Source organism: Hippopotamus amphibius, chromosome 4 (assembly GCF_030028045.1).
Source record: "Hippopotamus amphibius kiboko isolate mHipAmp2 chromosome 4, mHipAmp2.hap2, whole genome shotgun sequence".
NCBI classification, from domain to species: Eukaryota; Metazoa; Chordata; class Mammalia; order Artiodactyla; family Hippopotamidae; genus Hippopotamus; species Hippopotamus amphibius.
In genome coordinates this window covers 34,451,950-34,596,128 of record NC_080189.1, presented here as the reverse complement: position 1 = coordinate 34,596,128, position 144,179 = coordinate 34,451,950, and the positions used below count along the sequence as shown (strand labels likewise).

Here is a 144,179-nt window from a genome sequence, read left to right as displayed (position 1 = left end):
AATATAGATGTCAAATATATTCCAGAACACACTACAACATCTGACTTTTAATTAAAAATTAAGATCATCTAAACTACTTTTTTTTTTAATTGCTGTCATGATGTAATATTATAGTCACTTTTCAAAGCAACAAGATCCAAAGCCTTGGCAAGATACACATTCTGACTATTTAAAAGAATCATCATACTCAGTGTGTTTTAGATATTTTCAGTGACTGGAATATGAGGGCCCAAGGAAGAATGTTCCCAACATTATTTGTGACCGCCCCTCTTTCCTCTTCTCACTAACAATGTCAGTCAGATTCCTGCAGATTGCTTAGGTTTGAAAAAGGTCCTTATCACTGCCTGGTGATCACTGTTCCAGCCGGGACAATAAGGGTTCATCCAAAAGCACTGCTTCCTCTCGCCTATTGACAGGAAACCCTGCCTGTGACTAGCTCCACAAGGCTTGCTCAGTGCTGGCAGGACAGCAGCTGGAGACCTGGGAAGAAAAACAATATCTAAACCTGGTGTTTGTGCAATGAAGTATCAGGTGGTGGTGAGATGGGAAGGCTAATTGGGGATTTTTTTAAAATACTCATTTCACCATAGTCTTCCCCAGACAGTATAGAGAATTATGATATTCACAAAAGAGCTTATAAAAAGTACAAAATAAAATGATTTCCAGTTTAAGAGAGTTAGGAACTTAGAAACTTCTCATGTAAAGAGATGTAGTAAAGCTCCATAATAGGATGATAAATGTATTAAAATGGAGTAGCCTTTCTAAAGGACCTTCTAGAAATGAGTTTCAAATGCTTGAATTCTTATGTTCAGTTTAGAAGAGTGTGTTGACCACTTTTTGAAAATTGTCCTTAAAAATGCGCACCAAACTGCCTTAAAAACATTACCAGGGGAACACTTGAAAAGCACCAGCAATTGAAGAACTGAATATCTTGTTTTCATATATCATTTTTCATCTATATTGCTTGAAAAAATGCATTAATTATGAGACTTCTTTTTATACATCTGATTGGAGGCATCAGAGGAAGAAAATGAGTCACGTCTTTGATGTGCTAAACTGAGAAGCTGATGAGAGAACACGGATGGAAATATCTATCAGGTAGTTGGGGATTTGGAGCTAGAGTTTAAGAGAAAGATCATCTGAGCTACTCAAACAAGAAAAATGCCAAAAGGGAGAAAAGATAAGAAGGTTGAAAACAAAGTCTCAAAAAATGCCTATATTTGGAAAATGAAGAGAGAAGAAAACAAATAATTTTATTAATGTCTATGTAAATAAAAAGAAAAACCAGGAGAATATAATAAACCTAGAGATGATGAGGACATGAGGCAGGTCATCAAAATTGGCAAACAGGTTTTGACAAAGAGAAAATTTCAATGGACTGCTGAGAACAGAAACTAGGTTGCTAGAAGAACTGGACTGCAAATGAGTAAGTGGTCAGGCAATGGAGGAAATATGAATAAATAATTCATTCAAAAAATTAAGGGGGAAAAGGAAAAGACAGAACCTTTGAGAGAGGAGAAAGCTGGAGGGCAGCTTCTCAATCTTGGGGAAAAAAAGCTCAAGTGGTAAAATTTGAATGGAGGTGAGGAAGGATAGGAATCCTTTATCCTCAAGGGAATAAGGTCTATTTTAAAAAAGTAAGATTCCAAAGAACCAAAAATTAAGGTTTGGGCTGTTCTTGCACACACTCATGTAGGCCACACCAGTCAGCATTTAGGAATTCCCTCCCCTTCTGTAATAGCTGTGGTCTTAAGCCCACGACGCAGGCAGTTTGCTATTTGTTTGCTTTTCCTTTGGTGAGAGAGTCTGAACATCCTGTGGTGAACCAAAGGCATCCCTGACCTCTCCTGCCCTCTCTTCCCTCTGGCACCCCACACCCTCACTCCACCGCTCCCATTTTTTTCCCTCAAGCTGAATTTGTCTTGGAAATTTAAACCTAGCAAATTAAGATTATTAAAACAAGCTAGGCAAATATTTCTGGCAATCAAGGAAGGATTCACTCTGCTGGAAACAACGGCCAAATTTTTAAAAAGAGAGAGAGAAAGAAGGCATTTACAGAGGAAATAGAGATAAAACTTGATTACCGAGAGCCTTCCTGGGGGTCCAATTTCCTGGGTCAACAAGCTGGCCCAAACTTGCAGAGCTGGCTGAAGTACAGAAAGCAGCAGAGCCAATCAGCTAAATCATTGGAGGAGAGAATGCTTCCCAGCTTTAGGCCAAAGCCCTGTGAGGTTAATGCCCCTTACTCAAAATTGGAACCCAGCTGATGAGAAATAGGGTCTGATGAATAGGAGAAATAATGCACTTTCTCAGAAATAACACACACATTAGGATCTTCATGCCTATGTATATTCTCATCTCAAAGCTTTAATACCTTTTCCTGCCACCCCTTCCTGCTGAAATTTCTCTCAACTTTAAAATCCAAATACTACCTCCTCATCAAATTTTGCATAATTGACAAACTGGAATCCTTTTCTAAGTGACAGGAGCTTAAATCTACGTGATTGAGCACGCAATGTCAGAACAGTGCACTGATGCTGGGGACAGTCTCCTCTGCATCTCTCTCCCCTCCTCAGGTATTCTCTGACTTTTTCTATTTTTATTGTGTAATATTTTTCATTAATTGATATTATCTTTATCCATTTATTTATTTATTCTATGTCTCTTCCTACCACAATATAAGATCCATGAGTACTGGGAATTTATTTCACTCGCAAATATACTCCCAGACTTTGAACAGTGTTTAGCACATAGTAGGCACTAAGCATATATTAGTTAAATTAATCAGTTAACCAACCAATCAGTCCTGTCATTTAATCCTCACAGCCATTTGTAAAGTAGAAATTAATTTGCACATTTTTTTCAGATAAAAATTAATAGGAGGAAATCAAGAATAACAGAAAACCAGTAGGTGACAATAAATAATCCAGGTCCTTCTGACGGCAAATCCCCACTCCTTCTATTTAATATCACCTCCAGCTCTTGTCACACACTGCCCTGTACGCTTACTTATGCCCTTACCTCTCATACCCATAGGACTGTGAGCGCCCCAGGTAAAGGCTTCATTCTTCATATTTCCTGTCATATAATCCCTATGACTTGAATATAATGGCTGTTCACCACATGTTTATGAGTTGAATTTCCTCACCTCTACTTTAGGCAGTAACTAAATTTGAGACTCATTTATGCTTACAATCGTTGCTCACAAAAGAAGTACGCAGTTTTCCACAGCTAAACCAAGAAGTGATTTTTCTCTCAGCTAAATGATTGTAATGTAGGAAAAGAGACAACAGTATAAAAAACAAGTGAACCTGCTGGTTGGAAAATAGTCTGAACAGAATAACAAGAGGACATTTCAGGAGGAGGGGCAGTAAGAACATCAGCAAAGAGGCAGGAAGACTTGCAGGACACACTTGGAGATTAGGGAATAGACCCAGTTTGGCTGGGAACATTGACGGCCACTGGAGTGGCAATAGAACCTAGATGCTTCTTCTGTATTCACCAGAGCAAGTGAGTTCTAAACTCTGGGTTCTCAATAGTGCAGTTCATGAGCGGTTTCCTAGATGTGTTAGATTTCTATTGTTGCTGTAACAAATTACCACACATTTACAGGCTTAAAACAACATAAATTTATTATCTTACACTTCTGGAGGTCAGAAGTCCAAAACAGATTTTTATAAGGGTTAAAATTAAAGTGCCAACAGGGCTGTGTTCCTTCTGTAGGTTCTATGAGAGAATCCTTTTGTTATATTTTCCGACCTCTAAAGGCCAGCTGCATTCTGTGGTTAGTGGCTCCTTCCATCTTCAAGTCCTCTTCTATATCCAGGCAAGCAATCACATCACTCCAGCCTCTGCTTCCAACCTTCACATCTCTTTCTCTGAGTCTGATTCTCCCACCTCCCTCTCTTATTTATAAGGACCCTTGTGATTACACCCAGGTAATCCAGGATAATCATCCCATCTCAAAATCTTTAACTTCCATTTGCATTCATTTAAACCACATCTGCAATCAAATGTTCTACCCCTGAGCTGTACCTTCACAACTGTTAGGCTGTCTGTCATCAAAAAGACAAGCAATAACAAATGCTGGTGAGGCTATGGAGAAAAGGAAACCCTTGTACAGTGTTGTGGGAATATAAACTGGTGCAGCTGCTATGGAAAACAGTATGGCGTTTCCTTAAGAAATTTAAAATAGAACTACCATATTGATCCAGCCATCCCACTTCTTGATATGTATCCAAAGGAAACTAACTATCTCCAGGAGTTATCTATACTTCTATGATCACTGTAGCATTATTCACAATAACTAAGGTATGGAAACAACCTAAGTGTCCATCAATGGATAAATGGATAAAGAAAACTTTATACATTATCTGTATACAATAACCTTATTGTGCGTGCGTGTGTACGTGTGTATGTATATATATGTATATATATACATACACACACACATACAGAGAGAGAATGGAATACTATTCAAGCCTAAAAAAGAAGGAAATTTTGCCATTTGTAACATGGATGGACCTGGAGGGCATTATGCTAAGTGAAATAAACCAGACATACCAGATTCTGTAGACGAGCCTCCCTCTATAGCCTCTCACCAAAAAGAAAGGGGGACCTGAAAGATACTATTCTGAAGAATAATAACACTGTATTTCTAGCAAGTAAAACTTTAAATAAAATAATATGTGTGATGCTATATTTTCCCTTTGCCCCAAATGCATCATTTCTATAACACAGAATGAAAGAGACCCTGAAAATTCAACTAGTTTGACAAAAGCTGTATGGGGGCTTCAAGTCTTTATGTCAACATTGCTGTTTAGAGAGGTTTGCAAACCTAATTAAATGTACTACATTTTAGACAAACTACTTAAAAAACAGATCTAATGACTACTATAAGGAAAACGTTATAGCCACATAAAATTGCAGCTGTTTCACATGCTATATAATTCTCACTTTTATCCTTAGAAGAATTTTTTTGAACATTACAGAAAATGAAAATTATTTTAAATAAAACATAATTTTGTAGGAGAGCATCTTTTGCTTCAGGTAATGATTTTATCTGATAAGGAATCTGGAAATTTTCTCTCCTTCAATGGTGATTTTAATTTTCCCCCATCTTTTCAAATTTCTCAGTAGAAAGTGGAAAATCTCTGATCTACACCATCTGTTTATCTCATCTAGTGGTGCATGCATTCCAATCTCTGCAACAGAAGGCTCAAGACAAATTCCTGAGATTGTCAAGGCATAGAATACCTGTGAAAAGGATTAAGATAAGCTTTTTTCATGGTTAAATTCTTCTCACACAACCTCTCTCTTAGAGCACCACTGGCTTCAGCAACATATTTTAGGTAAAACTGGAAAATGCCACACAGAGAGAATTTTTAATGATTTATTACATAAACAGGCAGTTTGCTGGGTTGGAATCCCTGACTCACTCAGTTGTGGGACAGAAGTCTGGGCTTTCATTTGCATTCATTTAAATGGCAATTAGCTGGTGGGGCGGGGGGGTGTCACATCCAACTTACTAGTTCCATAAAGAAAGGAGATCCAGGCCTGCCAGAGAACACTGTCTATGTTGAATCCACAGTGATCATCTTTTGTGTTGAACCCAAACAGGGTCACAAGAACAATGCGTACAATACTTTGAGTTCCACAACCATCATGGAGGTTGAGAAGCTGCTTTCTAAAATAAGAGACTGGGTGTAGTAACATTTTATGAGCAGTTACTAATGTACCAGAAGCTGCTTTGAGAACTTTAAATGTATCACCTCAGTTAATCCTTTCAACTACCCAATGAATTATATAATACTGTCAACTATAAATTGGAACTTACCATCTACCTGTACAAAGAATTAAATCACTTTGTGCTGCTGCAGCTGCTGACCTTCAACATCCCCAGAAGGGAATTCAGAGTGGAGATCGAGAATGAGGCACTCGGTGCTTTGGAAAATGGGTAGAACAGGTCTTCAGACGGTTAGATGTTTTCAGGAGCTGATTTTATGAGCCCAACCCTAGCATCTCCTCATATCTAGAAAAACACTAAATCCCTACAAGGTGACGTCTGCTCCTCATGACTAGCAGATACCCCCTACAAAAAAATGTATTTGCTTGCATGTACTCCTCCTTTACCAAGAATACATATATACTGATCTTCCTCCCTGCCTCTCTGGAACAGTTTCTCAGAGCTATCTGCGATGCTGTCTCCCAGGCCAGGGTCCTCATTTTGCCCCAAATAAACTCAACTTGCAACATTGTGCATTTTTTTTAAGTTGGCAATACTATCTGATCTACTGCTCAAATGGAGAAATTGAGGCAGAGGGGTTAAGTAATTTGCCTAGAGTCGAATGTCTAGTGAGCCTGAAGTCAGTATATACACTCAGATAGTTTGTCTAGAAAGTCCATATGCTCAACCACTGGGCTTTGCAGCATTTATACCAAGAAGCTGCTGTTCTTCTATGAAGGAACTGATACTGAGAAGGACCCTGTGGGGCTCCTGGGCATGGAAGACTTTCTATGTTCCCTGTTCCTTGTTTGTAAGGAACAAAATCCAGCCTCCAAGACCTTCCCTGAGTTCCAAAGGGCAGATCTGAACAATTGCTAATCAGGGAAGGGAAGGGATGCAGAGGGAGGAGCAGCTAAGAAACATTACTGCAGCCTCAGGGCAGGGTCCTATTTCTACCTCAAGGGGTACACAAAACAATATCTTTGAGCTGTTTACAGAACTAACCCCCAAAACAAATGGAAAGTGTTAGCATTCTTCATTCCAGAAAAGACCACCTAAAGACAGATTAAAAGAACCAGAGACGCTTATTAAGAGACCACCTGAGGCCAGATTAAAGGAATGTAGGCCCTCACTGCACCCTAATCTGATTAGCAACCCCGCCCTTGAATCATTGCTATAAAACTTCTCACCAAATTCTCCCAGGTGGGGATACACAGGTTTTGAAGGGCATGAGCCCACTGTGTCCCCCCTTTGCCTGGCAAGGCAATAAAGTTATTCTTTTCTACTTCATCCAAAACTTTGTCTCTGAGATTCAATTCAGCACCAGTGCACAGAGGCAGAGTTTTGGGCATCAAATTCACTCTTCATACAACATTGGGTATGAGTACATTTTCCAGGAGGTGGTGAGAATTACACCAATCCATCTACCCATACTCAACCAGTCTCAAGAAACAATTTTGCAAAATGGCTAGCTGAATCTGGATGGAGTTGCTGGTTCTAAGCGAGAGTAAATTTGTTGGCTTACTTGGGGATGAATCTGAAACTTGGATTCATTAATATGATGCCTAAATGAAACAAACTAGTAGGCCATAGACATTATAACAATTTATTTGATTGCCTGAAGCCATATACTTGAAAAGGAAATTAAAAACAGAAGTGCTCTCTTCTTTATGGTATACATGATGAAACACCTCTTAGCTATTTTTTCCAATTGTTTTCCTGGAGCCATCAAATTTCCAATGTTGCTAAATATACTGAGTTCCCAAAATTCACATTATATTGTCTCCAAATGGCTCTAATTCCTTTGAAATGCCTCTTAAATAGTTCGATAGTTTGCTGTGAGATTACCCTTAAAGATTAGAAGGAAGTTGGTACAAATGTTGAGCTCTCCTAAGTAATATGATTTCCTACAGAAACCTCACAAAATGTTCTCTTAAATCAATGAATTGATTCTCTAAATCAAAGTACTTGATTAGATAACAATGGGATGCTCCTTTAAAAAGTCCTGACAGTTTCTCATAGATAAGAAAAAACCAAAAGGACCACTGGATTAGTGTTTGTCACAAAATCAACTGTTCTTTTTCTTACTAAAGAATGAAGCAATAGCTCCCCAATTAACTATTTCTTTTTTTTTAACAAATGAACACATTTTATTGTTATCCTTTATTTATTTGTTTGTTTGTTTGTTTTTATTGGGTCTTCATTGCTGCAAGTGATCTTTCTCTAGTTACGGCAAGTGGGGGCTACTCTTTGTTGGGTGCACAGGCTTCTCATTGCAGTGGCTTCTCTCGTTGCAGAGCACAGGCTCTAGACCAACAGGCTTCAGCAGTTGTGGCACGTGGGCTCTAGAGCACAGGCTCAGTAGTTATGGTGCATGGGCTTAGTTGCTCTGTGGCATGTGGGATCTTCCCGGCCCAGGGCTCGAACCCGTGTCCCCTGCATTGGCAGGTGGATTCTTAACCACTGCACCACTAGGGAAGTCCAACTATTTCTTTTAAATAATTTGCCAATCATTTTCAAACCTTACCTCACAGTTGGGAAAATGCAAACAAAGGAGTTTACATTGAAGAGCACGGAACTCTTCTGACCCTTTCCCAAGATGTGAGCAATGATGTACCAATGGGAAGAGACTATTCAGAAGGGAATGGCATCCACCTGAAGCTTGTGAGTTTCACACTCCCTGAATGCAGAGACTCTTTTGCTGAGACTCTGGTATTTGGAGAACCTTTGCATTTGACTTTGTAGAGGTAGACCATTTATTTACATGAAATAGAGACCAAATAAGTCTGATTCCTGTGAAAGATACTGTTTTAGGAGCAAGGTAAACAACAGAATGTCATTTTATCATATATAATGGAGGCATTATCCAAATGACACAGCCATACTTTCAGGATTAGAGATAGAAGTGAGAGGAACTGAATCCATTTTCTACCTAGTACTCTGCCAGTGAACCATATAATTTCAAAAAGTTTTTTTAAATCATAAAAGTAACATTTGTTTTCTGTATAAAAATGGAAAATACAGAAGCTTATAGAGAAGACAATTAAAATCATGCATAATTACACCATCAAGAGAACTTAATCACTCATAATTGTACAAAAAATATTTCAGTATATCCTCATATCCTCATCCCTTTCTTTCTATGTATTTTTTACATGACTACAATTACAGAATATATTTGCATTGCAACCTTTGTGGTGAGATATTTTTGATGTCATTAGTCTTTTATGATATCACTTTATTGGACATATAATAGTCTAGCTGGATACATCATCATTTACTCAAGTAGTTCCAGGGTTGTTGTGTTGTGCAATTACACAGGGAATTTGCACTGTATTTGTGTATTTGCATTGCATTTTGCATTATATTTTGAATTTACATTTGCACTGTATCATGTACGTGAAGCACCATTATGTGGTGAAACATTTGTGCAATGAGGCAACTCAAACATGATCTATCCCCTATCATTGAACTTCTAAGTTGTGTACAATTTTTTCTATTATAATTATTCCATAATAATTTTTCTTATACATTTGCAATAGTTTAATCTTAGAAGAGTTTTTAAAATTTTTTCCAGAATTTTTATCCTATACCCACAAACCTGCTTATAACAGTGCATCTATGCCACTCTTATTTACCATCTTTCTTTGTTGTCTTTTTTCACTTTGGTCTCTTGCAACTGATTTTTATTCCTTATTCAATCTCATATGTTAAGATACCAGTGTTTACGATTTTGTTGCCTTGTCACTTATATGTATTAGGATATTTCTAGCAACAATTAACAAAGGACCCAACTCACAATAACTTTGAGAATATACTGAAATATTATTTCCCCCAGGAAACAATAGCAGAGAAGATTTAAGACTGCCTGAATCTGAGGCCAGTCACAGAGATCACTCCACTACCATAAAATGAAAGGCCAACGTCCAAGTGCAAGGCCTTCAAGAGGCAGTTTCTGAAACCAGATACTGCAAAGAAGTTAACATTGGAACAAACTATGAGCAAACAACCCATGAAAGGAATACAAATTGAAACGGATTTTCACACTTACCCAGTTACATTGGTAGGAGGCTTTCTTTTCTTTCTTGGTACTACATATAATCATGAGCTTTATTTGTTATTTTTTCTTATTGAGAAGCAAACTGAAACAGCACATAGGAAAGCTAAATTTACTAAAAATGAAAAGCTGGCATGTCATTGTTTCTTTTTCAAGGGAGCTGTTTTATTTCATGTATATAGCTTCTTTTCATCTATATTTCAAATACCAAAAATAGACTGATAAGTTTTCCACAACTGAAGATAACATGATTACTAAACATTTATTCATCCATTGTAATTCATATTCTTTTGATAGTGATTGCTCTTGCAAAGAAAAGAGAAACACAGAAAAACATAATAATAAATTTTGAAAGAATTATGACAGTGTAAAGGCAAGAATTTAATTATGGTTCTCCTCCAGAATAGAGTCTAAGTGGGCTCCAGGTGACTGACATTCAGGCTACACCTGACCCAATGAAGGCAGTACTAATTTTCAAGTCAGGAAACTAGGATTACATATTCTCTTTTATAGAGGCCATGCCATGCCTTTAAGACTCTTTGCAGAGAGATCCAGCATGTACACACCTAGGTCAATAAAAATGACCCCTGAAAATAGCCAGCATTCAGTGTTTACCTAAGGACTCTGAGTCCCCTGTTTGTCTTATGATACCTAACTACACAGTTTGGTACAGCCCAGGATGCAAATGCTAAAGTACAAGTAATCCTGTTTGAATTAGCAAAGACTTATTCAACATCTCGCATTTGAATGGGTCATAAATATTAAGAGTGGGAGCATGCAGACATGCACACATTCTGTGCGGGTGGGGGGAAGCAGCCTTTGGAAGACGAAGCACTTTGCAGGCATGTAGAGGTGACTGGGTGAGAAAAGGATAGCAGTTGAAAAAGAACAAACCCACGCGCAAACTTTACACTCTATATGATTTTGCCATGGATCAGTTCTACTCAGAGAATAATCATCGGAATATCAACTTGTTTGCAAAAAATAAAATTTTCAGACTAAAATTTCTTCAACAATAGGAATTTATTTTCTAACATTAAAAAGTAATCAGTAAGAGAGACAACAATCAAGATGGAGGAGTAGGAGGACGTGCACTCACTCACTCTTGCAAGAGCATCAGAATTACAACTAACTGCTGAACAATCATTGATAGAAAGACACTGGAACTCACCAAAAGAAACACCCCACATCCAGAGACAAAGGAGAAGCCGCAATGAGATGGTAGGAGGGGTGCAATCGCGTTAAAATCAAATCCCATAAATGCTGGGTGGATGAATCAAAAGCTGGAGAACAGTTATACCACAGAAGTCCACCACTAAAGTGCAGTTTCTGAGCCCCACATCAGGCTTTCTAACCTGGGGGGTCCAGCTATGGGAGGAGGAATCCTCAGAGAATCAGACTTTGAAAGCCAGCGGGATTTGATTGCAGGACCCCCACAGGATTGGGGGAAACAGAGACTCCACTCTTGGAGGGCACACAAAAAAGTGTGCTCACCAGGACCCAGGGGGAAGGAGCAGTGACCCCATAGGAGACTGAACCAGACCTACCTGCTGGTGTTGGAGGGTTGCCTGCAGAGGTGGGAGGCAGCTGTGGCTCACCAAGGAGACAGGGGCACTGGGGCAGGGGTTTTGGGAAGTGCTCGTTGGCGTGAGCCTTCCCAGAGTCCGCCATTAGCCCCACGAAAGAGCCTGTAAGTTCCAGTGCTGGGTAGCCTCAGGCCAAACAACCAACAAGGTGGGAACACAGCCCCACCCATTGGCAGACAAGCAGATTAAAGTTTCACTGAGCTCCACCCACCAAATCAGATTAAAGATTTACTGAGCTCCAACCACCCAGCCCAACCCACCATCAGTCCCTCCCATCAGAAAGCACCCATGATCCTCCTAGATAGCTTCTCCACAAGAAGGCAGATAGCAGAATCAAGCAGTATCATCAGTACTTCATCTTGTGGAACTGAAAATCACAGCCACAGAAAGACAGAGAAAATGAAAAGGCAAAAGACTTTGCACCAGATGAAGGGACAAGAAAAATTGCCAGAAAAACACCTAAATTAAGAGGAGATAAGCACCCTTCCAGAAAACAAATTCAGAATACTAATGGTGAAGATGATCCAGGACTTTGAAAAAAGACTGGATGCAAAGATCAAAATGTTGCAAGAAAAGTTTGCTGAGACCTAGAAGAAGTAAAGAGCAAACAAACAGAGATATGCAACACAATAAGTGAAATGAAAAATATACTAGAAGGAACCAATAGCAGATTAACTGAGGCAGAAGGGCGAATAAGTGAGCTGGAAGACAGAATGGTGATAATCACGGATGCGGAAAAGAATAAGGAAAAAAGAATGAAAAGAACTGAAGACAGCCTAAGAGACTTCTGGGACAATGTTAAACCCACCAACATTTGCATTATAGGGGTCCCAGAAGGAGAAGAGAGAGAGAAAGGACCCAAGAAAATATTGGAAGAGATTAGAGTCAAAAACTTCCCCAACACGGGAAAGGAAATAGCTACCCAAGTCCAGGAAGTGCAGAGAGTCCCAGGCAGGATAAACCCAAGGAGAAACACGCCAAGACATATAGCAGCCAAACTGACAAAAATTAAAGACAGAGAAAAGTTGTTAAAAGCAACAAGGGAAAAACCACAAATAACATACAAGGGAACTCCCATCAGGTTAACAGCTGATTTCTTAGCAGAAACTCTGCAAGCCAGAAGGGAGTGGCATGATATATTTCAAGTGATGAAAGGGAAGAATGTACAACCAAGAATACTCTACCCAGCAAGGATCTCATTCAGATTCGATGGGGAAATCAAAAGCTTTAAAGACAAGCAACAGCTAAGAGAATTCAGCACCACCAAACCAGCCTTACAACAAATGGTAAAGGAACCTCTCTAAGAGGGAAACAGAAGAGAAGAAAAGGACCTACAAAAACAAAAACAAAACAATTAAGAAAATGGTAATAGGAACATACATATCAATAATTACCTTGAATGTAAATGGACGAAATGCACCAACCAAAAGACACAGACTGACTGAATGGATACAAAAGCAAGACCCATGTAAATGCTGTCTACAAGAGACTCACTTCAGACCTAGGGACATATACAGGTTGAAAGTGAGGGGATGGAAAAAGATATTCCATACAAATGGAAATCAAAAGAAAGCTGGAGTAGCAATACTCATATTAGATAAAATAGACTTTAAAATAAAAAATGTTACAAGAGACAAGAAAGGACTTTACATAAAGATCAAGGGATCATTCCAAGAAGAGGAGATAACAATTATAAATATATATGCACCCAATATAGGAGCACCTCAATATATAAGGCAAATGCTAACAACTATGAAAGAGGAAATCCACAGTAACACAATAATATTGAGGGACTTTAACACCCCACTTACACCAATGGACAGATCATCCACACAGAAAATTAATAAGGAAACACAAGCTTTAAATGACACAATAAATTAGCTGGATTTAATAGATATCTATAGGACATTACATCCAAAAACAGCAGATTACACATTCTTCTCAAGTGCACATGGAACATTCTCCAGGATAGATCACATTTTGGGTCATAAACCAAGCCTTGGTAAATTCAAGAAAATTGAAATCATATCAAGCATCTTTTCTGACCACAATGCTATGAGATTAGAAATCAATTACAGGAAAAAAACTGTATAAAACACAAGCACATGGAGGCTAAACAATACACTACTAAATATCCAAGAGATCACTGAAGAAATCAAAGAGGAAATCAAAAAATACCTAGAGACAAATGACAATGGAAACACAATGATCCAAAACCTATGGGATGCAGCAAAGGCAGTTCTAAGAAGGAAGCTGATAGCAATACAAGCCTACCTCATGAAACAAGAAAAATCCCAAATAAACAATCTAACCTTACACCTAAAGAAACTAGAGAAAGAAGAGCACACAAAACCCAAGGTTAGTAGATAGAGAGAAATCATAAAGATCAGAGCAGAAATAAATGAAATAGAGACAAAGAAAACAATAGCAAAAATCAATAAAACTAAAAGCTGGTTCTTTGAGAAGATCAATAAAATTGATACACCTCTAGCAAGACTCATCAAGAAAAAGAGGGAGAGGACTCAAATCAATAAAATTAGAAATGAAACAGGAGAAGTTACCATGGACACCACAGAAATAAAAAGCACCATAAGAGACTACTACAAGCAACTATATGCCAATAAAATGGACAACCTGGATGAAACGGACAGATTCTTAGAAAGGTATAAGCTTCCAAGACTGAATCAGGAAGACGTAGAAAATATGAACAGACCAATCACAAGTAATGAAACTGAAACTGTGACTAAAAATCTCCCAACAGACAAAAGTCCAGGGCCAGATGGATTCACAGGTGAATTTTATCAAACATTTAGAGAAGAGCTAACACCCATCCTTCTCAAACTCTTCCAAAATATTGCAGAGGAAGGAACACTCCCAAACTCATTTTATGAGGCCACCATCACCCTGATACCAAAACCAAAGATACTAAAAAAAAGAAAATTACAGACCAATATCATTGATGAATTTAGATGCAAACATCCTCAACAAAATACTAGCCAACAGAATCCAACAACACATTAAAAGGACCATACACCATGATCAAGTGGGGTTTATCCCTGGAATGCAAGGATTCTTCAATATACGCAAATCAATCAATGTGATACACCATATTAACAACTTGAAGGATAAAAACCACATGATCATCTCAATAGATGCAGAAAAAGGTTTTGACAAAATTCAACACCAATTTATGATAAAAACTCTCCAGAAGGTGGGCATAGAGGGAACCCAGCTTAACATAATAAAGGCCATATATGACAAACCCACAGCAAACATCATTCTCAATGGTGAAAAACTGGAAGCATTCCCTCTAAGATCAGGAACAAGACAAGGATGTTCACCCTCTCCACTACTATTCCACATAGTTTTGGAAGTGTTAGCCACAGCAATCAGAGAAGAAAAAGAAATAAAAGGAATCCAAATTGGAAAAGAAGAAGTAAAACTGTCACTGTTCACAGGTGACATGATACTATACATAGAAAATCCTAAAGATGCCACTAGAAAACTACTTGAGCTAATCAATGAATTTGGTAAAGTTGCAGGATACAAAATTAACACACAGAAATCTCTTGCATTTCTATGCACCAACAATGAAAGATCAGAAAGAGAAATTAAGGAAACAATCTCATTCACCATTGCAACAAAAAGAATAAAATACCTAGGAATAAACCTAACCAAGGAGGTAAAAGACCTGTAGTCAGAAAACTATAAGACACTAATGAAAGAAATCAAAGACGACACAAACAGATGGAGGGACATACCATGTTCTTAGATTGGAAAAGTCAACATTGTGAAAATGACTATACTACTGAAAGCAATTTACAGATTCAGTGCAATCCCTATCAAATTACCAATGGCATTTTTCACAGAAATAGAAGAAGAAATTTTACGATTTGTATGGAAACGCAAAAGACCCTGAATAGCCAAAGCAATCTTGAGAAGGAAGGACGGAGTTGGTGGAATCAGGCTTCCTGACTTCAAGCTATACTACAAGGCTACAGTGATCAAGACAGGATGGTACTGGCACAAAAACAGAACTATGGATCAATGGAACAGGAGAGAAAGCCCAGAGATAAACTATGGTCAACTAATCTATGAGAAAGGAGGCAAGGATACTCAATGGAGAAAAGGCAGCCTCTTCAATAAGTGGTGCTGGGAAAACTGGACAGCTACATGTAAAAGAATGAAATTAGAACACTCCCTAACACCATTGACAAAAATAAACTCCAAATGGGTTAAAGACCTAAATGTAAGGCCAGGCACTATCAAACTCCTAGAGGAAAACATAGGAAGAATACTCTTCGATGTAAATCACAGCAAGATCTTTTTTGATCCACCCCCTAGAGTAATGGAAATAAAAACGAAAATAAATAAGTGGGACCTCATGAAAATTCAAAGCTTCTGCACAGCAAAGGAAACTATAAGCAAGTCAAAAAGACGTCCCTCAGAATGGGAGAAAATATTTGCATAAGAATCAACAGACAACAGATTAATCTCCAAAATATATAAACAGTTCATCCAGCTCAATATCAAAAAAACAAACAATCCAATCCAAAAACGGGCAGAAGACCTAATTAGGCTTTTCTCCAAAGAAGACATATGGATGGCCAAGAGGCACATGAAAAGCTGCTCAACATCACTAATTATTAGAGAAATGCAAATCAAAACTACAATGAGGTATCACCTCACACCGATTAGAATGGGCATCATCAGAAAATCTACAAACAGTAAATGCTGGAGAGGGTATGGAGAAAAGGGAATGCTCTCGCACTGTTGGTGGGAATGTAAACTGATACAGCCACTATGGAGAACAGTATGGAGGTTCCTTGCAAAACTAAACATAGTACTACCATATGACCCAGCAATCCCACTACTGGGCATATACCCAGAGAACACCATCATTCAAAAAGACACACGCACACCAATGTTCATTGCAGCACTAGTTACAATAGCCAAGACATGGAAGCAACCTAAATGTCCATCAACAGATGAATGGATAAAAAAATGTGAGACATATATACAATGGAATATTACTCAGCTGTAAAAAGCAATGAAACTGGGACATTTGTAGAGACATGGAAGGGCCTAGAGACGGTCATACAGAGTGAAGTGAGTCAGAAAGAGAAAAACAAATATCGTACATTAACACATATATGTGGACTATAGAAAAATAGTACAAATCAACCGGTTTCCAAGGCAGAAATAGAGACATAGATGTAGAGAACAAACATATGGACACCAAGTGGGGAAAGCAGGGAGGGTTGGGGGGGGGGGATGAATTGGGAGATTGGGATACCAAATTGTACACTCTAAAGATATGCAGTTTATTGTATGTTAACTGTATCTCAATAAAAATTCTTAAAAAAAAAAAAGTAATCAGTAAGTACAGTTCAAGAGGTAGCCACTTCAGGGATTCAATGATGTTATCAAGGATCTCTTCTCTATAATTTTCATTCTTCTTTTTTCAAGGTTTTGCCAATGTTTCCCCTCGTAGTTTCAAAATGGCTGCAGCAATTTCACAGATTCTTACTGTTTTCACCAATTTAATAGATTTTATTGAATGAATGTTTCTCCATTTGCTTTATCCTCTTAGAACAATTCTCAGAGACTTTAAATAATTGTTTGTTTTTAAATTTTCACCAGATAAATTGTCGTCTTGCTGGGGATAGAGTCCATATAAACCCTTACTCTGTTTTTCTGGAAGTCCCACCTCTCAAGGTTGCTTACGACTAGGCTTCAAAATGGTGTACCATCACTTCTGTTATATTTTGTTGCCAAAATTAGATCTAGAAATCAATCTGAATTCAAGAAGTGAGGAAATAGACTCCATCTCTAGCTAAGGAGAATCACAAAGTTCTATTGCAAAGGATTTGGGTACACAGAAGTTTAGATAGCTGAGCTCACAGTCAGTTCACTGGCAGGAGGAACACCTTCCTAAGGCATCCCCAGTAGATTTTTTCTGTGGCTCACTGGACAGGATTAAATCACATGTCTAAGGCCTAGCTGCACAAAAGACTGGGATCACCAGAGTCTGACATTTTCAGGTCTATAGTGACAAGCAGACTTTTCTAGTGTTAAGGGGAAGGGAGAAAATGGTTGTTTGGTAGGCAACCCACAGGTCTTCCAAAATGTACAATCTTTTACCTCAATTTGAGAAGGCAGTTCTCAGTATTTAGTCAAGAACAGAAGGACCACCTAGTGTCAAATATAATAAAAAGTAAAATAGTCAAAAAACAGGAATAAATATTGTCTGTGATATATAGTTTGGAAGGTTTGTGATAAGATGCTGGATTTTAAGACAAGGAAACTTTCATATAAAAATATATATCAAACTATTAGAAGCTAAGGAGAAAAAAGAAGAAAATACTTCATTTGAATATGATATTTTCGACAAATTACTATCTAGTTAGAATAACTGGACTTGCTATATGATATCAGAAATAACAATTGACATCTCTCCATCATGTGCAGGATTTTTTAAGCCCCTTCTATGTGCTAGACAATTTGCTAAGTGTATTTCATATGAAATTTCATTTGGTCTTCATAATAAACATATGAAATGGATTATTCTTTTCCTCATTTTTCAAAAAGAAAAGAAACTGAACCTCATATAAGTTGATAAATTGGGGTTTGAGTTAGTCCAGCTAATAAATGACAAAAATTCATACTCAAACTTACACCAATCAGTTTCCACAATGTGAAATCTTTCTGCCCTGTTATGCTCTCATTACCAAACACATGTGGCTTTAGAAGGGAAAAGGAAAAGAAGGAAAGCTTGTAGTAACTTTAACAGAAAAGAAAAAGAAGGAAAAAGTGGTAACTATAACATCACTGAGATGATATCATTTCAGAAGTTTTGCTCTGTCAGCTTTCTATAACTAAAGGGTCTTCATAAGTTATGGTGACCATGTGAACAATGATAACATTTGTGCCAAAAGTACTGTTTGTAACACACACTTTTCACTCAATACATCAAGAACATCTTTTCATTGTATTCACTGTTAAAAATATTTTTCATGACTGCTCAGTATTCTACTATATGGATAAAATTTATTAAAAGTGTATCCACAATTAAAATTTGTGATTATTACATGTTAACCAAAATCTATTTCCTCTATTGTCTAAGAACAAAGCTGGAGTACATTTCCCAGTCTCCCATACTGTTGGGTAGCCATAGACTGTGTCTGGCCAATGAAATGGAAGCAGAAATGATCTATGTCACTTGCATACTCACCATAAAGCATCTTCCATATTCTTTTTTTTTTTGGCTGTTTTAGGTCTTCGTTGCTGCACACGGGTTTTCTCTAGTTGTGGCGAGCAGGGGCTTTTCTTGCTGCAGAGCATGGAATCTAGGCATGCGGGTTTCAGTAGTTGTGGAACGTGGGCTCAGTAGTTGTGGCATGCAGGCTCTATGGTGCATAGGCCTCAGGAATTGCGGCACATGGGTTCAGTAGTTGTGGCACATGGTCTTAGTTGTTCCACGGTATGCTGGATCTTCCTAGACTGAGGATCGAACCTGTGTCCCCTGCATTGGCAGGCAGATTCTTAACCACTGCACCACCAGGGAAGTCCCGACTTCCATATTCTTGCTATCACGTAGGTCACACAAGGGCAGAGGATCTCCTTCAGAGGAGGAAGGCCTCAGGAATCACAAGGTGGAAGAGGTTTGGGTCTTTGAATGATTATGTGGATGTGCACTCACCAACAACATCCATTTTGGAATTTGTATGAATATGAAGAAATATGCTTTTCTGTATGTCTAGTCATAAAATTTTTGGATTTCTTTTATAGGAGCTAGTGCTCCTGTTACTTACTCTAAATAATATATGAACAATGCTTCAGAAGACTTCTTTGTAGTTAACACTTTGTGCAAACATCGATGATTTACTTAGAATATATTCCTAGAAGTGGAATTTCTGGGTCCACAAAAACATGTTTTAAATTGCCTTCCAGAAAGCATTTAAAACACTTAACAGCAAATCAGTGAGAATTTCTTAAATAATTTACTTTACAATTCAACAATGTTTTCTAACACAGGCAGAAAACTTCTGTAAGGAATTCACTAGGATCTTGTACTGACTCTTCTACTTATATTGTAAACTAAATCTATGTAATTTACCTATCCTTCCATTTATTTCAAGGATCAAATGTCATGAAATGGTATATATTTAAAATGTTCTAAAATATAAGATAATACAAATGCAAATTATATACGAATCTAATTTCATGTGTGAAATTAATAGTTGCAGTGCCAAACTTTTTCTGCCTTGAAAACATCATCCACTGAAACCTTGCCCATATGATCTTTAATTAGATTTTCACTGTGCTGTACTATCATAGTAGCATTAGTTACTTAATAGTACAGATGTTTCCTTCTTGTAATTTTTATTGGCTCAAAATGAACTTAAACTTTAGTTCAAACAAAGGTGAGAGAGTGAAATTTAAATGGGGAGGTGATAGAATATGTACTAGAAGAGAAAAAGAAATAGATGTATCAGCTGTTTGTTTTGTTTTCCTTTGAAAATTTCTGTGTCTCTGCTCCTGATTTGACACTTGGGGGCTAGAAATTTTCCAACTGTGTTGAACAGAACTTCTGTCTCCCCTTGGGAGCAGCAGCAAGCTATGGTAGACCACAGGAACCAATGAAAATACCTCATGCTATTTACAATGGATCACATTCCAGCATTTCTGACAGATGGAACCTTTGGAGAAGAATATTAATGACCATTGGGAGATGACACTAGTCATTCAGGGAAACACTCAATAAGCAAGTGATACTTGACACAGAGACTCCCCGGATTTGTAAAATACTTAGAAGCCAAAGAAAGCTTTTCCTGGGGCTTTGATCATTTTTTTTTTAATAAAAAGGTTAATTCTGAACTCACTGATGTAGCAAAATAGTCCACTAGTACCACACTACATTTTTTTTAATCTTTTCTTAAGATCTCTCTTAACTTTATTTTTTCCTATAAATTCTGGAGTTATATAACTTGGGAGCTATCTTATTCAAAAATATATGCTCTGTTTTCACCAGTTATAAACCAAATAAGTTAGTATATTACAAAGAATCGTGAAAGATGCCTAGCATGAAGAAGTCGTGGGTGACATCTTCGATGGAGCCTCCAAAGTCCCTCACCATTGGTAGCAGCCACTGTGATAGCCATAGGCTTAGAAGACACCCCTTGGACAGAGGCACAATCATCTCTTACTTGTCCTGGCTGGAAGGCTCATTTACCATATTGGTGGCCTGAGGAGAAAAAGGGGTAACAAACACTAGCAAGAAAAACTAACTCTTTCTTTCCTGAAGTGAATAAGTCCTGTTTTACCTAAATCTTTTTTTCTCCACAAATCTCATGACTATCAACCTAAAACACTAAAGAACAAGACTAAAATTATTCTGACTAGAACATGAAGAGATCACATATAGCCATAAGTTTTATTCAAACCCCTAGCCCATGACACTATTATTGCCAAACTCCTTTTAAAATGAGTCATGGGGTGGGAGGTGAAGGGGAAGTTGGGATGAAGTGAGACAGTAGCATTGACATATTTACACTACCAAACGTAAAATAGATAGCTAGTGTGAAACTGCTGCATAACACAGGGAGATCAACTCAATGATGGGTTCATGGAAAGAGGGTAAAAAACCTGAAGCAAAATAAGTCTCATGTCACTGTAGAATCAGAGTGCACAACATGGAAGCATAACATAGAATTTGCTTCTCTGTAAACCCACTCACATGTGGTCACCTTATCTTTGACAAAGGAGGCAAGAATATACAATGGAGAAAAGACAGCTTCTTCAATAAGTGGTGATGGGAAAATTGGACAGCTACATGTAAAAGAATGAATTGGAACACTCCCTAACACCATACACAAAAATAAACTCAAAATGGATTAAAAATCTAAATGTAAGGCTGGACACTATAAAACTCCCAGAGGAAAACATAGGCAGAACACGCTATGACATAAATCAAAGCAAAATCCTTTTTGACCCACCTCCTAGAATAATGGAAATAAAATCAAAAATAAACAAATGGGACTTAATGAAACTTAAAAGCTTTTGCACAGCAAAAGAAACCATAAACAAGACAAGAAGACAACCCTCAGAATGGGAGAAAATATTTGCCAACAAAGCAACGGACAAAGGATTAATCTCCAAAATACACAAGCAGCTCATGCAGCTCAATGTCAGACAAACAAACAACCCAATCCAAAAATGGGCAGAAGACCTAATTAGGCATTGCTCCAAAGAAGATATACAGATAACTAACAAACACATGAAAAGATGCTCAACATCACTAATCGTTAGAGAAACGCAAATCAAAGCACAATGAGGTATCACCTCACACTGGTCAGAATAGCCATCATCAAAAAATCTAGAAACAAAAAATGCTGGAGAGGGTGTGGAGAAAAGGGAATGCTTTTGCGCTGCTGGTGGGAATGTAAATTGATACAGCCACTATGGAGAACAGTATGGAGGTTCCTTGCAAAACTAAACATAGTACTACCATATGACCCAGCAATCCCACTACTGGGCGTATACCCAGAGAACACCATCATTCAAAAAGACACATGCACTCCAATGTTCATTGCAGCACTAGTTACAATAGCCAAGACATGGAAGCAACCTAAATGTCCATCAACAGATGAATGGATAAAAAAAATGTGAGACATATATACAATGGAATATTACTCAGCTGTAAAAAGCAATGAAACTGGGACATTTGTAGAGACATGGAAGGGCCTAGAGACGGTCATACAGAGTGAAGTGAGTCAGAAGGAGAAAAACAAATATCGTACATTAACACATATATGTGGACTATAGAAAAATAGTACAAATCAACCGGTTTGCAAGGCAGAAATAGAGACAGAGATGTAGAGAACAAACATATGAACACCAAGTGGGGAAGGTGGGGAGGGTTGGTGGGGAATGAATTGGGAGATTGGGATACCAAATTGTACACTCTAAATATATGCAGTTTATTGTAAAAAAATTAAAATTAAAATTAAAATTAAAAAAAAAAAGAAAGAGACATACCACAATGTTCATTGCACCACTGTTTACAATAGCCAGGACATGGAAGCAACCTAAATGCCCATCAACAGATGAATGGCTAAAGAAGATGCGGCACATATACACAATGGAATATTACTCAGCCATAAAAATGAATGAGATTGAGTTATTTGTAGTGAAGTGGATGGACCTAGAGTCTGTCATACAGAGCAAAGTAAGCCAGAGAGAGAAAAACAAATACCGTGTGCTAACGCATACATATGGAATCTCAAAAAAAAAAAAGGAATTTGCTTCTCTAGAAGGTGTATTAGGATGCACTTATCTATGAGAAGGAATAAAACTGGTTAGCAAAGATTTAAACAAATGGGAAATTATTAGACAAGGATTCCGTGGCTCAGTGGTGTTATGACTGTTGTCTGATTCATTTGCCTTCTCCTCACAGTCACAAGATAATTGCCAGAGCTATAGGGAATACATTCTCACTCAAGCAGAAAGAACAGGGGGACAAGGGAAACTGCACCAGATGTCTCTTTAGCTCTCATTAGTTACATGAACACCCTCAGTTCTAAGGGATGGTGGGAAAGCAAGTATTTTACTTTTCCAGTCTCTATAATTGGGGTTGGGATGGAAGAAAAAGTTGAGATTAAGTGCTTGGCAAGCCAATCAACAACATCTCCCACAGAAGTGATCCCAGGCTCAAACTTATCCATTTATTTTTATTTCTTGGAAATAACCAGGAAGCACATAACCCTTCCCGATGTTGAGTAATATCCAACTTCCAATAGTATTGTCCACTTATAAATGGGAATTTTTTCTTGCTTCGTAGAATTTTGAGCATGTTGTATGCTTTGGGTGCCAGCAGTTTTATCTCTACGTGCCCTCACCACTCAGTTTGGTATGATCCTGCTATTATAGAGGTTACATACTCTATACACAGGTTATAAACTCTATATTCAAATTCAAATGCAGGAAACCAAACAAAAAAATATATATGTTCCTTCCTGGGATTTCCTGGTGGCACAGTGGTTAAGAATCCACCTGCCAATGCAGGAGACACAGGTTCAATCCCTGGTCCAGGAAAATCCTACATGCTGAGGAGCCCGTGCACCACAATTACTGAGCCTGAGCTCTAGAGCCTGAGAGCTGCAACTATCGAGCCCTCAAGCCACAACTACTGAAGCCCATGTGCCTAGAGCCCGTGCTCTGCAACAGAAGCCGTTGCACTGAGAAGCCCGCGCACCACAATGAAGAGTAGCCCCTGCTCTCCAGAACTAGAGAAAGCCCGTGCACAGCAACAAAGACCCAATGCAGCCAATAAATTAATTAATCAATTAATTTTTAAAAATTTAAAAAAAGAAAAAAATGTATGTTCCTTCTTAAATCATTGTGTTCATTTTCATTATATTTCGTTCAACATACACAATATGACTATCCTAATCACATCCCAAACTCAATTTTTTTTTCCTTTTGCAATTTCAGATGGCACCTGCAAGCCTGAAAGTCCAGTTAAAAACTATTTGTCCTGGGCTTCCTAGGTGGCGTAGTGGTTGGGAATCTGCCTGCCAATGCAGAAGACATGAGTTTGATCCCTGCTCCAGGAAGATCCCACATGCCGCAGAGCAACTAAGCCCGTGTGCCAAAAAAAAAAAAAAAAAACTATTTGTCCTTAGTTTTTCCTCTTGTCTCAATTCTTCCTCTAATTCAGGCTCTACCCACCCAGTCTTTGATTTTTCTCACAGAACCCTTTGCTTTTCAAGTTATTCATCTCTGTCTTAGAGAAAGAGCTTCCTCCCTTGGATGATGTGTAATCTTTCTCGAGACCACACAATGTGCCTTTTTGTGTGATGATGGTGGACAGATGTGATTTTTCCAATGAGTTCTATTTTGCTTACTTATTTATGTATTCTTCAGACTTCAGTCTGTAGTCTGGAACAAAATAAATCAGGTCATTCATTTCTCCTAATTTATATTGAGGTGGGTTTTCATTAATTTGAAATGATTTGTTAATTACACAAAGTTCTTAAACCCCTTTATTAAAAATCATAGAATATACTAGGCATTGTTTGAAAACCATATTTTTCTTTAAAAAAGGTTTTTAAAAGCAAGGCTGCAGTACTATTTAACAATAGATTATTTTGTGCAGGGCAGTTTTCATAATATTTATGGAAAAAACATAAGTAAATGTTCCAAAGCCCATGCATCAAAAAATTTCCAGTTATATTTCTCTTCCTTGAAACAACTATTTTATGTTAATAGAGAAATATTTGATTCAGAAGAAAGTTAAAATTATCTAGCATTAACTCTTACTTTACAGATGAGAATACGGAAGCCACAGAAGCTGGACAACCATCCAAGGGTTTATGGTTTGTGAATGGCAAAGCTAGAATTGTAAACCATGTTCCCGATACCCAATTCTGAGCTCTTTCACAATCACCTACATCTCAAGGGTTTAGGCCTATGATAAGCAACTACAAGTATCATCTCTAGGTCTGGTGGGTCATGTGGTAAAAGGCCCAAACAGCAGAAATGGCTGCATGGCAGGGCTGTATCAAGAACTAAGTATTGGATGACAGGCAAGGAGTGAAAAGAAGGTGTAGAGGTAAGAGTAGGAATGTGGACCCGTTAAACTTGAATGATGGGACACTGGCACTATATTCTCCACATTTGAAAGAAAATCCTTTTTTTTATTTAGTCTGCTCCTTAGTGTTTCTAAATTCTTATTTATTGGCCCACTCAGTTATCACATTTAGGAACCACCTACTATATGCCAAATAACTTAATCACTGTCAATATTTACAAAGTAAAGAGGTGGCTTTTCTTTCATGTGATGGAGGGTTAGAAAACATAAAATCCTTCTTTTAAAGTGTTTGTAAATATTCATTCTGCCAATTTGAAATAAATCACTGTGTTTGTCTTCAGAGCAAACAATTCCAATGTCTCATACTATAAAAGCAATTTATCTTATCTTCTTGAATGTTAAATCAGCAAACAAAACACTCCTAGAAGAATTGGTCATGAAAGAATAAGGTGCATTCACGGTATACCAGTTCAGAAGGTATGCACTTACTTGAACCATGCATCATGTTATGTAAAACCTATTCCCAACTAAGTATAGCACTTAAATAAATTGCAGAGTTAAAATGGTAGCATTAACTAAACACTTTTTTAAATGTCAGAGCAATTTCCTTACCATGTTGGATAAAGATATTTTATGTACATTAACTATGTGGAAAGGACTTAGTTTTCTCTTCCTTCTCTCCAACCCCAATCCCACTCCTGGTCTTCAGTAAAGTAGATTAAAGAGAAAGAGACTTTGTTAGCATAATACACATATGAAACACATGAACCATATTAAATATATGTCTCCATGTATAATAATCATCCTCTTAGTAGCGCCAACACCTGAATTACTCTCCTCTCCTCTCCTTCTGGGGTCCTGGCTATAGAATCATATTCTACAGATCCTACATATCCCTGAAAGAGACCTGAGGACCACATGATCTTCAGAATGACACATGGACAAGAAACAGATCTTCCTCTTGTAAATATTACTGCCTTGTAGCATAACTTGGAACTGTTATTTTATTTTGCTAATAAGTTTATATTCCATCCTAGCAAATGATAAGGAGTTGTATTAGAGAAGAAAGCCATGTCTTAACATACAGTTACATGTATAATTAGTTCACATACAAATTACCTGAACAATTAAATTGTATATGCAATTACAAATGCATTTAGTACATAGTTTGGTTATTGTTTTCCTTCCAATGTGCCTTTGGCAAATTTGTTAATGCCTTAAGCCACAACGTGTAAGACCAGAGGAAAGAATGTTTTACACAGGCCCCAATGGATTCTATTACCCAATCCGTCCCCCATTATCTCCCCAAACCACTTGGATAGCCTAATACAAAATAAGCTTGCTTAAATTATCATTCACAGGAATTTAGGCAGAATACCACTAGAAAGACCATCACCCCAGGAAATGAATATCCATTAAAAACAACAACAACCAAAAAAAACTTCCTCCAAATCAGCTGCTGCTAACAAGCCCACAGAAAAGACATCAGCAAAGAGAAAATATTCAAAAGGTAACATAGTTCACCCAGTTCCTGGCATATTGTAAGTACTCATGCAAAGGAAATACTCCCTGTGTTTAAATGAGAGGGCTAACCTAACTGTCCACATTTTATTATGGTATATGCAGACAGGAAAAGTATTATCATCAGGGAACAGACATTATTGCCCAAATAGTTCTCCAAAGAGGACTTGTGAAAATTTCCAAAACAAAAATCTCAAACTAAAATCCATTAAATCATTTAAAGAATTTTAAATATGAAAAGAGGAGGAGGAAGAATTGAAAAATCTAATAATAATATCCTATTATTTGGAAAGGTTAGAATAACTGTCAAAACATATTTCGCTTCGCATTAGAAAGATGCTAGATATTTCATACTTTTGTTCATCATCCCATTTGCAAAGAAGTTAGTCATCTTTTGTCATATTTGCCAGATTTGTCTAATCAATGATTATTAACATATGTTTTAATGTCCAAAACCTAAGAACTGATGCTTTGCCAAAGAAATCAGGGTGTAGACAAAAAAAAATGTAAGGAATTCAGCCTCACCTTTTAAAGTTTTCACTAGAAACCATTTCATGAGGAAAACACTTATTGCCTTAACGTAGGAAGTTTATTTTAACTTAAGAGTATGGGAGTAGTAGATGGAGCAACAGAAGGTAGCTGAGCTCAGGATATGCAAACAACATAAATGCAAAAGCAATGAATGAGTGAGTGTGAAAACAAAGAAAAATAAGAGTTAATCACTTTCTGGAGTCTCTTCTTTCTCCACTCACCACATCTATTCTTAAAATACAACTTTCCACCCACCCACCTCCCCCCACCAAAAAGAAAGTTCCCTTCAGTTTAATGTAGTCACTAGTGGCACAGAGAACAGTGTTCCCGATGTCTTTGAGACTGCTTATTTATTTGCACAGATGTTAGCTAGTCTCTTTATTACTTCTCACATTGAGTCTTCCCCCCGTGTTTAGTCCTCTGATTTTACACCAGTGGTGAGGTGTTATTTCTCTAAATAAAGGAAATGTACCAAAATGTAATTTTATAGTGGTCTCTGCTAACTTCCTTCTGTTGCTCCCTACCATGTCAGGAGGCTCAGTTCTAGGTTTCCCCACAGGCAGTGGGAACTTTTCAAGGATTCTGGATAGCAGCTGACATTTTGTTTGTTATACCTGGTACTATGCTGCATGTTTTTTATGTGTTATCTTACTTGGTCCCTAAAATAACTGTGAGATATATGCTACTGTTACCCCTATTTTTATGATGAGAAAACTGAAGCTTGGAGAGATTAATTCACTTACTAAAGTTGAATCACAGAGCTGGGTTCTGAGCTCCAAACCAACTCTAAAACCTATATACTCTTAACCAGTTCAAAATACCTGTGGTCTTTTAAGAAAATATGAAATCTGTCCAAATTGCCTTCTGAAAAATGAGAAAAGAAAACCCAATCAAAATTATAAACACAGGCAGTCTCTCCAGGAACAAGGGCTTGCAGCCGAGTCCATGATAGCCTGCTGCATGGAGGGCTTTCATGGAAGAGGGCCATGTGTCCCAGGCGGGTGCTCTTTTGCACCCCACGTTCCATGGGGAAACACTGTGTGTGCCAAGTGTCTCCTGTGTGCAGAAAATCTCTCCCCAGCGCCAGAGGTGCAGGGAATCCTCTTTGTACACAGAGCAATGTTCTAGGCAGGCCTCCCATGCTGGGAGAGCCTCCACATCCCCAACTGTCCAACTGCCTCAGAAACACACTTCTAGGGTGTGGGTCTGACAGGCAGGGCGGCCCGAGGGAGGAATGTGGATTGCAGGCCAAAGCCACTGCGCTGAGCATGCCCCCTGGAAGTCCTAGCTGAAGGCTCTCTGCACCAGGCCCAACCTGGAATGACCCGCAGCCTGGCCTCAAGTCCCAGGCTTGCCCTGGGCACTGCTAGGTCAGGGCCCATCCCAGGCTCAGCCAGGCCTCCCTAGGGACTGTGCTGGCCTAGGCCACTGCCAGCCAGCAGGACCTCAACAGAGCCCAGTTCATTCAACAAAAAAAGAAAAAAAGAAAATAATAATAAACACAGCCATACCTCCATAAGTTTTCCTGTATTCTTTTGATATCTCTCTCTCTTGCCCCACCCCTCCCAGGCAAGCACTGACCTGCTTCCTGTTGCTATACATTGGTTTTCATTTCATAGACTTTTATATGAATTAAATCATATATAAGTACTCTTTTTTCATCTGGCTTCTTTCACTCAGAATAATTATTTGAGATTCATCCATGCTTTAACATGTATCAATAGTTCATGTATCAAAAACCATTGTTATTGGTTGTGTAATATTCCAATGCATGGATATACTACAGTTTGTTTATTGATTGCCAGTTGATAAACATTTGAGTTATTTCCAGTTTTTTAGTTTTACAAGTAAAGCTGCTATTAGTGTCAGTGTACCAGTTTTTGCATGGATACCTGCTCTCATTTCACTTGGGTATACCTAGGAGTAGAAAGACTGGATCACATAGGAAGTTTGTTTAACTGTTTAAAAAAACTGCCAAATAGTTTTCCAAAGTGGTTGTAACATTGTATAATATTTCCACCAACAGTGGATAAGAGTTGGATAGAAGAATAATCTTGTTTTTCTAAAATCATAATCATCAAGATCAAATGGATATAAATTCTAGAAAATATATTGGAATGCAGATAGAGATCTCCTTTTTTCTTTTCCTGATGTTGAATTCTACTAAAACTTATATGCTTATGAAACATAAACTACTATTTCATTTCAGACTTATCTTCAGAGCTCCACATCCAAATGTATACTTACAAACCATCTAGTCACCCACACTAAAAATCTCAGAATTGTTCTTGAGTCCATATTCTGCCTTAAATCCCACATATAATGCCAGGTCCTGCTGTTTTAACACCTTAAAAATATCACCAATCTATACCATTTCTCCATCCTTAGCTTAGTATCTCATTGTCCCTTGTAAGAGCCTTTTAAATGGTTTCCCTGGCTCCAGAATTGGACTTAAAATCCAACCTCTACACATAAAGCTGGGGAAAATTTTTAAATAAAAATATGACCATGTTAGTCCTCTTAATTCACAAGATAAAGCTACCTTTGCACATATAGCCCTCCATCTTTCCAGTTTATCATTCATCACTTCCTGCCTTCCCTTATTCCTTAGAACTGTTAGTAAATCCCTCACGTACCATGCTGTCTTGCCTCTATGCACTAACATATTCAGTCTACTGTCTCTAGAATGGCCTCCTGCCCACTATTCACCTAATTAAATCACCTCTGTTATTATGTCCAACAGGAAGTTTTCCTCAAGTCCTCAAGTCAGGTGAGGTTCTCCTTGGTAGTTCCATATTTCCAAGAGCATACTTCTATGACAGCACCATCAGATTGTTTCTAATTATCTGTTTATCATCCCCCCACCACTACTAAAATATGAGCTCTTTGGCACAGAGGTGTATCTAACTCATTGCATCCATGGTGCATAGAGCCATTCTTGGCATATAGCACACCCTCAATAAATCTAGATTAATGAACAGAAATGTCAAGGTCTGAGAGATTTGGAAAAAGAGTATCTGCCATAAAGTTTTAGGATACTAGGATATATTGGATCATAATTATAATACCAGTAGAGTAGGGACCTGCAAATCTGTAATTAAATGCATTTTGACATAGTATGTGAGTGTTTTAAATTTAAAGTCTGCCTAGATTACAAAGACTGCTTGCCCCCACTGGATAGGTGTGGTTTTTAGTCATCACCCCTTTGTGTGTGTGATATAATTTCACTAAATAGATTTGGTTTTTCTAGAGAAGTCAGCACATTGTCACAGTAAAGCCATCACATAGCAAGCTTCTGTAGGATTCTCCCACAGTCTTGTTGGTAACATCTGGGCCCTCGGGGAATAGAAATTTGATGCCTGGATAGTAGTTCCTTAAGGATTTTTAAATTTCATTTGATTATGTGATAAATATATCAAGGGCTCCAAAATGAATCTCATATAACTGTACAAAGACCAAAAATACCTTTTGAATAAATTAAATAATTAGTTCATTGTTTTGGATACCCTTGACCAAAACAGGGAAATGCCTCTTCAGAATGGCTCTCATCTTCTGAGGATGCATCTGCATATGAAGCAGGGCAAGGATGTGTGACTCAGAAATTCCATTCACTGGAAGTCAAAGGCATAATTTTTTTCTATCTGGGCTTAAAGCCAATGATACCATAGCCTTAATGGATCCAGTGTAGCTGTGAGTCTTATGACCTCAGGAGTATAATCATAAAGATAAACTTAAAATAGCATTCAAGGAGATAGCTGACACTCTATTATAAAGTGAATAAATAGAACTAGAAACACAGCATCACTATATACATGAAACTGCTACAAAAGAGTGAAATATTTGCTAATATTTATCCACCTATCTCTCTCCTTCCCTCTTTCTCTCTCTTTCTTTCACACACACACACACACACACACACACACACCCCCCCGAAGTTATATGTCCCCCTCCTCAGTCTAGCTCACTGAATAAAGAGATCTTGTGATTAAGGTTAAATTCAATTCAATTAAAGAAATAGTTACTGTACTCATTAAGTATAAGGCAGTTCTCTAGGATACAACAGGGAACTATGTCTCATGGTGTACCATAGTGTGTGAAGAATTAATTTAGAACAAGGATAAAATGGAAAGCAATATTAAATTAATATATTCCTTAGATTATATTTTATCTGATATTAATATTGCCACAATCTATTTCGATAGCCATTAACTGATACATTTTTTGATCCTCAAATATTTTCTTTTTTTAAATTTTTTGTTTATTTTGTGGAACCTCCTGTTCTTATTTTATTGATATGCTATCTCTTGAGTGTCTCTGAGGATATGAATGATTTTTTTTAAGTTTTCTGTTTTCTTCATTCGTCCCATTTCCTCAATTTGATTTTTCTCAGTTTTTTGGTGGTTCCTGGCTTGTTTGAGAATCCCTTTTTGCTCTCTGTGGTTACAGGCATTTATTATAGGATTTTGCGATCATTTTCATGGGGGAAGGGTGACCTGTGCTACCAGGCTGAGGGCAGAGCTAGCAATGTATCTTTTAGGTTTGGGGGCTTCCTGCTGTTCCAAGGACCTCTGTCTCCCTCTGTCTCTGTGTCTGTCTCATATGCTCTCATATGCTCACTATCCTTCATTGGAGGGGAAAACATTGCTTAAAAAAAACACCCACATTTCAGCAGAAACACTGGAAAGGAAAATAAATAACTGGCTCAGCTGTGCCAAATACAGTTTTATAAATGTGCACTTTAAAAATGCAAGGGTTTAATCTGATTCTGACAGCATTCCTGACATGAATTTCACAAGTCCCTTGCTTTCCGGAGTCAATTATTCTGTACACACATACAAAACCTGTCATCTTGCTCTGTTAATTATTATTCTAGGTGTGTGTGCATTTTCTGGACACAATGGTCCACAAAATTCTCAGTGTTGTAAAAATAACTTTATTTCCACTAACAATTTTATTATCTATCATGAGCTCCCATATCTGCATGGTATGTATATGATATATATATATATATAAATCTCAATTTAGTCAACTTCCATATTTCTCAATCCTATCCAGGGATTGCTTTTAACCAATTCCAATTTTTATTTCATTCACATTTAAGGTACATGTGCTCCTGTTTTATCCCTAACCCACACTCCTTGTTCAAGCAGGCAGGTGGTCATTAGAGAACAGCCACTCTGTTACGGTAGGGGGAACAGGGAGTCTTTCTCTCAGTCTCCCTTTTCTCTACCCTATGTTGAAAACTTTTCTAGTGATGTAACTTGATGCACAGGGAACTGGACAGCATGTGTGAAGTATCTGTTACACTCAGGGCAATTGCCCATGGGTGGATCACCTGGCACATTAGCACTGTCAATCCTTCTTATCCATTGCTGGGATAATCCACTCACATCTCTACTTGTTGCTTTCCCTGTTCCAAGACCTCTTGACCAACTTGTCCCCTCTCTCAAATATGGATACATCATTTCACTGTCCCTACTAGAGTTCCCTAGTGTACCACATCTACAAGGCTGCTGCCTTCTAAGATGTTAGTTGAGTAGTGGGGCACAAGACCATTTATCCTCATATTCCTACTTAAAGTTAATTATATCATTTCCTCCCCACACCACACTCCCCCCCATACATCAGATTCCTATGTGGGGGAGTGGCAGAACTTATGGCCCCTACAATACTTCTAACTTTCTTATTTCCTAAACTCTCCACTTCTGGTGAAATTCCTTTAACTAGTATGAAGGGCAGAAAGACACACCTATTCTCCATACTAGTAGACCTGCATCAAATCTTCTTGGTCTTACACTGAGATATCTTTTGACTGTAGAAGCTTAAAATATAGCTTAGAATATAGGATGCAGAAGCTCTTTGTTCTCATATGTGGGCTTTTCCTTCTCTGAACAAGAGGTGTACCCCTCCCTCACCGCCTAAAAGCAAAAAAGTGGCAGCACAACAGAGAAAACAAGAAAGTTAACATTAGTATTGAACTGTTACCCCACCACAAATTAATACTTCCTATGCCATCTTGCCATACATTTCCTGAGTCTGCAATGAGACTGAGTGGGATTGTCCCAATGGGCTTTTAGCCTGAGTCTGAATCAGGCTGGAATCATAAACTTAGACCTGCATGGTGTGCTGTAGTTTGTCTTCACGTCAGTACTTTGAGTAGGCCAAGTGTGGTCAGCTCATGAGAGGCTGAGATGGTCTGTGACAAAATTCATTGATATAATGTTAAATTTTTTCCCTATTTTTCCTGGAAGGATCTTTCCTTTGTCTCAATATCTTTTGTTTTTCCAATTTTATTTATTTGCATTTTTCCAAATGTATTAAGGAGTAATTGATAAACATAACTGCATATATTTAAAGTGTACAATGTGATGATTTGATATATATGAACTGTGAAATGATTACCAAGATCAAGAAAATTAACACATCCATCACCTCACATACTTAACTCTTTTTTTGTGAGATCCTTAGCCCAATTTTTAGAAACACAGGTGCAGTCTAATGTCTGCTAGTGAAAATTGGCAGTGACAAATTAAAATGATCATGCCTATCACACTCTGTTTTTCACTGCCTAATGTTCCACTTTGTACTGCAAGACTGCAGGGCTTGGCAGAGAGATAGAAGGAGTGAGAGAGACCCAAAAGGTCACATCCCAGGTCTTTAACATTCAGGATTAACAAACACAAGGATAAGGATAGCATTTTTTTAATGTTTTGATGGAATGTATTCATCCTCCAGGAAAAGAACCAGTAATTGTGAAGGCGTAAGCATCAAAACCCTCCTTGTAAGAAAACCATTTACAACAAAGTACTGCTTAAAATTCTGCAAAGAAAGTCCAATCTCACCCTTAAAATTATTAATTAGAAGGAAGATTAATATACTCCATAGTAACTAAAAATGTCAGAACTAATTCTGAAATACCACCCAACAATTTTTCAATGTGATGCTTTTTAAATGACATAAGCTTTTCATACTTTGCGTGTTTAAAATAAGAATATTTATAAGCAAAAGCAGCATGACTTCATAGATTCAGAATCAGGAATTATGATCTCAAAGTTTGTTCTCCAATGGAATTTTTAAAAAATCACTTACGTGTACCACAGTTTTCTTTCATGAAATATGTTTTTCAGATTAATAGGTCAGAAAACTTTGGAGTAATTCCAAAAAGCTTCTAATAAAATTTCACAATCTGAAGGCCAAGTTAGAGCCTTAATTACAAACAAATACACTTTCATTTGTTTTTTAACCTGGAAATTTTCAGCCAATAATATGCAGATTGAAATATGAAAAACTTAAATTAAAAGTTTGTTATACAGTGGGGGGAGTTGGCCTTTGGACAGGCGTCTGCCCCAACCCCCACCCCCACCCCCGCCAGTTGCCGGCATCCAAAATAAAGCAAACTTTCCTTTCCATCAAAAAAAAAAGTTTGTTATATTTAACTATATGAGAGGCATAACGATTATCTGTGAGGGAAAGAGAGAAACGCCAACTATTTTGGTATTGAATTGCCATTATCATAAATAGTATGTTGGAATGATAGCAAATCATTCTTGCCCTGTTAGTACATTTCTATGTACAGGGGGAAAAAGACTAGTACACAATCAACTTCTGTCGATGGCAATTCTCATTTGATACATCTTGGAAGATCCCCAAAGCCAAAATAAAACAGCCAACTGTCCACACAGATTATTAAAAATAAAATAAAATCCTTGTGCCATATCTTGGAGCTAAATACCAATTCAGCACCTGGCCCAGAAAAAGTACTCAATAAATATTTTTAGAAACAGTGAAAGAAAATGCTCATTGGTCTATGTATTAATCAGACTTGTCTATTGGTAAATGATAACTCTTGGTTCAAAGATCAACACTATCTCATTTTACAAGAAAGATATGCAAAAAAAATTACAATGCAATGTATTAAATGGAACAATAATGCCACATCAAGTTTCATGGAAATATAATAAAGGATAGGTAACTCTGCCTACAGAGTTTGCAGAAGTAGCCACAGAATGAGTAATATTTGAGCTAGTTTTTGACATATGAGTAGAATATAGGTAGATGAAGAAGAACAAAAAAGGATCTCCCAGAAAGAAGGTTCAGCATGTACAAAGCCTTAGCATTAAAAATGTCTCTAAGACACAGTGAGGAGTTCAACAGGGCAGGTTTAGGGGTGTATGTGTGAGAAGGCAGCACAAGATGGCTTGGGAGTCAGGCCCAGGCTAGCTTGTGAAAACATTGTTAAGACATTCTAAGGATTTTAAACATTTTCCTGTAGTTCTCTGGAAGCCACTGAAGTTATTTAAGCAGAAAGAAAGTATTATTGAATCTGAGTTTTATAAAGTTTGCTCTGCTGGTAGAATGTAAGAAGGCTCAGTTATGGAGGGAGGAGCAAATTAGCCTCTCAAGAAAGAAAGCCTGAGAATCCACAAAGAATTCAAATACAGCTAACAAGTACCCAACACTCTCTCCCCAAGTGCTTCACCCTCAATAAATATAGAATTCACTAAATGAAGGAACAGATGAATGAATGTGTATCGGAGTTAGCTTTATCAGTTTTAAACATGGCAAATACAGTTTTAGTGAAGCAGAGAAGAACTGAGATTGCAATGGCCTGATTAACAGATATTCTGTGATATATCCTACCCACTTACTTTTCAGAGAGTTTTTAAAATCATTTTTAGTTATATATAGACTAACAAAAAAATTAAAATCAAATATAAAGTAGTAAACTATGCTGCCAATTGTACTACATAGTAGTATCCTACACTGTTTTTTACAATTACAAGGTTTATACAATATACAATATATTGTATATATAATGTATATAATCTCTAAATATACAATGAGAATTAGATATTATTGGTTTTATTTTCAAACTGTTTTCTCTTTCATAATTAACTAAAAATTCTAATTTCTGAGAAGCCTTGATTATTTCATATTTTATAAAGATTATTTAGAGATAAATGCTATTTCCCCAGAAGAGTTCCAATACGACATGATTTTAAAAGTTTCCTTGAAGAAGTTATTAGAATTTAGAAGTTTATAGCTCAAAGATAGATGGATCACAAAGCAACTTTGTGATGTCACCATATCTCTGAGGGCCTACATCCTCAAAATGAGGGATGTAGTGGGCATTGGGTTTCCCTACCTACCATCCACTCCCCACTCTGTTGGCAACAACCACCCTCAGTTTGCTTGTTCATATGTCCCATGAGGTACTTGTGTGCTTCAGAGAAAGCTAACCCCATCACTGGATCTAGAGGTGAGGTAGGCAGCTCCGGCATACACCAACCTGCACAAGCCCATCCATTGGCCATTGGTACTTGAGAATGTATTACTTAATTTCTATCTATGAGACTAGAAGAGGTACTTGCAGGGGCTTCTATAATAGAAAGTTTCTCTTCTGGGAAACAATTGGAGACAATGTCTCTTCCTTTGGATGATGGCACCTAGAACAACCATAGTCAACTGCCTATCAGTTCCTCTATCTAGCTGAGGATGAGGCTGACATCTTGAGAAAGGCAGAACCGTGAAAATCATAGGAAACCAAACCAAAGCTAAGATAGACTGTTCTAGAGTCTGATATATCTCTGGGCATTTTGATTACATGAGCAAATAAATCCTATACATAGTTTAAGCCATTTTGAAATGGGTTTTCTATAACCTACAAAGAAGGGACCCCAAGGGGTATAAGTGGTTAACATAGAAATGACTATAAAGACATCACAAAGGAGCAGCTAATATGGAGATGAAGAGAAGAGACTTCAAAACCGCACTGCCTGGGCTGACTCTCAGCTCTGTATCCTCTAGCTATGTGACCTTAAGGAATCATGTAGACTTGCTGTGCCTCAGTTTCAACATCTGTAAAATGGGGATAATAATATTTACCTCACAATATTATGTGTTAGTAACCATAAATTAATAAAAATGAGTTAATGTATAAGAAGTGTTTAGAATAGTGCCTAATGCATTGTCAATGTCTCAATAAAAGGTAGCCTTTATTAAAGTCATTCCAGTCTTGAAGAATTCATGGTTCAATTATTTAAAATTATGTTCTCTAAAGCTGGTATAGCATTTTCACTTGCAAATTTCAGTGCAAACTTCACAGCCAGATTAACTCTTAAGATCAATTATGTACTGCCAGTAGATCTAGGACTGAACCTAGAACTTCTAAACCATTCAGTCATTCAGCATATTAAATCTCTCTATTATGAAATATATTGGATATATAGATACATTCATTTAACAACTGCAGTGGGCCAGATATTGTTCTAAGCTCTTGTGTTACAGTGGTAAGCAGAACATACCAGTCTCTACCCTCATGGTGTTTCCATTGGAGTGGCCATCTGATCTCCATAACTAAGGTATATTCCCTGCCCTTAACTTATTCATAGCCTGGTAGTACATTTGGAGTCCTTTACAGGAAAAAATTTTAAACTGCAACTGTGATAAGTGCTATCATACAGTGACATATGTGGTATAGTGGGGGCAAGAAAACAAAGGAGGATTAGAGAGAAAGATGTGCTACAGGATAAAGTAGAATTTGTTGGGTATATTGGCACTAGGCAGTGGGGAATAAAGAGCTCTCAATGAAGAGAAAAGGGACTGAAATACATGCAAAGGAGGTTTGTGACACAGCATGGCACACTGATTCAGAAAATACAAGGTACCTCAGTATGGCCATGCCTGGAAGCAAAGTCAAAGCTCAGACCCTGGAGGGCTGTGTGAGCAATGCTAACAAGTGTAGACCTTACATGGTAGAAGTTATGGAAGAGACCTGTCAAGTAAGTGTTTGTCCTACAAGGTACGAAGAGTGGATAAAAATATGAAAGAAGTGTTAAAGAGGATGAAGTGCATCCCAAAGCAAATTTCCATTACTAATTGTCTTTTAATTGATTCAGATCACTAGAAATACCTAATTCACTTCTGAGAGGGTTTTGAAAAATAATATAGAGTAAAACGCTGACCTGCATAATGCCAGAATCTGTTGATTCACTTTAATCCTGAAAACATGTTGCTTGCTAATGTTAGCTAACATGTTTACGTTAATTTTTGAAAGTTCAAACAATACTTATGTGGCTATAGCAAATAATGCTTGGAGTCCTAGAAAATTATGTTAGCTTTATATCCAGACCTTTTGGCTGAAACTAAAATATCAAGTGTTGTTTATACATGAAATCACATCATCTCAGAGCTGGAAGATCTTAAAGGTCATCTACTCCAACATCCAGACCAATGCGTGAGGCCATATTCTCTACAACATCCAACCTCTTTTAAAAAGCCTTTTTATGTGTTCATCCAATGAATATTTGCAGAGTACCAGCAACATGCCAGGCACTGAACCAGGTGTTGTAGATATAGGAGTTAACCAAACATGATCTTTTTCTTCATTAAACTTACTTTTTAAAAAGAAAAATAATTGATTAATATACTGGCAATTAGCAAATTAGACTACTGTTTTTCTTCCCATCACCACCACCCTCACTGCCCTCAATGCCAAGAAAAGGAAACCATTCTACTGACCAAATTTGTCAACATATGTCCTGGAATGATGTCCATTAACTTCTTGGAGTAGCATGAATTCTATTCATAGCCTGGTCAACTCCTCAAGCCTTCAGCCACTCCCAAACGTTCACCTCTTATCTCTCTCTGTGACTCTTTGCCTTACGACTTACAAAAACCCACTGCACCTACCAGAAACAATAATAGTGATTAAAGCCTCCCTACTCACAAATTCAAATGCCTAGTTGTTTTAATAATACTAGCTCACACTTAGATATACCTCCTTCCGTAGTGACACTTGTTAAAACCAATATCAGTCTTGCTATATACCTCTCACTACTCATGCAAGGTCAGGTCCCACGGCTGGGAGTTTCACCAGTCTCTGTCCTGCTTTCTCCTAGATTATTCCCTTCCTCTACTACTAGAGTTGTTGAGGGTCTAACATGTTTTACACATACCAGAGCTTTTCTGAAATATTGGAATCAAAGACAAAGGCTTGTGACTATCTTACAGATTTTAAAAATTCTTGTAATATTTCATTCTAGTTCTGACCTGCATTCTTCTTAATTTCTCCTGTAACTAATAGTGTTATAGCAAAACTATAGTTCACTTTTGATAAGTATGGACTTCCATTTTATAGACACAGCTAATTATTTATAGAGCAAATAAACATCCAAAGAACTATCTGTAAATAAATGCAGGTTATTGTAATCACAAATAGTGCTACAATACTCTTTTTATTGAAGTATAGTTGAATTTACAATATTATATTAGTTTCAGATGTAAGCATAGTGATTCAACATTTTTATAGATTATACTCCATTTAAAGTTGTTACAAAATAATGACTATTTCCTTGTGCTCTACAATATATCCTCATTGCTTATCTATATTATACATAGTAGTTTCTATTTTTTAATCCCATATCCCTATCTTACAGTACTTTTTAGATACTTGTGACTGACTTTTGTTTTGGCTCTAAGTCTGAATTGTCCAGTATGGAAACCACTAGCAATACACGGCTATATCAATCTTTATTAATTAAAATTAAATTAAAGATTCAGTTCCTCAGTCACAATAGCTACATTGTAGGTGCACAGTAATTACTAGGCACATGCAGCTAGAGTAATATGGAGCATTATACAGAATGTCTCCATCATCACAGAAAGTTCTACTGGACAACATGGACCTAGATGGTGCTAATAATGGTGAAGTATATCTGTAAGAGAGAATAATAAGCTAAAGACCAAACTAAAGTCTTTTAGGTTGTTAAATCCCATCCTCCTTATCTTATGAGTAAAATGAGATAGGTAAATCTTCATTTTCTTCTTCTTTCTTCATCATACAAATAACAAATATTATTGACAAAGTTAAAATACAAAGAAGTAAAATGAAAAAGAAGTAAATCACAAATCACTCTAAACTGGGTTGTGCTATACTTTGATGGGGTAACTCATTTCTAAATAGAGTAATGATGGATTCTTCTAGTTTTCTGTTTAAGGTACTTTTTCCCTTGACTTTTTCAATAGGTAATAAATTGATCTGCAGTGAACCTCACAAAAATCTACTACAGTGTTACATGTTAATATGCTCATTCATTAAGTAATTACAAAAAATTCCTTTGAATTAAAAAAAAAATGAGTTAGCAGAAGCACAGGTACTCCATGGGGTGGGGAAGAATGTAACACTTTAATGAGGAGTAACTAATTTCAGCTATTAGGAAACCTAAGGAATCCTATCCTTCAACAAAAATATTTTCACATTCCCTTTGAAGAGCAGAGTGGGAAAATGCTGAGGAAATGAGGCCTTCCTGTTTCTGCCACATGTATATAATTATCCAGCTGCATCTCCAAAATAAGTATGGCTGGGAAGTTCTTTCAAAGTGCTCCTTGCAGCTGAATATCAAAGGAAATTTGCATGTTTCTGAAACGATTGTTCTTGTGGTTCATGATGGAATTATGAGGGCTCTCCTGTTTTTGTCTCTGAGTAAAAATAAGTAGAGTTAAGTGATTTGAAGCTACAGGATGTCCCTGCAGACTCTTCCTCTTTTATATGATGGCTATGGAATAAGCAAAGAACATTTTGATAGGGACAAGTTCATTTCATTTACATGAGACCAAAGGCCAGGCCTCTATAAAAACTTTGTTCTACTTATATTTGTAACTATAATCAGACTTTTTTTAGTATTTTATAAAATTTTATTAAATACTCTTTATTAATATCTTTCTGAAACTTTTAGAGCTTATTTCTTCTATTTATATGTAAGAAAAAGTATGTTACAATAATTATGTCATGCTTTCCTTTTCTCGGCAAAATATATTTTACAGATGTTACTCTTTTATTACGAATAAATCTAAATGAGCTTTAAGTGGTCAGTCCAGGCTATTCTGTTTCCAAAGAAGGCTAATGAAGCCTGAGCTGATGACACCACCAAGACACATTTAATGGCAGCAAGAGGGGCATAGTATTTGGGAGGTAAAAAACAGAGCAAGAAAGTGGTTCTATGTTCCAGCTTCAGCACTGTGATCACCATGCCTCCTCCCTTGGATGGATCATTTCCTTAAAAAAGGAAACTTTTACCCCGACATTAAATTTAAGAGTTCAAAATCACTAGGACATTTTTTTTCACCTAATGTTAGTGAGTACAGGAAGGGTAATGGTGGAGAAGCAATCAGTAAATAAATAGAATCAATACACGCTAATAAAAAAGATGAAACCTTCTAAATGAAAATAATTTAATTTAGCCAAGAAATTCTTTTATGTGGAAGAAAGAAGTTTAAAACATAGAAATGTGTATTTGGTATGAGATATTAAAATGTTAATCATCTTTAAGTAGAAAATAAAAAACCAACAAAAATTATACTGTTAAAAGAGTTTAAAATAGGCCTGGGGAGTGATATGGGTCAGAATTGTAAAGATGCTCTGTGATCTAGAAGCTGGTAATTTGAAAAGAAATTTGGCATCTGAGAGAGATGAAAAGGGGAAGGGAGTATAAATATTTTCCACAAACACTCCTAGATCAGGAATTTATGTGACTAAGGAATGATACATAACTGAATTTTTTTACATGAGTTTAAAAAGATGTGACTAATTTCTGTGTAATCCTTTTGTGCTATACTTCTGTTCATGAAAGTAAAACAATGTCGTCTCCAAGTTTTAATATTCAGAAAGTTTCCCACAGGGAATATAAAATATATATATACGTATATATATGTGTATATATATATATATATTCTTCTGCTTCCTTATTCTTCCACAATTAAATCCTGGTTTCACTTCCCACCTATAATGAGACTGAGCAAGTTACGTAGACTCTCCGTCTTGGCTTCCCCATCTGTAAAATGAGGAGACTAACAGCACCTATGACATGAAGTTGTTATAATGATTCAATGAGATAATGCAGATAAAGTGCTGAGCACAGTGCCTAGAATATTTAGTTAAGCCATGAGAACTATCACTGGCTTTAAATCTACAGAGATATTTCACAGGAACAAGCAGTGATCTACATAGTTTGTCAACCCGTGAAGGGAAAAAGTAGCCAACATGACAGAAGAAGGTAAACATCCATGTCCATTGAGGTATGGCTCTTGTTAGTAGTGGATTCTACACCTGTGGATTTCAGATGACCAACTGAACAAATATAATTCCTAGTAAGTATACTTGTCTGTTTACAGAGCAGCACTTTGTTGAACAGTGTTAAACAGAACTTTCTCTAATGATGGAAATGTTCTATTCTTCTGTGTCCACGTGTGGCTATTGAGTAGTTGGAACATAGGTAGTATAACTGAGGAACTGGACTCTCATTTTACTTTTTTAAAATTTAAGTAGCCACATGTGCTATGGCTACTGTTTTAGACAGCAAACCTATAGAACGATATAAACAGCACACTGAAGTCACATATTTAAAACAAACTTTTTTCATCACTCTGCGTTACTCCAAAAATAAATAAATTTTTAAAAGGTGAGTTCGAGAACTTTGCATCACTCTTAAATCACAGCATACTACAACACCCAGAATAGATATAGGTAAATGTTTAAATCAACTAACCCTAAAATGTGGTATAGCTATACTTCCTAGATCTATAGCAGCAGACCATTCATGAAGGATTTACTCAGTACTTATAAAAGAGATAAACTGAACACAGAATTTAATGTTTACTTGTTGAGGAACAATGCTAATTACAGAAGCAGATTAACTGCTCTAACTCTATGTATGATAATACAAACTGAGGACTCCCTTTCTGGTAATGGCTGAAGAGCTCCTAATGGATCAACCCTCCTGCGGATAACAACTATACACTCTGGACAAAACAGAAAATAACTGCTCCTAAATACTGGAGAACTAGCCAATGCAGGCAGAATCTGGGTGTGGGGGAGAATCTACACAAAGAAGACATCAGCACTGGGTGGATTCCCCATTTTTTACAGCCATTTATCTGAGGGGAGGACCCAGTGTGGCTCAGTGTTAGATGTCTAGAACTCTGACAAATTCCAACGGTCTTTTTGGTGTAAACAATGAGAGAACAGAGTCCAGGCAACCACAGCAGCTGGAAAGTGAATGGAAAGTCCTGAAAAGAAGAGAGTAGGAGAGGGGGAGCTCCAAATCCTGTTTGTTTCTGGCTGAACTCTGTACTATACAAACATAGCGCAGACCGCAAGCAGCCCTGTTAGGGCTAAATAGAAAGAACTAAACAGATACTTTAGCTGTTAACCTTTATAGGGGAGACAGGGCTGGAAGTATGAATCTAGCCAAGTTTATTGCCTGCTAAAATAAAAAAAATGAACACTCTTCTAGGAATATAAGAGAATCTCAGAGTCTTTAGAACATAGCTTTTGTAAAGTCCAGGATGCAATCCCAAACTCCAAGATTTCTAAAGAAACAGAAAAACATGACCCATACTCAAGAAAAATAGCAATAAACGGGAAGAGACTTTGAGATGACCCAGATTTTGGAGTCAGCAGACACGTATTTGAAAGCAAGTAATAAAACTATGCTCAATAAAAGAAAATATGCTTTTTTTTTAGCTCTTTACTGGAATATATTTGCTTTACACTCCTGTACCAGCTTTTGAGGTACACCAAAGTGAATCAGCTGTATTTATACATATATCCCCATACCCCTCCCTCCCGCAACTCCCTCCCACTCTCCCTGTCCTGGCCCTCTAAGGCATCAACCATCATCAAGTTGATCTCCTTCTATTATACAGCAACTTCCCACTAGCTACCTATTTTACAGTTGGTAGTGTATATATGTCTATGCTACTCTCTGACTTCATCCCAGCTTCCCCTTCACCCCCCACCCCAGCCCTGTGTCCTCAAGTCCATTCTCTACATCTGTATCTCCACTCTTGCCCTGTCACTGGGTTCATCAGTACAATTTCTTCAGATTCCATATATATGAGTTAGCATATGGTATTTGTTTTCTCTTTCTGACTCACTTCACTCTGTATGACAGTCTCTAGGTCTATCCACCTCATTACATATAGCTCCATTTCATTCCTTTTTATAGCTGAGTAATATTCCATTGTATATATGTGCCATATCTTCTTTATCCATTCATCTGTTGATGGGCATTTAGGTGGCTTCCATGTCCTGACTATTGTAAATAGTGCTGCAGTGAACATTATGGTACATGATTCTTTTTGGATTATGGTTTTCTCTGGGTATATGCCCAGTAGTGGGATTACTGGGTCATATGGTAGTTCTATTTGTAGTTTTTAAGGAACCTCCATACTGTTTTCCATAGTGGCTGTACCAGCTTACATTCCCACCAACAGTGCAGGAGAGTTCCCTTTTCTCCACACCCTCTCTAGCATTGATTATTTCTAGATGTTTTGATGATGGCCATTCTGACTGGTGTGAGGTGATACCTCATTGGGGCTTTGACTTGCATTTCTCTAACAATTAGTGATGTTGAGCATCTTTTCATGTGTTTGTTAGCCATCTGTATGTCTTCTTTGGAGAAATGTCTATTTAGGTCTTCTGCCCATTTGTGGATTGGGTTATTTGTTTTTTCGGTATTAAGCTGCATGAGCTGCTTATATATTTTGGAGATTAATCCTTTGTCCATTGCTTCGTTGGCAAATATTTTCTCCCATTCTGAGAGTTGTCTTCTTGTCTTGTTTATGGTTTCTTTTGCTGTGCAAAAGCTTTTAAGTTTCATGAGGTCCCATTTGTTTATTCTTGATTTTCTTTCCATGATTCTAGGAGGTGGGTCAAAAAGGATCTTGCTTTGATGTATGTCACAGAGTGTTCTGCCTATGTTTTCCTCTAGGAGTTTGATAGTGTCTGGCCTTACATTTAGGTCCTTAATCCATTTTGAGTTTATTTTTGTGTATGGTGTTAGAAAGTGTTCTAATTTCATGCTTTTACATGTTGCTGTTCAATTTTCCCAGCACCACTTATTGAAGAGACTGTCTTTTTTCCATTGTATATTCTTGCCTCCTTTGTCAAAGATAAGGTGCCCATATGTGCTTGGGTTTATCTCTGAGTTCTCTATTCTGTTCCATTGATCTACCTTTCTTTTTTTGTGCCAGTACCATACTGTCTTGATCACTGTGGCCTTATAGTATAGTTTGAAGTCAGGAAGCCTCTACCAGAAAACTGCTAGCACTAACCGATGAATTTAGTAAAGTAACAGGATACAAAATTAATGCGCAGAAATCTCTTGCATTCCTATACACTAACAATGAAAGATCAGAAAGAGAAATTAAGGAAACTCTCCCATTTACCATGGCAACAAAAAGAATAAAATATCTAGGAATAAACCTGCCTAAGGAGGCAAAAGACCTGCATGCAGAAAACTATAAGACACTGATGAAAGAAATCAAAGACGATACAAACAGATGGAGGGACATACCATGTTCCTGGATTGGAAGAATCAATATTGTGAAAATGACTATCTTACCCAAAGCAATTTACAGATTCAACGCAATCCCTATCAAATTACCAACGGCATTTTTCACAGAACTAGAACAAGAAATCTTAGGATTTGTATGGAAACGCAAAAAACCCCGAATAGCCAAAGCAATCTTGAGAAGGAAAGACGGAGCTGGTGGAATTAGGCTTCCTGACTTCAAAATATGCTCTTGATGAATGAGCAAATGTAACAAATTTCATCTAAAAAACAGAAACTATAAAAATGTACCAAATGAAAATTCTAGAAGTGACAACTACATACCTAAAATAAAACTTCAAGCAGATAAGAGACAGATTAACTTTAATATTTATTTAATACTTGTAAATTACAGAAGTCAGTGAACTTTAATATAAAATAACAGAAATTCTCTAATCTGAAGAGAGGGAAAAATATCCTAAAAGAGCCTTAAGGATCTGTGAGAGAATAGAAAAGATTTCCTCGTGTGTGTGTGTGTGTGTGTGTGTATGTGTGTGTGTTTGTAATCTCGGAAGCGCAGGGAGAAAAATGATGGGGTAGAAAAAATATTTAAAGAAATAATGACAAAATTTCCCAAATTTTGTCATAGATATAAATTTAAAGATTTCAGAAACTCAGCAAATATCAAGCAAGATACTTACACAAAAAACTAAAAGATGAAAAAAACTAATAAAATATAGTAAAATAGATTTCCTAGTACATGTATTATACCACATACATTCACACACATCATACATATGTATTGTCACACTGTGTATGTATTGTCACATATGTTGTATTGTACTAGCTCTGCCTTCCAAATCAAGCTGGTGTTTCCTAAGGTAAGGAATTTATTTGTGTCTCTACTTTAGTTCCCATACATGGTACAGGATAAATATGCATGAATTGATGGACAAAGTGTCTTGATATAAGTTACAAAGAAAGTTAGTGGCAGAGCCAGAACTAAATTGAGTTTTTAGGATTTTTCCTGCCTCTGCCTCATCTTCTCTCCTTTACCTGGTTAGGGATGCACAAAGTTCTCTCCTAAAAATTGAGTTGTTTGCTATGTCAAGTGAAGGTTAAATAGGTTTTATGAAACTAATCTACATGTTAAATCACCAAAGTCAGCTTAATAAAAACAGGGATTTAGATATAAATAAGCTATATACAAACATGACTTCCTAAGTGGGGGAAAAGTTAAAGTTGGACTTAATAATTCTACTTAGTGCAAGCAATTCCCAAAATACAAATCAGGCCCATAAACTGAAACAGGAAAAGTTTCTAACAGTGAAAAGCTATCCGTAGAATGTATTTTAGGTCCCCAAAAACTTAAGCGGTATTTCTGTGTGCTCAGACAGGATTAATACTTTTGAATAATTATTGTTACTAAGAATAATGAATAATTATTGTTACTAAGAATAAAAATAACTAACACTTAATGTGTATTTAATAAGCGTGGACGTTTTGTTGTTTTATATGTATTGTTTTATTTTAGCCTCCTGGCAGCTCTCTAAGATAAATACTGTTATTATTCCCATTTCACAAGCTTCAGAAGAGTAAGTCAAGTGTCTAAGGTCACCCATTCAGTAAGAGGATGAGCTAGGACTGGCACCCACTGCTTGCTCTCCAAGCCAGGCCCCTTCACTGCTAAGCTGCACTGCCTCTCTTTTTTTGAGGTTGGCTTTCCAAAAGATCACCTTCAGTCCAGTATAAAACTGGCACATCAAGACATGCCCTGAACCTCACAAAGCAGTAATGAAAATATCTAAGAAGATCGTACTATTAGAGAGCAGTAAGAAAACAGGGAGACTTAAATTTGACATACTTAAAAAATTTATCATGCAGACATTGCCTTATTGTAGGCAATGTGCTTCAGGCTAGCTGAATTTTGTGGAACAAAACTCTTGGGACTTTAAATTGTGTATAGGGTGTAGTTACGTTGCTCTCTTGGTTTTAGTTTATGAGTATATTTTATTTGGAATCACAATTGTTTTCATAATAAAGCACTAACAAATCTGTCACTCTGAATAAACAGGAATATATGTTTATGTTGTACAGTAACTTGTTCCAAGGAGTTATTGAAACTTTAAACCAGGCTTTACAAAAAACAGAGGCAAGAGAAAAGCATTTTAGTATCTTATCCTGCAGTGCAGATGAAGATATCTAAACGGGCAGTTGCTCGCCAGGTGTATTATAAACTGCAGTTGGAGAAGAATAAATAGACTCAGAATATCATGCCAATACTTTAAAAGAAAGGATCTTTGTTTTCAATGTATTTTAAGAATGTCAAAGTAAATAGACAATTAAAATTGACGGTCAGTTTTTATAGGCTTCTTTAAATTTTCTTAAGTGTGGATTTGCTTTTCCAATTTGCTTTCTCAGAGTGTTTTTGATTAGAACCTTTTTCTTCCAAATTTAAAGCAATAATGAAATGTTAAACTGCAGAAATAAAAAGACAATATGGATAAAATGTTATTCGAATAGTGCATTACTGGAAATATGAACATCTAGCTAAATTATTGCTGGTATAACACTTCTTTTGTTGCATATGTATCAGTAGTTTCTGGTGCAAAATGGTAGACTGAGCACATTTGTTTATCCTTTTTCCTTCTCTAGATCTTATGAAAAGTAAATAAATAAAGAAGGCGTTAAACCAAAAGAACACAAAAACAGAGAGAACCAGAGATGAACAATCAGCAAATAAGAGTTTTCAATGAATTTTCAGGAGATGAAAAATAAAGTGAAATGGGATAACTAGTAGAGCTGTCAAGCAAAAAAAGTCACAGCCCAGAATATGTTGATTTTCAAATCAGCGTGAATATACATCAGAAAGGTGTTATTTGTGGGTGTGGAACAGAATGCAAATGCTTTTAAACCTGACTTTTATAAATGAAAGGTATAAATAATGTAATTTGGGAGACAGAAATAAGGAGGAGAGTTTAAATCAAGGGTAGGGGCACTAATGTTCTTTTATAAAGCGAAGAGTCTAGAGATACTGCCTGTAATTGGTAGAAAACACAGACAACCAATAGAAATCATAAATAGTGCTGTAACAAAAAACTGGAAGGTGGTAATGATGGCGGTGGTGGTGGCAAGGGTGTAGAGGGGATTACTTAGCTTAATCTTCATCTATCAGAAAGTCAATAAATAATGTCTACATAGAAACTTAAGAGATAGTGACATAGTGTATACACTATATAGATATATGAAGTTAACTAGGAAAGAAGTTTAAGATGGGAACACTTAAGAGAGAAGAAAAATCTTACCTCTGGGAAACAGAATTACGTGTAGGAAAAGATGAGGCAGAGGGCTGATGCTTTTAACTGTAAATTCTTCTATGTGTTATTTTTAAAACATGGAAATATATTATGTTTATAAGATTTTTCAATGCATGTAAGAAAAAATAAAATGCTGTGAATATCTATAGGTTCAGATATCAATTTAAGCCTGATATGCAAGGCGGGAAAGTAAGACAAATGTATCAAAAAATTCAGAATCTTCAAATGCTGCATTGGACAATGTAGAAGCTCCTGTTTAAGACTAAGTGTTATGACATAACAATATCTATTTGGCTAATAAAGCCTGACAGCTTGTCAACTATTATCCTGTTAAAAGGTCTGGAGTGGAAGAATTAATTAATTGTGTTTTTCATAAAAATTTGCCAGCAAGACCAGAGAGGGGCTCCACTGGCAGTTCCATTCCACAGTCTTTCCCTTCTTTGGGCAATACAGATGATGGCAGTGGGCTACCACATGGCCTCTAAAATCTTTCCCTGCATTCCTCCAGGTACAAATTGCTGCAGTATAGGAACACTCTGGATAATTCTGTGATTCTACAATTAGTACTATTCTTGGACATGTTTAGAACTGTAACAGCAAAAATAATTTGATTTTTCAGAACACAGCAGCTTTACTATAGCATCTACTAATTTCAGAGAAATGGTTTTTATAAATCCAAAAAGTTAGAAAATTCCAACGATGCATGGATTTAATTGGTTAATTATTGCCAATTTAAATTAATGAAGAAAATACACACACACACACACACCCCACCACCACCACCACTAAAACAAATCTCTGTGTTGTTCAATTTTTTTCCCAAGATAAATGATAATCCCTAAGGCAATGGAAATTGCAATAGCCTGTTAGGATGCTAGGTAGCACTCTGGGTCTAACAGATTGTGTCACTGGATTGATATATTAGGAGACAACACATGACTCTCTAGTTCTTCTCTTCCCCTGTTTCACTACCCTGGAAACCATATGTCTCCAATGAAGCTACAATATGGCAGCAATTCCATCAGCTTTAGTCCCTGAGTATATGTCTGAAGCAGAGCCCTCACTACCTATGTTTTATGTGTACCATGACTGAGAAGTAACCCTTTAATGTGTTAAGCCATTGACATTTTAAGACTTAGCATAAGGTAGATTATCCTAAGGGAGATGTCAAATAGACATCTCAATCTTAATGTAAACAAAACTGAATTTTTTGATGTTTCTCCTTAAAACTTACTCCACCTGCAAGTTCCCTATGTGAGCTGATGTCAGCTCCATCATTCCTGTTGCTCAGATCAAATTATTTGAACCACCCTGACATCTTCACTTCCCCTCACATCCTACATCCCGTCTATTAGGAGATGCTGTTGGCTCTGCCTTGAAAACATATCTACAATTCAAGCACTTCACCCCACTTCCTGTTCTAGCATCTTAAGTGTTATTGTTGTTTGGGGTTTTTTTTTTTAATTTTTACCAAAGTTTAATACAATACTTGATTCTTCAAAACAGCCACAGGCTTTTCAGCTTTGGACACTCAGGTTATACAACAACCTTGTAGGACTGATTCAACCAGAACCGTCACTAACACCCTAGGTTGATGCTGGCCAACAGGTCTGTTTCAGATCACTCCTGTAGTCTCCTAATAGTCTCCTTTCATCTACTCTTGCTCTATAATATATTCTCAAGATGGTAGTCAGAATAGTCCTTTTAAAATCCAATTCAAATCATATCACTCCTCATCAGACCCTCCCAAGTCTTCTCATCTCCCCCTAGAATCAAAGCAAAATATTTACCATGGCCTACAAGACTTTGTATAATCAACCTGTACCCCTCCTTATCTCCCTGATTTCTGCTACTCTCCCCTTACTCAATTTTAGTCACACTGGTCTTCTTGTTCTGCCATCTCACCAAACATGCTTTAGGGCCTTTGCCCTAGCAAATCTCTCAGCCTGGAATGTTCCCTGATGGTTGCCTCCCTCATACCTTTTGAGTCTTTTCTCAGATGCCACTTTCTCAGTGAAGCCTACCCTGACACCTATTTTAAGCTGCAATGAACCCACCCCTCCCACCAGGAACTTCCTGCCTTTATCCTCCTCTATTTTTTTCTGCTGCTTCCCACCTTCTAACCTGCTATATGATTTATTTATTGTGTGTATCCTTACTCATTTGTTTCTCTTGTTATGTAATATAAATGCCTGGAACTGTGTACGTCCCATAATAAAAGCTAAATAAATATTTACTGGATTAACTAGGGTGGGTGAGGCAGACATGTTTTTACATTTCATAAGTAAAAATACAAACTCAGAGACAATGTAGCAACTTGCCCAAAATCACTCCAGTTAATGTGTATCCCCGTAAAAAAAAAAGACATAAAAGCACAATTTCCCAAAATCAGAGAGGTAAGTGTCTATGTTCTCTAAATTTACAGGACAGTTTAAATCTTGTAGTTTCATCCCAATACTGAGTATGAACCTACCTAATTTGCTTGTTTATATTCTGGATTAATATGCCAGAATGACATTTCCTAGGGGTTCCATTTAATGGTTTTAACAATGAAATTTATCAAAGAGGATTTTATGTAGATAGAAAACAGTTTTAAGACAAAACTAGTATAGCAGGTGCATTAAATAAATTTATGTCTTTATTTCTTGTACCATAATACAAATTGCTCATCTGGGGGAAAGCTACAATTGGCTCATGGTCTAACTTTTTACTCACCAAAGTTTTCACAAGGGATGGAAATCATAAACAAGTTTATATTAGTCATTAGTGATCTGTGCTTATAAACCACATGTGAAAATCATACATCTGTTAAGATTTTGCTTTTATAATGCCTTTCTTATATCCAAGATTAAAGTAAAAAGCTAAAGAAAATTTTAAATATGTTGGCCATATGCAAAATGCTTTTCAAATTGCTCATTAAAATTTTTCTTTACCCATATTAAAAAAAAATGGATTTAATTAACTTCATACAGTTTTTGTTAGACAAAATTAAAAATGAAGAAAAATATTTTCCCTAAAAAATTAAGCCAATAATAAAAAACAGTAAAAATAAAAACATATCAAAACCAAATATGTGAAGTCTAAGAGGATAGAAAAACCAAAAGCTACGTTGGTTTTTTGGCAAAACATGAGAATTACCCCCTAAAAGTTCAGTAAAAATTGCATAAATATAAACAAGTACCGAAGTCTAACTAACACACATCTAAGAAGCTGTTTTTTATACCTCTGCATTTGCATTTCTAATAATGGCATATATTGGATCCACGAGATTCTGAATTTGGGGGGAAGGGAGGCGCAGAATAATTTTCTAGAGGTTCCAAAGCTGGCTTCCTATAATGTTTATGTTGTATAATATCTCTGTGTCTGTACTCTTAGACTTTTAATCTTGGCACAAACTTGACTCATATTTATGAATTCACATCTTTGAGCCAAACTCTGCATGAGACATTACTAAGCCTTTGCCTCAAACACTTCAACCCTTTGTGGAAACAGATATAGACAAAATAACAATAACGATAACTGCAGAGCAAGCCAGTGCAAGCTTAAAGGGGTTTTCAGAGCACAAAAGAAGAATGGATTATTTCTGACTTCAGGACCAGGGTGAAAAATTAGGAATGAAAAGACATTTGAGCTAAAACAATTAATTTCAATCATTACCATTTTGTCAAATGTAGTCTAATTTTCTAGGTGAATATAACTAAGATGAGTTTTCCTTTAGGGTCATGGAACTTTTTGCCTCAAATAAACTGAAACAGATGTAGAGCCAAATAAATGTGAATAGCTTGACAAGTTTTTTTTCAGTATGTAATTACTGGACTATACAATACTGGAAATAAGATGATTCCCACTACCTTAGCTGTGCTAAACTAAATTTGAAACTCTCAGTTACACTACAGTTGGGGAAATGTGGACTAGGGTTATTGCACAGAAGTTGTTTATAGTTTTTCATTTCGCTAAATTATGTAGAATTCATTTTCAGCTCAAGTCCATTTTGGACATTTCTTTAACAAGGGACAGATCTCGAAGAATTTGGGAACTATACCAAAGAGTTCATGTTTTATGCTAAAGGCAAAAAAGGACATTAAGTAATTTTAAGCAGAAAAGTAAATTTTCTTTTCAGGAAGATCAAACTAGTAGCAGTGTGAAGGACAGGTTGGCAGTGGCAAATGAAGCCAATTAAAGGCTGGTTTCAGTAACTCAGGAGAGAAATGGTGAGCATCTGGAGGCAATGACAAAGAAGATGCAGAAGGGGAGGTGAAATTGAGGGATTTTTAAAATACAGGATTGGCAAAATTTGGTTATGGATCAAAAATAGAGAATTACAGAGAGGGAGAATCATAGTTTTTGGAACTGGGTAATAAAATGTATGGCGCTGCCAATAACAGATAGAAAATACTAAAAAGAGATGATAGGATCTGAGGAAAGGGGGGGAAATATTTAAGTTAAAGGATTTGTGTAACAACCCATATGAAAAAACCTTGTATCAGATATGACGGTCCTTATGTATAATACAAGTAAAGAAATCCTAGATCCAGAGCACAGGGAGCAGGGTGAGGTATGGAGAGTGAAGACTTAGTTCTTAATGTAAATTTTGAGCAAGTACATTGAAAGAGATTGTGGATATTCTGCAACTGGCAATAAAAAAAGATAAAATCAATAAAGAAGCAACATCCTAACATTAAACACTCGGGTGGGAGGTGTGGGAAGCATAGAATCCACAGAAGCTATAAATTGTAATATAAAATGGAAGAATCTGGGACAGATCAGCAGTTGTATTGGACAAAATAAGATAGAAGATGTCACAATAAACAAAGTGTGATATCTCAGTCTCAAGAGAAACAAAAATTTTCAACAAATATGAGCCAAACAGATGCAGCAAAATAAAGATATTACATTAAGACCAGGTAGGTTTTGTCCAGAAATGCAAAGTTGACTCAAAATTCAAGGATCAATTAATGTAAATAACCACACTAACAGAATAAAGGAAAAAAAATCAAATGATTATTTCAATAGATAAAGAAAAAGCATTTCACAAAAATTAAACACTATTCATGACTGAAAACTCTCAGCATGTATCAAGGATCTTTTCCAACCATAACACTATGAGATTAGAAATCAATTACAGGAAAAAAACTGTATAAAACACAAACACATGGAGGTTAAACAATACACTACTAAATAACCAAGAGATCACTGAAGAAATCAAAGAGGAAATCAAAAAATATCTAGAGACAAATGACAATGAAAACACAATGATCCAAAACCTATGGGATGCAGCAAAGGTAGTTCTAAGAAGGAAGTTGATAGCAATACAATCCTATCTCAAGAAACAAGAAAAATCCCAAATAAACAATCTAACCTTACACCTAAAGAAACTAGAGAAAGAAGAGCACACAAAACCCAAGGTTAGTAGATAGAGAGAAATCATAAAGATCAGAGCAGAAATAAATGAAATAGAGACAAAGAAAACAATAGCAAAAATCAATAAAACTAAAAGCTGGTTCTTTGAGAAGATCAATAAAATTGATACACCTCTAGCAAGACTCATCAAGAAAAAGAGGGAGAGGACTCAAATCAATAAAATTAGAAATGAAACAGGAGAAGTTACCATGGACACCACAGAAATAAAAAGCACCATAAGAGACTACTACAAGCAACTATATGCCAATAAAATGGACAACCTAGATGAAATGGACAGATTCTTAGAAAGGTATATTCTTCCAAGACTAAATCAGGAAGACATAGAAAATATGAACAGACCAATCACAAGTAATGAAACTGAAACTGCGATTAAAAATCTTCCAACAAACAAAAGTCCAGGGCCAGATGGATTCACAGGTGAATTTTATCAAACATTTAGAGAAGAGCTAACACCCATCCTTCTCAAACTCTTCCAAAATATTGCAGAGGAAGGAACACTCCCAAACTCATTTTATGAGGCCACCATCACCCTGATACCAAAACCAGACAAATATACTACAAAAAAAGAAAATTACAGACCAACATCACTGATGAATTTAGATGCAAACATCCTCAACAAAATACTAGCCAACAGAATCCAACAACACATTAAAAGGACCATACACCATGATCAAGTGGGGTTTATCCCTGGAATGCAAGGATTCTTCAATCAATGTGATACACCATATTAACAACTTGAAGGATAAAAACCACATGATCATCTCAATAGATGCAGAAAAAGGTTTTGACAAAATTCAACACCAATTTATGATAAAAACTCTCCAGAAGGTGGGCATAGAGGGAACCTACCTCAACACAATAAAGGCCATATATGACAAACCCACAGCAAACATCATTCTCAATGGTGAAAAACTGGAAGCATTCCCTCTAAGATCAGGAACAAGACAAGAATGTCCACTCTCTCCACTACTATTCAACATAGTTTTGGAAGTGTTAGCCACAGCAATCAGAGAAGAAAAAGAAATAAAAGGAATCCAAATTGGAAAAGAAGAAGTAAAACTGTCACTGTTCGCAGATGACATGATACCATACATAGAAAATCCTAAAGATGCCACTAGAAAACTACTTGAGCTAATCAATGAATTTGGTAAAGTTGCAGGATACAAAATTAACACACAGAAATCTCTTGCATTTCTATACACTAACAATGAAAGATCAGAAAGAGAAATTAAGGAAACAATCTCATTCACCATTGCAACAAAAAGAATAAAATACCTAGGAATAAACCTAACCAAGGAGGTAAAAGACCTGTAGTCAGAAAACTATAAGACACTAATGAAAGAAATCAAAGACGACACAAACAGATGGAGAGATATACCATGTTCTTGGATTGGAAGAATCAACATTGTGAAAATGACTATATTACTGAAAGCAATTTACAGCTTCAAAGCAATCCTTATCAAATTACCAATGGCATTTTTCACAGAAATAGAACACAAAATTTTGCGATTTGTATGGAAACGCAAAAGACCCTGAATAGCCAAAGCAATCTTGAGAAGGAAGGATGGAGTTGGTAGAATCAGGCTTCCTGACTTCAAGCTATACTACAAGGCTACAGTGATCAAGACAGTATGGTACTGGCACAAAAACAGAACTATGGATCAATGGAACAGGAGAGAAAGCCCAAAGATAAACTATGGTCAACTAATCTATGACAAAGGAGACAAGGATATACAATGGAGAAAAGGCAGCCTCTTCAATAAGTGGTGCTGGGAAAACTGGACAGCTACATGGAAAAGAATGAAATTAGAACACTCCCTAACACCATAGACAAAAATAAACTCCAAATGGGTTAAAGACCTAAATGTAAGGCCAGACACTATCAAACTCCTAGAGGAAAACATAGGAAGAACACTCTTCGATGTAAATCACAGCAAGATCTTTTTTGATCCACCTCCTAGAGTAATGGAAATAAAAACAAAAATAAATAGGTGGGACCTAATGAAACTTCAAAGTTTCTGCACAGCCAAGGTAACTATAAGCAAGATGAAAAGACAACCCTCAGAATGGGAGAAAATATTTGCAAGCAAATCAACAGACAAAGGATTAATCTTCAAAATATACAAGCAGCTCATGCAGCTCAATATCAAAAAAGCAAATAACTCAATCCACAAATGGGCAGAAGATCTAAATAGACATTTCTCCAAAGAAGATATGCGTATGGCCAACAAACACATGAAAATATGCTCAACATCACTAATCGTTAGAGAAATGCAAGTCAAAGCCACAATGAGGTATCACCTCACACCGGTCAGAATGACTGTCATCAAAAAATTTAGAAATAATAAATGCTGGAGAGGGTGTAGAGAAAAGGGGACCCTCCTGCACTGTTGGTGGGAATGTAAATTGATACAGCCTCCATGGAGAATAGTATGGAGATTCCTTAAAAAACTAAAAATAGAACTACCATATGATCCAGCAATTCCACTACTGGGCATATACCCTGAGAAAACCATAATCCAAAAAGAAACATGTACCATAATGTTCACTGCAGCACTATTTACAATAGCCAGGACATGGAAGCAACCTAAATGCCCATCAACAGATGAATGGATAAAGAAGATGTGGCACATATATACAATGGAATGCTACTTAGCCATAAAAAGGAATGAAATTGAGTTATTTGTAGTGAGGTGGATGGACCTAGAGTCTGTCATACAGAGCAAAGTAACCCAAAAAGTGAAAAACAAATACTGTATGCTAACTCACATATATGGAATCAAAAAAGAAAAAAGAAAAAAAAGGTACTGATGAACCCAGTGACAGGGCAAGAATAAAGATGCAGATGTAGAGAACGGACTTGAGGACAGGGGGTGGGGGGGCGAAGGGGAAGCTGGGATGAAGTAAGAGAGCAGCACTGACATATATACACTACCAAATGTAAAACAGATAGCTAGTGGGAAGCTGCTGCATAACACAGGGACATCAACTCAATGATGGGTGATGACTTAGAGGGCTGGGATAGGGACGGTGGGAAGGGGTTGAAGGTCTTGTTTCCATTGTACTATGAAAAATAACAACTTGTTATTTAAGACCTTGTTTTTTACTGGAGAATTTAAGTATTGACTGAGATTGAGTTTTTTATAGGCAAGTCAGTTGTACAATTCAAACATAGCTATTTAACTTGTGTGCATTTTTCTTACAATCATAGAGCAATACCTATAATTAGGGTTCATAGACCTCGGGTCACAACAGCAAATAATTCTAGTTTACAATAGAAATGCCCATAGACACCAAAGAATAAATTTTCTAAAAGCATTAATTAATATATGTTTATGACATAATTGCCTATTAAAAAAAACTAAAGCAAACAAAACATAATAAACTACAAAATAGATACTAAGAACAGAGGAAATGCTAACTAAAGATTAGAAATATTTTGTTGGAGGAGATGGAATCTAAGAAACTACTCAAAGGGAATTGTATTAGTCTGGTAGGACTGCCATACAAAATAACAGACTGGGTGGCTTAAACAGAAATTTACTTTCTCATAGTTCTGAGGGCTGGAAGTTGAAGATCAAGGTCCTGGCAGGGTTGGTTTCTTCTGGAGATTCTCTCCTTGGCTTTCAGATGGCCACCTTCTCATCGTGTCTTCACAGGACCTTTTCTCCATGCATGTGCACTGATGGTGTATCTTCCTCTTCTTAAAAGAAGACCACTCCTATTGGATTAGGGCCCAACCTTTACTACTTCATTTAAACTTAATCACTTCTTTCAAGGTCCTAGCTCCAAATACAATCACTTTAAGGGTTACAGTTTCAACATACACATTTTGGAGGAATAGTTCAGTTCACAACACAAATAATGGGCATAAAAATTGAGGTTAAAATGATACAGGTGAACATATTTTATTAAGTATACTAATATATTTTTCTTAAGAAAGACACACTGCAGTACTCTAACATCATAGCCACTTTTCTTCACCATCTGTTTTTGCTGAGAATCAAAAGGACATTCCAGATGAGGGAGTAATACAAACAAAGGCATGGAGATGGGAACAGGAAAAACAAGCATGAGAAAGGCAAGAAACCCCATCTAGGGAGATACAAGAGCAAAATGGACAAGGACAGAGTAACAAGAAGTGGGGAGAAAGGACTATTCTTTAAAATTTAGTATCAATTAACAGAGCAATTTCAGCATAAAAATCAAGGCTTTTGCCTCACTAGTTTTGTGATTTGGGACAGTAATTGCATCTGCTTTGGCCTCAGATACTGGGAAAAGTAATTTTTAGATGTTTACTGTTCTAAGACTTTGCAACTTAATTATTCCACTATGCCTATGCTTATGTTCACATACTATTTTATTGTTTTAATTTAGATGTTGCAATCAACACAAGTTAGAACAGACTACAAAAGATAGGACCCGTTTCTAAAATGAGCAAGAATGATAGTGCCAGATTAATTCAAGGGTGCTTTCACTTCCAAATAGAAACAAGCACCAAAAGGATACAGAAGATCAAGGATACAAATTTGTGAGTGGACACAATTCCTTTCTTGTTATAGTTACATATTTTTGTGTCCTATTTCTTGCAGTAAACAAGCTTAAAGCAGGCCTGGCCAAAATCTACTACAGGACTCTTCATAATGTTTCCACTCTTCAGCCAAATGGAAGTAAATTCATTTCCTTTCTGTTTTACTGATGACATATTTTTAATCAACTTCATTGAGTATAATTTACAAATATAAAATATACCCATTTTAAGTATACTTTCAATTAGTTTTAATAAACATATATGACATAACCACTGCAGTCAAGATATAGTATATGTCGATCATCTCTGAAAGTTCCTGTTTAATTTCAGGTCAATGAACCCACCGCCACCCTCACACCTTGTTTCCAGGTAACCATTAATTTTTATTCTGTCACTCTAAATTACTATCGGCTTTCTATAGTTTCATATAAAAGGAGTCATACAGTATGCACTCTTTGGAATCTGATTCCTTTTACTCAGTGTAATATTTTTGAGACTCATTTACGTTGTTGCATGCACCATTACTCTGTTCCTTTTTACTGATGAGTAAAATTCCATATTATAAATATACAATCATTTGTTTATCCATCACTTTTGGATGGACATCTGGGTTATTTTCATTTTCTGGCTGTTATGGATAAAGTTGCTATCAACATTCATGTGCAAGTCGATGTGAATTCATTTCTCTTAGGTAAAAACCTAGGAGTGAAATTTCTAAATCACACTATACATGTATGTTTAACTTTGTAAACAACTATCAAACTATTTTCCAATGTGATCGTTTATTTTATTTTTGTTTTATTTTTGGTAATTGTTATTGATTTAAGTGATTAAGTTGAGTAACTGTTTAATTTATATTGCCCAAATCAATGTATGATAATTCCGATGGTTCTACATCTGGGCCAGCACTTGGTATGGGCAGTCTTTGTAAATGCAGACAATCTAACAGGTGTGTAGTGGCATTTCATAGTGATTTTAATTTACATTTCCGTAATGACTAATGCTTTTGAGCATATTTTCCTGTATTTCTTGGTCATTTGCATATCTTCTTTTCTTTTGTCTCCTCTCCTTTGTGCTATTGTTACTATATATTTACTTCTATATATGATATATACTCCAAAATACATTGCATCAATTTTACTTTAAGCAATTAAATACTTTTAAAAGACACCAAAAATTAAAGGGAAGGCCTTTATATCTGAACATTTATTTAGCATTATCAGTGTTCTCCATCCCTTTGTATTGATCTATATTTCCATTAGTATCATTTCTTCTTCACACAACAAACTTCCTTTACCTTTTATTGTGGTTCAGATCTGCTGAAAACCTTTTTTTTTTCCAGAAAAATGTCCTTATTTGCCTTTAATTGAGGAGCAATGCCACTGTCTATAGACTTTTGGATTGAAGGCCTTTATTTTCTTTCAGCACTTTAAATATGTCATTATTCTGTCCTCTGGCTTATATAATTCCAGATGAGAAATCTACTATAATTTCTATCTTAATTTCTCTTATACAATGTCTTTTTTTCTTTAGTTTCTTTTAAAATATTCTTTTTCAAGGGTTTCCAGAAATTTGATTACGGTGTACCTTGATGTATCTGTGTTACTATGTTTGTATGTTCATCCTGCTTTGGGTCCATTGTGCTTTTAGAACCAGTCAGTGGGTTTATAATTTTCATCAAATTTGGAGCCATCATTTCATTTTCATATATTGCAGTTTTTATTCCTATAAATTCTATTTGCCTCTTTTTTAGTAGTTTACATTTCTCTCCTTACTATGTTCACGTTTTTTACATCTTTGCTAATTCTAATAACATTTTCATTTCGTGCTTTTTCTATTGACTAATTTGTTTCCTGGCTAAGGGTCCCCTTTACCTTCTTCTTGGTTTGTTTATTAATTTTTTATTGGATCCTGGATATTGTGAGTGTTATGTCGTTAAGTGTTTGGATTGCTTTCTTCCTGTACAGAGTTAAATAACTTGCAGATCAGTTGCATTACCTCTGAGGTCTGTTTACACATTTTGCTAGGATGGGTCTATAACAGCATCCACTGCAATGCTGGTTCACTCTCACTTCTAAGGCAAAACTCCTGGGGTCTCCATCAAACTTCCCAGGTAATCATTGAGAATTCTCCATTCTGGATGACCAGAGCTCAGATATCTTTCTCCCCTTCGTGAGCTCTGAATGCTTCCACTTACAGACCCATAGTCATTCTTTCTCCATCTTTGTGGAGCTTTATTCTATACGTGGGCAGCCTAGTACTCAATGAAGACTAAAGGTGACTCCATGCAGATTTATGGAGTTCTTTTCTTATAAAGTGCCCACTTTCCAAAACTCTGCTCTGTAACTTCTGGCTGCCTCAGCCTCCCCAGACTCTCATCTCCATCCTCTCAAATTAGCAAGGCTTCCAGGATCTGTTTGAGTTTCCATCCCCCTTGATTTTGACCGCAGAGAACCAAGAAGATTGTATGGTTCACAGTTGCTTCCTTTCTTACAAGGATCACAATTCTATGCTGCCTATTCTCCAAACACTAGAAACAGTTGTTTCATTAATTTGTACAGTTTCTGAATTGTTTACTGTGGGAGGTTAGAGCTGTTCTTTGAAACTTTGTGTTTAACATAGCGCTGGTACAGGATTTATGCCTGGGTGGGACTGTATGTGTATAGACTCAGACTAAGTGGAGTTTATATGGCAACTTCTTTTAGAAATTACTACCTGAAGCAATGTGTTGTAATTACTTTTTAAATGTTTCAACACAAACATCTACTGTCATAACTGGTTGTGGATGGTCACCTCTGACTAAACATTAAGCTTGAAAGTCCCATACATCCTAGACAAAAAAAAAAGTAACTATTTGAAATTAATTTGAAAGTCATTATATAATAACTTTATTACTCCAAATAAATTCATAATTTTAAAGTTATACACACACCTATATAAACTTCTTATTATAGTACAAATTACCACTTTGTTTTACCAAAGTGTACCTATGCACATATACATACTCAAAATGTGACAGCTCCATTAAGAATGCTAACCTAGTTAAAGTGTTCTCTGATTATTTCTACCACTCCCAAATGGGTGCCACCAATATTTTCATTTGACCAATAGCTATTTTCATTAGCTCTAGTCACCTAGTGGCGTCCAACATCCTCTTTTCTCCCATTTCACTGAGCCTCACTGAATGCCCCCACTGATGATGTGCACCAACCCAGAATCTGTGCCACTTGCTGAATCCTGAAGCTCTCAAAGCCATTAAATTTTGGGATGTCAGAGCAGGACTGGACTCCACAAAGAGCCTGAGAGACTGGGTCCCAAAGTAGCTCCAATATATCCAGAATTTTACACCTTTTAAGAAAACAGTTCTTCCAGCTTCTAGCTTTTCCCCTCTAATCCCAAGGTCTCAATTCTAGTGCAAAGAGTCAGGCTAGGAATATATACCATGTCATCCCTTCCCTCTTCCCATTCACCCCATTTTCTATGACTGCTTCTTCAATCAAACTCAGAGCTTGGGGAAAAACAAAAAGCTCCATGCATGCCAACAGATCATAGACACACTGATGTGTGTGTGTGTGTGTGGATTGGGGGCAGGAGAGAGGTTATGGATGTTTTATATTCCATAAACACTGCATCCCAATCCAGACAGTGAAAAAGACCCTTTCATAGGGCATTAAATACTCATTGAAATTTCAGAGGCCATCAAAACAATGCCTATATATTTTATATTTATAATGTATTTTTCTTTTAAATCTCTTTCACATTGTGAAAATCTCAATTACTATTTTAAGACACTTAGAATAAGCAATTTAGATGCACAATAAGGTGTCATTTTAATACAAGTGATTATAATGGGTTACATAAAGCACAAGTTAGAAGATTTTAAAAATGTAGAAAATATGTAAGAGAAACTAACTTTTGGAGAACCCATAATAAATTCTACAATACCAATAATTAAAGTAGATAAATACTAGAATCTACCATGCCATGTAAAATATAAAGAAGACTGTCTAACATCAATTTTGCAAAGCATTTACACCGTTTACAGAAAATTTACAACTCATAAAATCTTTGAAATAAAGCTTCTCCTATTACTGTTACCCACAATTTGATAAAAAGTAACTCCCCAAAAAACTATAGTCATTTATTCACCCACAGATTTAAGTAAATCAAGAAAATGGAAATTTAAGATAATGCATTTTCTCCTAAATGTGAGTAAGCTTAGTACATTAATACTAAAAAACAAATTAATTTAATTGACAAGATCAGGTTATGACAAGAGAGGTCATCACACAGTTACTCTAAGAACGAGGAGGACAAGAGCACAACCAGAGAATCTCCTGTTCTTGGGTATGATTAGATGAATTTGCCTTATAAAATCACTTATCACAACCTGGAGTACATAAATGTCACAATCAAAGGTATGTGATCAAACCTGCATCTGCAAATACTTTGAAGGGAGGGGATGATAAGCTTCTACGTCAACAAAATATAAAAGATATGTATTAATTTTCTAAGAAATGTAACTAACTACAAGTGAGTACTAGCAGGAACTTAAGATAGAAATAACAAAACACCTCCCTTAACTTTTTAGGACTTTCTTCACCAAGCTTCTACTTAACTCTTTTCTCATACTATTGGAATAGATTTGTGATATTTCCCCTTTAAATGCTCTTTGATGTCCTTTCTCCAGATTCTAATACAGCACATTCCACCAACCATTTTTTAAATGTGCAATCATTTTGAAACATTGAAAATAATCTGAAGATTCAGATTCTATATAATTAAGTATATTCTGCATCTCATTGTTTAATTAACTTCACTCAGCCTAAAACACACGTGAGTCTCTTCTAGTCACTCCCTACTTCATTTATTTCAATCCCAAAAGACTGGCTCTTCCTTAATCTGTGCTTCCAGTTTACCATTCTTCCTTACTAATTCAGAGGAATTTACCATTCTTCTCAGTGGGTAGATTAAACCAGGTTTGCCTCATTCCACCATCAGTGTAATGTGGAATACTGCTTCTAATCCTGTACACACCAAAAGCCTGCTGCGGCCCTGAAAAATGCACCACTCAGATCTCTTGCTATGGGGAGATGGCCCTAGCTGCTGCTTTCTGAATTCACCACCCTGTTTCTGCTGAGACCACACTTCTCACTGAGGACAGCCCAAGCTTTCTTACAACTCTCCTGCAGTCTGAGACTCTTCCGAAGCAACTCTTCCTGTCCCCTTTCTTTACATTGCACTGTGATCTGATAATTCTCTCCACCACCTCTAGGCTTCCTTTCCTTTTTCTCCTACAAGTGTTCCTCCCAATAAATCTCTTACACATCTAGTATATAATCCCACATGGGCATCTGTTTCTAGAGGATTCAGTCTGGTGCACCTCCAGCTCCATAGCCAGCCTGTCTCTCTGAGCCTCTCCCAGTCCAGCAGGCCCAACATTAACCCAGTATGAACTCTCAGAATTTCTTATTGCCAAGTAGGAATTTGCTTACATGGGGTACTTCATACTTAAAAAAGTGTCTACTAGACACTCAGGAACATTGATTCTATTTGGTTGCCCCCAAAGCTGCACAGATTAACTTGAGGTTCTCATAAAAAAACTGAAGTTTACTCAAGGAACATAAATTGACTACACATTGTATATCTAACCAGTGCTAGATGTGAAAAATCTGAAGTTCAGTAATGTATGATTGCTGTCTTTAAGGAACTCCTGGCCTATTTGTAATAAAAGGTAATCTTCAGCAAATAATACAGAGTTTGCAAAACAATTTAAGATACTTTTCCTCACTTACGCCTCACAAATTCCTTTACACATGGATAAAGGAGATTATTGCTTTTATTTTCATCTTACACTTGAGAAATTGAGAACTTACTATGCATTGAGTTGTATTACAGGTACTGAAGATGGGACATTGAACAAAATAGATTCTTGCCCTCATGATTCTAGACTTCTGTGTGGTGCTCACATAATCAGATTATTTGAGCTGGGCCTCAAACACAACTCTTCTTATAACAACATGGGTAACTATCCAAATATTATGCTAAGCAAAAGAAAACTTACAAAAAGACTACATGCTAATAGGATTCCATTTATATAAGGTGCAGGAGTTAGCCAAACTAATCTATGGTGATAGAAATCAGAACTCACATTTCCTCAGCAGGAGAGAGTGGATGGTGATTGACTGGAAAGGGGCACTAGGGAACATTCTAGAATAATAGAAATACTCTTTTTTAAAAAATATTCTTAATTTTGATTGAGGTGATGGTTACCTAAGTGTACACATTTATTAGAATCCATCAAACTCTACACTTAAGATCTGTGCATTTTACCACTTGAAATTATTACTCACAAATAAATAAATTAATTAAATAAACAATTTTGTAAACTCTCGCCTTTACCATCACACTTTCTCTTCCTTCACTGAGGCTTCAACAACTTCTCTCTAATTTTTTTTTTATTTCTCCCTGACAGATAAGACAGAAGTAGAACACAACCCTGGCTGTTCAGCCTTCTCTCTAGCTTTGGTTAGCTTGCCTACATTCCCCCATTCTAGAAGGCAGATGATTTCACTTTTGTTGATCATCTTGCCCTGCATTCAGCTTTAAACCACCTCTGCCTTCCACTACTTTGTAATTTTGTCCCTAACCATTTTCTCAAGATTCATTTTGTTTTAATTTCTAGACTTTCTAACCCTGTTTCATTTCTCCTTATGTCTTTTTTGTTCCATTTAATGCAGACATGCTTGCTTAGTATCATAATTCAATGTGCAGTAGACATTGATTTATTTAGGTTTCTACTCTTTTCCACTCCAATTGCGATATTTCATTGTGTCTAGCTGTTTCTAGTCAGTTGATCATACTCAGCTTCTCCTTCCTGCAATCTGCTTTCCCAATAAACAATTTCTTTGCTTTTATGATTCCAAGATGTGCAGTTAAGGTCCCCACTACTTCCAGGTTATAAGTCTGTTCTTTTTTATTAGTTTGAAATAAGACCAGAATGATATTTCCCTCAATATGTACAATTTCTTTTCATAAACAAAATTTTCAGTAGATCCTCTGCTTTCAACAGAATAACTCTTCCACCAACTGTCCTAACAGTTGCTGTTCCTGCTTTTCAACCGTATCCTGCCTCAATGCCACCATTATTCACATCTTCCAACTGCACAAGAGGGCTAGAATATACATCCTCACAAATACATCTTTTGTTTCTCTTTCCTTCTATGGAGAAAGAATATTCCCATATTCATGATGGGAGAGTCTTCTTAACACTAGTTTCTTTAACTTCTAATAAATTTTTTTTTGTAAAGAAAAAGAAAGGAACAAATATTTACTCAAGAACAAATAAAGTCATCATATTATCATTGATTCTATTTCAATGGTATGTTGAAATCATAATTTCCTTACTTATTTCTTTTAAAATTATCTATTTGTAAATCAACAAATGTTAGAATAGTGTTAAAAGTTTAATCTAGCAGAATTACACAAGTTCTAAATCAAACAAGTTAAATATAGTTTTGAACCACATAGCTTTGACCCTATTGCATAAAATTTTGAAGTAATATAGATATAGAAAATGTTTCTAAACATTTTGAAATAAAACCTACTTTTAAGTTAAAATTCAATAAAATTAATTAATAATCAATATTTAGAAACACACACACATATATATACACACACATACATGCACATATATATATATATATATATATATACACACACATATATAAATTCTTAGCTATGCTTCTACTGTTTGGAAAGATGGAGAGGAAGAAACCATTACAAAAAAGGGAAATATTACTATTGAGTGATAAAGGAGACTCCCCAGAAAATGAAACAAAACTGTTCATTTCCTTTTCTTTCAATCCCCTTATTAGCTCATACCATGTCTACCTTAAAAGTTGTTGTTGCCCCTATACTTCATCAGGGTCCTGACTCTCAGGTAAGAAATGTGTACATGCTATACAGAGGAGGGTAGCTTTAAAACCTCTAGACCCCTTGTCCTGTAGACTACCATAACAAAATACCATTAACTGGGTGGCTTAAACAACATATATCTATTTTCTCACAGTTCTGGAGGCTGGGAAGTCAAAGAATAAGGTTTTGGCATGGTCATGCTCTTGGTGAGGGCCCTCCTTCTGGCTTGCAGATGGCTACCTTCTCACTGTATCCTCACATAGATGAGAGAGTAAACTCTGCTGTCTCTTCCTCTTCTTGTAAGATCAGTAATCCCATCATGGGGGCTCCACCCTCATGACGTCATCTAAACTCAATTACCTCCCAAAGGCCCCATCTCCTAATATCATCACAGTGGAGGTAAGTGCTTCAACATATGAATTTTGGGAGGAAAATAAACATTCATTTCATAATACCCCTTAGTTCCTTTAGAAACCTGGGAGCAATTTAGCTATAAGACACAAGTTTCTCTTACACTGACAACCTCTTACAGCTCTAGTTTATTGTTCTTCTCACCACACTGGATATTCAACAAATGCTTTTCAAATATACTCTCCATCCTTCCCCACCCTGCTCTGTGCCCCAGAGGCCTGGCTTTGTGGACTGCACCTAGGACGCACCACCTTCCGTCTTCTAGCTGGGTTTGGCTGTTTGGGGGCGTCTGCAGTAGATCAAAGAATGGGAGAATTAATCTGGGTTTTATTCACTCAAAACCCACCAATAGCTGTATTTGTCTTCCAAAGGTCACACCGTTAGGTGGCTTCTGGGTTCTGATCATCAGCCCTTCTCCCTGTCCTTCAGGCTTGTATTTTGCAATGGCCTCCACTGTTGTCGGCAGTTCCTTACCCATCTCACACTCTTGGAAATAGTCTGTCATTACACTCTCCTTAATGACCCTACCCATTTCCTTCCAGAATTCTTTTTTTTTTTAAAGCTCTTTATTGGAGTATAATTGTTTCACACTGTTGTGCCAGTTTCTGCTGTACAGCAAAGTGAATCAGCTGTATTTATACATATATTCCCATATCCCCTTCCTCCCGTGACTCCTTCCCACCCTCGCTATCCCACCCCTCTAAGTCATCACCCATCACGACTGCACACAGATTCCCTGGAATCAGTGAGGAGCATCTTCTGACTTTCAGCAGCAGATTGTGCTCAGACTGGATACTTGTTTCCTCCCTCACCCTCCCCCAACACCAGATTTTTCAGATAAAATCAGGACTAAAATTAATATAATGGGGAAAGTAAGTTACAAAACAAAGCCTGTACAGTTGGAAAGTACCTTACCTTGGACTATATCAATATTCTTCACTTTGTTCTTTCTTTCCTCAATACCCCATGAAAAAAATTGGAAAAAAAGTATGTACCCCTTTGTAAATTTCTAGGCTGACTCATAAAATGTCTTTTTCACCATAGTTTAAATAGCTGCAAAGAATGTAATGTCCAGGATAGTATAAATACTAACATTACTGTTTTAAATGTAGGCGGTGGGATATAGGTATCATCAATTCAATACCATCATCTATTTTATTAATAAATGAACAAACACATAACAAGTTTTTCTTAAATTATAAAAATTTGTCATGGTGCTTCTTCTTCTTGGAATGATTATTTCATGTGACTTCCCCTTCAGCATCAACAGAATATAATTTTAAAGTAATATTTTTTTATGTCAAAAGTACTTTTGACCACCTTACCATACTTCTTTGCTACAAAAATATGTCTATAAATTCAAATTGATGTTTATTGCCTGTGATCGTAAACATCTAAGAATTGTAAGTTTCGTTCTGGAGTGAGATATTGTTATAACTATCAGTAGTACATAATAATAATAAATAATAATAATTACCATTAAAAGTATTAGTAGTAAATAATTGACCAAGACAATAAAAACATTTCACAAATTTTGGTGAGTACTTACTAAACATAAAAAGAAAAATGTATTGGAAATGTTTATCTGAATAAGATGAATTAGGGGTAGTGCTTATGGTTCCTAGATTGAAGAAGACTTTGCTAACACCAATTGTCCCTTTGAACTGGGACAAATTGAATTTGTCCCTTTCCCCACACTCTTCCTCAGAGGCTTTACAGCACTGAGCACAGCAGCGTGATAAGTTCAAGATGGATGAGAGGTCTTCATTTCTTTGGTATAAAATGGAAAAAGGAGGAACTTTCAAAGGAGAAGCGGGAAAGGAAAACAGATAAGTTACCAAGCAAATCAATTTTGTTAGAGTACATATGAAAGTCGAACAAATGAAAACTGATAACCCTTAAAACCACTTTTGCTCACATACCTCCTGTTAAGCCTCCAAATGCCCCCCAGTAGAATCTACGGATGTAGTTCTATTTGTCCGAATGGTAGAAATGAGGAAAACTCCCCACATAACTCTATGAAACATCAGCACAGGGCATAACAGAAAATAAAACAAATTTTATTTAGAGGCAGGTGAAAAATTGGGACCAAGATTCCAATCTATGACATTAAGAAACATGCCTCTTTATCCTGGTGAATGTCTTTTAGTTCAAGTTCTCTTTCATCTGATAATATTGCTTTTTGGGTTTTGTTATTGTATTTTCCAGGAAGTTCATTTTACGACCCCTTCCCATTATGTCTTTATACTTCAGGTTCATCTCTTGTAAAGAGCATATTGCTGGGCTTTTCCCCTTTTTATCCTGTTTGACTGTTATTTTAATAGGTGAGTTTAATTCATTTACATTTATTGTGCCAACACCCTCACCTCCACAGGGAATCATCCCAATCCTCTTATCTTAGGGATGCTATTGTACTTAATTATCAAGATCTGTTAGGCTATGAATTAAAAAAAATTAATTTGGTAAAATCCTAATTACCGAATACTTGAAGAAGTTTATATTTTGTGGATATTGGTTCATTTACATCTTTTTAGCTTTAACACTTCATTTAAACTAGCCTAGCAAAAACGAGCAATCAACTGAACTAGTCAATAAACAAATTCATGGTGGGCGCACTCTACATGCTCAACTTTGTATTAAGTTATGAAATGGTCTCAAAATAAACAAGAAGCATAGACCTTAGCCTCTGAGAGTTGCAGTCTTCCTGGAGAAAATTATATATTGCCCCCAGAAAAGATGCAGCTGATAAGACAATACACTATAATGATACAATATATAAATAGAATACAATTAAATGCAATACAATAAACACACTGTAACTTAATTACCACATGACAAGTCCAGGGGAAAGACATTAACTATGGAATAGAGATTACATAAAATGAACAAAGAACTTTCACGGTGGAAAGACTATAAAGGGATAAAATTATTCAAATTTGCATTTTAGAAGTCCAATATTACCCCTGAAGGGCATATATATTGGCTAACATTCTGGACAAAAATGAAACCTATAATTCACTATCAGAAAAATGCAAATCAATGAGTGCTATGGTCTAAACGTTTATGTCCCCTGAAAATTCATATGTTGAAATCCTAATGCCGAATGTAATGGTATGAAGTAAGGCTTTGAGAGGTGCTTAGGGCATGAGGGTGAAGTGCTCATGAATGAGAGTGCTTTTATGAAAGACCTCAGAGAGCTACCTAGCCCCTTTTATCATATGAGGACCAAGCAAAAAGATAGCTGTCTATGAACCAGGAAGCCCTCAATTAACATTGTCTGCCAGCACCATGATCCTGGACTTCTTAGCCTCCAGAAATATGAGATATAAATGTTTGTTGTTTATAAGACTTCCAATCTATGGCATTTTAGTACAGCAGCCCAAGAGGACTAAAGCAGTGAGATACAACTCACCATCCACTAGGATGACTATATTCAAAAAAATAAATAAGAAGTGTTGATAAGAATGTAGAGAAACTGGAACACTCATACACTGATGGTGGGAATGTAAAATGGTGCCGCCACCTTGGAAAAGTGTGGCAGCTCCTTAAAAGACCAAACACAGAGGTACAATATGACCCAGCAATTCCACCCCAAGATAAATGAAAACATGTTTCTACAAAAACTTGTACCCAAATATTAATAGCAGCATTATTCATTATAACCAAAAAGTGAAAACAACCCACTGTCCATCAATTAATGAATAGATAATATCAGTAAAAAGGAATATTATTCAGCAATAAAAAGAAATGAAGTACTAATGTATAATGCAATATGGATAACCTTGGAAATATTACACTAAATGAAAGAAGTCAATTACAAAAGACCACATACTGTATAAATTATTTTATATGAAATGTCCAGAATAGGCAAATATACAGAGACAGAAAGTAGATAATGGTTGCCTAGGAATGGGGAGATGGAGAGATTGGGGGATAATAGCTAACGTGTAAAGAATATCCTTTGGGGTGATGAAAATGTCCTAAAATTGATTGTGGCAATGGTTGCACAACGCTGTGTGTATACCAAAAACCATTGAGTTGTACACTTTAAATTCTTAAATTGTATGGTATGTGAATTACAGCTCAATAAAGCTGTCATTTTAAAAAAGGAAACCTAAAAATATGTCTAAATTATTTCCATATGGATTCTATCTTCTCTTTGGACCAATCTCTCAAGTCATACAAAGTACACGTACTTCTTTCTACTCTTCTAGTCCAGTGTTTTCTGAGGCACTTCAGAACTATTTAGGCTGAACCTGAAGCCATGTGGGTGGCCCCTTCCATCCCTGTGCTCAGGGTCAGCCCACCTCCCTTGAAGAAGCATGAGCCACTCCCATTGAGTTGGAACATTGTGCACCTGTTTCCCTTTCTTTCCTTTGTGTTGAATAACTAGCAATGTCTTGACTATTAAGCTCCAAGGTTTTGGGATTAACTCTAGCTTTCTCATACTATCAGTTGAAAAAGGCAGTGGAGAATAATCTTAAACAATAGTTGGGCTCTGATTTACTTTTCATTTGCCTTTGAAATAATTTATGTGCTTTATAGAGGGCTGATGCAAAAATATCTGAGGTGTTTCCAGGGAAAAGCAACTGCAGAACTGAACATTTGTCTTAGAATAACCATAAAATGTGTAATACACATGCAGATAATAAAAGGTTAGTGATTTTTATCCTTTAGCTGCTTTCAGAACTACAATCAACACATCACTTGTGTCAAAAAATAAAGCAAAGCATATCATACAAGCAAACACACCTTAAATATTTTATTAAAAGGTTCCTTTCAAATCTGTCTTATCTCAAGCCTGGGGACCAGAGTTAATTAATTACCCATGCACCCAAAAAAGGCAGGAAGAGCCAGACATGTTAAAAAAAAAAGTCCTAGACCAAGATGCAAGAGACTTGGGTTTACATCCTGCACCTTACATTTAATAACCATGGCAACTTTGTCTAAACTATGAACATCTCTGAGCCTCTGTTTCTTTGTCTCTAATATGGGTATAATAAAAATTGCCCTGCCTTTCTCTCAGGACAGTTCTTAGAAGCAAATATAAAAGTATTTGAAGAAAAATATAAAAGATACATACAATATTAAGAATTATAAGTTGGGTGAGAGAATTGGACCTTATTCAGTATGAGGTCACCTCCTCTCCCTTTGATTATCTTGTTATTTGCAAGCATTGACTCTCTTGGGAGAAAAATATGTATTGAGCATCTTTCCTGGTAATGGCAGAGTTAAACACTTTCTCTGGCATTTTGCTTCATTCTTACGTCACTCCATTTTTCAATGAGGAATCCAACGATAAAAGAGATTGAATAACAAAGTTACACGGATGGTGATTTTTAGAACAGGAATTAAAACTTAACTCTAAATTCATGTTTTTTCTACTACGTGATTCTTTGGGGGAGGTGGATTCTCCTTTCCTTGATCTCCTGAACAACCCCCATCCCTTTAAAGAAACAAAATTACAGTGTCCACCATCCATAGCCCAGGAAATGGGAAAGCAAGATGGTCTGGAGACTGTTATCCAGCTCAGATGGCAATAGGTCCCAATTTGCCCATGACAATCTCTGTCTATGCTGGTTATCCTGATGTAATTACCAACAGTGTCCCCCTTTCACTCTCAAAAATGTTTTGGTTTGGACCGGAGATGCTAACACTGTCTTTACACCATGAAGGTTAATCAGAATCACCAAGAAATTAGATCAGTACTTCTCAACTGCCATCACTGGACATCAAAATTATAGATTTGTAAATGTGCTACAGATTTATATATTTTTTAAAGTTGTATTAAGTTAAGCTAAAAGGGAATATGTATGTCTGAGGAAGATTAAAAACCAGGTGAGCAACTAGACTGAAGAGACAACAAAGACAAGAGAAATAGAGAAGTCATGGACATGTAAACGAAGAGTTGTGATACTGGATGTGTCAACATATTTGCAGAAAAATAACTTGCTTACTCATAATAAGATATTTCAAAAGGCTGTTTGTAAAAGCAAGATATTTCCCCTAACACTTGATATTATCCCTTCCCAGGAAGCAAGCACAGTGAATAAGAATGCATTTCCCACTTCCCAAAGGGACATTTTAGCTATGTTGATTATTTTGGCCTCTAGTGTGTTCCTATGAGTGTATGGTTTCCAGTGACCCACCCCTTGGAAAGAATATCAGTCTCAAACCAGTACTTGGTTTGCTTTTCATCTATCTCCTGGTTTTAAAATAACCACAGGGATCCATCACCTTTTTACTCTTGATGTTGACAATCTTAATATTTTCTTCTATTTTTGTTGAATTATCTAATTCTTACATTGTTTTCGCTATTTAAATGCAAAGTTATAGGTGCAAATGGTGATGATGTGGAGTAACTAGAACTCTTATTTACTGCTGGTGGGAGTATAAATTAGTATAATCACTTTATCAAATTGGATGTATCTATTATAATTGAACATACATTTACCCTTTAATTCAGTGGATCTTCTCCTATTTCTTGATCTGGGTGGAGGTTATAGGATACGTTTACCTTGTGACAGCTCATTGAGCTGCATATTTATGATTTGGTATATACATATATTGCTGTATATATATTTCACTGTGTATATATTACACTTTATAAGAATATTCATTAAATACTTCAAAAAGAATATTCATTAAATTATGCATGTTTTCACAATAAGTCTAATTAACATCCATCATCACACATATTTATACATTTTTTTCTTGTGATGAGAGCTTTTAAGATCTACTCTCTTAGCAACCTTCAAATGTACAATACAGTATTATTGACTATAGTCACCATGTTGTACATTACATCTCCAAGACTTATTTTATTACTGCAAGCTTGTAACTTTTGACCCCCTTTACCCATTTCATCCACTTCCCACCTTCCCTAACCACCAATCTGTTCTCTGTATCTACAAGTTCTAGCTCTTCTTTTTAGATTCCACATATAAGTGAGATCATACACTATTTGTCTTTCTCTGTCTAACTTATTTTAGTTAACATAATGTCCTCACGTTTCATCCATGTTTTCCAATGGCAGGATTTTCTTCTTTTTATGGCTAATATTCCATTGTACATATTTGCCACATTTGTTTGTTTATCCATTCATCTGTTGATGGGTGCTTAGGCTATTTCCATGTCATGGCTATTGTAAATAATGCTGCAGTGAACATGCGGGTGCTAATATTTTTTCGAGTTAGTGTTTTTGTTTCCTTCAGATAAATAACCCTCAGTGGAATTGCTGGATCATATGGTAGTTCTGCATTAAAAGATTCTTTGGCTGTTGTGTGGAGAAAGCAATTTCTGGGAGAAGAGTGGGTGCAGAGTCAAACATGGAGCCTATTGAGATGGTTCAGGTAAGATGTGAACTTAGACTAGGGAAGGGAAGGGAATATGGAAGAAGGTGAAAGTATTGGTTTTGAAGATAGAACTAATAGACTTGATGGGGAAGGAAGCAGTGAAGGAAATGGAGAAAATAGAGCTGGGTCATAATTTTTGAGTTTGACCAACTGTGTGGTGAGAATGACCAGCGGGTCAGCTATGGGCGTAGACATCAAGAGCTAGTTTTTTGCATACATAAAGTGTGAAATGTCAAAGTTGTCAGAAGGATATATGAATTTGAAGCTTGGAAACAGGCACAGCTAGAGCTATAAATTTAGAAATCATCTTTATTTATAGCCACTAAACTGGAATGCTTCATAAGTTGGTTCTCAACCCTGATTTATTCAACATTTTATCAGTGAGTGACTCTGTAAAAAGGTATAAGCAAAATCACAGTTTAACAGTAATGTAAGACACTGAAAACAGTCACAAATAAGAAAACAACTCAAAGCCTGACACCATTTAATAGGAATAATATAGTCATCCTCTTATATTCAAATCATTAATTACTTCATATGAGCAATGTGACCTAACCAAAATACAAGTGAGTACAAAAGACTTGGAAATTTTAATATCCAACAGGATTAATTTGAATCAGCACTAGGACAGAGTAGCCAAAAAAAAACCCCAAACAGTCTAGTGGTGAATATGAAGAAGGTAATATAGCATTCTTGCTTTACCCTGCATTGCTCAGACCTCAGACCAAGTGTTATACTTTAAGTATGGTTTTTGAGATATGGAACAGGTTCAGAGAATAAGAAAATTATAAGACGGCGTTAGAAACAGTGACACATGAAGAACAACTGAAGGAAATATTTGTTTAGCTAGGAAAGAGATTCAGTAGGGACTGGTGTTTAGAAAGTACTTTCAAGTACTTCAAGGGCTGACATTTCACACTTTTTTTAGCTATAGAAGGCAGAAGATGATAGAAAGAGAAAGAGATAAAAGAAGAAAGTAAGGAAGGGAGAGAAGGAGGGAGGGCGGAAGAATTTTAGGCAGATAGACGACCCTGGCACATATAATGAAGAATTTTATAACAGCCATATTTGGGTTGCTTTATAAAGTAATTCCCCGTTGCTAAATATTCCAGCAGAGCCTGTATGCCACTTATGACGATTTGTTGATGGTGGTCATTAGTAAAGAACTTCTAAAGTTCTTCCCAGTCCTGAGATGTTGTTAGTGAGTAAGGCTGTGACTAGGGAAAATAACACTTTGGAAAGGAAGAGAGCAAGAAAGAGAGAGGAAGGAGACAACGAAAGGTGAGAAAGAGGAAAACAGTTCTGTCATGGAAGCACTTTCTCTGGCAGGAAAAAAACAACAAGAAAACACCAATGAAACTCAGGGGAAATTAAGATCCATGGCAGGAGTGTAGGCTTCTAAAGTAGGTTTTAATATCCCAAAACATCTCCCTACACCTACAAGAAATTTAACTGCATTTTAATCTTTTCCTAAAGGACAGTCCAACTCTGATAGATTATCAGTGTCCTATAGCTAAAAATAACAAACCTAAACAGTTGTTTATTTGTCACCTCTTGCTTCTTCTATTATGCTATCTTTTTAATGAAAAAGACTTGCAATACATACATGGTGAAATTGAATAGGCTTTTTCCAAGATGGTAAAATAATAACTCTATTTTTTGGCACAAACATTTAGCTATTTGTGTTCTACTCCTTCAGAAAATACTTTGCTTTCATAGTAAGAGTCCTCAGAACCAAGTAATTTGAGTAGCATGCCCTTTACAGCAACATTCTGCAAATTCTACTATTTCCAAATAAAGTATTGTGCAGTTTTTCAGGACCACAGTGTTTTACTATCAAAGTTTATTTTCAGTGACTTGTTTATCCAAGAGCTTCCAATGACCATAATACTTTTTAAAAAGGAAAAAAAGCATACTTGTTAGTAAAATGTGTAATTATGTGAATGTATATAGACTGATAATAAGTGACAAGCAGAATTTTACATTCATTTACTATCATTAAGGGGAAACTAGTCACTCCACTTATCTTGTAAATAATTGTTATCATATTCCAAAAGTAAGATGGTGACATAAATACAGATGTTATAGGAAACTGTGCATATTTCAATGAAGTTTGTTGTTTCTCTTGAGGTTAGCATGATAAGAATGTTCTGAATGCTTTAAAGGGTTCTTATCTTTTTTTAAAGAAAATGCAAGCATCTACCAAAGTTGTTTTTGAAATAATATGTTTATTCATTTAGTAATTATTTAACTAGAAAAGAACTACCTTATTCAGACACACAAGAATGTCAATAGTCCTACTGATAATGTATTTAATAGAGTAACTTTAATATCTACTTTTGGATCCAATCTTCTCTCTATTCTAAACAAGGAATCTAGAAGTTAATAAACAGTTGGCAGGCATTGAGGGGCTTACTAGCCTTCAGTGGCCCAGAAAGAATGGATACAGACACCTAAACTGACTAATTTATTTCATGCCTTTATGTAGTGTAGAAATCTGCCTTACAGTTTCATGTAACCACAGAACAAAAATAGACATTCTTTTCGTAAACTCTCTGGAAACAAAATTCTTCCCAGATATTTACTGATAGGAAAATATAATCTAAAAATTTTTCTGCCCAGCCCCTTGGCAGCCTCCCAGACTTCCATCTGCTCCATGCGATTGGATTCCCTTTGCTTTTGACTCGCAGATGACTCTCTTAAGCATTAAAGGTCACCTAACAGACACCAAAACAGTAATTTACAAGAACCAGGTGGAAGGCATTCTGTGTTTTTGTCTTTATTCTTCTATTGGAAATATGCAATAAGAGTAAAATTTATTAAAAACAAAAACTAACAACCAAAACAAGCAAACAAAAAACTTCCCATACTTTTTTCTCTTAACTAATGTAAATTAACTGTTATTTTCAAAAATTGACATTTACTCTAAATGAAAGTAGAATAACATTTGCAAAAACAAGAATTACTAGAGAAAACAAAAGCTTCATAATTGAGCTATAATATTTTTTTGTCCAAAATAAAACCCCAAATTAAGATAACAACCCCTTAATCTTTTGTTTTGGTAACTAGTAATCTTATTGTGCACATTTCAATTGGTATTTGAAAAACATTTAACTTTGCAGCTTTGCAGAAATATGTTCCTATTTGAATGTAGAGGAAGTTGTACTTAATAAGAGTTTAATTTGAAAATTAGTTAGTGCTCACCAACACTTAGTGCCTATTTCATGTTCTGGAAAGATAAAATATCAAAGTCCTGTGGACATGTCTTATTTATACATACAGTATTCCAGAAATCAATGGGATACTCAAAAGATTAAACAGGAACATCCTTTACTTATGGAAAACAGGATAAAATAAATCCAAAATTAATTGTCGTGTATTGTTTCGAATGAGAATGGAATGACCTGTCCTGTCAGTCCTAGTCATGAATATAGACTTTTCAGGAGTGTACCTTCTTCCTCTCTAATAGTATTCCCAAACAAAAGTTAATTCTGGAAATTCTTGTGTATGAAAAGTAGTTTCGGCTAGAGGAGGTACTATTTGAAACTGCCAAGAAGATTAAGTTGGCACCAATTACAAACAAGCTACTGTGCCTTAATATTAAACTCAGAATTTCCTGGTTCACTGGTACAAGGCTAATTTTACCCAAAATGTGAACAAAGAGACAAGTGACAGGTAAGGAAAAAAAATGAACAAGTTTTCATTAAATGCCATACAACTCCCTGGCACCAGTTCACAAAAGTTGATTATTGAATAACTTTAATAACAGACATTTTTATTTGTTCCCTTAAACTTTTTTGTGGGAGCCTTGAGGAGGGGATAATTGGAGAGTAGGGGTGAAGGGGGGAGAAGATAAAAAGATACATGAATGAAGACAGTAGAGAATAGAAAGTTATACAAGGAAGTTTATGCAAATCCCGCTATCCACAAAGAGAATGGCTCATGAAAGATACTGCAGGTCTTTCCAAATTTCTCAGGCTTTGCCTTGCTGCCAGCAAGCAAGTCTGGGAAGGGACGCTTAAAGGACTTGGTAAGCAACCACCTAGCTGTTCCATTAACAAATCTATGGACTTCTCAGTTAAGGTCACCTAAAACTTGCAAAAGCTATTCAGTTGCTGAAGAGTGTCAAAAATTACTAAATTTTACAGCCTTAAGATGGAATTAAGAAGCCCCTAGTTCTCTTTTTTCCAGCTATAATTATTCAAACAGCCCTGGCCTTTGGAGGAAAGTGTAGGAGGCTGCAAGGTAGATAGGGCCTAGCAGTTGCTTCTTTTCGGTCTCAATGAGGTATATGTACATTCCTCAAATTATACCAGCATTGTATTGAAAATCTGCAATTTAATCAATGATAATGAGTTCTGAAATTTTTACAGGGCAAACAAATATCCCTAAGTTTAATTTTAAAAAATCTCTGGAGTTTCTGACAACTTGGTATTACAATTCTGAGATATAAGCATGGGTTTGTAAATGGACAGCGAGAGCTTAACTTTTCCCATTCACATGAAGAACTGTTTCAGCAATATCTTATCCAATGGCTCTCACCCCAGGAAAGGAGGAAGAAGGTAATTTTGGCCCCCAGGGGACATTTGGCAATGTGTGGAAGTATTTTTGGTTGTCATGACTGGGGAGTACTATTGGCACCTAGTGGGTAGAGGCCAGGGATACTGCTAAACATCCTTCAATGCACAGAACAGCTCCCTACAACAAAGAATAATCTGGTCCAAAATATGAATAGTGTTGAAGCTGAGAAACCCTGCCTAATACAAATGCTTTAAATATGATTAAACCGTAATAGTGAAATCAAGAAGTCATTATTTTCATTAATAACCAATTTTCACAAGGATCATTTGAACAGACCCTGCCTAAAGTTGCGTGTAAGCTATGCAGATGGGAAAAAAATACACATATGTGACCTGGAAAAAATAAAAAACTGGAGAAAAAAATAGATATTTTTATTCATAAAAGTATTCACATACAATTTTCAAGGAACCAGAAATATAACCTCCTTTCTCAGACACTATGCTGAGAAAGGTGAAGAACAAAATGGCTATAAACTATCCTACTCACAAATACTAACATATCAAGTTGTTATTCTTCAAATATATAAGCATTGGAAAATCAGCCCTCTTGTCATGTTTTCTGTGATAACAGAAAATAAATGCACTGGTATGGGATTTGTTATGAAATTTTTTAGTTCCTTGAGTTATAGGGCAATTTTTAAAAAATTAAAGAGAGCTTACTGGAGAGTAATTCTGTGGTATGGGAGATCCTAGAGAGTGTTCGGCCATTTAGCTCCCACCCACCTCCTCTCTGCCCCCTTTCCTGGTAGATCTCCCAGTTAGAAGAAACAGGATACTATTTGCTGTGGTAATCACTCTGATTTAAACTCCTTGAGAACAGTAGCTAAGATTTTCTAAGCATTTACTAATAGGATAAGCAAAATCATTTTTATAGCTCATCTTAAAATTTTTTTATGTTTTAAAACAGTGAAATGGACAAGAATTTCATCAAAAATAAGAACCTTCATTACAGCACTATTTACAATAGCCAACACATGGAAGCAACCTAAATGTTCATTGACAGATGTATGGATAAAGAAGATGTGGTATATATATATACACAATGGACTATTAGCCATAAAAAAGAATGAAATAATGCCATTTGCAGCAACATGCATAGACCTAGAGATTATCATACTAAGTGAAGTAAGCCAGAGAAAGACAAATATCATATGATATCAATTATATATGGAATCTGAAAAAAAAATATGCAAATGAACTTAAACTCAAAACAGAAATAGACCCACAGACATACAAAACAAACTTATGGTTACCAAAGGGGAAGGGGCGGGGGAGGGATAAATCTGTAAACGAATGGACAAATGAATTGTTCTCTTTTAAGTTTCACATTAAATACAACAAATCTAGATTGGTCTAGATGGATTTCTTTTTTTTTTTTAATTTGTTTTTATTTTTGGCTGTGTTGGGTCTTAGTTGCTGCATGCAAGCCTTCTCTGTGGTGAGCAGGGCTACTCTTTGTTGTGGTGCACAAGCTTCTCATTGCGGTGGCTTCTTTCCTTGAGGAACACAAGCTCTAGGCATGCAGGCTTCAGTAGTTGCAGCACATGGGCTCAGTAGTTGTGGCACATGAGCTTAGGTGCTCCCCGGCATGTGGGATCTTCCTGGACCAGGGATCAAACCTGTGTCCCCTACATTGGCAGGCAGACCCTTAACCACTGCGCCACCAGGGAAGTCCTAGATGGGGTTTTTTTAACTTAGGTTTTAGAGACACTTTTTCATAGATATCTACCATTTTACAAATGAATCTATAATCTAAGCTATCCCATTAAAACCATGTTAATTTCACCTTCCTTTTGGCCTCTTCTCCCTGCCACCTGAAAAAATGAGTCAATTACTTGTGATCCCACTGTAACTGTACTTACTAATCCCACTGGAAACGTAAATGTGGCAGGACGAAGAAGGATGAGGAAAGAAGCCCTAATGCCAGACTTTCAGCCACTGCTTAAGCCCACTCTAGCATTGTGGGAATGACTTTCTTCTTTGGATGAAACATCTTGAAATCTTAAACTTAAAACTTGAATTTTGAGTTTGAGGAAAATAAATTTGTACAAAATGTTATTTAACTGTAAACTCTCTCTTCTTTTCCATTTCCTGGTAATTGATATAACAGATTTCCTTAAGGATAAATGTTTTCTATGCATTTTGATAAACAGTTGTTGGGCAACAACTCTAAAAAAGTCCCAACTCTCAGAGTCAAGTCTGCTTTGGAAAGGGCAAGCAGAACTACCTCTGGGAGAGAAGGGACACAGTTTGCGTGAGATTCAACCATGTAACACTCCACAGTGTTACAATACTGCCATCCATACGCAGCAGTAGCAGTAGGTAAACTTTTTATTTAATTATTAGACTATTGAATTTGGGCTCTAAAGTATTTTTCCAATTCAGATCCTGCTGTTTTTTAAATTTTTTCCAAAATAGTCTTTTTCTTCCAGAAGAAGTAATTCTTCAAATCTAGTCCACACAAGGGGGTTTGATATGTTCAGTGAGTTCCTGCATTCAGCAATACCTATGGGGTGCCTAGTATGTCTTAGGCTCTGAGCAAGCTGCAGGCACCCTCTCAACCCTAGGACCCATTATTTTGCTTTTGGCAAATTTTCACTAGGTGCTTTTCCTCCTCCAGTGTAAGTCCACCAGACTTAGACCCTTTATGAACATGCAAGCTCCTCCCTTCTGAAAGCGTTTGTGTGAGTAGTTCATAGGCTGGTTCATCTACCACAGTGTGGATTTATGATAGGGGTTTGTTTACATGATTCCTGCAAGGTAGTTGCAGACGTGACTGCATCTTAGAGATACCTGAAATCTTTCAACAGGATCTGATCCAAAAGAAAAGTAGGCTATAATTTAGAGAGAGAGGGGGGGGAAAATATCAGACCTCCCCTCATGGTCTGAAGATGCAAACCCTTAGGGGCAGGAGGCTCATGTACCAAATTCCATATTCACATGGTGCCTCCAGCAGACTCACATACTCTATGGGCCCTGGGATAACTGAATAGCTGATGTGCTTGCGGCGTCCCCTGACACTTGCAAAGTTGCCTGGCAATCAGGTGTATTATGGCTCCTATCTCACAGTGCAGCAGTAACAATGTTGGTTGGAAGCATACTGTGTGTAGGGACCTTAAGAGTTTTACTTGAATTACCTCATTTAATTCTCACGCGACGGCTCTGTGAAGCAGGCATGCTGCCCCCATTTTATAAGGAGGCATTTGAGGTTCCAAGAGGCTCAGAATCTTGCTCCAGAGCACACAAGGTAAACGGTAGAGCCTGCAGGTGAAGACAGGCCTCCATACTCGATACCCCACGCTCTTAACCACCACGCTGCCTCCCTGCAGTGTGTCCCCTATCGCTGGGTCAACCTAACGGCTCTTAGGCATCCAGTTCTGGGTGTTGTGCAATGTGACTCAAAAAGCCTTCCGGCCCCTCTGTGGGCGGAATTCGGGTCCTCATCCCCGAGACACTCTTTGCCATCTGGGCAGGGCCGGGATCTGCCTGGCTGGGACATCCCCCTGATCCTTCTCCTGGCCTTGGGCCGGACCAGGACCCGGCCAGGAAGGGGCTGCGGGGTGCGCAGGCCGGGAGCCACCTCGCGGGCTGCGTTCGGCCCCCGCCCCCTGGCTGGGCCGCGGGGCGGGACTCGGGTAGCGCGGCCCGGGAGCAGGAGCCGGCAGCGGGAAGCTACCGCCGAGGCCGCGCCGGGCGAGGCGAGGCGAGGCGAGGCGAGGCGAGGCGAGGCGGGGCGGGGCCGGGCGCTACTGGAAGGGGAAGCCGCGCCTGCCGGGAGCCGCGCCGCTCCAGCCGGGTTGCAGCTGCCGCGCACCAAGCGCCGCTATGGGGCTGCAGACCGAGAAGGCGGATGTCCAACTCTTCATGGACGACGACTCCTACAGCCGCCACAGCGGCGTAGATTACGCCGACCCGGAGAAGTTCGTGGACCCGGGCAGCGACCGAGATCCCCACCAGCTCAACTCGCATCTCAAGGTGAAGCCCGGGGCGGGTCCTACCCTGGGCCTGAGGTTGGCCCGAGCCCCGCCAAGGCCTAGGAGTGGGGGTGCCCCCTTTACCCTGCTCCGACCCCAACTCCCACCCTCTCCACTGGGTCAGCCCCGCGGGGTCCGGGACCCAGATTCCCGCCGTGGGCTGCTTAGCCAGGAATTCTTAGACAAATTCCTGTGCACCTACCGTGACCCTAAGAGAAGGTAGGGCACCCCAGCCAAGTCTTTCTTGTTTCTCCCACCCCGACCTCTCCTGGATCCCAGAGTCTTGTCTCCGCAGGTGGGATTCGAGGATGTGATTGCAGAGCCCGTGTCTACGCACTCTTTTGACAAAGTGTGGATCTGCAGCCACGCTCTCTTTGAAATCAGCAAATACGTGATCTACAAGTTCCTGACGGTGTTCCTGGCCATCCCCTTGGCTTTCGCTGCAGGAATTCTCTTTGCCACCCTCAGCTGTCTGCACATCTGGTGAGAAGGGGCACACTGGGGTGGGCCGGCTTTCTGAAACGTAGGATTGTTCTTTGCCACCTGCCCCCGGCCTCCCCTTCTCCCAGGCCAGCTTGAGAGGGAAAGAAGGCACATCGTCTCCCAACGCAGTAGCAGGAACTGGGAGGCCTTGAAAGGGAGTGTGCTTACTTTAGAATTGTAGGTTGGGTTAGGAGTTTAAACAGAAGAAGGAATGTCCCTCTATCCTTGGTGTGATTTTCCTTCTAAATACTAAGGCCCAGCTGACTGTGGAGGTGGAGATCTGGAATCCACGCTTCCTGCCACAGGCTGCTCTCTCATAGGGCCCTATTTTGACTTGTGCCTGTGGTTCTGGGTAGGGCTCTTATTTCTTTCATCACCTGTTATTCAGTCACCACCTGTGCTTGGGGTAAAACAAAAGTGATCTCTGAGCAGAATGCCAGTGACAGTATCATTGCAGAGGGATGTCAGACCTGGTTAAGCAGTGCTATGGAGAGGCTGCTCCAATCCTGCCACTGGCAAATGGCAAGGATGAGACCAGAGGAGATGCAAGGTGTGCACAATTAAGGTCAAGGGGCCCCCAGCACAAATGAATGAAAACCCAAACTGCAGGATAATGAAATGAGAAGCCTTCCAAGTTACTTTTTCACCTCTGAGGCACCAATGGGAGTGGCATCTAGTTAAAGGGAAAATAAATATAGAAGCCTTTAGGACATTTTGAGTAACTTTATTCACACGCAAAATGCATCATAAAGCTTTAGAGAACATTTTTAAGCATTAAAAAATTTTAAAGGAAATGTCATATTTTACAAAGAAGGTTTATTATTGTTGTTTTAAAAGATGTCCACTTTATTCTGAGAGAAAGAACATTCTGATCATCCCTGGTATGGCAACAATTGCCAAGCATGCTTTTTAGGGCAGTCCTGGAGAAATGTATAACCCCAGATGCCTCCATGTCTTCCTTAATCACTTTTTATGGTATTGCCACACCCCAATACATGTTGTGTTCATTGTTAGAAGTTATGAAATTGTTCTCCATTCCCCTTCACAATATGAATCAATTTCTTTAGTCAGTTAGCTAGCTAGTTAGTTCAACCAAGAAAATTGATTGAGTGCTTAGTTTGTGCTGAACACTGGGCCCAAAATGAATAAGATGCAAGATCTGCCTTCAGCTTACTCGCAGCACATCAGGGCAACTGGCTAGGTACAGAGGTGACTGCTGAGGAAAACTCAGTTAAATCGGTGAAGGAGGGAAGCACAGAGAAGGCTAAGAAAGAGAAGAGTCTAAAAAGGCTTTTAAAGGATAAATTGAAGTAAGTAAAAAAGTAAAGGATTCACCCAGTAAGTAAAGGATAAACAACAAACATCAATTTAATTTCATCACTAAAAACTATAAACAACTAAACTATATTGAAAGTGGCAAAAAACTGCCAGAGGAATGAAAATCTTTGCCTTTTTACATGAGCAGATCCAGAAAGGATGTATAGTTAGCTTATATTTTGACATTAGCAGAGAATTTTTAAAAGATGCCCATGTCAGCGCATAAAATTTTGGTTTCCTACTTGAATAAAACCAGTCATCTAACCTCTATGTCCATTTTCTCACTTTCCAAAATGTGAAAAACTGAGTGACCACATAGCATATTGTGAAATATTGGCTTTGAAGCTATTTGGAAATATAGAGTACCAGTCAACACAGCTAGGCTTTCCTAAAGCACTTGTGGAATAACTGACAACCAAAAGGTTTTCATTTACTAAATGGTGGCAAGATATAAGTAAAACTACAATTAATCAAATGATGCTTCTCTCCACCTGGCTCTGCTGAGGATGGGAGATGTTTTTTGTGTAGTGCTTCCAGCGGTGAATCATCAAACCACTTCTTTTTCAGCCACAGAAAATGTATTATTTAACTTCAGCTTATTTTCAAATTACATTCATGTGGGACATTAATATTTAACTGTCATACATTTGTCATCAGGCAGCTGTGATTGTAAGTAGAGGAGAAACTTCAAACAAAAATATTTAAAAGTTAGTTTATACCTTTATAAAATAGATTTATCATTCATGTATTACATTCCAGTGACACAGTAAGACTAGATCACAGAGAGGCCTTATAGAAGAGCAAACCTATTTGAGTAAACTTTTTTTTTTGGTGATCAAGGCTATGAAAATATGCAGTAATAAGCTCTTTGAATCACATTGCATGGTTACAACAGATCTGACTTTAGATTATTTAAACAAACAAACAACTACAACAACAAAACACTCAAACACTTAGAAACACTCAAAACACAAAACATTCAGAACTCAGTCTGGTGATTTTGGATCCTAGGCCAGAAGTACAGGTCATTAGGGACCAGTGAATTGGTTTGAGTCCATATCATAGACTGAGGTGTATGACATTTGGTGACCACAGGTTGTTGGTCATAAATGGATCATACCAAAGAAATGTGAACCCCTCTACCTTTCATTTTTGTTGCAATTCAAATAGGTGGTCCAACTGATGGAAATGCACTAGTAGCAGTCTTATTTCCTAGAAGAGTTTTTAATACAGCAAGTTGCTGTGACAAGGCAATCTGCATGACACTATAGTTAATACAAAGCTAAACAAAAGTCTGAGTTCTAATGGATTTATTATCCAATGGATGGATATATAATCTTGCTAATTATAAATTTATTTAAGAAATATTTGGTTGGTCACACTGAGCCTCAACCAAGTTTTGGGTCACTCCAAATGCCTGGAGTTCCAGAAAGGAAACTAACTGGGATGTTGAGAACACAATTTAAGTTGTTGCCAGAGGATCATTGGATCCTCTGATCCAAAGTGAGAGAACAACAACTTGAAGAAAATAAAATGAGTTCACCACATCCTATGAACTGAGTCCTCAAATGTGGACAACTGCATTTTGCTGCACCTTTGTCCTGTGCTTAATTCTCTCTTAGGACATGGAGATCTAAGCAGTTAGGGGATAGAATATTTCTCAGCCTAAAAAAGAATGAAAAGTGCATTATATTCTGAGGGAAGTGAATTTGGTTAGGAAGCTTTCCAACCTAAACTTAAGTCAGTTTGAGATTATTTTGTCATAATTGTTTTCATTATATATTCTGACTTCAAAATAGTTGTATTTATTATTCATTATAATGACAGCATCATATGGACATGTCAGGAATACATAGTAAGTGTTAGTCCTGATAGCCGGTCTGTAAGATTTCCTGTTTTTACTTTAATTTGTAGTGAATTGCCCAAGGCCACATATCAAGTGAGAAACATAATGGGATAAGAAGTCAAAAGTTGCCATCATTCAGGTTTCTATTCAACTATTTAGCTCTGAAACACCTAGTAATTAATTTTGTTTAAAATATTGCTTCAAATCCTTAGCACTTAGAATAAAATACAAGATAAATATAACCTATGTAGACAGTCAATATGAATAATTCAGTATTCTAAAAATATCTCAATCAATCAGACAAATGCCTGATCTTCTCTTCACTTTGGGCTAAATACAACAGACCTTTATTTAAGTCATATTTTAATAGCAAACCAAGAAAATCAGCCTTACTTCTTTGTGCCCACCCAAGTAATAATAAAAATTCTATTGAAGCCCTCCAGCAATAGAACCTGAGAGTTCACAAATACTTTTGTGCCCAAAAAGAACTATGACAAGGAACATTATTCAGAGGATTACAGAAAAAATTAACCAGCCTGAGGAATATGAAAGTATGTAGTTATCTTAAGAAAAGGCATACAGAAAAAATAAATTCAGAATACTCCAGTTTTTCTTGTCTGAGAGTTCTGACATAATTGAAGGGCTCTTTTAAATGTACTACACAACTCTTTCAGTGTGTGCAATTACTATGAAAAAATAATATAAAGCATAAGAGAATGCTAAATTCATTTCAGCTCAAATATTTACTAAGGGTAAAGGATGTTCTCACTTAAAAAGCTTACATTCTAATAGGAAAGAAAGAAATATAAGCATCTATTTATGATATCTTTTGGTAAATTTGAGGATTAAGAAGTTTGTTTCAGTACTTTAGAAACACAAAAAAGAAGTATCCAACCCAGCCTGGTCTAACGGGGAGGGAAGTGGGATGAAACAACAGGAAAAGCTACTAGGGAGTGTAACATCAGGAGAAATATGTAGATTTAGGCAGGTTAATGTTTAGGGGCAGAGATCAGGTAAATAAATTTACTATTTTGTTTATTTTTTGCTTTACTATTTTAGATTGCCTGCCACCAATAGAAAGAATATTGGTATTTACCATGTACATGCTTGTACATATTGTTTTTAAGCAACGAACTTTCTGTGAATCTCCTCATGATGTGGGTCACTGTTGATTTGTTTCAAGTGCTACGTCAGGCTTAGGTGAACTGGGCCATTGTTATATCGTTTCATGCATATGCAAGAGTCAATGGCTTTATTTGGTAACACCAATAATCCTTACACATCTCTCTTCCTCCATTTCCAGGATTATAATGCCTTTTGTAAAGACCTGCCTAATGGTCCTGCCTTCAGTGCAGACAATATGGAAAAGTGTGACACATGTTGTCATTGCTCCACTGTGTACGAGCGTAGGACGCAGCTTCTCTTCTGTCAGCCTGCAACTGAGCCACGACTGAATACTTGGACTCCAGGTCCAGAGATTTGGATACTGTAATACTTCTTTGTTATTATAACATAAAAGCACTACTGTTCTGTTAATTCCCCAAATGTTCAAATTAAGAACCACATGTAGAAATGTTCCTTGGCAGATCTCTTCAAATAATGCTTTTCTAATTAAAAGCCAAGGATCTCATATCTAAATAATTTCTTTCTTTCTCAAAGTTAGAAAGTAAGCATTATTATTTAGTAGGTTGGCAACACTTCATTTTGAAGGCAGACAGTTTTTGCTTTAGTATGAAAGTATACATTTTATAATGATGAATCTATAGTGATGAAGGGACACTTCTCTCAAACACTACAATAGTTTTGTGCACAACTGCTCATAAAAATGTGGAATTTCTTATTCTTTTTACTCTGGAAGTAATACTTTTTAAATTACTTTGCAGATAAAGTTATGGGGCTACTTAGAGATAAGATAATACAAAGATTCTAGAACTTACAGTAATGAAAGCATACAGTGATGATAGGGGCTCTCAAATATAATAAAACAAATGTGAAAACAGATTCATGAAAATATGTTCCTTTAAATAGGGTATTGTTAACCTACAGGCATATTTAACAAGATGTTTCAATTTACTGTATATTTTGTACTTCTTGTAAATGTTGCTCTAATCAGATTGCTTTAAAGCACTCATTATGTTTATCTTTTTGAGCTAATATATAGAAAGAATAAATGTATCTTCCATAAGGAACTTCATTGGTGAGATTGCACTGTCTTGATTACATAAGCATATGCATCTTCCTTGGTAATAGAATGTAAAAGAGAGATATACAAGGCTTTTCTTTCTAACTTTTCCAAGCAAAATCCTGAAATGTTTTATGGCTAATGTTTATCTATCTGTGATCTTAATACAAACCTAATTGAGATTTCATCTAGGAGATGCTTTCTGTCTTGTAGTTAGAAATTAAATCTGTATTCTGCTTTCCTATTAATGTTTTGCTAGACCTTCTAGTAATATTGGTGCTATTTAATAACATTTTACAATAAAGACTATTTCTGACACTTAAGTAGGATTTTAACTACAGTAATTCACATAGTAATTTCAGGAGAGTTGTCAACCTATTGGGTCCATGCTACTGAGCTCCGTATATATAAATTAAAAACTAACAACTACAAACTTTCAAGATGTTTTCTAATATGAGTATTGTTACACAGTATAAAATTATTATTTTTGAACTGTAGAGTCCTATTTCAGTGTTATAAGTCACTGCTGTTTTAAAAAATCTCTATTTCAGAATGATGGGCATGTACAAAAGATGTCTGATATGAGTAGTTAACTATAATTTACACACCTTAAAAGTGTGTAAATTGATCAAATTTCAAAATTACTATCGGAACTTGGATGAACATTCCTTTGAATATCTTCATAGATGACAACTCCTCATTCAATGAAAATTAATTTTATTTTCCCAAATTTCTAAGACTAGTGAATATAAAGGGTGATTGAACTGGAGTACTGTTGGGGACCAAAGCAAATGAATGATTAGATTATGAAACCCATATCCCTTTGAAGGTAGCTACAAAAGAGATTTTTCAAAACTGCCTTAGGCTATTGTAGCATCCTTAGAAAACACTCTCATGATCATTAACTTAAAGCATTACTACTCACTTGACTATATAGATGTTCCTATGTTAGTTATAAAGGTCAATCAGTCTCATGACTTTATAGTTATAACTTGCATTTAAGATGTTTTTAAAAAATATTTTGATATGTTGATTCAAAAAATGTATTTGATTAATAAAATACCTATTTAAATAAATCATGAGCTTCTGTCTTTTCAAATAGCTATTGGCAAGTTTTAAAGCCAAAATATATACACATAGTCATATAACAAAACCTATTAACTTATAGCAAGTAGAATATATGATTTCCTTATTTCTGAATAGCACTGATCATTTTCAAAATAACTTTTTACTGAGATTTGCCATTAATTGTTTTATCTCAAAGACTAAAATTTTGTACCAAGTGAATCCAGGTTTCATGTGCAAATATGTTGGTTCTTTTATTTGGGGGTGGGGAAGAGGCAGGTGATGATGGGACTTTCTTAGTATCCATAATAAACTTTTTTAGAACTCATAAAATGTGTTTATTGCTTTTATTACATATCAAACTAATGAATAAAGTTTCCTAATTTTTCCTTATTAAAAGCTCATAATATATAAAAATACATGTTATTGCTTATTCAGGAAGGTATTTGTGAAAAATCACAAGATTAGTAATTTAATTTTTTTGTTTTCCCAGCACGTAAGAGGTTCCCTATAAACTTTCCTATCACTTGATGAATATGATAGAATAGCATGTTCTTAAACTAACCATACTTCACATTCTTCATGAAATAAAGTCTCTTGCTAATCCTAAATAAACTCATATTTATGTTTTCAATTTTTTAAATAAGAAAGTAAAACAATATAAATCACATGTACTTGAATACCAGTACCATGAAGCCAGACCAGAGTCCAAAATTATTTTTGGAAAGTCAATATGAGAAGAGTAGTTGCTGATATTGACATAGATTTTCTTGCTGTGAGTTAATCTGGAAAAATGACCAATCTCCAATAATAAAGCATGTGTTTGGCTTTTTAAAATGCTCTTTAAAGTTGTGAAGAACTTAAAAGTTCCTCATTTCAATAGTTGTCTACATCCTGTGAATTTATTTAAATGACCTTCTTGGGAAGCTGTTGCAGTTTAGTGAAAAGAGTCCTGCCCTCGAGGTCAGGCATCTGGATTGCTATCTCAGCACTGCCATTACTGAGGTGTGTCACCTCCTGCAAATGGTTTAATCTCAAGGTCTATTTTCTTTTTTTTTTTTTTTGCACCATCTTGGATGACTCCACCTACTTTATACATTTTTTTTAATTTAGTTATTTTTGTTATGCTTTTTTTTTTTTAAGCTCTTTATTGGAATATAATGGTTTTACACTCTTGTACCAGCTTTTGAGGTACACCAAAGTGAATCAGATGTATTTATACATATATCCCCATATCCCCTACCTCCCACGACTCCCTCCCGCTCTCCCTGTCCTGGCCCTCCAAGGCATCACCCATCATCGAGTTGATCTCCCTTTGTTATACAGCAACTTCCACTGGCTATCTATTTTACAGTTGGTAGTGTATATATGTCTATGCTACTCTCTCACTTAGTCCCAGCTTCCCCTTCGCCCCCCATCCCCCCAACCCCATGTCCTCAAGTCCATTCTCTGCATCTGCATCCTTATTCTTGCCCTGTCACTGGGTTCATCAGTACCATTTTTTTTAAGATTTCGTATATATGAGTTAGCATACAGTATTTGTTTTTCTCTTTCTGGCTTACTTCACTCTGTATGACAGACTTGAGGTCTATCCACCTCATTACATATAGCTCCATTTCATTCCTTTTTATGGCTGAGTAATATTCCATTGTATATATGTGCCACCTCTTCTTTATCCATTCATCTGTTGATGGGCATTTAAGTTGCTTCCATGTCCTGGCTATTGTAAATAGTGCTGCAGTGAACATTATGGTACATACTTCTTTTTGGATTATGGTTTTCTCTGGGTATATGCCCAATAGTGGAGGGAATCACATTTTGATGTCATAATTTTCTTCATTTGCATGAGAGTATTGATCCTAAAAAGATTTTCCTTCTCACCATTTTCTCATTCATGAATCATTAAGTTGGGAAAATGAAAACGTACATAAAGCATATCAAGTATACTTCATCTTTTGAGGTAATGCCTGTCTTTACTCTCAGTTCTCTTATTTGAAATTTATTTTCACATCTTCAGGGGTAGGAGATGCTAGTACTTAGAAACTAGTTTGGAAACATTCTCTCCGGTGTTTTAGAGTGTTGTTATTTATTTTACTATCCTATTTCCCATTTTGAAATTTATAATACTAAAACATTGTTTTTACAGAGTTTTACATTTTAAAAAACACAGTCCCATACACTGTCTGATTTGAAGCCAGGACAAATTAAATAGCATAGTGGAGACATCACATAAATAATAGCTCAGTTTCTTGAACTTCCAATTTCATCATTTTTGAATGTTTGCTTCAGATAACAAGAGCTTAAAAATTTTTTACAAGATTACATATTACTTTAAGATAAAAAAAAAGTAGGTAATGATGCAATGAAAAATTACCACCACTAATGTAACATCATAAATAAGGATTTGGTATATTTCCTTCCTTCAAGATATATGTGTATGTAGACAGGACAAGAGAAGGAATTGAAGGAGGAGGGAGCAAAGGATAAGGATATACTAGATATTGAGGTTATGTTTTTTAGGAGAAAAATAATTTGGGCTTCCATATCTAATCTTCCCAATTTCTTCTCCCTGTTCACACCCAAATAGCCAAATGAGCAAAAGAAGGCACCATGTTGTATTTTAAAATCATCTTTGCACCCACTCTTCAACTCCTTTCTTTGGACTATATCTGAACTGCCAGCACTGGAACCTTACATCTTGATGCTTGTTTAAATGAAAGATGACAGTGGGTGAGGTAACATTTCAGTCTATTAGTAGACATCCATTACTTCAATGTGAACGGATGATCTAAGAAGGGGATGCTGAAAACTATGTAAGAGACCCGACCATGAGGGCCTTGAGTGGAGCACCACCTGAGAGCATACTACACTGATTCAAAGACATGCCACCAAAGAAAAAGTCAAGACAGAAAAGGGAAAACAGGAGGCTCCAATGACACAAGCTTCACCCTTCACAATTTTGCTTTTGGATACCTCTGTTCAAACTCCTAGTGAAGGAGACAATGGAGATTGAATGGGATGTAAGAAGTTGAAGTCAGCTAAGACCATAAAGGAAAGTTCCTCATGTCTTATTAAATGAAAAGGGCCCTGGGAGGGGGCATGAGGGCTCTCCTAGAACCCTGTGCCCTAAAGACAATGGCAGAAGAGCAAAAGTTAAAATGAAAATTGTACTAAAACTTGTGACCATCTGTCTCTCTTCTACCTCACCTCTCTGTGCTGTTGACTGTTGCCATGTATCTGTGGCAAAGAAAGAAGGCCATGCAGCAGTCAGAGAAATCAGAGGACACCACTTCAACAATTATCCAAAAATAGGACAGACACCTATCTGCCTGCACTTGGACGTGTTAGGTCATTCAGCTTGGCTGCACAGCTGGAGAAGTCGTTTTGCCATTATAGGAAAAGGTAGGGGTGGAGAATGATGAGAGAAAGGAAGAGACATGACTCAGAGTGGGAAAGAGCACGTAATCAAGGGCAAATATTTCTGCCAGACGTAAATTATCAGGAAGAGATAGGAGCTACAGGTCATCTCTGGAGAATTCTTTTCTCTCCCTGCCTCTGAGTAGCTTGTCATCGAGCACCTACCAGTAACAAAAGGGGAGAGAAGGGCAGGAGGCAGGACCTGCCTCTCTAACTGAATGGCACACCAGTTCCAGCCAAGTGCTGGCTCAGCTAACTGGGACAGTGAAACAAGGAGTCATTTGGAAAGTTGCAGGGATAAACACACCATATCCCAGGGAGGCAGGGGGCAAGCATAACACGCTTCTTTTACTTAGGAGGAAACTGGTTGGAATCCTTCATGCATTACAACAGTGGGAGAATTCTGGTACAAATAATAACATTGCCATTTGTTGAGCATTTATTACCTGCAGGGCATTTATTTAATCTTTACAATAACTCTGTGATGTGGGTTCTATTATCATTTTTCAGATGAGAAAATTGATGCCCTTACATTGAAGAATTTTCCCAAGATCATATGGGAGATAAGATTTGAGCCAAGAGATTCTGACACCAGAGTTCAGGCTCTTAATCACTACAGAGATAATCTGCCATTTCTAGAATACGGGCACGGCTGTTCTAATGACTAGTTCTGCCTACCGACCAAAATCTTCTTTTTCATTCATTGTTCAGTCATGTCACCTTTCCTGCTCTGAGAAGCATTCTTTTTCTTTCCTTTTTCCCATAAATGGAAGCAGTTCAAAGTCCTCAATGGTGGGAGCTCCCCACAACCTGGTATCTGGGCTCCCTGTACCTTCCTCACTCTGCCCCCTTCTAATTCCTGAGCCCTCCCGTAGTCCTATTTCCTACTTTCGTGAGCAAATCCTTTCCTTCCCTGTATGATCTCTGCCCTAGGCCCTAACACTCCAGCTAATGTCAGAAAAATACCTTTCAGGGACTTTCCTAGTGGTCCAGTGGTTAAGACTGCCTTCCAATGCAGGGGGTGAGGTTCAATCCCTGGTGGGGGAGCTAAGATCTCACATGCCCTGGGACCAAAAAACCAAAACATAAAACAGAAGCAATATTGTAACAAATTCAATAAAGACTTTAAAAATGGTCCACATCAAAAAAAAAATCTTTAAAAAAAAAAAGCATCTTTCACATGCTATTATTCCCATGTTTTGTAAATTTCATAAAATTATACTGCCTTTTACAAAGACTTTCTTATTTTGTATCAAAAACACAATGATGATCTTTGTCCTCAATACTAGACACCTAGACATGCAAAATCTTAATAATTATGGTAATAATTTATAGTTAGGCTAAGCATATACCTTTCTAGATAGGGGCCATATCTTGTGTCTTTCATCATTTGGTTGGAAATTTCTTACCAGTTTGTACATCTTTTAGTATGTTATCCAATCCTATTGTCAGTTATTTTACCTTGAAAATCCTAGGGAAAACCATATATAATTTTATTTTCCTCCAATAGGATAATTTGCTCATGAGAAATTTTAAAAACAGAAAAACTGGATTGGCCATTATTAATCATATTAATGGCTTGGTTGTATATTGTCATACTGCTTTTCAGTAGGCTTGTACAATTTATAACTGCAATAGCAGTGTATATGTCTCCACACATTATCAGCATTCATGTGTGTGTGTGTGTATATATATACACACATATATATATCAGCAAGTTATATATATATATATGTAATTTTTACTAAGATATTAAGTGGTATTATAGAACAACATTATAGTATTCCATTTTGCACACACAAAAATTTAACATTTTTCTATAGTGATAACTAGTATTGTGATCCCCACACTCATTTTTTCCCCCAATTTTTCATTCACCTCTAATATAGTAATGCTGTCTGTGTTTTGCAATAATGGTTATGCTGAACTCCTATTATAGGGAATGGTGTTTATATTTCCCAGTATTGGCAATGGCTAGCAGAGATCTACCCATTCTTCTGCTTTCTCTCCCTCTCTGCTCTCATCCAGTCCAGTGAACTGAATATTTTAGATGGCTTTGAAGGGTAAAGGTTTACAATGTTTTGCTATAGACAAAGAAAAACTCAGTGGATCACACAACATGATCTTGATTTCTTTAGAACTTTGTCTTAAATGATCTAACAAAGTTTAATATTCTGATGGAAACTTTGTAAATAGTGTACCAAAATAAAGAAATCACCAACTGAACATGTCTGCAAAAACAAACATTTTTTACATACATATTTTCTTACAAAGCAGCAATGGTAAACTAGTTGATATCAAAATAGGGAGCAATATGGAAGATGAGAAGTCACGACACAGGAATATATAAAAAGGGGCATAAGATACAAGCAATCCTTCCTCCCCAGTTTAGATATGACCTTGTTCAGGCAGTCACAGGAATAGCACACATTATTTAGGGTTAGGTAATATAAACTAAATGAAATCTCCATAGAGTATCTAGCACATTCGATCAATTTCATGGGCTCCTCCACGTGCAGGGGCCATGAAGAGGGCGGAAGAGGTGGGGGAGGGCCATGATCAAAGCATTAGAAATAAAACATTAAAAATTTTTCTTATCATGTAGAAAAACAGGTGAGCAATCAGCTGAATTATTTATATATATTTTATTTAGACAAGAAGAAGATCCCATGATGATTATAGATTTGGAAATAGACCCCTGAAAAAGAGCCAGAGTTGTTGGTATTATTTACTCTAAAGGTGATTAAAGGGCCACATAAAAGATGAAAAATATTGTACAAAGAATGATTTCATTAAAAGTATTTTTTTCTGAGAGAGAGAAAGCCTAAGTGGGGTCATCTTAAGTGATAGTTTTATTAGAGTAGGCACACACAAAAAGAATTGTGATCCTAAATGTACTCAACAAGAGGAAAAGGCAAAAAGAAGATCATAAAATATTTTCGTGGAAGAACTTTGGGAATGATTAGACTGATCAGATGCAGGCAGTCTCTATGCTGCATGATGAACTAGGGATTCATGTAAAGATTTCCATGATTTCATGATTCTTAAGAGTTGAAGAAATATTCAGAATGGAAAGGAAAATCCTCCCAGTCTTAAAATCTTCAATGAAGTTGGCCCAGCATGACACGCTTCTAGTGCAGGATAAGTTTGGGCTACTTTGAAGACTTCCCTAAGGCCAGTGCTGCCTCAGCTCTTGCCACAGCCAGTGCCTTTTGGGTGTGGCTAATGGGAGAATTTAATAAAGCTCAACTCCTTTCATAGCAAAAAAACAAACAAGCAAAAAAAAAAAAAAACCCCAACAATAACAACAACAACAACAACAACCCATCTTGGCTGCTGCCCAGTTTGTAATTCTTGATTTCACATTCCAAGAAGCCTTCAGTTTATAGAAATGGAAAGAACTGCCAGTTCCCTGCAAGCAACTTGGCCAAGTTAGCCTGTAGGGTTTCCCCTTAAATGATGCTTCCTTCAATTTGCTTATAAATATTTCTTTAATAGTATGTTACTTCCTTTTGGGAGTTGGGATTCCCTGTAAGTCATCCAGGCTGCCTTTTCTACTGCTCTTCCCTTGATGATGTACAGGCTTTTTTATGCATGTATCTGTGGAGGTTTTTCTTCATTCTTATATAAGAGGAATTTTTTGTTTTGTTTTTTGTTTTTGTAGTTTATTTGTTGACATAAATTCTGCCTTTTTCCCCCCAAGATTGAATGATTATTAAAAAAAAAAAAAAAAAGCATGCCACGCTGTTTAGAAATCAACACTCTCTCCTATAATTCTGTGCATCTGGGACTGTAGAAATGTCATTGTCCCTGCCCCACATCTTCAAATTAACATTCTCAGGTCACAACAATAAGTCTTCCCAAAGGAAACCTTCTGGAAAAACAAGCTATTTCTTCAGTTCATATTTCCCTCTTTTTGTAGCATGCACCAGCCATCTATCCAAGAAGTATAAATCGGGGAGTAAGGAGCACCTCCACCAGCAAGCCCACAGCTATTGCCAGCCATAAGATTAGAGACAAGCACAAAGGGATAGGTCAAGATACTGGCAAAGAATCCTGTGACAGCTAGGGAATAACTCATCATTTTATTCATGGTGGAAACCCCACTGTCCAGGGCGTGGGCATTGACAAGGTAGGTCAGTGAGTTACAGAGCCACAAATAAATGATGTCACCTAAGAGGCAAGGAATAAGACCCGCAAAAAATCCTAGGATGCCCTCTTCTTGATAGATAATTATTATGGAGTCACAAAGTTCATGGTACTTGTATTCTCTGCCAGTGAATTGTATCATAAATCTCAGAGTGCTCACGTGAAAAGGATGTGTGATAAGAGCAGCAGTAGAAAGAGCAATCATTTCTCGAGTTGTCTCCTTGAGAATTCAAAGGAAGATAAAACTTCTTTCTGTACATTTCCAGATCCTGACTCCTCAATCTTGTCGTGCTCCTGGTAATGCTGTAAAACTTTACCATGGACCACAGTTCCAAGGACTCCTGAACACAGTCTTGGAGTTAAGCCTGTGAACAACTCATGCATCCCAACAATGCTTGCAATATGCTGAGCATAACAAAAGAGCCCAGGAAGCTGACATACTTGCCACCCCAAAATATTTGGTCCTATTGTTGGAGGAAGAGGCTCATATCCCACCTGAATGAGCACCTTCACGTACATGAGTGGCTGGTACAAGATGGTGAGATCAGAACCCAGGAGCACCTGACTGGTCACGTCAGTCATGATGGCACCCGCTGAGGGACAGACAGACGGAGCCACCAAGCAACAGAGCCAGTCCCAGATCACGTGCCAGGACCTTGGGCTTCGCTGGCCCGCCCTCGTAAGCGCTCACCGTGGCATGCCTCCTGGCCTGATTGCTGCCTTTTAAAACACCTGCAGAGAATAAACTTTTTCAAGTTTCCCCTAGATCGCTGCTTTTCCAAGTTTAATGTGCACACGAATAACCTGGAGATCTTGTTAAAATGCAGATTCTGATTCAATAAATCTGGAATTGGACCTGGGATTCTGATTTATAACAGGCTCCCAGCTGATGCTGCTGGTCATGCTGCAGGTCCCTTTGAGTAGCAAGGCCCTAGTAATCAGCTTGAGTAAGACATGGAGAGAGGTGAAGACAAAGTAGCTGCAGAGAGAGAAAAGAAGAAACCGAGAGATATTTGTTTGGCCCTCTGGAAAGATTCTACAGTCTGTCCCATAACTATAATCCCTAGACACCAGCTTTAAAACACATTCACATTCCCTCTGAAGTAAGCTGAATTGATTGACAGTAAAGTCAGCCGCGCAGAATTAAACTCATCCTCCAGTATGTACAAAAGCTGATGTTACAGTCCCAAATTTTCCCTGGAATTGGTAAAAACAAACAAACAAAAAACCCCTCAATATATTATAAGAAAGTAAAGTTCTCTATAAAGACCAGAGCATTTAATAAATGATCAATATGAACTGATACATACTTTTTGAAGAATGAAATATTTTGTGATTAAGCATTGTTGCCTCAAAGGGAGTGGTTGTAGAGATAAATTTCCCCCTCCTGGTAAATAGTTTATTTACTAGGGAAAGGGCCAAAAGGAAAGGGAGTTTCCTTTGTTAAATAATGGAGCTCTGACAAAGCCAGATGGGTTGGTTACAAAACAAAGGGTTTTTGTAAAGGACTCCTCCCAAATATTTACATTAACTTAAGAAAAATACGGAAGTTTTATATCTCCTTATAATTTCATGGTAGTATTCAGGGCCTACTACCATTTTTATTCTTTATCATTTCATTATAATTAAAATAGAATTTTTAAATTAATTATTTGTTAAAATAAAATATGTGATGTTCTCATATGCTGTTTAAACACTACTGGTGTACTATGAAATGCCAAATATCTCAGATATAAATTATATTACGTTGTATCATATCATATTATATTACATTTTGTTGTTCTAAGATTTATGGAGTTTCCAGTTTCTAAAGGGTGATCATAATTTTGTTTCACTTGAATAGGAGGAAATGTAGTCATTGTCCATGTATCTAATATTCTACTTCTCTCAACTAGATGTAATGCAGTAATCTGGCTCACCACTTGACCCCAATTTTTCTGAAAAATTGCTATGCCTGAGCCTGATATTAAACATTTTCAATCTTGGATTAGCTAGGACTGTAATTAGCATTACTTTTATTATTGATATAAATCTACCTAGATGGAAAAAAAAAATGAGCCAGATATTTTTACCTCTCTTTTCACACTTTCTGAATATATTATTCCTTGATTATATTAGTGTTTGGTCTAAGACTGCCTCTCTTTAATGAATGCTAGAACAATTATTTTGGTAGGGCTATTATAATCCAGTTATTAAAATAGTCAAGGTAGGTAGATCCCCCAATTTCACACCAGTTAGTTTGATTTCTTATATAGCAACATGGTGAAATGATGAATTGAACCTGGAATTTTAGCACAAATAAGAAAGAACTCAATGTGATTTGTGTTTGCTTACATTTAGCATTTTCTCAATATTTAGATTTACTTGTATGCTGACAAATCAGATTGTATTATGATTTTGTTTTTAATGTAATTTATGGGAAAAAAAACTCAAGGAAAAATTTTACAGATAAAGGAAAAAGCAAGTCTGTAAATTCTGAATACTCTCGGAGACAAAATTTTGCTGCATTTTCAGAGAAAATCACGTTTCATCATATTGAGTTCTAAATCCAGAACAATAATAATGACAATGACAATAAGATGGCCTAATTTTCTGAAAGTAAGGTAGATCATCAGCTGCCTTGAAAACTGTCTTCTGCTTTAAGGCAAGAGAATATATCTTGTAACCTGCTGGGCTGCTCCATCTGAGGCCCTCTATCAAGCACCATAGTTGAGAATCTTCATAGAGAAATTTGCATTTAACTTAAGATGAAGAGATTTTGTTATTGTTGTTACCAACTGTTTAACAGAAAGATTTTTAAAGCATTATATAAAGCTTTTCTGAGAATGAAATAAAAGATAGCAAAGGGAATATCTCAGAAATTAGATTAAAACTTGAAAAATTGAAAGCCAAAAGCCAGCCTCTAATGACCACACACCGTTGATGTAGATTTGGGCTCCTCACACCTTGCTGTATTCACACTCTCGCCTTGGCCTCATCTTGGTGGGATTTACTTCCCAGTCCCTTGACTTTGGGCTGAGTCATGTGACTTGCCTTGGCCAACAGAACAGAACAGAAGTGTCAGTTGTCATTTCCAAGTGTAGGCTTCTAGAATTCTTGCATATTTTACCTTGTCTCTTGTGCCTCTGCTACTCCTTAAAGCATGAGAAGAACCTGCCCTGACGAGCTTGCTGGTCCAAGGAGGATGAGAGACATATGGAGCAGAGCCAGCATAGACCTGCAGTGGGAAGCAGAGCTGCCCCAGCCACTCCAGACTAGATGAGCTGAGTCCCAGCCAAACAAACCCATGTGAAAATAAATGGTTGTTCTTTAGAACCACTGAGCTTTGTAGTACTTTATTTGTGCCAATTATTGTAGCAATAATTATTACATCTTAAAATTCAGTTTTAAAATATGTGTTGGATATATGATGACACAAAAAGAATCGGTTCACTGCATCTTTCACTCTTAACTAGCTGTTGTGAATTCAGACATAGTCAACTGAACTGATTTAGTACTTACAATACAACTATACCTTTACGAATTTTAGTTAGGACACAGACAAGAATCGTACTTTTCTACACAAGATTTGCTACTCAGAAGTTTTCCCAAGAATTAAACATTTCAATAGTACTAAATAAGCAGTCAAATTGATTTGGTCTTGAATAACAAAGATTTGATAAGAAAATTATATAGTAAACTTATGCAGTAAAGGCTAAAGGCTAAAGATATTATTCCACCATCAATATTTTGAGCTAATTAGAAGGACAGAAGCCAATATAACACTATCAATGAAATCTAAATAGTGGCAGAAGTTCTAAAATTGTATATTTGGAATTTGAATTCAAGGGTTTGTTATAATTCAGAAAAACCAGATAGATCCTAGATATTATTGGCAAAATCTTACCAGGATTATTTTTTTTTTGCAGTTTTATTGAGATATAAGTGATATACAGCACTATATAAGTTTAAGGCATACAGCATAATGATTCAACTTACATACATCATGAAATGATTATCCCAATAAGTTTAGTGAACATTCATCATTTAATACAGATACAAAATTAAAGAGAGAGGAAAAAAAAGGTTTTTCCTCTTAGGATTTACTCTTTTAACAATTTTCATATATTACACACAGCAGTGTTAATTATATTTATGCTACACATTACATCTCTATTACTCTTATCTTATAACTGGAAGTTTGTACCTTTTGACTACCTTCATCTAACTCCCCCCTCCAAAGGAAAGAGGAAAACTAGTGAATGACGACACTTTTGAAATGTTTACTGATGTCTTTTCTGGATGCCCATGGAGCCTTCCCCAACCGCAACTCCCACTGTACCTAAGGAAGGATTAGTACAACTGAAAAGCAGAGATAAGGAGAGGTATCTTGATTCCAAAAGCCTTGGTCCTGAGGGAATTCAGGGCATTAAAAAAAAAATTGTTGAGTGATATATGACCAAGGCTTCCTGCTCAAGGGAGAGGAAATTAGGAAAATAAGCAAAGTAATTTTTGACACATGTGCATCCCTGCACGGACCCAGATAAGAGAGAATCCAAGAACAAATGTACTTATGCCTCCTGCTTCTGAGTAGGGCCTGTAGAGATAGCAACCCTCTAGAGTTCTGCACAGTGGCAGGGCATTTATTCTGTTCCCTACACCACATTCACCATAGGAGGCTCTATGATGCTGCATCAGGCCTGCCCACCCAGCCAGATTCATCAGACTTGCAGAGAGCCCCAAAAAAAGGACAAAAATAGCAAAAAGTGTCTCTAGCCCTAAGGGTCATATTAAATGAGCATAAAGGACATTATAGCAGTGTCCCAAATGGACCAATGACTGAGGACAGACAGACATCTATCAGCAGATCCAAGATGGACGACTAAGGAAGAGATTCTCCTCCACAGACCTACCCTGAGACTCCTCGGCAATAAGCCCCTGGAATTTAGATGCAATATAATCTTAACAAAATGGAGGAAAGTAGGAACTGATTGAGATGAAGTTTCCGCTACCTGAAGAAATGGGAATTTGTATAAGAAATTAAGTTCAGTTATTTAAAAAAGAGAAAGTTATATCTCACAAGGGACTTTAATATCTTTGTTTTCCACTTTAAAAAATCTGAAGCAAACCAGGAAAAACAAAATTATTTGATCAAGTTGATGGTGATGTTCATTATACTATTTGGTATATCTTAGATGGTTGAACTGATTTACAATAAAAATACTGTAAAAGAAGATACATGTATTCCAATCCTGAATCTGTGGACTGAAATTTGTCCCCTTAACCCTAGCATGTTATGATTTAGGCAGTGTCCTCAGTGCTTTAAATGCATCACCTCAATGAATGTTCACAACACCCCTCCTGGGTAGATGCCAATTATATTTTTCATTTTACAAATAAAGTAAAGCTAATTTAAAGAAACAGTATAAAAAGAATACTTTCTCAGCCATCTTGGTCAGATTTTTAAGATGTAGAAATAGTTTTTTTAAGAAATTTTTTTTAAAAAGTCATTTAAGAGAGTCAAGATGGAAAGACTCAAACTGAGGAAGATTCCAGTGAGGCCTTCAAGCCAGAACAGGGATAGGAAGGGACCAGGGGATGAGGCAAAGTCTTCTTCTAGAAAGTCATTTCTTTCCATGTATAAAGTGGAAGGTATGGCAGGTATGGGAAGAAGGACTTGAATAGGATCTGGGGTATGGGGGTGAATAGGGGAAGGTATGAGAGCTGGTGATGGTGAAAAAAGGGTTAATACTCAGCTGGAAACACAGATTGTAAAAATATTTACATTTATGTAATTGCATATAAATAGTCACTGCTCTAAAATGTACTCCTTCGTATCTTGTCCTTCTCCCAAGGGCCCCCAACTCCCAATGAGCCAGCAGCTAGCCAGGAAGGACTCTAAGGCACAGCTCCAGAGCTGTGACCCAAGCCTGGAATGACTGCTGGGTGGCTCTGCCATACTGGTTATTAAATTGTTTTTATATCACACCTAGTGATAATCCTTATTATAATCCAACCTATACTCTCTTTTCTGAACTCATCAACAAAGGCCCATCTGGGCAGTCTCAAGATAATGAGTGTTGAGAAATCTTGGACAGATGACTGCTTTTTAAAACCTTCATATCATTATAAGTGGTCAAACCTTAGACTCCTAATCCTGGAGTGGGAATTCCATGAAGCCGGTTGAAAGTATGAAGAGGACCTAGGATGGTAGGGAAGGGAAGAGGAAGCAGTGCTAAGGAGTTAGGGAGCCTAGAGATGAGAGAACACAAAAGGCAACGAACTTCATACTCTTGCCAGGAGCAGGTCCTCACTACACTACTTTAGAATCCCACGTCCCATAAGTTGTTAACAGGTGCTATAGCTATTTACCAACTTTAAAATGTTTCATTGCCCCACAAAACTCCTTAGGAACACATCATTTTCATGTATTTAAACTTCAGTTTCCTCATTTCAAAGATGACTGGTTTGATGATCCATGTCCTTTTTAGCCTTATGTATAGTAACATGTAATGCATGAACTGATCTTTAAGGCTGCTTCTTTAAAAAAAAAAAAAAAAAAAGGGCAAATAAGCCGCTATTTACCCTTTATTTATTTATTTGGTAATGATTTGAAGTTATCAACTTGCCTCTAAGCCTAAAGTTATCTGCGTGGGTATCAAAGAAAAAATATTTTGGTTTTTTTTTTCCTACATCATCTATTTATTTCAAATCTTGTACTCTGCTAACAATGTTCTACTTCATCTTTTCTTTATATTTCATAAAGTTGGATGCAGCCAATTATCCAAATCAGCTATTATAACCAGAATATGATCTGTTTCTATTTGGTGCCAGCTTCTTGTTGGGGCAGGTTAATGAAGAGTTTGTGGTTTTTCTTCTCATTAGGAATTCATTTTGGCATTGACAATGCTTCACCGATCATTACAATTCCATGCGCTGTGCTGACTTTGGGGTGGACTTCCCCAGGGAGGCTGCTTTTCCCTCCTTTGAGTACTAGTAAAGCATTCACTCACAGGCCTCCCCATAAAGTCCATTTCTTGCTGGAATGCAGGACATGCTCTCTGCCTGTTCCTGTTGACTTTTTTCACAGTCAAGATTACTCATTGCAGCTGAAGACTGAATAACAATAGATGGGAAACAGCTTCCACATTTTTCCATAGAACAAAACTCAACTGCTTTGCAGCCAACATTTTTATGAAGGAGTTAGAGGAACAGCAATCTTTTAGCAATCATTAGAGGTGGACTAGGTTCTACACAACACACTGACCCTGACATCCCCCTTTTCTAGAATATCATGTTTGTTAACATGTAATCTGTTCAAAGCACTTAGAAATGTAATTTGGCAGAAGTAAAATTAAGAAAACCCAACTTTGGGAAGATCTTTAGTATTCTAATGATGACTAGTCAGCATAATTAAAGTTATGCCAACATTTGTGACATTTTCCCTGCCATCTAGTTGAAATTGATCTTTTCTTCAAAAACTGTATTGCCTCTCTGCTATCAGCAATAACAAAAGCCTGTGCTTTATCATTCTCTTTCATATGTCTTCTCTCCAACTCTAGGAGTTCCATCCTCTATTTCCCTTCTCTTCCTCCTTTTGTGCCCATCCCCATTTTCCCTTTTCTAGACTGCCAGTATTTTTAATGTATCTTGTGCCCTTTCAGGTATAGTCCCAGCTTTTCCATTTCAAGTCATAATTTGACTTTTGATTGTATGTGAAATATAATGTAAAATGTCCTTTCCATTTTTGTATTAGTGAATTTCCTTATTGCTGTGCCAAAGTAAAATGACTGATTATTGCTCAATACATCTTGTGCTACTTTATATAAGGTAAAGAGAGAAGACTCCGATTTAGGAACAGATAAAATATTTTAATTGCTAACAACTTTTTTTAAAAAAATTCTAATCAATTACTAGAAAAAACAAGGCTCCTTTAACTCACAGCCAAGCACTTTAAAAAAAAAAAGGAAAAGAATCTTCTCTGCTAAACTTGAAACTCCAATTAAATATTTATACAATTGTAAATATTTTATGTATTTTGTAAATACGGCATAGCCTGTTGGCACAAACTTCCTTTGTCCAGAAAAAAAAAACAGTAATAAAATTATAGAAAAGTTAAACATTTTTATTTCTTATTTCAAAGCATTTGAGAGACATTTCAGAAGTGACTGGTAAATGTTAAATTCTGCATGCCTGCTTCTCCAAGTTTCCATCCACAAAGACTAGATGTAAACCAGTGTCACCAAAAGCACAACCACACACGCACCCACACAGATTCCTTCCTTGTGTTTAGATGTGAAATGCACCTAAAGGTTCCGGGTCATTTTTCATCCCTTCCTCTGTGAAACAGGGAGATAGTTGTGTCTTAGGCAGCGACGGGACGTGGGTGATGGGAAGAAATGGTTTAGAACAGGGCGGAATTCTTTCTGAAGCTCGGTTGCCCATACTGGGCATCAATGCAGGCAGTCGACTCCCTTCACTCCCCACCCCTGCTGGGATGATGCACTGCGAAAATATTAGCTCTCCCCAGGACGCCTCTCAGTAGCTTCTAGCTGGGAAAATGTTGCCCCAGGTTTAAAATATCTGCCCAGGTAACCCAGCGGGTGAAACGCTTTCTCATTGCTCTTTACTCCCTGCGGGCGCTCCCCGCCCTCTGCTGCCAAAACCTTGGGGATGTGCCTAGACCCGGCGCAGCGCACATCCCGGCCAACAGCCAGCAGAACAAACCCTTGGACGAGAGCCAGGAGGCTCCCTCCCAGCCGGCCCCCCCCCCCCCCCGCCCCATACAATACAAGATCTTCCTTCCTCAGTTCCCTTAAATCACAGCCCAGGGAAATCTCCTCCGAGCCTTCATCCAGCCACGGGCCAGAATGTCGGGGGGCAAATACGTAGACTCAGAGGTAGGCTCGGGCGGGTGTGCACCCGGATCGCCGCGCGCAAGGAGTGCTGCTTCTCCTATCTCCCACTCCAAATATTCCGACTGCTTTGCTTGCCCCAGCCCTCTCGACGTCGGAGCACTTCTCTCGCCTTGCATTGCTGAGGAATGGGCCTGGGCGGGGAGGTGAAGAGGAGGAAGGAATGTTTTGCTTTCCTATTAGGAAAGGGGCCAAGGGAGCCCCTAAGCTAGAGGATCGCGGCAAAGGGGGTTGACGGGGTCCTAAAGTTGGGTCTGCCGGACCGAGGGCGCGTTTCTGAATGGCTCAGGGACACTGCCTTATTGCGGGACCCCCACGGTCCGGCCCCTGTCTGCTGGGAGGCGGAGAGCCAGAGTGCAGGGTGAGATTTCATTCACCCGCAGTCTTGGGGACAGTCCCCACGACTCCCCGCCAGGCGTCTGAACTGGCTGGCCGGGGCGGCGGCGCACGTTTTGTTGGCGCTTTCCAAAGCTCTTGGGCCACCTCAAGAACTCTTCCTGCATCTCGGCGCCTGACAGGGGTGTTTGGAGAGGAGAGGACCTCCCCTCCCCCTAACTACCACTCCCCGCCTTCCAACCACCTCCCGGCGCTCGGGCTCTGCCTGGATGTGGATACCTCGTTTTCCCAAAAGCAGCCGCCTTTCAGCGACTGGCCGGCAGCCTGTTAGTGACCGGAGGGTGGGTTGGGGGAGTTGTGCAGGTGAGATACCATTCTAGAGAGTTTAGGGGGTCTGACACTTGGCTCGGCCCAAAGATGGGGGATGAGGGATTGTGAGCACCAGGGTGGTGGGGGGAGCTGTGCAGGAACAGACACTGCAGAGGGTGGGTGGCGGACGCGGGCAGGTGCGAAGGATACTCGACCATGAAAGAACGAAAATGGGGCCACTCCATGGGTCGGAGGGTTCAAGCTGGATCTTAAGGATGAAGCTAGAAGGGATTATGGAAAGAAGGGAAATGGGGGCCAGGGACGGGAGCAGGTGAAGAGCTCGGGTAGAGGGTGGCGTGGCGGAGAAAAGTCGGAAGTCGGGTCCTCATCCCTACGGGGGTCTCAGCGGGGTGCCGCGGGCCGGGTGTGCGCAGGGCTGGGGCCAAGGCGGACCGCGCGGCGGGGTTTGCCCTGACCCCTGGCGGTGGCGGGAGGGGGAGGCAGGAGCTCCCTGCCTGGTACCGAGGGGTGTGGTGTCGTCTCCTCGATCCTCTTAAAAAGCTTGCGGCGCCAAGTAGTTTACTGTGCGCGGAGCCACCGCTTCCGAAGCGGTTAGTTCGATTTTGAGGCTCGAGGTTTGCCCCGCTGCCAGGCTGACTTTTCTGATCGCTGGTTTTTCTTTTTGAAATTTTCTTCCCACCGCGGGTGCCACCCTCCCCCTCCTGGCCGTCCGCCCTCCGCAGGGACATCTCTACACCGTTCCCATCCGGGAACAGGGCAACATCTACAAGCCCAACAACAAGGCCATGGCAGAGGAGATGAACGAGAAGCAAGTGTACGACGCGCACACCAAGGAGATCGACCTGGTTAACCGCGACCCCAAGCATCTCAACGACGACGTTGTCAAGGTAAGCTGAGGTGGCCAGCAACGAAAGGATGTACCCCGAGAAGACGCTGACAGGGCCGGGACAGCTCTCCTCTGTCTGGCCAGCAGCCGGTGTGTCTTTCCCGGTCATTGCCACACACTCACCATTTTCTGGGCTTTGATGTGCCGGAACTCCCTTGGTTGTCAGAAATGTCACCTCTCCCCTCCCCCCACCCCCCACCCCCCACCCCCGCCAGTTAATTCAGCTGGAATTTAGCTAACTTGAGTCTTGTAGGAGCTCATATAACTGCACTCTTCTCCTGGCAAATGAACCTCCGGATCTCAGCAACAGACAGCCCATCACTCTTTTGAGAGGGTGAGTTGTTTGTGCCGCAGGTCACCCTCTCTCCGTTTTTAGGTTGAAAGTCTAAGTGAAGGGTGGTGCTCTACGGTATATAGAATTAAGCATTAAGATAGTTTGATAAGGTCTGTGTCAAAGGTGACAACCGGAATACTAAGTGAACAGGTTCCCTCAGCTAAAATTAAGATAACCTGAAGTGATTTTCTTAAAAATAACAAAATAGGTGGAAATGCTTTTGACTAAAGATGAAATGTGTGTGTGTGTGTGTGTGTGTGTGTGTGTGTATAAAGAATAGAATAAAATATTTAATATTTACATGCAGGGTATTTTAACTGGAAAAAACATGGCACTTGTTGTACACAGCTATGCATATTTACACAACCAAAAATAATATGTGCCTTTTGATTTCTCCTATAGACCTCTAGTTAGGTGTGGAAAGTTGCTTCTTTAGTGACTACTGGGTAAACCTTCCCTGAGTTAATGGGACATTCAGGCTGGAGTTCCTTTTTATACTTTCAGGATGTGCTTGGTGAAAATAAAAATAGATTAATTGAATGAGTATTGGCTAAACTTATATCTGACTGGGTGGTCAGTTTTTGATTATTGTTATTTATTCAACTTTGACCCTTTCAGCAAATCTCATCAGAGGAATTTGTTGCTTGAACCAATCTTGATTGGGAAATCATAGGCCTGAGCCATCCTTGGCAGAGGTTTTCTTTTAGGAACGAGAAAGGCCAAGGAAATTCCTGGCCTAGAAGATTAAAGTGTGAAGACCCCCCAGAGCAGCCAATGGGGTGGATGAGCAGTTTCCACCCACCCAGCTTTCTATCCAGGATGGAGTGGCTGTAGTTCAGAGACTGTTCATATTTATGAATAATGTATTGCAAAAAGGGGAACAATTTAATCTGTAACTGGAAGGAAAATGTAACTGTCAGAATTGACTCTTTTGGCTTGCTGGTGGAGGAAAAAGGAAAATTGGAGCCTTAGCAGCTTTTCTACTAGCCAGATTATGGAATATTTAAAAGCAGCAGCAACAACAAAAGTAGCTTATAAACTGGAAATTAGAATTACTAAAAACTATTTACTAAAAACATTGCCTTAAAGGAGGAAAGGGCATTTTTGCTTGTTTCCCTTCTCATGCAGCTTTTGACAAGAAGGAGAAGTGCTAGGAAAAGATGCAGATTTCAGAAAGGCCTAAATTCATTAGCGCCTCCCTGTTGTTCCACTGCAGTGTGAGTGGGATTCCTGGAGCAAGTGAACCTCCCAGGATGAGTCAGAGAGGCCAGCAGTGTGGATGTGGGTCTCCACACATAGCATGACTAAGTTGAGGAAGAAAGGCCCCACTGGGAAAAGAGACTTCAACACAGATGGAAAAACGGCATAACAGGCTTAGCGGAAATAGTTTACAAAATAGCATTTCAAAGAGCAAGTGTGGGGATCCTCATATTAAAGAAATTAAATGGAAGAGTTAGAGCAAGCTTCTGCTGGCCTAGAAAAAGCAAACCCCACCCACTTGCTCATAGAACTGTGAGCAAAACAAAACAATCAGACAGAAAAATCTACCTTGAGAAGAATTTGGTAGGCCCGCTTACTCAGATGCCTTGCTTAAAGAGGCATTCAGAGAATGACCTGCAAAGAGAGACCCAAAGAGTACATCTGCCAGTAGGGCCGGAAAAGGGGGCCTACACCCATTGGAGACTCATATTTTATAATTTCTTTTCCTTTGAGTCCAAGCACAAATGTAATGATAGAAACAGTGATGATCCTCTCCATGTTACCATGACAATAAATAAATTTCTCTAAATTTTACTTTTGACAACATAGACTTCTTAAAATAATAAAGACCCAAAGCTTCACTCTTAAAGCATGATAGCTTAAAACTTCATATGATAATAAAGAAATGGTGGTCAACTGAATCTACTGTTAGAGTTACCAAAATCAGGTAAGAAAAGGTCTATTCTAAAGGCAAACAGCTCTGTAGAAGCTGCCAGTTCTGTCCATTTCTATAGTCACTAGCCACTTGTGGCTATTTCGATTTAAATCCCAAGTAGTTAACATTAAATACAATTTAAAATATAGTTATTCGGTCACACTAGCTACATTCTCAATGCTTAAGGCTAGTAGCTACTGTACTATACAGCACAGATATAGAACATTTCCACCTTTATGGAAATTACTATTGGACAGCACCGGACTAGAGTGTTCATTCTTTATATACTAAAAATGTCCCCATACCAAGTTTAGAAACTTGTAGATGGAGAAGAAATGAAACACTGATGTACAGTTTGAGGAGCAGCATAGTGTATCTGCACTGTATCCTTTTAGTTCCATAAAACAGCTATTTAGGGTAGGGAAGAAAACCCAGACACTGGATGTGCCATGAATTTATATTTCAAGAAAGTGGAGTATTATCACCTATTCCACTAGTGACAATGACATAAATTAGACTGCACAATTTAGTTCCAATAAAGTTGGTTTCTTATTTCACTAAAGGTTTGCCACACCATATTATGAGATGTCTGTATGGACAATCATCAAAAAAAAAAAAGTTACGAATGCTTTTTAAAATTTCCTCTAATTAAAATGCTCATACTTTCAGACCCTCCATTCTCCCTCTGAGATTTCTATGTCTTCATATGTTCACATTTCATTCATGTTTATTATGTACTATTTTGATTTTGTCTAATAAAGAAAATGGCTTTAAATTTATGATTCTTATATCACATTAGCTATCAATCAATTTATTAAACTCTTATCATATGCTAGACTAGACACTATGCTACATACTACGAACCGTAATTCCTAAAACAAGTCCTAGCAATCACAAAGATTAGAGTTAGTGAAGACAAGATGCACACAGATTAAAAATACACACACACACAGACACACAATATCACAACAGTAAGTCGCTTCCAAATGGTACTAATTGGTCCTTTTGACTGCCAGCAAACATATAACTAGATTTTTAAGTTTCATTAATCCATGTCACTTATTTCTCTCACATATGAGTTTGAATTTTCACTTTCTTTTTCAACTGGCATGCTGTTTTATGTGGTCTTTATTGTAAGGCTCCTCATCATCATTTTGGAAATAGACCAAATACATACTATAATAAATCAAAAGTAAGTAGTATTGAATATTGCATAATAAAAAGTTTATTTAAAAGTGAATCATGTTAATTATCTTGATCTTGGTAATCATTCTACAATATGGATGTATATCAAATCATGTTGTACACTTTAAATATTATATTTGTCAATTATTCCTCAATACAGTTTTTTACAAGTGAATGGTATTGATATTAAGTGTTAGGGAGACCCTACTTGGATAGGGCAATAGAGTGAGAGAAGAAGGATGCACTATAGATAGTTTAATGGAGAAGGGCATGAACGAGGTGCAATGTGAGTTGGGTCATGATGGAAACATGGAATGCAAAGAGCTGAGAAAAGTACAGGAGGACATTCTAAATGACAAGGCATGGAGATGGGAATGTCACACACAGGGCATAAGTCTGGAAGGTTTAGTAGCCCATTTTGATTGAAATTAGAGTTCATGTGGCATAGTGGTAGGTCATAGAGATGAAAAGACTGGTCGTGGTCAGATGATAAAGTCCTGAATCCAGTACTCCTGATAAGTTTGAACTTTATCATGTCAGCAGTGGGAAGCCAAGAAGACTTCACACTTGGGATGACATGATGGGATGACATGATAAAGGTGGACTTTTGGGAAGATGACTGGTTAAAGTACAGGATATAATAAAAGGTAGACAGTCTGGATGAGGAGCAGCTACAATGTAACTACATCATGGTCCAGACATGAAATGAGAATGGTATGTGGTGGCATTGGGAATAAAACCATATAAGCACAAAATGACAGAATTTTAGAATTGGAGGAAGATGTAATGGTTACCAGGTTAACCTCCAATTCCTTTTTTTAAACATTAAGAGAAATTTAAGGGTTAAAAAAGCTTAAATTTTTATCCACGTTTTCACATGGTTAGTGTCCAAAACAGATATTTTGAAATATATCATAAGGCATGAGTAGATAGATTATGTGATTTTCATGGATTATTGTCATGAGAGGAGAAATAAGTTGAGATAATTCTGAGCCTAGCTCTGAGACAAATTAGGACATCTGAGAGGAGAACTTTGTTGAAAATAAAAATATGCATTTGTAACTTTCTCTTCTAAAATTTGAACGCAATGATTCTTAAATTTACACAGCTACAAAATTTTCTTTAGCAGTCAAGAAAAGACATGGGCATGGTAATCAGATCAGTTTTGGTTTCAAAATAACAGCCTAATGCTGCCATGACCCCTTTCAACTATAAAGCATTCTAGAGCAATTAGTAATTAATATCAATATAACAGTGATTTTAAATTTTATGTTTACTTCATATACTTAAAATCAAAGCAAAAGATTTAAAAGGTCAAATTGGCCCAAAGCACTCAGCATCATGTTAATAGTCTCTTCTGTTGGAACTGGTATTGGTTTTCTTATTTGTTTGTTTAGGAGATAGCCTCACAAGATGGTGATTGATACTCTGCCACACATGAGATCATGCATGGACTTCAGAATCCTCAGCTTGTAAAAGGGCACTATGGTCATATTTGGTGGGAAATTATTCTCACATCACTGAGCAAATAACAATATTAAAATGGGGGACATTATTCATTCTTAACCATCTGAAACACTTTCAAATTCAGTCAACAGTGATATACATTTTAAATGCTTATTAAAAGAAAGTGTTTTTTTCTTTCTCCACCTCCTAATCGTGGTAAAAAAAATTGAAGAAAGAGCTCAATTTTGGTTCTAACTGAATAAAATTTCATATTATTTATTAAAATTTAAGACAAGATACACCAAATATTCTTTTTTTTTATTTTCAAATATTCTTGAATTATGAAAAAGTTCGTGATGTGGGTTATTCTTCCATTCAACCGTAGTGTTGGCTACATTTTAAAGGGGTTCAAAGTAAGAACAGCTGCAACAGTAAGCAGCATCTGGAAAGTCCAGTAATTTCAAAAACCACCTGCTTATGCACCCTGCCCACTCAAGTTCATAACAGACACTTTCATATTCCAAATTAATCTGCTTTTTAGTTTCCCCTAATGTTAAGCATAAGTTATCATTCTGTATGATGAAATGTCCAGAGTGAGCTGGTCCCTAGAACAGGGCTATGTACAGTGAGCTATGGGGTGCTGGGCACTTTCATGATCCCCCTGGCCAGACTTGGGTAGGGCTGCTATTTTCACACAAAGATGGTTTAGGCCAAGAAACACACACTCTCCTTCCACTCTCTGGACCTTATATATATATATTATCTAAGTTACTATACACTAAGGCCCTGGAGAAAAATATTTGCATACTATACTCTGTTAAAAGAAGTTTTCTAAAAAAGAAGCCCTCAGCCCCTAGAAATGTGCTTAACGATAGATGCTCAGAGGCACCTTGACAGAGTAGAAAGAGAAAGAGTACTGTGCCAAGAAGAGAAATTTTTGTGACTTTTGTAACTTTCTTTTTTAAAACTTGAATGTAATAGTCCTTAACTATATAGACACAAAATTCTGTTTCTTTAAAAATCAAGAAAAGGCATGCATATAGTAATCAGATCAGTTTTGGTTTCAACCTAAGGGCCAAACTGGAAACTGTCTAGTCCCATTAGTGTGGGACTGGACATCAAGGAAGGTGGGGGAAGGATGTCAGGGCAACAGATTTCTCTTCCTCAGTAGTCCCTGAGAGTGGAGCTTATAAACACAAAGCAAACTTGTTTGACTAATCAAAGCCAATAAACACCAGACTTAAAAATATTTGGGGCAAGCTATTTTACGTTTCTGTGCTTCAATTTCTCTAATTATAAAGAAAAGAATGAGAGTCATTCTCATATAATAGCATTCCCCTCTGAAACCCATTCACCATTCAATAAATGATTATTATATGTCTACTATTATGTGCTGCACACTACAGTATGGAACAAAGATAGATGTGAGCACTGCCCACAAAGAGCTTATGGCTATCTCCTTGCCTCTCTTCATTGTAGTTTCCTTTGAAACCTTTTGCTGAAATTCCTTTACCAAATTCTACTGTCTGTTAAAACCTTAAAATCTTCAGGGCATAGTTTTAACAATGCCTCCTCTATAATGCCTCGAATTTTTCCTGAGCCAGTAAATAAGGCTACGGGAAAATAAGGAATATATATATATATATATATATATATTCATTTATCGTAGAGTCCAACATACCACTTTTACTTAGGAAAACACTGAAGGAACATATATTTTTTAAACAATTTGCCCCTGTTTTGGTCCTATAAAAATTGTAATTAACTTATGGAAAATATTTCAGTTCTCTAATATTCTCCCTTTCCATATTGGTGCTCGACTTTTAATCTTCCATGGTCTCTTTACAAACCCAAGAAGGTTCTCATATTCACCTGGGCATCAAAATCATCACAGGAATTTTTAAAAATACAAATGCCTGGGCCCACTACATAGCTACTAAACTAGAGTATCTAGGGATGGGGCCTAATTCAGGACCTCTAAGCATCTTAGATTGTGAAGTCAAGCTTAGAAATGATTGTACCCAAGGTTGGCTTAAAGATATACACCTTGGCTCTACCCTAGGAGAACAGTTGAGTCACACTGTGTAGTTCTAGGTGTGTTTCCTGCACATCTAACTTGAAGGTTACACCAATTTAAACTCTGCCAAAAGTTTTGAAACATTATAGAGGGTTCCCAAATCAGCCTTGCTCAATGGTCCTCCATCCCTTGAGGCCACTTGGGCTTACAGCCAACTGCAAGCTTAGAGCCTCAGAGTGACCTAGGGGTGGGGTGGCCATATGTTCCAGGTTGTCCCTTGCAGACCAGTTAATAAGGGTCAATAGTTATCCTGAGTAACTACTAATTAATTATTTTTAATTATTAATTATAATTAATTATTAATAGTGCCCCTTTCATTCTCAGAATTGTCCCAGTTTGGAAGAAAAATTATATGGTCATGAATGAATTGGCCTGTCACTGATTCCTATACCTGGAATACATCAGAAGTCTCTACTTGCACAATTTTTTTAGCAAAATGGACAAAATTTCCATCTAGGAATGTCATGACTTTCTTTCCTCTTCCGTCTCCAGTGTCACCTCTCTCCCATCCTTCCTTAGCCATGAAACTCCACTATAACTTGGAGGAGTTGCTCTTACGTGACAATCTACTCCACCCTCAGACCTTAGTTTCTTTCCCTGCAACACAGGGTTAATGAAACTGACATCCTTCCATCACATATTTTGTCAACTACTCACTCAAAGATTAAAATGTTTAAAATAGTTTTAACTTTTTTCAGTTAGTCCAGGAAACATAAAATGGCATGCTTTCACATGAGCCATTGTTTAGGGTGGGGGAAGTGCTTTTAATTTTGTCTTAAAGGAAATCTGCATGATCCATGTACTGTGCAACTACCAAGGGAATTTAATTGGTAGAATAGGTTTACACCTGCACAGAATACATATTTCCTGCCTCTCCTATGTTGATGTTTTAGATATAAAATACATTCTGTTTTTTTAATAAAACCTTGGTAAGATGTCTCTTGTTGGTCATTATTTCATAGCAGGGGAAGTACATGTTCCTAAAGACACAGCTGAGCTTCCCCTTAGCCACTGTTAGCTATTTAGGTAATTAAGAGCTAGTCATTTTCAATTTTGAGAAGGCTTAAATAAGTTTTGATGGTGTATATGTGTGTTCAATATATTATAGCAATTTAAAAGTGAAAATTTTTAAAGGTGCATTCAGTATATAAAACTTTCTTGAGCCCAGCAAGGACATTATAATACAAATGGACATTTATAGATTCTATGTAAAAAGATAAATTGCATCTAGAGATTGCACTGGATCATCTCATTGATGTAGGCATCGAACACAATTACAGTTTAAACAGATGCTCACTTCTGAACCCACGTAGCGAGAAAGTAGGAAATTGGGAGGAAAAGAGGCAAAGATAAAGAAAAGACAACAAGGCCCCTTCTCCCTGCCTTGCCAGCTGCTCTGTGCTGGACTGGGCTTTGCACATGCCAACTCCAGGACCAACATCCATTGCTTTGCACAGTGCTGTCATGTCTGAGGACATGATCAGGTTCAGATATTGACTGAGTATTAACTCTCAGCTCCTGCCCCCAAGGGGTTCAGAGTTTATCAGGAAAGCACACATGTAAACAAACCTGAGTGAGGTCACCGTGCCTTAGGGATGGGCTATAGTTGGGCACAAGGCAGAGAGTTCTCAACAATCTCCAAAGCTGAACACCAGGCACGTGTGGCAAGAAAGGGATGCTAGCATAGGGAGCAGCAGGAGCAAAGGTACAGAGACTTGAGGGCACCTAGCATGTTCTGGGCACCAGTGGCAGGTCAGTGTAGCCAGAGCAAGGGACACAAGCAGGAGCCAGATCAGCAGGGCCTTCTGTGCCCAGCCAAAACATTTATCCCTGTGTAGGCCACAGCAACCCACAGAGGTGTTTTTAGTCCAGGCAGTGACCTGATGAGATATGACCTCTAATAGGAAGGGCTGACAAACGCAACAGAGCAAACCAAGGGATCCTAGATGTCCAGGTGAGAGTGAAATAGGACGTGAGAGGCTTCCTCCAGCACTTTGAATAGGCTAGCTTGCTGGCACAGATTATTTTACTTACTCCTCCAATGGCCCTTTGAGAAGATGCTATTATTTTCAGTTATATTCACCTGGCAGATAAGGAAATTCAGGCCTAACCATTTGCTCAGGATTTCATAGGTAGGAAATGGTACGCTCAGAATTTGAACCCAGACAGTCAGACCCCAGGACCAGGATTCTTAACTACAGTGCTCCAGTGCCTCTCTGTAATCACGATCCACACAGACAGCGGTGTATCCATAGTGAGGAAAGATATGATTGTGTTCTCATAGAGGCTGAGCAGCATTTGGCAGGGGGATTCCAGACATGGTCCCTTTTGGGAGTGACAGGCCTACAGTTCTAAGGTCAGACTTTAGATCCTGGTAGGTGAGCTGGGGAAGGAGGAGGAAGGACCAATGTAAAGACCAAGATAAAACCCTACACCTCAAGAAATATGCAAGCTGGGTGAGCTCCCAGCAGGGAGGGTCAAATATCAAAGACAGAAGTGGGGTACAAAGTGGGGATGTGTCCCAGTGATTAGAAGTGGAACACACACTCATGACCAGACAAGCTGCAACGCTGGCTTGTGTTGAATTACCTGAGTCTTTAAAGCACCCTAACTGCTCAGGTTGGCCACAGCTCCTGGGCTGCGGCTTATCCTGCCTGGATGTGCAGGGAGGGGTAGGTGTGAGAAAATGATGCAGGTCCTGTCAGGCACTTCGCATTTAATAGTTTCATTTAAAGTTCTCAATTTGCCTGTTTGATTTCTACAAATATTTGTGCCAATGACAGCAATACATTGTAAAAATAGGAAACAATTGAGAAATATCCTAGTTTTATGCTAGTGGGAGAAATGCCTATTTAATCCTGAAAGTAGTTTCTCTGAGACTTCCTCCCTAGTAATCACATATTTGTTCTCAAAAACAAATACCAGAAGTAAGGAATGGTGCATTTTTACAAAGCACCATTAATCTCTCAGAAGAACAATTAAAATATTCCATCAGTCATGGCTTACTCTTTGCCTTTTCTATATTATTAGCAATAATAATATATAGCTGGAAATGAGCATACCAAAACATATCAAGGAAATGGAACTGCATTCATTGGATTTCATTGCCAATTATTTTGGTTAGGTCGACAGATCCCTCTTTCTCACTTGTTTTTTAAATGTCAGGCATTTTAGTAGGGAGAGAAATTGTTTGTTTAAAACAGTTAATAACCACCAGTTCACCAAAATATTTTGAGTAAGCCTCTCTATTTTTCTAGTTATAAAGATAGGAATGAGACTCATTCTCAGATAGGTGCTCCCCAGAAAGGCCATTCAGCAAATATTTAGGAAGCACGTACTCTGCACCATGCATGGAGCCTGCCATGCATCCTGGTGCACCAAAGCCTGTCTGACATGACCACAGCCATCCGCCAAGGCTCACCTCAGACATCTGGGCCTCTGGCAGTCTTCCCTGACCACCCTCATCAGAATTTGGTCAACTTTTCTCTTGGCTCCCACCACGTTTTGTTTTTGTTTCTATTTTAGCATGTATCAAAGCCCTCTAAGCATTCTGCTTCTCTATCCCCATGCCTCTCTCCCCTCTTCGCTTTCCACATCATGTGCGAGTCTTTCAGAACAGAACAGTGGCCCCTGGTGGCCCCAGGACTGTGGCTGCCCAGTGTCCACCCAGGGCCCCACACTGAGTCCACTGTCAGAAAATGGATGCAAAATTGAATCTGCTGAAAAGAATCTGAAATTTCTTTTTTAAGTAATTGAATGTCTCCAGTGAGTGAAAAGATAGCAGGATTATGTCATTGGGTGTATTCCTTTGCTCCTTTTCTCTATAGTGGCCACATTTAAAGCCTTATAAGGAAAAACATATCCAAATAATTAAGAAAGAAATCCAAAAACATTCACTCTATTTACTAGGGTAAAGAGAAAACTTGTTCTAATATGTATATATATTTATTATTAAGAATTTTTTAATCTCCAATTTGAAGAAGACACAAATACCACTCTCCTGAGCCTTCCAATAGGCAGGCTGAGGCACCTGGATGATCTCCCAGAGCCTGCAGGATAAGGCTAATCTCCTAAGTCTCTGGCAGGCAGGGCAGGCAGATTCCCAGAATGCCAAGAGATGCTATTGCTGCTGCTTGGCACTGCCCCCTGGGGCCAGAAGTATGAAGGCTGAGAGTTGGGTCTCAGGCCACATGAGAACTCCCCTGCCAAGAGAGCAGTAGAAGGACTCCCCGTCAGACTCCCCATATACCTCTGGACAATTGTAAACATCAGAGGAATGACTAGGTCAGGAGACAGCCCTGAAGAAAAATCCAAACCCTGAAGAAAAAAACCAAAACCTAAAGGAGACAACAGCTTTGAGAAACCCAAGCCTCTTCTTCCTTCTCTTTCGCTTTATTACTTCTAGATATCAAGTCCACAGAGCTCTGAGATTTTACTAGCTGGGAGGTGGTAACTGTTAATCCACTATTTCAACAGCATAGAAGTTTCTTTGTACCTCATAGGTGGTCTCTCAGAGATCTCAGATCTCTTCTCAGAAGAAAAGAAAAAGCAAAACACTTAAATACTTAAAGAAAGGGTTGCTAGAAAGGGTCAGACATCATTTGTTTCATTATTGATGTCTGGGCCAAGTGAAATGAATGTTAGCTCCTTTCCCAGATAATGCTTCTTTCTATCATTTCCTGTGATAAGAGATGGATTTACTATAATAAAGATAAGAGTAAGACATGTGAATTTGATCCCAAATAGTTTCCCTATCAACAAGCTAAGTAAAGGAAATCAGGGTCATTATTCAGTTAAGCAAAGGTAGGACTAGAAAGTTGCCATAAAAAAGGGTGATGCTGCATAATGTGAATTCTAGGTGTGACTGGTATCTAATATACAGCCAGGACCACAGTCCTAGCACATTTAATATTTTTCGGTGACTGGAATGAACAAGTTAAGAGGACTCTCAACTTACAAATGACACCAATTACAATGACCTTGTTAACATATATCATAAAAATAACATCAAAGTGATTTTTGGCAAATTACAAATAGCCCATAAAAATAAGATAAAAGCCAATACAAAGTGAGATAATGTTAAAAGACTAGGAATAAAATGTATAGCTACTAAGTGGGAAACAAATAGGTAAATATATGAAAAATAAGAAAATACCAGGAGAGGGTTGTCATTTCTGTGGGAGCTTGTGATGTAGAAAATCAAGATGCTGGATGAACACAATGGATATGGAAACCCCTTGTAATATTTCCACAGCCCCGAAGGGACCAAGGTCTCCTGGGTGAGACTCACTATTGTAAACACACCCTTTAATGAATCCATCATGCTCCATACCCCTTAGGGAACCCAAACAGTCTATCAATTGTTCCTGAATATTAAACATCTCAAAAAAAAATTTTTTTTAAGCTCTTTATTGGAGTATACTTGCTTTACACACTGTTGTGCCAGTTTTTGAGGTACACCAAAGTGAATCAGCTGTATTTATACATATTGCATATTATGTGCTGTATTTATACATATATCCCCATATCCCCTCCCTCCCGCGACTCCCTCTCATCCTCCCTATCCTAGCCCGCTAAGTCATCACCCATCATCGAGTTGATCTCCCTATGTTATGCAGCAACTTCCCACTAGGTATCTGTTTTACATTTGGTAGTGTATATATGTCAGTGCTACTCTCTCACTTCATCCCAACTTCCCCTTCACCCCTCACCACGTGTCCTCAAGTCCATTCTCTACATCTGCATCTTTATTCTTGCCCTGTCACTGGGTTCATAAGTATCATTTTTTTAGATTCCATACATATGAGTTAGCATCCAATATTTGTTTTTCTCTTTCTGGCTTATTTCGCTCTGTATGACAGTCTCAAAAATTTAATGATATTTTAAAGGAAGAATAATGAATGGAATCAAAAGGAGAATGCAATCTAAAAAAATGTCATAGACAAGATTCTCTATTTGCTATTGGTCAGACATTAAAATATGGGTTCTGTCTTGATCTTATGAGGGAGGTAGTGATGCTGGAAAAATCCTAGGGAAGAGCAAAAGGAAGGAGATAAGAGATGAAGAAAAACACCCAGGTAGGGCTGGGGAGGGACTGTTTTGTCTGGCAATTTGTTAGAAGAGTTGAAAGTGGACATAAAATGACAACTGCCTTTAGTTATTGCTAGGTTCTTATGAGACTTACAAGGAAAATACTGCTCAGACACAATCACCATTCAAGACAAGGAAAAAGGAGAAGGGGTTAGTTCAAAAAAAAAAAAAGTTAGGTTACATGGGAGAAGAAATTCCACGTAATAAGAGTGGTTAATCCCAGGAATGTGTCACAAGAGGTTGTTTTGCAATAGCTGTGTGTTAAATTCCTCACTTGTCTATGTAGCTTCTCAAATCCTTCTACCTCTACAGTTACAATTTTGTGTATAAGAATACTGACACACAGCCTCATAATTAAGCATAGGCATATGTGTGTACACTTTCCTCTATTCCTGCAGGATACCTGGTTTGTTTGGGGGCAAAAAGGAGTTGATGTGGCATTGTGTTAACAGTGGTTGAGAATGCAAGTGGTAAATATCTGAAAGTAGAACACTGCAAAATGCATGCATTGTATGTACCAAAAGGTCAGTATGAAACATTATCTTTATAGCAAGCCTGTCCATCCACTCCCTCCTACACATTGCATATTCACACAATTTTTCAGCTTGTATAAATCCCTATTGTGATTTAAACTTATGAGAGAGTGTGGCTCCTGCAAAGGGTAGCTGTTTTGTGACTTTAGACCAGTGGTTCTTTACCCTAGCTGCAGATAATCTGGGGAACATTTAAAAATACTGTTGTGCATGCTCCATCCCTAGAAATTCTGACTAAATTGGTCTAGGATGGGGCCCAGGAGCTTTTGTTTGGAAAGCTCACCAGGTGATGCTAACATACAGCCGGAATTGAGTCTGGTTTCGACTCTCAGAATTTCTTAATAATAAAACTGTGTATCATGATGAAACATTCAGGACTGTAAGGGCTACAGTGGGGAAATTATTACTCCTCTAGGTCCTCATCCTGCAGAGTCCTTAGAATTTTTATTGGAATATGATATTTGTCACTCAAATTCCTATTACAAAAAAAATGCTTTCTGGAACTCTGCTATAGCAACTACATAAGATAGACTTTGTATGTGGGATAAATCTCATGTCACTTATGTAATTCAGTCCTGGTGTTTTTCCCCTTCCTTTGCTCATTCTTTCTATTCCCCCCAAGAGGAAGATCAGTAGGTTAGAGTGTTAGAAGGTGATCCCTATCCCTCATTTTTACTTGGGTTCATGGTTCAGGCATACTAGAAATGGAGCTGACAACATGCACTGGTTTTTCTCCTAATGGTGCAGAGGCCACAGGAAGCTTCATTGGACCTAGGGATGGCAGGTGTCCTACATTTCTCCAGGGCCTGGCACAAAGAAGAGACCCCAAGTAACTGAGAAGTACTTTACTGATGACAATCACTCCTCAGAGCAGATGGGGAAACAGCCTCAGAGGAAACCTGAATTCCAGACCTCCTTGGACACTGACATCAAGTGTTACCTTGGGCCTTGGGAAAGTCACTTGGAAACTTTGGACAGCAGTTTCTTCAACTATAGCAATCAAGAAGTTGAACTAGAAGATCACTAAGTCACTTTTATTTCTAAAATTCTGTGATTCCAGTTAACCAGTATTCATAAAAGTGTGAAATGTTATAAAAGTCCATGCAGAGATAATGGTGGAGGATTTTTATTGCCTTCTTCCTAGATTTTACCAGTTGTCATTCTCACTCTTACTATTAAGGCTGTGGGAATTAATTAAATCATCTTTGAAATACTGAGCTATCAATAGATGGCATGCTGAATGCAAATATACCACAAATAAACATTTGGTCCTGAAGAAGATAAAGAGCTGGAGTTCATTTCCCCTTCTCATTTAGGCTCAGAACTCTGCGGTCTTTCCTTTTATTGCCCTTGCCTTAAAACTGGCTGTTTGAAGGGAGATCAACTCGATGATGGGTGATGCCTTAGAGGGCCAAGATAGGGAGGGCGGGAGGGAGTCGGGGGAGGGAGGGGATATGGGGATATATGTATAAATACAGCTGATTCACTTTGGTGTACCTCAAAAACTGGTACAAGAGTGTAAGGCAATTATATTCCAATAAAGAGCTCAAAAAAAAAGTCTAGGAAAAAAAAAACTGGCTGTTTGTGTTCCAAGATGGATCAAGAAATCAGTTCCAAAGTTGGTTACAAGCTTTCAGTAATTTTTACTTTTTTATTTTTTTGTAGCCATAACAGAGAAATGCATAATTACTTGCAACTTTAGTTACAGCAAGGTCTAGCTAAATACAAAATGCTCAGACTCTGTGAGTGCTGACAGTTGTCAAATTCACCTAGTTCATATGGCCACATTTCTGAGCAATAGGATCAGATGACTAAGAACTACCGGGCAGAAGCACTATTACTTTGAACAGATTTTCACATTACCCAGCTATAACAAGTCTGTTTCTCTCTGACCCAAATGAAGTTCAGAATTTAGGACCCTATGTGATTTTAATCCCATCACTTAGCACCCCAGCTGTATGAATCTGAAGGTAAATATGAAGTTGTTTGAATTCTAGACCCCCTGAGCATTTTCAGGGAACTCATCAGTTCCCTAAACTAAGATACATGTTTAAATCTAAACCTAAATCTGTAGGTTTGAACCCAAATTTCATGATAAACAAAAACTGAATAGATCTACCTTCCCTGTCATTACTCACCTTTTGATCATTCTTTTACCAAAATTACTATGACCAGGTTAGAATAACAGAATGCAATCAATAAATGCAATCACTAGCCCCTGGCCAGATGATAACACATTCAGAACTCTCTTTCCTAAAGGAGATTTTATCAGGTTTGTGCTCTTATAGATGGGAGAGAGAGAAGTATAACTTAGCAAATGGAAGCATTCACTAATTTATTCATTTATTCAACAAATATTAATTCCAAGGAGCTTACAGTCTAGTAGCAGAAATAATCTCACACACATACAAAATCAAACCATTAAATAAGTGTGGGGTAGGCTGGATGAAAAGAATGGTCTGATTTAAATTCAAGAGGTTAGTGATTTGGGGAGGGGCAAGAAAGTGCCCTCTATCACCTTAAAAGTAAGGGAGTGTACCACAGGAAGACATCACCCCACTTTGTTAATGATTCTTGAGCAAGCTTGAGCAGCCAGAGGCCATCTCTATTTTATTTGCACTGTCTCCTTTTCAGTGACACCTGCAATCAGCTCATAGACCCTATGCTGGCTCTGTTTCCTCATTTCATTTATTCCATCCTCAAAAAGTAGGTACTTCATAACTACTGAATGAATGAATGAATGAATGAACTCACAAAGCCACAGCAGTGTAAACCAAAGTACCTGCAATAAATATGCAAGCATTCTAGGCTATAAATGTTTCTAAAGTTCAGGTACTGTCTCATCAAATTGTGTTCTGATTTTCTAGAGCACCAGTTTGCAACCAGGGATAATTTTTTGCTCCCCATCCCAGGGGACATTTGGCAATGTCTGGAGACATTTTAATGTCACAATTTAGGAGGTGCTATTGACATCTGGTGGGTAGAGGACAGGGATGCTGTGAATCACCCTACAGTACCCAGGACAGCACCCTCACCCTCACCTTAACAACAAAGAATTATCCGGCCCAAAATGCCAACAGTGCCCAGATGGAGAAACCCTGTAGTAGAGGTAGGGAGCTGTGTCTTGGGAGCCACATAATGGGCTGAGATTATTCTTGTTTAGACCTTACAAGGACCCTAGTGTAAATCCTTTTCCTCACTAGCCAAGCAATGTTCAAACCTGCAGCGATTTATTTCATTAATTTTCTATTTGTTTAATAAACAGACTCGAAGCACTGGAGGGAAAAATATTCAAGCAGTGAGGTAAGACGAAAACTATTAGTAACCCTAGTTTGACTTAAGTGAATGGTAGGAAACAACCTCTGCCATCAGGAAGTGAGTTGTAGAAACCGAAAAAAAAGCTAGGAGTGTTTAAAAAGCTCTGGTTCAAACAAATGTCTTTGTGAACCAATGGGTAGCTTGAAAACACTGACGACATTTCCGTGTCTTATATCTTTGATAGAATGAAAAGAGCTTTTATTTTCCTTAGTGCGGTAATCACTCATATTTGTCCCATGACACGCCCAGAAGTTTCAAGAATAATAAACTCCCAAGTGTAAACACAGAATTTTGTGAGCAAGTGAGACCTCTGGATGTATCCTTATCATTGCATGTTTGGATAAAATAAGATTTCCACGCGTTAAACAATACAGGACTTTCTATTTGGGAAGTAAGCATCCAACACTTTGAAGGGCTGTAGTTATTTCTCCTCAAGGATGACAAACATAAGCGCCCCCAAGGTATGGCTCCTCCCTGTTCAAGTTCAATGCTCTAGTCTCAGTGCTCCTATCACTGGCTCTTGCTTGGCCTATTTTTACACTGTTCACCATTTCATGTCACTTGCTTGGTAACACTCAACATCAACGAGTGCCACCAAATCAATACCAGAAGCCTGAAGATGAAAAAAAAGGAATCAAAAGATATGCAGCCTGCTTTGTACTGAGCCATCTGAAACTAGGTGCTTTTTGTAATAATGAAAATGTGAGGCTGTGTGGACAGGAGAGATGGTTCCAGATTCCTGAAGAAGGCCCATGGCCAGCTGAGCACCAAATGTGGGATTTCCCAGAAGAAAGTGGGCACAGCCTACTCAAGTATGAAAATGCTCTGGAATCCCCAGATCATCTCATCATTGAGGACAGTTTTTAGCAATTTCAAAAGGATGTATATTTGTTTCCAAGGAATGCCTTTAAAAATATCACAAACTAGGTGGTTTAAAGCAATAGAAATTTACAGTCTCATGCTTCTGGAGGCTAGACGTCCAAAATCAAAATGTCAGCCGGGCCATGCTCCCTCTGAAACCTGCAGGGGAATCTATCCTTGTCTCTCCCTAGCTTCTCCTGGTTTTCTGGCAATCTTTGGCATTCCTTGACTTAGCCGCATAACTCCAATCAATCATATGGCCTTCTCCTTATGTCTTCACATTACCATCTTCTTATAAGGATGCCAGCCATCTCAGATGGGGAGCCCACTCTACACCAGTGTGACCTCATCCCAATTACATCTACAAGACACTGTCTCCAAATAAGGTCACAGTCTGACGTACTGGGGATTAGGACTTCAACATATCTTTTTGAGGGGAACACAATTCAATACATAACGGGATGTAAACGAGGAATGCATATTTTTGTTATCAAAACAGGGAAATTTAACTTAAATTTTCAAAGTGTAATACAAACCCAAGGATCATTTATACTCCCTCCTAAGAAGAGCTAAAAATGGAGAAACCAGCTGGTTGCCTTCAGGCGAAAGGCAAAAGGAAAGGAAGAATAAGGCAAAAAGGAATTAATCTAAAGCAGAGAGAGTCCTATTTACTCAGTGTTGCTGCCACTTTCAGACATATCCAGGCACTCAGTCAGCTGGAGCATCTTCTCCCCCAGGATATATATATATACCTCATGTTTATAACAAACTCCAGAAAGCTAATGCACACGCAAGGAATGAGCTAATCCTTCTTATTTGCTTAATGGCAGAATGCAAAATAAGCACCCACCTGCACAAGACGATCTCAGGAATGCCAAAAGGTTCTCCCGTTCCAAAATAGCTCCTCCATCCTCCCAATACTGTTGGTGAAATCCCTGACACTTCCCCACTTGTCCTGGTTTGGGTGCCTGGGCCAGAAGCTCCTGATGTAGTATTGACCATTGCCCTGGCACTGTCCCAAATATTTTGCATAAGTCAAGTCATTTAATACACAGAATAATCCTATGAAGTACGTACCATTACACCCACAATTTACAGATAAGAAACTAAGGCACAGGGAGGTTTACTAGCTTAGCAAAGCTAAGTTTCAAAGCAGCCTCCATGCTATCAACCAGGATACCATATTGCCTTTCAACAGTAGGGAGCAACTTTGTAACTAACTTAATATCATGCCCACTTAGATCTGAGCGTTAGATTTTTTTTAAGCTCTTTATTGGAATATAATTACTTTACACTCTTGTGCCAGTTTTTGCTGTACAACAAAGTGAATCAGCTGTATTTATACATATATCCCCATATCCCCTCCCTCCTGCAACTCCTTCCCACTCTCCCTCTCTCAGCCCTCTAAGTCATTCATCCTCTCACCTAGCAGAGAGCTAAGACAGCCTAAGACAGTTTTTTTTCCTCAAAGTGTCTTCCCTATAACCACTTACATCAAAATGGAGGAGGAGGTACAGACATCTGGACCCTACCCTCAGACACAACTGATTCAGAATCTCAGTGCCCAGAAGTCTGCATTTTAACAAAAAAATGAGTAGACTAATGTTTGAGAAACACTGGCCCTGCAGGAATAGAATAGGGAAGTGTACAATGTTAAGGTAAACCAGAAATTACACAGAGGTGACAAGGCAATGGGGACCCTCATAACCAATGGTCAAATAACTCGGGGGTTCTTGCCCAGAGAAGAGCTTGGTTGCTGGAGAGTGAGGGTAATGCTGAGCCTGGAGGTTTGACAGCAGAAGGAGGCCAGTCACATCCTCTGGCTTGAATTCATACACCCTGTCCTGGTAGAAATGGTTATTTACTGGGTCAGGGCAGCATTTTCTGTTAGTTTGGATGGGAAGCATGATTGCAGGCACGGAAGAGCAAACAGACCATGCGGATTCAGAAATTCCTACATGACTCTGTTTGAATAAGGAGGGTTTCATAAACAGAATGAGGACAGGTGTGGGGTTACAAAGAGTAGTGTGATGGAGGATCCAAGAGACCTAAGTCCTGTGTTTGGTTCAGTCACTGATTACCACCTCCCTGAGGCTCAGGCTCCTGGTCTGTAAAATGGGGGAAATAACACCTGCCTTGGAGGTCCTCATATACAGGATGTGATGAACCCACTGAGGCATATGGTACTCTATAATGTACGTCACTGCTATTCCAAAGCCTCTGTATGAGTCTCCTGCCTCAGAATATACCTGCCACACTCATGCCCTAAGTCCATTAATGACACAATAAAGGGCAATTGGCGATGATGCTCTGTGCATCCCCCTATACCCCTGCCAGGAAAGAAAACAGAATCACCTAAGTTCATTCTAAAGTACAAATTACAGCGCAGGCCTCCTGCACTGGGGAAACACACACACACATGAAAACATGAGGAAAAGTGGAAGCTACAGACACCAAGAACAAATTCACTCTTCTCACCCTATCTCTTCCCACTGCTGTGCTCTACTGATCCCCTGAAGAGCTGGGCTGCTACTTCTGCTGCTACCCCTGCTTTGCCTCCTCAACATATGCCAGTGTGTGTCTCCTGCTTTTTGGGCCAGATCCACACAATTGTAGTTATTCAGATCATTGGGGAAAAACCCAACAACATATTTTAATGAGTATTTTCTAAATCATTCTTCCTTAAAGCTGAAGACTTCTGAGTTCAAATTGCTCCCTCCTCTGTAGGTTTTCCATGACTTTCAAGTAACTTAAATGAAAACCAACTCTCCATTTTGATCAGACCGTGGTATTAGAGACCTATGGTGAAAAGAATATCATTTTTAATAAAATGGGATACCAAAAGATTGATAAATAAAAGTGCACTTGTGAAATAAGAAAAATAATTCATAGTAGATAATATTATGGTTAATGTATGCCTACATCCTTTCAGTGGACATTTATAGCTCCTTTAAAATATTATACATACTGAAGGAATATTTGCTAATTAATGTGTGCATAGTACTACTAGGAATTGTGGAGGATACCAAGATGGGTGCAACGGACACAGACCTGCCCTAGGTCCTGGTTTGGTCCACTCATTTATTAGTTAAGTGACCTTTCCTTAACAGGAAAATAAAAGACTATTTTCCATTCTTATTATGAAGATAACCTAGAACTTCACAAGTTTGTGAAGAGAAGCACATGAGTGAAATAGGACACTATATGTATAAAATATCATTATTCTGAGGTCTCTGTAATGTCTGAGAAGCAACGGGGAGGTCAGTCCAAAGGGAGAGACTCAAGGATCCCAGCTAGAGGCCCAGGCCAGGGACTGCAGGTCCCCTCTGCACACCTCCCTCTACACCCAGCCCTCTTCTCTCATTCACAGAGGTAGATAAATACCCACCTTTCTGTCCTCTTTCAGCTTGAAACCCCGATTAGTAATGCATCCCTCTCCCTTCAGATACAGAGGCTCCTTTCAGTCCTGTGCTCTCCCACAAGGTGAAGTTGCCTAGCACCTGCCACCAGAAAGCAGCCCAAGAACACTTCAATGTTCCCACCCCAGGTTTACGTTTTTCCTAGGACTGTGTGCGGATCCTCTGGAAATCTGAGCAATCACAAACATTAAGGATACAATCCAGGCCTCCTCTTTTCAGTCAGGGCTTTAAGAACACTGCAGCTTTTTCCCTCAGTGGTGCCAATTCAGCCCAGTAAACAAATGGGTATTTTGCCCTCGCCCCTGAGAAAACACATAGGTATTAGAGCAAATTTCCTGTGTTCTGGTAACATTTAATTGTGCTAGTTTTCAACCCTCTCTATACCCACACACTCATGAACAACATTTATTCCACTGACTTCAAAGGCCACTCAACATGTTGGAAATATGTGTGAGAACACTAAGGGGAGTCTGAAATTAGTCTCAACCCGCTTTCTGTATGTGTGGGTTTGGTACATGTGTTAGGATTTTAGAAATACATATTTGATTTTTAAAACATGCATTTGTTTACACTGGGTTTAGAATCATAAAAAATAAATCAGGATTTCTATTGCCAGTTTTTGTGTTTTTCATAATAAATGATAGTCATTCATCCTTGTCCAATAATAAATATTTATAGGTTTAAATTAGGAAAAGCTTTTCAGGAGAATTTCCATTCATTCATTATCCATCCACCAACTTTCAGATGCTAGCCAGCACAAGAGGAGTTTCCAGAAAGAAGCAGGAAGCAGACTAGGGCTTCCAGGCATGCAGGGGAATGAGTATCAGCAACAAAAAGAAGCTGTCACTAAATCCAAAGGGGTTGTCATTCACTAGTTCAGTCTTTCGTGTAAGATTCCAGAGGCCCCACCCCAGAGAGTGTGATCTGAGTCTGAAATGGGCCTGAGCATCGGCATTTTAACAAGCATCCTCCCTCCAGTTGATTCCTTTGCCACACTACCCCTGGGCTAGTGCATTCAACATTATATTCAAATGTCCAGATTCAGTGAGTGCCTTCTAGGTGGAGCTGGCTCTTAGTCTTTGGTGCATATCTGGGTAGAAAGCCAAGCACTTTAGGGATACAAGCTGATAGCACTATCAATTGCCTAAAACTTTTCTAATATTCAGTATGATATGAATTGTAGAAAGTTGAAAATGCTGTATTTCCTTCTTATATATTTGTAGACTTTGCTCCAGGACCAAATTCCAGAATATTTACATACATTCATTGTATACATTTTTCTATAAGCATGAAAATTTACGTAACAGAAAAAGAGCAATATAATAGAAAATAAAACATGATCATCAAAATAAAGGTGGTTTGTTTTAGAATTGTACTAGCTGCATAACCAATGACCCCAAAATTTAGTGGCTTAGAACAACAAATATTTATCATCCAACAATGTGTCAGAAATCCAAGTGTGACTTAGCTGAGTGGTTCTGGTTCAGAGCCTGTCACAGGCTGCAATCTAGGTGTCAGGGCTGGAGTCATCTCAAGGCCCAACTAGGAGAAGATGCACTTCCAAGCTCACTCACATGGCCACTGGGAGGATTCAGTTCCTCCCAGGCTGCTGGATTGAGGACTCAGTTTCTCAATGGCTGTTGGCTAAAGTTCTCCCTCAGTTAACTTCCACACAGACCTCTCCTTAGGGCAGCTCACAACATGGCAGCTGGCTTCGAGGAGAGCAAGAAAGGAAGCAAGATGATGCCATGGTCTTTTTCTTTTTTTTCTTTTTTTTTCAGATCTTTATTGGAATATAATTGCTTTATACTGTTATGCCAGTTTCTGCTGTACAACAAAGTGTATCAGCTGTATTTATACGTATATCCCCATATCCCCTCCCTCTTGAGCCTCCCTCCAGCCCTCCCTATCCTTCCCCACTAGGTCATCACCCATCATCGAGTTGATCTCCCTGTGTTATGCAGCAGCTTCCCACTAGCTATCTATTTTACATTTGGTAGTGTATATATGTCAATGCTACTCTCTCTCCAGCTTCCCCACCCCCTCACTCTGTCCTCAAGTCTGTTCTCAACATCTGCCATGGTCTTTTGTAACCTAATCTTGGAAGTGACCACCCCATTACTTTTGCCACATTTTATTATTTAGAAGCAAATCAGCAAGTCCAGCCCACACTAAAGGGGAGGGCATTACACAAAGGTATGAATATCAAAAGGGGGGGAGATCATTGGGAGCCATCTTAGATGCTAGAACAGAATACATGAATTTGTTTTTTTCATAGTCAATTTATCATCCTACTTACTAAAACTTACTAAATTTTACTAAAACTTATCCTCCTTACTAAAACCTACTTACTAAATTGAAAATCTGAATAGCTGTGGCTTAAAAATAAGAGCATAAGGAGAGGTCTAGAGGCAGACAGCTACTAGCATTGTTTCAGTAGTTCGCTAATAGCAAAAACAGCATCTTCAATTCTTTTGGTCTTTTAAGTATACATGTCACCTCATGGTCACAAGATGACTTCTCTACATTAAGGCAATACATCATTTTCTAAGTAGGATGAAAGCGGCAAAGGGCCACACCATAAGCCCCTGTTTCTTTTCATAAGGAAGATAAAGCTTTCCTGGAAGTCTTGCCCGGCAGACTTCCACTTAGATCTCATTGGCCAGAACTGGGTCACATGTCTACTCTAAACTGACCACTCACCAAGGAGACTAAGATTACCATGGCAAGTCTAATAAACCAACGATAACTTATCTCTGAGATAAAAGAATTATTTCCATGACCTGAATAAGCGAAGATTCGTTTGGTAGAGAAGTGGGACTGGCAATGTCAGCCAGGCAACACACGTCTTCCGTAAACATCTTGTTTGTTATTATTTATGTGTTCCATATATCCAATACAATCACAATTTTGTAATTTTTTCACAATTTTCACAAAAGTCTAAAAAGATATTTTCCCACTGAAACAGACTAGGTAAGCATCATTGCTTATTAAATTCCAAATGTACTTAAAGTTTCCTTCTTGAAAATTCCTTATTTAGAAATAAAATGTCCAAATTTTGAGATAAAAAATGATCCCATGTTTTTTTAATCCTGTGTACATATAAAATGTTTTTGAAATATTTCCATCCCATACATTTAACAAGATGAAATCTTCTGAGACTTACTGCATTAGCCAACTATTATTAAAACACGAGACAGATTGCTTTTCTTGACATCTGCTGCTAGATTTCTGTTAACTTATGCTTCTGAAATTATAGCATCATAAATCAATATTGCACAAAAGTATTTAATGTCATTTATAAAAATCTAGTTACATAAACTGTTGACTCCTTATAAAGCATCTATTAAGACACAGAAATATCACTGAAGCATATTTATGCCTTTGATCTTAAAGTCTGCATAATGATTCTTGCCAGAAGGGCAACTTGTTCCATAGATTACAGAACAGAAAATCAGTTCTTAGTGGAGCAGCTCAACCTCATCTGAGGCATCCCATTCTAAGAAATTAAATGGCACCTTCATGTCTTAGTTTTTGTGTTTGTTTAAAAGCAAATCTCTAATTCCTGTTCTGCCCCAAATCTAGGTGAACAGATAAAGTTCTGCTCTGAGCAAGACCTGCCCTCCTATAGAGGGGTAAGAGGAGCATGTCCTGGAGGTAATGGGACTCCAGAGTGACAGCTTTGATAAGAGATAAATCAAACCAATGATGCATGTGAACGAAGAGCACACTGGGGATCGTCAGAAACAGGCACCATCATTCATTCAATGATGTTCAAATTCACATACAAGCCTAGCTGCCTTTTACATTGGCTTCGGAATGTAGCATCCAGATGATTGAGGGTGTGTGGTGATAGCAGACAGCAGTGTAAGAGCCCAGGAGAGTTTCTAAGCCTGAATTCCAATCCTGTGCCTGCCATTAAGTGGGAACGTATCCTTGATCCAGTCATCCAACAGCTTTGCCCATCAATTTCTCTATCTCAAATGGGACTCCTTTTCTTTAAGGATCCCTTCAGCTTTAAATATCTATGAATCTGCTAAAGCAACTATGCTTTGATGGAATTGTGAATTGCTTTTAAATGGAATGACTGATTACTAACAGAACTTTGTTGGATTCAGTGCATTATGAATACATGTCTAAATGTACAATGAGGATACTTTTCAAAATATTCTCTCCAGTTTTCTTAACCCTAGATAAATGTACAGAAATGTCTGTATTAATGTTGAGAAAAGGACATTTCTCCTAACCTCACACAGAGATACATTTCAAGTCAATGTCTTAGAAGACAATGAGACATTTAAAGGAGACCTAGAGATATGAAGGGGTAAGCAGAGAAGGGACACGGGGAGAGAGATTTAAGTTCCTAGGGATATTGTGTGGAGGGCAGGGCTGGACCTAGGCCTGGGAATCAGGAAGTTAGAGTTCTAATTTCAGCTTTTCCACTGATTCACTTGGGACCTTGAGAATGTCTGGCCCATTTAAATCGTGCCTCAGTTTCCTTATCTGCCAATTAGAGAGTCCTTGGCTAGGTGCCCAGGATTGTGAGAACATAATGTGCAGGGCCATGGAAATTCAATCAGTACCAAAAATGCAAAACATCCTAGTTACTAGATGTCCTAACTTAAAATGGGAACATTAACAAGAGTAATTCCTTTAATAATCAAAATGTGAATGCTTTAGGAAGCATATCTATCTGGGTGAAAATTAAGCCAATAAGACTATTAGAAGAGTTTATAGCCCCAGGGATACATGAGCAAAAAGAAGTCAGACTTGAAGTAGGACAAGTTCCAGTTTTCCCACTTATCATCTGTGTGATCTTGAGTAATTTCTTAACCTCCCAAAATAGCCTCACAGGTAAAATGAAAATAGTGCGCATCTCACAGGGTTGTGGCAAAGGTGCTTACAGATGGAAGTTAGTTCTTTTGAAGCACTAATGAGGTTTGAATTCACAGCCACCATGTACTTTGCTGCTGATAGTTTCTCTTATTGCAATTGCCTGCTAAAAAGCTTAGTCACCCAGAAGAAGTAATTTTTTAATGTTGTTTATTGAACATTTACTATATTTCAACTCTCTATCCCCATTCTAAGCACTTTGCATAAATTTTCTCATGTACTCCTCACAAAAATGTATTACTATTACTGTTGCACAAATGGAGGTAGAGAGAAACTAAACATTATTTCTGGCCTCATTGTATTTCCTTAACCTGACTTACTTTTTTTTTTCAGCTGCATCTAATTGGCTCTTCTTTTATTATTAAGCTTCTTTAAATTTTTAAGACTAAAGCAGCAACTAACTGAATATATTTATATAACATGTTATTTTTGTCATGTTGCTGTCCACCCCTCGAGACCTGCTCTAAATTCACTTGGATATTTAAGGATAAATCATGCTCACTGCAATTTCTGGAAAGCACTGAAAAAACAGCCACTCTGAAATTTTCTAAGCAACTTAAAATAAAGCTTAAGAATATCCAAAATGTTCATTGAAATAAAGCATTTATGTTTATGTTTAGAAAAATCAAGTTATCGTTAAGAAATCTTACACACATGCATATATTCATAGATCTTCACTAAGGACCAATTGTGTATACATGTGTATGACCTCATCAGAACACTGTTCTCAGAGACCACGCTATGGGAATTCTTACAATTACCAGAGGGTTAAATTCAGTAAACCCTTTTTTGTTAATGTGCCTTTTTACTATGAAATACTATAATCGTCTTAGAGAAAATCTGAAAAATATTTTTTTAAGCAATGTGGTATTGAAGAAAGAGTCAGTATTTTTTGAACCAGATTAGAAATTCAAATCCACCTCTTATTTACCTGGATAATTTATTAAACCTTACATTTTTCTGTGAAATGGGAATAATCAGTTACAAAGTTGCTGTGACTTAAATGAGAATGGTGTCTGATCATGATAGCCAGTCAACAAATGTTAGTAACTATCCATTCTCTTGGAAAAGAAGCTCTAGGCAGATGTGCTTAAATTCTGTTCTGTAAAAAGACAGGAATCTCCTGTCCCCATAAAGTGGTTACCAACCTCCTTTGGTAATAGACTTTATTTTCTAATAAAAGTGATGGACCCTCTTCTATTGTATACTCAAAATGTATGTACCCACTTCAGGGCATTCAAGGGCAACCACTGCCCATCCTTTGACTCACATTAAAAACACCTGCTCTAGTGCATTCATTCTGACTTCACTAAGTCATCTTTAAAAAATAAAATTCTTTGGGTACCTTTCAGTTGAATGAAGGAAAACAGCAGGTCTTTATTTTTTATAGCTTTGGGAAAATGCAGTATCTGAGCAAAACCCCATGGTAGACAAGTAAATTGCACAGAAACCTCATTACAGGATTGATCTGACTTGCCATATATTTAGAACAACCTTTTAGAACACACAAGCAAATGTTTACTTCTGAGTCCAGATCTCAATGGGGAAAGAAAACATTAGAACAACAATAAATTTATTTAACTTCATTTAGATAATTGTGGACATACCATTTTTATTTCTTACACATTCTTAGGACATTGGACAATAGATCAAGAAACAGAATGTTCTAGAAAATAAACCTTAACTATTGTATAAGCATTGTGTACTTTTTCCAAAAGAAATTTTATTGTGTTGAATCAAAAGTGACTCCTTGGCTCTGAGAGGCTTCATGGAGTCACCCAAGTCCTCACTCCCTAATCCTGAGCTTGACTACATTGCTGCTAGCAGTCATCAACTTGCTGGGATTTCAAACTACATTAGATCCCTTCATATAGCTGCCACCACCAAGCAGTTAAGCTGGCTCTGTCCTACTGTTTTGGTGGTAATTTTTTTTACCTATGCTTCAGTTTAGTCTATATAATCCTTCCAGAGGGATAAAAGCTCCTGAGAATTAACTGCTTAAATGAATGAGTACTATGGGATAATGTGCTACTGGGAAAGGGGCCAAGTTTGCATTCTGTCCCCACCATTGCTTTGTGTTTGACTTTAGCAAGTCACCTTTGCCTTTCTGAACCTATGTATCTTCTTTTGTAAAATGACAACCTACCTTCCCAGATTGATTTGAAACCCCAGATCATATGGAGACAATGCATGTAGAAGCACTTGGTAACTGTTAAGTGCTATGTGACTGCAAACATTTGATTACTACCTAGTGGCCACCAAAAGAGACTCGTATAGGTGTGGACCACTGATATTTGCATCTGTCCTTATTCAAAACTTTACTGTTTGTTCAATTCAAAAATTAAGTTCTCTCAACATTTTTTTAACTGCCTTCTTAATTTTCTTTTTTTAATTACATTTTTTTAATCAATTAATTTATTTATTTTGGCTGCAATGGGTCTTCGTTGCTGCACGCAGGCTTTCTCTAGTTGTGGTGAGCATGGGCTACTCTTCATTGCTGTGTGTGTGATTCTCATTGCATGGCTTCTCTTGTTGTGAAGCATGGGCTCTAGGAGCACGGGCTTCAGTAGTTGCAGCACATGGGCTCAGCAGTTGTGGTACACGGACTTAGTTGCTCCGCGGCATGTGGGATCTTCCCGGACCAGAGATCGAACCTGTGTCCCCTGCATTGGCAGGTGGATTCCTAACCACTGTGCAACCAGGGAAGTCCCCCTAATTTTCTTCTTGCTTTTAATGTCACCTCTACTCTCTCTAGCAGGAAAATCTGAAGCTCAAAGCTCAAAGCTCATCTTAGGCTTTTGTCTCTCCCTATCCTTGAAGTAATTAAGTCCTGTGGATTCTTCCTTAACATCCCAGAAATTCATTACTTTCTTTTCTTTTTCTTTTTCATGGCCACTATTCCAGTTTTGGCCCTACCATCTCAAACCTGGGATATAGCAAGAATCTCTCTGCCTTGGGTCTCTTCCTTTTTCCCAAGCCTGGACACTGCTATCAAATTCATGTTGATAAATGACTGCATTGATGTTGGCTGCATTCCTCTGCTCCAATATCTTCAATAGACCCCCACTGTATATAAAATAAAATTGAATCTGGCCTCAACCTATCTTTCCAGCTGTGGCCACACAGGTCTATCTGCCTGTGACACTCACTGTATCATCCTTCCTTATTCCTGGGGCCTTGCTCATAGCATTTTCAAGATCCCTTCTTCCTTCCTTTCCAAGTCATACTCCATTTCCCAATCCCTGCTCAAGTCCCATCACCCCATGAAGACTTCTTGAATCCTCAGAGCTTACAATGATCTATTTCCTGAAGCTATTCTACCAGTTGAGCATTTAAAGAGTTGACAATCAGTTATGAACTAACCACCCCTTAACACTGTGTGTGCAGTCGTCTGGGAGTGCAATTAACTTAGGTCATGTCATTTACATTTTTCTGAGTGCCTTGTATACTTATCCACGTTGCTGGGTTTTACCTGAAGGCAGGAATTTTATCATATTCATTTAGTTTCCCCCAGAGCAGCAGTTCTCAACCTTTCACATAGCAAGGAAACACCTGGAGAACGTGTTAGAAAATCCCCTTGATGCCACCCCCAGAGATTTGTGTAGAGCCCAAATCTCTGCTTGTCCTACAAATTCCATGTGAGGCTGATGCTGCTGGGTGCCTTGGAGCATCTTACACAGAATTTGTACATAAAAGCTAATATATATTTATGCATACTCTGAAATGGTGTTTTTTTTCTTTTTCCTTCTATTTCAAGCTCATGCTCTGTCACTTCTTCCTTTCAGATTGATTTTGAAGATGTGATTGCAGAACCAGAAGGGACACACAGTTTCGACGGCATCTGGAAGGCCAGCTTCACCACCTTCACTGTGACGAAGTACTGGTTTTACCGTTTGCTGTCTGCCCTCTTTGGCATCCCAATGGCACTCATCTGGGGCATTTACTTTGCCATTCTTTCTTTCCTACACATCTGGGCAGTCGTACCATGCATTAAGAGTTTCCTGATTGAGATTCAATGCATCAGCCGCGTCTACTCCATCTACGTCCACACCTTCTGTGACCCGCTATTCGAGGCTATTGGCAAAATATTCAGCAATATCCGCATCAACATGCAGAAAGAAATATAAATGACATTTCAAGGATAGAAGTGTATCTGATTCTTTTTTTCCCTTTTAATTTTCTTGGTGCCAATTTCAAGTTTCAAGTTGTTGCTAATATAGCAACAATATATGAATGAATTTTCTTGGTTCAGAACAAAGAAATCACTCTCAGTTTTCATAACTATTATTTGTCTCTTCTGAGCTATTTCATCTGTTTTTTGGGTGGTATGAATTTTTAAAGCCCATTTAAAATGTTTTCCTTACATTTGGGTCATTGTTTTATTGGCTGAGATATGAACCTATTGTTGAAAGATAATTTGAAAGAAATATGAAGAACTGAGGAGGAAAAAAAAAAGAACTAACAACCTCAATTGCTTATTCTAAAATGTTGATCATTTTATGGTAAGGGAAGAATTCCAGGCTATTGCTATTGAGTGTACAGGTATGTGGGCAGTTTTAAGCAAACTCTTCCCTCTGAAATGTTAGTGAATTGCTGCCATTCACTTTGATGATCCAATGGGATTTAGTGATCTTTACGTTAGAAAACGTAATCTGCACATGATCCAACTAATGCCTTACTCTCTTGAAATTTTAACCTGTGATACTTTCTATGCCTGAATATTTGTTATATAGATGAGACACCTAAGTGCCTTCCAGTTCTTCAGGTTTTCCTTTTCAAACAGCATCCACCCCATCAACTTTCATTAGGTCAGTATCCTCCCTGAAGATCAAAATTAGAAAAATCCATTACCTAGTTTTTCACATTTGTTTCTGACTCTGAGATACAGAATCAGATGAAGTTCATGTCTGCACTTGATCCCACAACATCTTTATCCATATCAAGTATAATCCACGTCAGCCCCATTAAACTAATTAAGGTGGATAAATGGGGCCAAGCCCTCTCTGGGCTGGCAGGAGTGGAAGCCAACTTTCCCTGCCTCTCACCAGCTGAATGAGGTCAGCATGTCTATTCAGCTTCGTTTATTTTCAAGAATAATCACGCTTTCCTGACTCCAAACTAATCCATCACCGGGGTGGTTTAGTGGCTGAACATTGTGTTCCCTTTTCAGCTGATCAGTGGGCCTCTGGGGAAGGGCTCGTAAAATGGAGGCCATTGTGTGCCACTGTCAGAGTTGTTGCAAATGTGACCCCTTCAAAGTAAAGCACTTGCAACTGTCTGTAATGATGGGACACATGCCCCACCCCCACCCCCGCCCAGGAGCTTTGGATCTAATCCAAGCATCACTCTGCTCAGAGAGAAGATGGGGGAGGAGGCAGTAATAAAAGATTGAGGTAATTTTGCTGGAATAAATTCAAATTCTTCTGAACTCAAACTGAGGAATTTTACCTGTAAACCTGAGTCATACAGAAAGCTGCCTGGTACATCCAAAAGCTTTCTATTCCTCCTGCTCATATTAAGATTCTTCCCTGGGGGACTTTATTTTTAACCTTCAGTAATGCTTTTATTTTTATTTCCACACACCTGTTGGAATTCTGCTTGGTTTCTTTTTGGGTTTTTTTTGGGCTCTTCTAATTTTCCTGACACTTTAATTGCCAACCTGTTACCTACTTAGTTTTTTTTGCATTTAAAACAGACACTGGCATGGACATAGTTTTACTGTTAAACTGTGTACATAACTGAAAATGTACTATACTGAATAATTTTTAAGTACAAAGATATTTTTATCTTTATATGAGGAAAATCACTTGGGAAATTGCTTTGCGATTCAGTCTGTAAACTGTGTATCCCAAGACATGTCTGTTCTATATAGATGCTTAGTCCCTCGTGCAAATCAAGTGCTGGTCCAAAAGACTGCTGAAATTTTATATGCTTACTGATATTTTACACTTTTTTATCCTGCATGTTCTGTAAAGTTATAAGTCTGCACAATAAAAATGTTTAACAGTTCAACAGTCAGCTTTATTATTTTTCCCCAAAACAGGTCTGTATGCGTTGACTTCTGTAGTGTGTGTGTGTGTGTGTACACACAAGCACAATAAACACGTACATAGTGTGTGTACATATTTGTAGTATATTTTGGGGGGGTGGTCTTCCACTTTTCAACTATTACAAAGTCCTTTAGTTGGGATCTTTCTTCTAAGGCCATCACCATTCATGAGTTACCTCAGGTAAAAGTTATAATTAATGAGAAATATTTGTTTAGCACTTTACTCAATGTTTTATTTCATGTCATCTAATTTGAGCCCCCAACAACCTAATGTGATAGATATTAACTTTCTCCATTGGTAAATGATACATTCAGGGAGGGGATTTTGCTTTGAATTTTTGCCATTTCTTAACCAGAATTGTTTTAAGATGAACATTTCAGAAATAATTTGGTGTGGGCTAAGTATACAATAAGGGGTTCTGTATTAATCAGGGTTCTCCAGAAAAACAGAACCAACAGGAAATATATATATGAAATATATATATATATATGAATATATAAGGAAATTACACAGAGAGAGAGAGAGAGCGAGAGATTAAGAAATTGGTCCATACAAGTTAAAGAGGCTAAAAAGTCTCAAAGTCTGCAGGGTAAGTCAACAAGCTGGAGACCCAGAAGAACTGATGGTGTAGTTCCAGTCCAAAAGCTGGCAGGCTGAGACCCAGGAAAAGCTGATGTTTCACTTTGAGTTCAAAGGCAGGACAAAACCAATGTTTCAGTTCAAAAGAAGTCAGGCAGGAGGAATTCTCTCTTACTCAGTAAAGGATCAGTCTTTTTGTTCTATTCAGTCATTCAACTGATTGGATGAGGCCCACCCACATTAGAGAGGGCAATCTGCTTTACTCAGTCTACCAATTTAAATGTTAATCTCATCCAAGAACATCCTCACAAAAACATCCAGAATAATGTTTGACCAAATATCTGGGCACTCCAGTCAAGTTGACACATAAAATTAACCATTACAGCTTCCAAACAAAATTTGGCAAAGGGATCTTTTTTTAATTTCTCTCCCCCTGAAACTCCTTTCATGTTGTTTACAGAGTCCCTCCCTTTGCTGGGCTCTCAAGCAAGCACTGAGGCTGATTATTTAGTAACCCAGCCCAGTATATGTATTTACCCAGCAAATCCACTTCTAATATGCAGTATGGAGACATGCTTTTGACTATGGCAGCATGTCACCATAGTCAAAAGCAACTTGGCCAAAGTTATGTCACCAATTCAAGAAGAATCACTGAAGTGACTTTAAAGAAAAGCTTTTGCACAACAATGGAAACCATCGACAAAACAAAAAAGCCTACTGAATGGGAGAAAATGTTTGCAAATGATATGACTGATAAGGGGTTAATATCCAAAATATATAAACAGTTCATACAACTCAACATCAAAAAAATAAACAACTCATCTGAAAAATGGGCAGAAGATCTGAATAGACATTTTTCCAAAGAGGAAATGCAGATGGCCAACAGGCACATGAAAAGGTACTCAACATCACTAGTCATTAGGGAAGTGCAAATCAAAACCATAATGAGATAACACCTCACATCTATCAGAATGGTTATCATCAAAAAGAACACAAATAACAAATGTTGGAGAGGATATGGAGAAAAGGGAACCCTCCTACTCTGTTGATGGGAATGTAAATTGGTGCAACCACTGTGGAAGACAGTATGGAAGGTTTCCGAAAAACTAAAAATAGAACTATCCTATAATCCAGAATTCTACTCCTGGGTATATATCTGAAAAAACAAAACAAAACAAAACAAAACAAAACACTAACTTGAAAAGATACATACAACCCAATGTTCATAGCAGCATTATTCACAATTGCCAAGATATGGAAGCAACCTAAATGTCCATGAATGGATACAAAAGACGTGGTGTATATGTATACACACACACACACACACACACAATGGAATATTACTCAGCCATACTGAGATGTACACATTGCTGTATTTAAAATATATAGACAACCAACAAGGACCTACTGTACAGCACAGGAACTCTGCTCAATATTCTATAACAATCTAAATGGGAAAAGAATTTGGAAAAGAATAGATACATATCTATGTATAACTGAATCACTCTGCTGTATACCTGGAACTAACATAACATTATTAATCAGCTATACTCCAATATAAAATACAATAAAATGTTTAGTTAAATACATTCATTACCGTGTCAAAAAAAAAAAGAGAGAGAGAATGAAATAATGCCATTTGCAGCAACATGGATGGACCTAGAGATTATCATACTAAGTGAAGTAAGTCAGACAGAGAAAAACAACTATCATATGCTATTACTTATATGTCACTGAGTAACTTTTTCTTAGGATGGTTTCTCTTTCATCATTAATTCATAGGATTCTGTCAATTTCATCTCCACTATGCATCTTACTTTTGAACTCTTGCCTCATCTCCACTGTCACTACCTCAGTGTAAACAACCATCATTTTAATCCTGAACCATCCTAGCTAGTTTTTCTGTTTCTATTCTTGCCCCCTAATCTAACTCATTTGGTCATTTTGCTATACAACACAAACTGTCATACCTATGTACAGACACACACAGCTTAAAATCCTCCAGTAGCTTTTTATTGTGTTCAGTATAAAATCTAATAATCTCTTTACCAAGGCCCACAAAGACCCTACCTGTCTCTTCCAGCTTAGCTCATACCACCACCACTTTAACTGTCTGTGCTCCAGACACGCTGATCTTTCATTCCTAAGAACATGTTAACTCTAACCTGGTCACAGGACTTTGCACAGCTGTTCTCTGACTGGACTGCTCTTATAACTTCTTTTCTACTTTGCTACCTCCTTCTCATCCTTTAAGTCTCAGCCTCAATATCATTCCTCGAGAGGTCTTCCATGTCTTCCCTATCTGAAGCAAGTCCTCCCTTTTTAGTCCCTATCTTAGCCTCTTGCCTATTTCCTTCACTGCACATCATACTGAGAAATTATTTTATTTGTCTGTTTATAATTTTTTATCTTTATCGCCCTTAGGATATAAACTCCATTAGGCAGAGATTTTTACCATAATAGACATTCAGTTAGTATTTGGTTAGATGGATGGATTGATGAATGGATGGATAGACGGATGGATGAATGAAGATTATGAAGGCACAAAGTGCCAAGTTTCTGCTTTACCTCTAATAGTGTCATGAAGAAGGTCACCTAACCCATTCTGAAAAAAATTACAGCATTGTCAACAACATACTTGCCATTTGTTTTCCTTCTCCAACTTCATTTCTTTCTCCATGATTTTGTTCCCCCATTGAAACTTTCTCTATTGTACTCATATGAACACTTTGATATGAAAAAACATGTTTCCCCCATGAAAATTTTAGCAAGGACTACCATGGATATTTGATATTTTTTTTTCTTACTTGAATAATGGCAAACACATGTTGATACAGTTGTTAAGGAAAAAGATGATTTTCCAGCAGCTGTTGACTTCATCAATTCCACTATGTGATGAGTCACTCAAACTTCCACAGAGCTAGAAAGTTATAAGTAAGGAAGAGGAATTTTTTTATTGTGATGAGAGAGGAGTGGGAAGACTTAGACATGGGAAAATGAATAAAACCAAGTGGAATGAGGGATTTGATGCTATAGAAAGCTGAGTAATTTATACGTCAAAGGGAAAAAACTATAATCTACCTAATACTTTAACAGAACAACTGAAAAACATGTGGAAACTGGCATAAAGTGTGGGGTGCTTGCAGCAGGAAGAAGGCAGTCACTAAAAAAAGGCAACAGCTGCCAGTCTGAGCCATTCTATGAATGGGCAACAAAGAAACCTACTCCTCTATTTTATGTGTATTAATATCATGTCAACTATTAAGGAGATAATAACTATCCCAGGCATTGTCAAAGTCCTTTTCAAAAGGATACTTCTTAAACCTTTCATCACACTGCACAACCTCTTGGAAAAGGTGAGATTTAGTTACCTGCCAACTCTAAAACAAATTTCTGTCAATTGTATAACACAAGTAAGCAGTCTGTGAAATGCAGAGCACAATGTTCACATCGATGGATATAATTTGGCTTGACACTGACTTTGCATTTTCACTATGATTTTGTCCTTTTTTCACTGACTTTCCTATTGCCCTCAAAATAAAAATAGCTTTCACTTATTGAGCACATACCATATGCAAAGCAGTATGCTAAGCATTTTACAAATATTCCTAACAATAACCCTATGGCTTATGTGACCTTATCTAGGTCAAGTGGACACCACTGCTCTGTTTTCAAGTTCAGAAAAGAGAAGTTCAGTGGGGTTAAATAGTTCACTCAAGGTT

General features: G+C 37.7%; 2 protein-coding genes and 1 pseudogene across 5 annotated transcripts; 2 read left to right on the top strand and 1 right to left on the bottom strand.

The window, feature by feature from the left end:
• The first annotated feature begins 82,335 nt into the window (after positions 1-82,335).
• Positions 82,336-90,071, top strand: CAV2 (caveolin 2). 2 transcript variants are annotated; one of them, XM_057733711.1, is made up of 3 exons: positions 82,357-82,853; positions 83,148-83,335; positions 87,802-90,071. In XM_057733711.1, the coding sequence occupies exons 1-3, from the start codon at positions 82,704-82,706 to the stop codon at positions 87,950-87,952; spliced, it is 489 nt and encodes a 162-aa protein (XP_057589694.1). In that variant the 5' UTR covers positions 82,357-82,703; the 3' UTR covers positions 87,953-90,071. The 2 variants fall into 2 exon arrangements, with proteins under 2 accessions (XP_057589695.1, XP_057589694.1); XM_057733712.1 differs by lacking the exon at positions 83,148-83,335 and having other exon boundaries at positions 82,336-82,853; positions 87,802-90,067.
• Positions 90,072-96,985: 6,914 nt separating this feature from the next.
• LOC130852578 (mitochondrial carrier homolog 2-like) lies at positions 96,986-97,893 on the bottom strand (annotated as a pseudogene).
• Positions 97,894-106,084: 8,191 nt separating this feature from the next.
• Positions 106,085-139,840, top strand: CAV1 (caveolin 1). Of its 3 annotated transcripts, XM_057732294.1 has the most exons (4): positions 106,085-106,190; positions 107,594-107,758; positions 124,603-124,640; positions 137,614-137,779. In XM_057732294.1, exons 1-4 carry the CDS (start codon positions 106,161-106,163, stop codon positions 137,630-137,632), a joined length of 252 nt encoding a protein of 83 aa, XP_057588277.1. In that variant the 5' UTR covers positions 106,085-106,160; the 3' UTR covers positions 137,633-137,779. The 3 variants fall into 3 exon arrangements, with proteins under 3 accessions (XP_057588277.1, XP_057588275.1, XP_057588276.1); XM_057732292.1 differs by lacking the exon at positions 124,603-124,640 and having other exon boundaries at positions 137,614-139,840; XM_057732293.1 differs by lacking the exons at positions 106,085-106,190; positions 124,603-124,640 and adding an exon at positions 106,786-106,904 and having other exon boundaries at positions 137,614-139,840.
• Positions 139,841-144,179: the final 4,339 nt, after the last annotated feature.

Excerpts from the sequence above, each read along its gene's own strand:
- CAV1 (XM_057732292.1), top strand. The coding sequence starts at position 106,161 with ATGTCGGGGGGCAAATACGTAGACTCAGAG. Across the intron at positions 106,191-107,593 it reads GCAAATACGTAGACTCAGAG|GGACATCTCTACACCGTTCC; the intron begins GTAGGCTCGGGC and ends CGCCCTCCGCAG. Across the intron at positions 107,759-137,613 it reads TCAACGACGACGTTGTCAAG|ATTGATTTTGAAGATGTGAT; the intron begins GTAAGCTGAGGT and ends TCTTCCTTTCAG.
- CAV2 (XM_057733711.1), top strand. The coding sequence starts at position 82,704 with ATGGGGCTGCAGACCGAGAAGGCGGATGTCCAACTCTTCATGGACGAC. Across the intron at positions 82,854-83,147 it reads AGCTCAACTCGCATCTCAAG|GTGGGATTCGAGGATGTGAT; the intron begins GTGAAGCCCGGG and ends TTGTCTCCGCAG. Across the intron at positions 83,336-87,801 it reads CTCAGCTGTCTGCACATCTG|GATTATAATGCCTTTTGTAA; the intron begins GTGAGAAGGGGC and ends CTCCATTTCCAG.